The sequence below is a fragment of the Eimeria maxima genome, genomic scaffold, assembly GCF_000499605.1.
Source record: "Eimeria maxima Weybridge genomic scaffold, Emw_scaff3, whole genome shotgun sequence".
Lineage (NCBI taxonomy): Eukaryota > Apicomplexa > Conoidasida > Eucoccidiorida > Eimeriidae > Eimeria > Eimeria maxima.
Genome location: NW_013565846.1, coordinates 1 through 136,289, shown reverse-complemented (window position 1 = coordinate 136,289; position 136,289 = coordinate 1). Strand labels below are relative to the sequence as shown.

The window sequence follows — 136,289 nt, the reverse complement described above, 5'->3', positions numbered from 1 at the left end:
CCATTCGCTTATCTGCTACTGCACCTTTCATCAGTTCCAAAAACGAAACAGGCAAGGCAGTTGCTGCCGAGTTCGCGGTCGTCAGCAGCGAAGAAGCGCCCCTCTTGCTGAAGGTGTTTGGCGTCTCTGCGTTGCCCCATTGCCTGCTGATGGTCAACGGCCGTGTTGTTTACGGTGAGGCGACCTTTAAATGAACTGAGATGTGTGACGTTGAGAATAATCATTGCTCATTCCCGCCGTCTCTCCTCCGAGTGAAGGCGCAAAATCCCTTGGCGTAACTCTGTAAAGTAGACACAGACAGAGGCCTGGAGGTGCCACCCTGCCACCCGAGTCAGTCCCATACTCGTGCGGGGAAGGCGTCTTTTTGTATATGCTTATGAACCTGGAAATACCGTCATTACAATTTCCTCAACGCACGAAGACGTCACTGGACCCACCAAGAGAGGCTGGTCAAGAGGAGTGCTTCCCTGCGTATTCTTGTTGCTGCAGAACTGCCTGCTGGGGCCTCTGCTGCGCGTCGGGAGTCGTACATAGCGACAGTTTCTTCGGCTGTCTCGACAGCTCCTAAGCAGGAGGAACAAACTGTGCGCATTTTGCCAAGAGCAGCAGCGCCCAAAGAAGGGCTTGACTGCTCGTTAGATTCAGTTTAGATCTTTAGATCCCTACCCTTGCCCGTTGTGGTTTTGTGTTGCTAAAGAATTGCCCTTAGGCGGTGTCCTTCTGCTGACGTTTTCTATGCTGTTTTCGTTGTCAATATTTACAGTTAGTCTGTACGGGATTCCTTTTATGTTCACATATGGTGTTTTTGCCTTGCGTTTCAGCTGTCTCCTCGAAGTCTCCTGCTGGATCGACGTAAGTGCCTGTTCACGCCCCAGACGTAGCGCCTGAAAGGTGGATACTACGCTGTCTACAGGCAGTCACTGAGAACTTCCCCTATGCTGTTTAGTATCAAGTCAAGTCTGCACCACCACAGTGAATCACTTAATGCACATGTGCACTGGTGAAGCTCTCGCACAGCACCTTGTGAAGCTGGTCGATGCTGGTTTCCTGCTTCTTATGCTGTCGCTTATCTATCATGTAGAGTTGGTGACACTGCATGCGTGTGGGCAGTGGAGTCGGCAGTTCGAAGGCGAAGCCCGAGGGACCTCAATGAAATAGAGGTGCGCTGTGTTGTCAGCTGTCGCCAGGTGTATGTTATTCCATCACTGCGGATTGCACAGCCTATGATCAACACGACTGCGCAGACCGTTAAGTCACATGCATACCTGCATACGAGTTGTTGTCGAGTGTCTCAGTTAAGTGTCTGTGCACCCTGTCTACCGCAGACGCTACTGCACATCCTGAAAGAGGATCTTATGCCGCCCGCTGATGCTAACGAACACACCAGACCGTCGCCCTCACCCCGGAGAGCCTTCGGTGTGAGAAACATGAAGGAGGGGCCAGCGTTTCATTTTTCCTTGAGGCCAGAAAACAGCGATAGACATCAGCCAGCCTCTCGTGCTGGGTACCTGCTGGACTCAGATGAACGTGCAGCGCAGTTGGCCGCCCTCGCCACTGTTGCACTCTTCGACGTTCCTGAGGTTCACACCCTCGTGAGTTCAGTTTGTCAGCCTTAGTTGGCGTTGTACATAGCTACGCCAGTGTGTGCGTAATACATGACCTATGGGCTAAATGGAGGCGACGGCGGCATCTGTTTTAACGCGGGAGTAGTTGTTTGCTGTGATCATCTTTAATGCACATTCAGGACTTGCAGGCATTGCACGAGCTGCTTTCGTGGACTATGCAGAGCAAGACGGGAGGGGAGCAGGAGAGGAGCGGAAAAGGTGGAGCAGCAAATAAATCGCAGAAAGAGGCGCCGTTTGTGCGTGCTGGTCTGCGGACGACTCTTGAGAAACTAATTGAACGGGAAGAGCCGCAGTGGGCCCCTGATGACTGCCCCATAATTCGCCGTTTGCCGCTGTACAACCAGTGCCGTGAGTGAGAGGCCTGTTGCACATGCTCATGTTATGGGAGAAGTTCACCTACAGCGTTTTTGTTTGTTTCCAGGTTGCTGTCTTCCACGTAACGCTCACTAGATGGGTGCAAGCGAAGAGAACGCGTGCAATGTCAAAGGCCTCCGTAGTTTTTAATGCGTCTTGCCGCTGTTGCCGTTGGAGGACACAAATGGTAGTGCTGCCGAGCGCTTCTACGAATTCTGTTTTTCGAATGTTTTTGGCGCTGGCTTGGGTTTGTTTCAGTTCTAAACAAGAGCTTGTTTGCCAAAGCGAGGGGAGCTCAACCCCGTCTATCGCCTCGACCCACATCAGAATCATCAATAACCACAACAACAATAACCACAACAAAAGGAGCAGGGACATCAGAAGAAACAACAGAATCAATAAGAACGCTTTTTTCTCATGAATGCTTTAAAGTGGAGTTGTGGATGCTAGCTGAGTGGCTGGCGAGAACCCGTCGTTGTTTGGCAGCCCGTCTATTCTTGGAGAAGGATGAAGCTTTGGGTTTGGAACTGGCGATGACCGCCCACGTGGAATGGCTGAAAGGCGCAGCACAGCGTAACTATATGCAAGTTAATGTTGCGGGATATCAGGGAAAGACAGCATGTGGAGGCAGAGGGACAGCCGTTTCGCAGACAAAGTCACGGGAAGGGACACTGCAAGAGGAAATAAAGAAGAAGCACGGTGTCCACCCTTTTAATGTTTGGTTTGAGCCACGAGCCCCCAGTGCAGGTCGCACTCTACTCGCTTGCATGTACACTGCATTGGGTGAGTTGTAGCTAATGGAATCGTTATTTCCGCGATTTGATTGCAAGCAAGCACCAAAGGCAGGTGAAGCAGCCAAACAAACAGTAGATCCGCCGTTGTGGCTAAATGTTGTCATTGAAACGAAGGGAACTAGCGCATATTCAAAATTTTGGGGTTGTGGAAGCTTGTTTTGCGCCTCCTTAAGGACCAGATGATCGGAGAGTGCAGCAAACGATTGGCCGTTTCGTTGCTGCGGTGAGGCCTCTGCAGGTCCTCTGCTCCCCTTAAGATTCTGAGACAGTTGCTCTGGACACTTCGCAGCACCACCTCTGAATACATATCTGCATCTCCTGTTTTGTCTGTATTGCCAGCTACGACATCTCTTGGTGGCCATTCTCTAGCAAATACTGTGCATCCACTTCATACTGCTTTAAGTCTACTCCATTAAAAATGGAATTTACCTAGGTGTGTCGTTGGCTGTGTGCTTGGTTCGGCTCTTGCAGATAAAGGCGCACGAATTTTATCCAGTAAAGTTCCCCCACACGAAAGCTCGTCGCGGGGGAAAGCCACGGATGGTGAGGTCTTCACCTATAACAAGTCAGAACGGACCCCATCCGTCTTGTATTGTGCCTCCTTGTGTTCACTGCTAACCCATCCTCTGGAAATGCTTGTTAGTTTAGTGCAACTCCAAAACTAGCTGTTCCTCTGCGCTCTGCCTTGCAGATGCGCGGACGGTCGGGCCGCTGGTTCTGGTTGGGGCCCTATTGGAAACCTCCTTGGGCGCCGAAGCGAATATCATTCACCGAAGACTGGCATCTAACGAATGTTGCGGCATAAGTAGTTGCACAGTCGAAGTGATCATGCTGCATCCTATGGCTCAGTGCGAGCTACGGATAGCGGATAGCAAGCGAACAACTCTGCACTTGCGTACCACCTGTGCAACTATTAATTTTCATCTGAAGAAGCTACCCTCTGCTGTCCAAAGTAGAAAGCACGAACAGCTTCAAATGCTTGGTGTATAGTGATGAACTAATCATATACTGGATGCTTGGACGGGTTCGCAAAAGGGTAAAAATGGATATGAAGAGGAAGTCGATCGGTTTACATGCTGCTTACAGAATCGATTGCATCTGAAGCGGAGGCGGAACTTTCTCACAAAGCAATCTTATGCCCGCCTTTGTGTAGGATTTCTGCAGCAGAAGTAATTTTCTGTGTTTCGCTTGGAACAAGGGAAACCGTGCAAGTGTGCTGTTACTGGCGGTAACGCTGCCTCTTCCTGGTGAAAGCGCACGAATACGAATACGAGTGTCTCTTCCAACTACACAGACTCTTCGTTGAGTGCTTAACTTTTACGAGGCAATAAGGGAATGCCCCTCTACCGCTGCCTTTCCTCCATTCCCTCTCATCCGTCAACTTTATTTTTCGCAAGAGGAAGCCTTTGCACTGTCGCCGTTTGTTGCAGTTGAAGACGTACGAGCCAAATGGCCGATTACGAGTACAAATCATCATCCTCGCCTTCCTCCACTCGACCCTACATACAGCGTAACTCGCAAGCATAAACAATGAAATCCAATAGCCCAGAGGGAACGAATGCATTCTGCCTGTATGAGAAACGATCAACTACGTCACCAAATGCGCTAACGTGAAATGTGGCACTAAGCATAAGTAGGTACTAAGTACGAAACATCAACCAATGTGTGCTCCGGCACTTCGCAACTGCCCCCGCCCGTGTGTACAACCAAGAATATGTTCTATGAAGGAGCAAACGCACAGCTGACGTTTGGTACGCGCTCGCTCCTTCCAAAGCAAGATTGTGCACGCATAGACATATTCCAAAGATCTATTGTTGCCAATTTCCCCTCAGCCCACGGCCAATAACTAACAAACCCTACAATCACGCGAGGGAAATATACATATGGTACTGAGCAAACCCCTCACCAGGTCTGTCGCTGCGCCGTCGGTGTTGGGCCAATCAACAATAATCGTTCCATCTCCACCTGCTGCTTGGCTTTTGTAGATGGGGTCGAACTTCATTCTGAAGGAGTCGTATTTCGACAGGTCTGTCTGCGAAACACTTCTCCGCGCTCCTGCACACGCAACACATGTTCCCCTTCACTTAACAAACTGCTAATATCACACCAAAACAGCGTCATAAAAACCGCCCAATGTCAGCACTACTGCTACGACGCAATACACCAACATATGTCAGACGCCTCCATTGGTGGGGTTCCCGCGCGCAGCCTTCCCCTCGTACTTATGCTTCAATAAATTTCTGTTTGTTCGCATCAAATGCAATAATCTACAATATGCACGTGTCGACTAGTTCCGTTCCTGCTGCTTTTCAGCTTCTCACCTGCTAGACCTTCTTCAAAGTGTTTGCGCGTGATTTCATATTTCACATTTGATTCATCTTCATCCATTCCTTCAGTGCCTGCAGCCCGGGCAAGTTCCTCAGCGGCAATCGCCTGAACACACAGACAGATAACGCCTTATTCCTCTGAGTTGCTCTGCATGCAATGCACGGACTGCAAACGCCACATGCTGCCTAGTTACTAATGCAAAACAGCCTCATCGCTTTGAGAGCCCCACGTCGCGAATGGCGGCCTTTGCTGCCCGTTGGCACATTTCCGCAATGTCCGCCCCTGAAAATCCTGCTGTTTTATGTGCAAGGAAAGGAATGGGGACGTTTGGAGCCACAGGCGCTTTCCTCAAGGTCGCCTGTCACAAAGTAACGCAATCATCGCCTCACATACGTCTTCAATCCAATTGCAGCTTACAGATGGTATTAGCACAAAGGCGGACGCCTCATTCCGACCCCGCACTGGAACTCACTTGTAAAATGCTAACACGTGCAGGCAGGTCAGGAAGAGGAATGTAGATAAGCTGGTCTAGACGTCCTGGCCTAAGAAGAGCCTCATCAAGGAGTTCAGGCCTATTAGTGGCACCCACAAAGAAGAGGTTCTTCATAGGGCCTACGCCATCTATTTCCGTTAGCAGCTGGTTCATAACTCTGTCGCCTGCGCAAAATCCCCCCTCGTCCACACAAGCCGTCCCTGTCCACCCACGGCATGCACTCCCCTCACTGAATATCTACGCCAAACGCTTCTAAGCAGTTAACTTCCTTCCTGCTTACCTGCACCACCGGCATCCCCCAAGTTGTTGCCACGCTGAGTGCCGATCGAATCCAGCTCGTCGAAAAACAGAACACAGGGACTCGCTGCTCTTGCCTGGACGAACCATACTCAACACGCAGGATTTCCCCCGTCTTGGCAACCGTACAGAAGCACACAGAGAGCTGGAAACTTCCTACAGCACCCTGATGATCAGGGGCAACACGCACTGAGGAAATATAAACCCGAGAAGTACTAATCTACTAACTTGCCTTGTCAAACACCTCTCTGACATTTGCCTCAGATTCGCCAAACCACATCGTCAGCAGTTCGGGACCCTTAATGGATATAAAGTTCGCAGAGCATTCCGAGGCCACTGCCTTCGCCAACAAAGTTTTACCGCACCCTGAAGTGAACACACAGTGCACAGCACACTGATAATGACGGAGGCCTGGCGATCAGTCCATCCATACGTTAACAAACACACGTTTTCTGCACTACACAAAAAGTACGCATAGCAGGCAGGCATGCACTTGTAAACATTCGTGTACCGTGCAAGTGGTAGCTCTGGCGAAAATAGGTGCATGCATTGCATCTATATAAACATGTGCAAACATTTGCGCAACACCAGCCATTAGCATACTGAATAGCCAATCAATATTCACATACATACGAAATTTACACACTGGTGTACACAAATCCAGGAGCAGAAGCAGATGCTAGGTGCGCCACTACACGTTTGCTGCTTCGTCCTTACCTGGAGGTCCATAGAAGAGCACACCCCGACTTGGGCTCATGCCGAACTTCTCGAACTTCTCTGGGTGATCAATTGGGTACAGGATCATCTCTTGCAGATTCCTCTTAACCTCCTCCAAACCGCCTACAACGAAATGGGTAAGCACCACAAACGAACGATAGGAATGTCAGTGCGCACACACACCCCACTATGAACCTGAAAACCTACGCAAAATGCCTTCAATCAATTAAAAGCCCTAAAACCTCACCAATGTCATCCCACTTAACGTTGGGAACCTCCACAACCGTTTCTCTCAGCGAAGAGGGGTTGCAGCTCTGCAGCGCTGATGAGAAGTGCTCTTGGGTGACAGCCATGGAGCTTAGCACCTTTACAGAAAAGCATGAAACGCAACTATCGAAGATGACAGCTGAACTGCTTCCGGAAAATGGCTGCCTCACAACAACACGCCTTCCTAACGTGCCAAGACTATGGGAGGGGCAGCGTATGCATAGCACGGCCTAACACCCATGTATAGAAATGCATAACTGGCATTTAGCCTTCACCTGCGCATCGATGGTGTCGTCCTCCAGGTCAATCAAATCCATCTTCTCTCTAATGCACGACAGAGCTGCTTCAGTGCAAAGCTGCGCCAAGTCGGCGCCCTGCAGATAGCCATCGGACTCGAAACCAAACAGAAGTATGCTCAAAAGGGAGAAAATGAATACTAACCGCAAGGCGTGCGCAAATCGTAACCAGGCACGAAGATGGCTACCTTCTACGCACCACGAAACCGTGGGTGCTCGATGCGAGCTCCTCTAGGCGGACGTCAGGGCCCAGCTTCATGTTGCGGGTATGGATACGCAGGATTTCGAGTCGCCCGTTGTCATCAGGCACGCCAATGTCAATCTCACGATCGAACCGGCCGAACCGCCTCAGAGCGGGATCAATGGAGTTCTGACGGTTCGTGGCACCTGCAGAATCGAGTCAGAAGCAGCTATCAGTCAGCCAGCAACCAGTTTTCTCAAAAAGGCGTATACACGCTTTGGAGCAAATAAAATATACCCCAGCCCTCGGTCCTCTACTACCCCTACTACCCGTGACTTCCAACGAGCACTCGAGTTTTAGCTGGCATTACAGCTGCCCTGGCAAGAACAAAACGCCTCAAAAAATCCGTATTTCCGAGGCACGCACCGATCACAACAACTTGGCCCCTGCCCTTTAAGCCGTCCATAAGCGTCAACAGCTGCGAGACCACCCGCCGCTCCACCTCTCCGTTCGTCTTCTCTCTCTTGGGGGCAATGGAATCAATTTCGTCGATGAATATAATCGCAGGGGCGTTCTTCTCAGCCTCTTCAAATGCTCGACGCAAGTTCGCCTCCGCCTCCCCTGCGTCCGCGCAGCCGACAGCAGCCGCTTTGCAAACACATCTCGTCCCACAGTCAGGGCTTCCCTTGCCCCCCAAAACAGAAAAGACGGCAACAACCCACACATGTTTTAAGCTGGCCACAACGTCTTAATCCGCCCGCATCCCCTCGCCGTACAGGCGCAAGAGCTCTACCACAGCAAAGAGCTAAAGCGCATGCACAATAAACACTCGTCTGTCGTTCCTGCGGAGATGAAGACCCACCTGCCATCTTGCTCATGACCTCGGGGCCATTTATAAGGAAAAAGAAGGCTCCGGTTTCGTTTGCCACAGCCTTTGCAATGAGTGTTTTCCCGCTACCTGCAACACACAAGCCATGCCGTATCTCAACTGCTCCTGCGCCATTACTCGGCCAGCATCTCCGAGGCTTCGACGTCAGCGCAAAGTGTTAAAAGCGGACAGTGGGAAGGAACAACGCTCCACATCAGCAATGCAAACACCCACAATCTTGTCGACCTACCTGGAGGCCCATACAGCAGAACACCACGCGGAGGCTTAACGCCTAGTGTCTTGAAAAGAGTTGGGTGTCGTAGAGGCAGCTCAATCATCTCTCGAATCTGTGCCATTTGCTTGCGACATCCTCCTAAAACAAATGCAACGCATACCCTAGAATGCTCACTGAAACTGCGGCGGCACTAAAATAACGGCAGGCCCCTAAAGCAAGCTTCCTGATTGCCTCCGCTCCTCCTGCCCCTTTGCTACATGAGGAGCAAATATCTGTCAAGAAACCCTTCTGCGCACGCCTATCAACAAGGCCGCCGCCCCGTCCAAACGACAGGTACTCGGAAGCAAAGTGGCATCCTCTGAAAACGCGTTGCAGCCACCGTCAGGGACTTGCTCATGCAAGTGGAGAAACCCACCTATATCTTCATAGCCTATCTCATCAAGCCGCTCCTCCTCTTCCCGCTTCACAGGCTCGCCCTCGCAGTGGATGACAGTGTCGGGTGCTACAATGCAAAACTCCCCGGGATCCACCCCCACAACCTGACGCACAGGCAATTTTCTTGCATGAAGATAAGCTCAAGCCGCTAGCCGCCACTTCAGTAAGTTCAGCAAGGGCGAGTCGTCCATACACTAATTAAGCAGCTGTTTGAGTATTGTACATGCCTAGCTGCTATTTTGGCCGTGGAATGGAGCAGGCTGTTGCGTGGGAACGACTAAGAACCGCTTGCGAAGACGACGGGGCAAACACCGCGGGTTAGGCTGCTTTCAAATACGACAGCTTCAAACTGTGCATGCGGCTTTACGGAAGGGCCGTGCAGCGGGCGCCGCTATGTATGTACAGCGCGAGTTTGCTTCTAGTTGCCTTGTCAATAAAGGCAAGGGCACGGATACACTGAGACGACTACAGGCTAATGCAAGCACCGCTTACATGGGTGCAGTTAACATACCTTAAACTCAACCGGTCTGAAGCCACCGCGGACAAGGAACAAGTCATTCTTGCGCACGGGCCTGTATGCCTCCATGAAGTACGGCTTGAGGTAAATTTCAAAAAGATTGCCTGCACACAACTCCCATGCCCAACGCGAGACTCCTGGGTGAGTGCGCATGCAGTTCCCAAGCACAATTGTCAGCAGTTGGCGAGGCAAATGCCATCAGCAAACAATCAAAGTGGCAAGCATACCGGTTATGCCTTCGATTGTATCGTCAAGTGGCAAGACGTGGATTCGCTTCCCATACGGACAGTCCGCGCAGGCGCTCACATGGACAATATCTGCATCACGACCGAAAACGCATAAGATTCCGATGCAATGATCAGACGAATCGTCATAGAGGAGGGGTGAAAGGTGCACAGTTGCGCCTCTGAACCGCCAAAAACGACTGTGCAGCAGCAAACAGAGGGTGGTGTTTTGCCCTACCTCCCAGTCGAACACGGAGATTCTTCCTCACGACCTTGTTAAGCCTGATCTTCCCTTCGTCAAGATCCTGATCGGCCAGGACGACACACACCGTGTCATGCCGCATCTTCCCTCTAAGCAGCACCGTGTCGCCCCTAAATATTTGCAGGGTTTCCATACGGGAGGGGTTCAAGGCGACCACAGAGTTGTCATCATTGATAGCCTCCTCTACTACAAGCCGGTTGGGGGACCTCTTCTTCTTCGGAGGCTGATTTGCTGCTGCATTGGCATCTGCTTTTTTGTTGCCTGCTGCAGCAGGAGCGGCGCCGCCTGCACCTCCAGCTGCAGGGCCTCCGCTGCTGGGTGTTTCCTCAGTCATTATGCAAGGCTATGTCTCTTAGCTCGTGCTGAAGAGATAGTGAGACTTTATGATATGCAACTACAGCGGCCACAGCTGTCTTGAAGGCCGCCTAGTTCGTGGACGTCACCGGGTTAAGGTGGGTACGAGCGGGGATCCAGTGGGAGGTGGAAGCTTCCCACAGTAACAAAACTCCCCTTCAGGAGTTCTCTGATATCCGTTTTCGACACGAAAATCGAAAGAGGCTCTGCGCAGACTGCTGAGCTACGCACCGCCAGCCGATCAGAGAGGAACAGCGGCAGCTCGAGACGGCAGTCTGATGGCGCTGTCAAAGTGAGCGTCGGGTTCTCCTCTGACCCTTGCTAACTTGTATTTTCCTCAGGAATAGTCGCAGTAAATGGAGTAGATGGAACAGAAAGGGCGCAATAATTCTCCCTGGCCCTGCAGACCTCCTCTGCAGTCCGCGGCGGCGGCGCGCAGCTGCACGCTACAGAGCGTTTGTTGGTTCTCCCTGAAGCAGTAGCGGTAGTTGCCTCACCAACACTATTTCTAGCCCTAAACGTCTTTCAAAAGCGCAAAACGACTCATATTTTACTCATCCACGAGCAAGTTAAGGAGAGTTGTGCTCAATCAGCCTCCATGCATCATCACACTGTGGCCAAGGGTGGGAGGTGTGTACGCGCAGGGGTACCATGCTGTTGGGTTGGGATGGGCACATCATCCTTTTACGTCCGGATTGTGAGGTGTTTGAACAATCACCTGCAAATTCTATCCCCTACACGAACTATATGGAACATCTCGACCGCCTCATGTGAGTCTTCAAACCGACATTTGTGTGCTATTGCGGCTCATGGTGAATGCGTGAACACCTGATGCAACAAAAACTCAGTGCATGCCTTGCAGCTACAGACCCAAAGCTTTGTTTTTAGTTATTTACGGCTACAGCTTTACGTTTAGCATTTCCATTCTGCTGCGGTGGCTCTAAGAAGCTGGTCGTTTCCCCCGTTTTACTGTTGAAGTTGGAGTCCGAATTAGTACCTGCTCGCAGGATGTCTGCTGAGGGTCAAGGGGGGTGTTCAACAATTGTTTATTACGTAACTGCACGCACGTGAACGTTAAGTGGGCTTCGTTGCATGGGAGACCGCCTTGCAGTAGTAGTTGCAGCGGGGAGTGCTCCAGCCCATGCGAGGCTGCCCCGGGAGCCATCGCCATCACTCTGTGCGGGTGTTACTGATTATCCTGGAAAGTTTTGGGTAACTCTAAAGCACCTCACCCCTATGGAAACTCACGAGGTTCCCTTGCAAAGAGCTAGGACTCTAGTTGCGTTGCATAACTGAGCTAGGATTCAACTAGCATTGCATAACTGAGAGTCGCAAACGGGTCCACACTTTAACGCCGCCAAAAAGCCGAGGAAAACAGTAGGACATTTGTTCGGAACAGCGATCCTGCGAAACGTACCCTGGCCGTGGATATCCTAGCCACCTAGGATACTTCTCGATGCAGCGGATGCAGCGTTGAGCCGGTAGATTTCTCTATTATTTTTCATGTTTGTGCAGTAGTTTGCCCGCTTGTCGGCATGAGCATAAATGTACGTCGGAGCTCATGTTAATGGCTACATCATGGCAGGGGGAACACTCTGTGCAAGCAAAAACGGAGTTTGGTACATTTCAGGTGTCGTGCAGCCCCCTCAATAAGAAAACTATCAATAGCCAATTCAGGGATACATTTGCAAGAATGAAGCGTGCCTTTGGAGAACTACAGACTCTCTTCGCTGCTCTTCTAGAATATATATTTGTGACACTGTTCCTTGTATATGGCGATACAGGATGGGAGGATATCACTAGAGGCATGTTACAATATTCGTTCAACGCAAAGCATGGTACAACTGGTTTTGAAAATACCGTCTGCAGACAGCAGACGCAGCCCTGGACCACCTTACTGAGTCCCTTTTCTGAACACAGCTACTTCAAGGGAAAAGTTTGGTTTAAGATGCCTTCGACAGCCGAAGCCGAGTGGCGCTGTGCCACCAACATAACTAACGCATTCATGGGACTTTGTGCGGTGACAGTCTAAGCGATACATGTGCCTTTAGGAGAGCATTTTAGCAAGGCCAAATTTCGGCTTCGCCATGTATAATTTCCCTATCACTGGTGCTGGGCCTCCTCACCACTCGGACGCTGCATACCTATTTCAAAAACTTCTTGACGACTTTGCAACGCGGGCAGAATGACGCTGATGACTGCTGAGCGTCCGACCTAAGGAAAGCTGAGAGGTCCGTGTGCTCTGAGCTGAACATTGCTTTCGAACGGCTAACAACTTGCTAACTACCTTTGCAGATACGCCCGTATTTGTTTTTCATCCTGCGGTCAATGCAATCCGTGCAGTTGCCTTCATTGAAACCAGCGATATACTACACACGAAGGATGATTACTAAACCGGCGTCGCAGTAAAGGACTTAGCCGGACACAATACGCATGTGAATGTCGCTTGGGAAATCCTGTTCCGTGTCCCGTCCAGCCCATTCAACGGGTGCACGCATTGCATAGCGGTTGGTCCCTCCGCAAGTGTTCTATTTCAGGAGTTATGGCACATCTACCTAGGCAACATTTCTCACACCACTCCAGTTTTTTGAGGTTTCGTCCGCTCGAAGGTAGTTTCCGCCTGTTGAGGGATACCGTCATTCTGTTTAGTCAACAACAGCTTAGCTTAGCCACTTTCGTTTCACAGGTGCACTACACTGTACATTTCTGGAGACTGCAGAGAATATCTGCCCCACTGTTGTGCTTGCGCTGTGACTATTGCAAGCCTGCTCTTGGAATTCGAAAGTGCACACTGGCACTACGAAGCGGCACGCTCTTCAACTAATAAAACTTCAGCTGGCCTTCTTAAGCATGGCGCAAGGTTTGGGACGGAATTCGGAACTTCAGATTGGCCCCCAAAGAAGTCCGCTGCTGCAGAAAGGGGCAAGACAGCTAACTTAGCTTTTGTTTAGTTACAGCTCGTTCACACGTTGTCGCGTCAAATTCGGTTCTGCATGCCGCTTCTGTCTGTAGACTGCTGAATGTTCTGCCTGTTCATGCTTCAAAACACTCCTTAAGTTGACATCCACCTGAAGAACCAGCACCAAAAAAGTGGCCACACCGGCAGCGAAAAACGCCAGCAAGGGCCCCCATTGCGAATCTACGCGTTGCTGCACGTTGGCTGCGCCTGCCTTTGCGACTCGCCTGCTCACAAGCACAGAGATCCAGCATGGCCACGTCTACGCGAATTCAGAATGCTGCCATCGGACGTAAATACAAAAGAAAGTAAGTGTAAATTTTTTGGGGGGTAACAACAGAAAAGACGGAAATGTTCTGGAGCGGAGTGTCCTACTGAGATATTCGATGGCATCGCTTTACGTATATGGCATAAGCGCCGCAGCAGAGGAACACGCTCGCAAAGGCTAGTATCAGTACCACACCCAATCCCCAGTCACCGGTTAGAGTTTCCACACAGCTGCAGAATGCACAACACGGTCCGCACTAACTGCTGATGAGAAAGCTCGCAGCACGCCATGCGCGCTGGATATGCGAATAGACATGCGTCGTGAACATAACAGCACATAAAGACTGAAGTGAGAGCTCACGCAAGACTTGCTCCTGCTAAGTAAAGCCCCTTCTGGATGTAGTGCAAAAATGTGCGCTCCGCTGCAAAGGACGTCTTGGGGTCAATCTTCTTGACGGTGCGAATGTGCCGGCGAGCCAAACGCTGGCGCACCGAATCTGCACTGCTGGCGCTGTTTGCCCGGGGGCGGTCATCTTCAAACTCCCCCTCAGCAGACACCTCCTGCCCAATTGCCCGTGGCGCCTGTTGCAGCTGCAGTTTTTGTTGCGCCCTCAGCCAAAAAAAGGTGCGCTGCGCAGCTGTCGCCGTCATATCCTCCTGCATGCAAGCGCCAAATTCCAACATGAGAGCCCGTGCCATGGCAATCGCAGTAACAACATCTGTTGACGCGGGTGCCTCACTAGCTGGCTCCCACAGCCTCCCTAAATCGAAGCTGGCAAGGCGATGAGGAATCCCCCGCCTTTGAAAGACCTCTACAACTACACAACAATACTACACCGCACAATTGCATACCCAGTCTGCATCGGCTGCGACCAGTGCTTCGCTTTCGCCTACAGCAGACAAACAGAGCAACCATGAAGCTGTGAACCACCTGAGATAACCAATACATTCCTTCTATCAGTATTTGTTTCTGGTAAAACTGCAGCGTTCGAGTGCATGTGGAACATAAATGATAGATGGAACAGAAATATTTGACATACCTACAGGGAAGAGGCTCCGCCTCTCTGTTCCAAGAGCGTCAGAAGTCAAAAACCTTGGCACGTGCTGTTCCGCCAGACTGCGGGTTAGAGGTGTCAAAAGGCTATCGGGGCTATTGCGCAACGACTCAAAGAGTGAACCACCTAGTGGGGGCACGCCAAGTGTACTGCGCTTCTTATACGCTGAGAGCTGTTCTTCGTGCTTTTGGCGCTGCCCAGATTGCGGACTCTGCAACCAATGAGGCAGCAGCCCGCTGGAGATCTTGTCGCGATGCAAAAATGCCATTCCGTGTTGAAATTTGGAGAACTTGTAAACCAGTGCTGCAGGCATAACTCACCATACACGTCAGGCCAACTGACAGTCGCTTACGGTTCACCTGTCGAATACATGATGGCACACACTGCAGTCTGGGGGCGTCCCGCCCGGGGAATCAAAGACTAGGGCAAACGTTGTCGCACATCACACACCAACGCAAACCCCATTTCAAGTGGGTCCGGATATTAAATAAAGGACAAGGGGAAAAGATAATAAAATCGATGACGAAAAAGCAGTAGAATAAGCCTCTCCAATGGGGTTGACTAAGCTGAGTACGCAACGACATACTCGCGTCTGATAATAAGAGCATCGACTGCACCCAAGCAGGTGGCGGTTGCTGTTGTACCTTCACTTCGAGAATGGCATAAGGAAAGCGCACAACTTCGTCCTGAGGCAGAACCACCGGTAATAAAAAGAATATCGCCGCGTCCTACCAACGGAAATACACTTCGTCGCTAGAGCGGGTGGGCACCATCCCGGCAGCTGTACAGAAATGTTCCAACACGGTTGGGCTGCACACACTCTATTATGTAACTAAACGTAGTCTCTGGGGAAAATGGTCACCAAGGGTGAAAGCAGACGAAAAGACAATCATGAGGATTCGTACCCTGCCTAGCAATTCGTCTGCAAGCCGGCACCAATTGAAACCGCCATCTTCCTGCCTCTGCGGCCTGTACTCGTTGACCATGCACAGGTTTGTGTCCAGGGAAATACGCACCTGAACGCACCGTGTTTAATCAAACCCATCAATTCCCTACCAAGTTGATACGGCGACCACTGCACCTTACCCTGGATGCCCCAGTTATCGGCACGGGACGGAACCAGGAAGGTGCTGCGTGAGACACTATACGCACGGCTGCAATACTGCGCAGGCACGTGAAATCCTAACAACGGGAACCATGGGATGGGCCTTCTGTAGGCGAGATACTGCATTTATGCTCCTTACGGCATTTGAAGTGGCCAGTTGGAAGGCTGCTCTTAGGTAACTCGTCCGCAGCTGCGCAACCAACCAATGGGTGCACGCAAGCTAAAATGAAATCGCATATTTCTTCCCGCTTCAAAAACCTCCGTGTGTATCCGTCCCTTCGCATACTCCCCGACTACAATAAACTCTAACGGCTATAGAGAGGTGGTTACAGAGGTGCCTTACGCCCAGTAGGCTCCTCAGCCAGATGAGTACCAGAGTAACAGACACTATTATGGCTGCCAACGAACCACTGCCGCTACATACAAAGAGGTGTGCATTGCACTGTGTCGTGTATACACGTCTGTGAAATGCTTACCATCGGTTGCAAATTGTGTCCTGCGATTGCCTGCTGTATCTCTTCCCCCAGCTCAATGGCTTTTCTCAGTTTTCCATTTCTGGCAATGTACGCATCAGCGGCACTTTCCTCAGCATCACTGGCCACAAGAAAAGGGTGGCCACTATGCTCACGAGAGCTTGAGGGCTTTGAAGCTGTTCCACTATCAACTGATGGCAACTGGAAGCCCGAGGCCTCAAGCAAAAGATCTCGAGCACTTCGCTGAAGCAGCATGTAGGGCGCAACCAACCGCTGAGGGACCACAAACCGCTCTTTAGTGCTGCTCATGCCGCTCCAAGACTCGTGATGAGTTTTCCTACAACCAAGCGACAAGCAGTCACTGAAGCCCAGCACATGACATGTGCACGTGCCTACAGCACAGGCCACCGCACCAACACGCAATAAAGTTCGCTGCCCCACCGTTCAATGAAGATGTCCTCGTCAGGGCCATTGTTGTTGGTGCCATACCAACGAAACCGCAGCAGTTGGGCGCCTTCAAACCTCCGTATGCGACGTTCGTAGCTGTAGGCACCTGTGGCGCCAGAGCAGTATGGACACAAGCAAGCCTAGCAAGCAAGCCTCCGATCTCCTTCACAAGAATATCACTTATGTACCCATTAATCTGCATGTTGGTAGGCGGCAACAGCTGAAGGGGATCAAAACCAATATTGCCACCGACCACAATATTTGCTAACCGCCCGGTAAGTCTCAGCGTAGTTGCCTTCACACCTCTAATGATGTGCAAAATCAACTACGCCAATATGGTCTAACAGGGCCTGCGGTTGGGCCTAAGACCAATGGAAGGCAGCAGCAAGCCCTACGTACTTGAACTATCAAAGTACACTGAGGCCACCATCTGTGTGGGTGCAAGATTAAGGGCCCCAATGTTGTGCCCTTCTGCAGTAGCATCCGGACCAAGCAATGAAGCCTCCTAAGCATAAAACACACGTGGATAATTTCTTTCACGCACGTATGTGAGCAACTAATGCATACAGAGCACTTGCAATATCGCTCTGGGCAGAAGGCACGACTCGGCAGCAAGCCTGTTGCAGCACAAGTCCCTACATGCAACCTCTGCAATTGATGCGAAAAAGGGGGAATGTGCTTATCCACGACCCCAAGAATACGTTTCCTAGGTGAGCAGTGTATACGGATGACAGATAACGTGTACGGGATAATATTGAACCCGCATAAATAGATTCACCAACTCTTTGTCAGATGTCCCGAAGACGAGGAATGGCAAATGCCTCACAATTAAGCACTGCGCACGCACCTGCAAAACAACAAACCCGAGCCGCCAATATTCCTAGATCCTGTGGCAATTGCTTACAGAAGCACGTCATGCATATGCCTAACAACTTCCTACTATACCCTAACCCAGTTAAATGAGACTTCGTATCGGGAGCAACCAGTGCCACACGTTCTGGCACAGTTTTATCTACGGAAGGGCTGCCGGAGAAAGCGGAAGGGATCCTCTGCCAGAAGAAGGGTCCGCATCAACACGCACAATGTTTTCTGGTCTGATCCAGTACTTGGTCGTAGCACGAACAAATGAGTCAGGTGGCTTCCACGCCTCAGATCCCATTTGCCTCCCCTCCTGCAAGTTTCACAACTCCGTTGACCTGCTAGTTCGATTGTCCAGCAAACAAGTCGCCGTCGAATTTAAAGGCACTTGAATCGCCAACTGCTCTGAGTGTATCGGTGGTCAAACGCGAATTTAACTGACAAGCTGTTCCAGGCCGCTACTACGTACGAGTTTGGAACGGAACCTTCCCCACAGAAGAGACAGCATCAGAACTAGACGTTCAAGGTCAACATTGCAATATGCCTCCTTCAACAACGAGGTGGAAAACCACCGGGCCGTCTTCGCCTGAATTCCTCGATGGCATGCCCACAGCGCAGAGCCAGTCACTAAGAAGCCTACCAAAACAGCTGACTGCTGCTCACCAAGCACCTGCAAGTATTCAGGGACACTTGCTGCCATGTAGGCCCCCATGCACCTACAAGGAGTAGCAATTACAAGACAACTCCTTTTCTGAATCCCCCCTAACTGGAAAATAACGCCGTTTTCAGTACAGTTTTACAACATGCTCAATAACGGAGCTTACGCCTGTAAGTAGACGGTCAAAATGTGAACAAAGGAACAGCAACGCCTTGTGATTTGTTCGGATATATAGATCCAGGTGAATTATCTCTGCAGCGCCAAAAAAAAAACTCCAACACAGGGAGACAAACTCGTGCACAAATAGGCCAGTACTCTTCAAACAGCAAATGACGCACAGCCCACCTTCACCTTGCCAAATGCAGCTACCTTACCAGCGGATTGTTCTTCAATGAGTTGTTCTTCATCTCCTTGAAGACTTTCTTCCTGCGTCGCCATGAGGTACACAGAAATGCCGTGCCCCGGTATGAGGACGAAGTACCTTCAGGACCCGCCACCAGTACCTCAAGAGCCAAAAAAACCTAATCAAGCTTCTGAAACAGTCACAGACTGCTGCAGAACGGCTGAAGTGTAATGACGCATTGCCAACACAAAAGGGACTCCCTTTCAGGACTTGCCTGTTTCATGCGTGCAGCGATTAGTCTGAGATCCTTTTGAATCTGCCGTTCTTTTGCAGTCGCGAATTTATTAAGTTCATGTACTTGCTGCTGAAGCAGCCCCCAGAACTGAGCCTCTGTTTGGACAGGCAATCAACAACGCTTGCAAGATAATCGCACAAACGTCCATATCACCATAATGAACTGAAATACATTTCGACATCGATGGCAAACCCGTTACAAGCGGCACTCCGATAAGAGTCCTCAATTCTGTGCTCAACCTGAATGCCGCGAGCATCAATCCATGCATGTTCTCATGCGCAGCCCTGCTTCCGTGAAAGCGCACTTGCCCACCAGAAAAGGCACAGAACAACAGTACGTGAGTCGGCAGATGCACACACACAGGGGCGCACATAAGAACCAGCATCTACACGGTTGGTATCAGGTGCTTGCGGACAGTGAGCGTACCCGGTAGCAGCGAGAGCGTTTCTGCTTCAGCCCTCAGGCTTGATCCAGCCATTCCATCGTCAGCCCGGGCAGCGGCTGCTGCTGCGGAGAACATATTTTGACTATGGGACGGGTCAGGCGCTGATGGGGGCGAAATGGGCTCCGCATCTTGATGCTCGCTTACAGCTGCTGGCGAAGTGGGCTTCTGTGTCATGCCTGAGGGCAGTATTCGGGGCCTCTGTAGAATATCTAGACGGCGCTGCAAGCATCCGACAAATGGAAAAGTAAACCTCTACTCAGCGTCAGAAAGTAGACACACGCAAACGCAGCTGTTAGCAATCCTTTCCTTCCCTCTTAGGCAGAGGCACCTCCCCACTACGTGGAGTTTTTCGCCTGCCTCCAAGGTTTCCTCGACTACAGGTTCTGCGGCAGTTCTCGCAGTTCCCGCAGTCTCATGCGCTTACGAACCCCTTGCATATGCACTGTGCAAACAGGACACTAATTTCAACTCACCCGGACGGTGGCGCGTTGGCGTTGTGCATTGTGCACGAGTTCCTCAAGTTGTTTCTTGAGTCGCCGAATGTCAACGTAGGCCGGCAGATAGTGCGCCGGTACCTTCATATGGAACGAAGAAGCAGCCATCTTAACTAAAGTGAGCCTTTATGCAGGCTATACATCGAAACCGCGAGAAATCTGAGCATTCGACGCACCGTGCTGCCCGTTGGCTTCGCCCACTGCTGGGTCTCCGCCACCGACACAGCTTCCCCCTGCAGGTAAGGATAAATGACCCGCCGCAACTATACTCCCGATGAATTCTTCTCGCACACTCTTAATCCTCCAGGAGAAGCCGGGAGAATTCGGCTTGACAACACTCAAGACGGAAACATCTCAGAGCGACAACAGGCGTTCAATACTGATCAGTCGTTTTGCAAGTGTTGTCCGTATATGCCCACTTCTAACGAGCAAAACATTCAAATATCATAATCCCAATCAATGGATCTGCAAGAAGGAGCCGGTAGGCAAAATTTCGGAAGTTAACGAACAATGGAGGCGCCGACTGTTCTACACAGAGCAGCCAGGGTACCTATGCAACTTAATGGAATAACTACAGCAGAGGCCTTGTGACGGCCATGGCCTAATGCCAAATTAAACGCAGTTACCTTTCTTACCAGTTCTTGAGCAGGCTCCTAGGTTTATCGCTCGTTGAAAACAAAATGTGGCATGCATATTGATGGAGCCTATGGGGCTTTCTCGGGTCCTTCTTGCACGAGGCAATAGACTTCTAGAGACCGCACTGCATTACAGTTGGCCTTTAGCCATATGCAGTGATCTTACACAAATGCATTTTCGTTCCTCCTGCTTCGGCGTTAGACTGACCCCCTGCAGTCACCATTTTAGGGGCTGCTCCACTGGCAAAAACGCTGTGCCATTCTGTGCAGCGAAGACGCCTGAACATGGGAACCTACTACATTCAGTGTATTTATGAATTCATGTACAGGCGTGTACATATAGGCGCCTAATATCATTATATAGCGACAGACAGTAGCCTGCCCTGATGGGCATTGGCGCCGGCAACCAAGCGACGGAACTTGCTAGCATATAACCAGGCAGTGGATGAATCCATTCGACATCTCAGCCATTCACAGAATGGTACGCAGGAGCCCCTTGTATTCCCAATAGGGCATGCAGCCTGCAGAAGAGCCGGGAATTACTGCTAAAACCGCGCCTTTCTGTACGGCTTCACAGTGGAGAAAGCTTGCCAGTACAAAGTCGTAGACATTGTTTCTGGTTACGAAGATTCTCACAGATGCAGCAGGCCTGCGGTGAGGAACAGAAGGAATATTAAGCGGCTTTTGCATGGCAGTGCCCCGACAGCCGTTTTATTTTCCACCCCCGAGAGAGTAAGCATACACCCTTTCCACTATGGCGGCTGAGGCAGTGACACTGGGGTCATATACGGAGTCAGCGTCTAAAAAGAGCCTCGCAGACGGCCGGCCTGTACGGTTCAATTTGGCTGAGAGCAACACAGCCCCTGCCAGTCCTGACGGCGAGCAGAAGCCAGTTCGTGAATCGATTCATTTTGACCTGTTGGGAGCCCCGCTGCCAGATCAGGAAACAAGAACGGATTCAAAAGCAGCGGCAAGGAAGCCAACTGTCCCCGTTGGGGCCAATGGCCGCCCTCTACCCATCCTGAAGGGCAACAGGACATTCGGTTACGGACAAGCGCGGCGCCTGGTGGAGCAACTGCGAGTCAAGTTTGCATTCGACAGGAACGAGACACACTTCTACTGCCCCGACTCGAACGAGCATACGGAGCCACCTCCGGCGCCTGCCGAGTTGCGTGACGCCGTCCGGGGCTTCCTCAAGTCCTCAAAGAAACTAACCCAAGAGTCTCAGGAACTTACGCAAAGTGCTGAACAGAAGCTAGAAGAAACTAAACAGATCGAGCAGGAACTAACAGCTATGACACAGAAATACGTGGAGAAACTAGAGAATCACAAATCAACACAGAAAGCCAAACAGACAGTCGTCGTCACAAGCACGAGGCCCCCACGCCGCTTCCTGTGCTGGGGTCCCTCCCCTGTAGTGCTGCCATAGTCTTAGCATTTCTTTCCTACTGGCATATGGATGATCGGATCGCTCGTCTGCACGTAGAGGGCAGGTGAACCCACCAGCTACATTGCCCCCCTGTATTGCAGACTTAGTGCTCTTACCGCAAGGTTCCCTATGGGTAGGATGCTGCCATTCACAGCTCGAGCAATGAGCAATGGAGTAATAGTTAACTTGCCTGACTCAAAGCCATCCGTCCTACTACCCTCTAGACTCCAATTCCTACAGAGAAATTTAACTGCAAGGTGCGTGGCTGCCTGCCCCTAAAACAAACAATCGTGGGTTTTCTCACAGTGGAGGCGGCTACTCCCAGCCGATGTCTACAACGTGGAACTCCGAATTTTCAACCCGAATGTGCTCTTTGCCGTCTAATGGCAACACAACGTTTTGTGAAGAGGTTGAGTAGCTGCCCGCCCGAGAACGCCTGAGCCTAGACCCGGCAGCTAAAGGCCAGGACAGAGGCCCAAAACAGAGACAGGGGCGGCCTGTAACAGAACAGGCCCTGTGGGAAACCGCTAGAGAAACCCGTCGACCGCCTGAAGTGCCAATTGAGAACTACAACCAGCGATAGAAATGGTCGTTGTCTCCTACGAGCATGCGCCCGCACCAGCAACCTTAAAATCAGTCCGTCTTCTCAAGAGTTCCCTTCTCGGAGACGTAGATGCCGTCCAAAAACTTTCGAATATCCTTGCGGCGTACCAATGTGGCCTGGTGGATCAGCGCAGCTGCGAAAGAACACACACCTCACAATACTGGGTCGGTGGAATGCTGCAGTTGCTTACGTGCAAGTGGATGAGGAGGTACATATGTTCCCTTTGTGGCACGCGACGCCAAGCAACTTGGCACTGAAGTTCAACCACTGCACCTACCTGAGCGCGACACAAGCTCGAGGTCTGTTCCCTTCAGGGCAATCTCATCCTTGACGTTTGTGCTCTTTTCACAAATGACGCCGGGGAGGAGCTTCACGATACGCACGCGTTTCTCACCCAAGAAATTCCGGATTTCGACAACCTTGCCTCCGTCAATGATGTTAAGGTTAATGGGGAAGTGAGAATATACAAAACGCATCTTGTACTCAAACTGCTTCGTCACCCCCGTGAACATGTTGTTCAAGTGAGAACAGACAGTGCGCAGGCAGGCAATATCCGACTTCCTACCCTGCCATGTTGCCACCTTGACGTGTTTTGCATCCTTCGTGGTGTGCAGCACCAACGGCAGGTGACGAAAAGTCCTCTTCAACTCCCCGCGGGGCCCCTTTACTGTAACCTCCCTGCTTCGAACGGAGACAGTCACTGAGAAACACAACAGCACAACATATCTCCACATTGGTTTTCAACTTACCGTCGTGGATGCCCGCCTTATCCGTGAAGGACCCTCAACAAAATGAAACAACACATGTACGTAAAACGCATGACGTTTATCGATCCACTAGAACTCGGACAACCAGATTCGAACAGTACACCAAAACCTTTTCCGGGTCGCCATCCACCGCAATAACAAACTCCAACCAACCTCGAACCACCCGACCAAGACGGCATCCAAACAAAACTGCCCCTGAAGAGAATGACTGAAGCCACTCAAACGGAATCTAAGAAAAAAAGGAATTTCGTGCTCCCTCGATGTCGCTGATGAGCGCCAGAACTTGAGGTACCTCCCACATTGCTCGCAACCCCACACATATGCCTGACACTAGTAATCCCAGCTGCATGGAGGGCAACTAAATAGGATCTTCAGCCAAAAGCGTCCGCAGAAGGCCCGCTATTTATGCATGCAGTACTCATCAACGGTGAGAATTTCGAATTGTGGTTACCGCCTCGACACTTCGCGCCCGCAGCCGCGACTAGAACCAGCCACGCAGAAAACTCAGGGCCCCACCAGCATCCATAAACACAGAAAATTTGAGTATATGTGCAAAAAAGTAAGAAAATGGAGCAGCAAATTATACAGGTTCAATCAACCACGGCAACTGCTGTGGACAGTGGGGTGCGATGCCTAACCTCCGTCGGGCACCCGGACACTCTGTTCAGAGTACACCGTCTTCATTTTCACAACCAGCGACAGTAAAGAAACTCCTAAGAGGACCGTTTGACTCTTCAATTACCCCCTCTCCTCTTGTTGATCTTCTCCTTCGACCCTCCCCGCAGTTGCGATGCATTCTCCACGCATGCATGGGGCTTTGGGGGCGGACCCCGCGATGGTGTATAATAACCGGTTCCATTCGAACCACTCTCTCGTCTTGTGAGCAGCAAAAGTAAGCCTATGACGATCTTGTGAATATATAACCATATAGTCTGTAGCAATAATCTGCGTACATTTCCCCAGCCATTCATATCTCGCTACCCCTGAGACACTGTGGCTGTATGGGATGTCCCTGCTTCACAATCCTTGCACATGCGATGCATTAGAGCGCATTCACTCCAACATATCTACCTGATTGAAACTTTATTTAATTCAGTTGACTTGAGAATTTGAACACTGAGATGCTCTTAGGCGTCCCCGCCTTGCTGCTTCTCACTGCTTGCCCTTCGAGGGAATGGCCAATGTGATTACTATTGTGGGCTGCAGTGGGGACAGAATGTCGATGAGATTTACTTAAATACGCATGCTCTCACCTCGCATTTCCCAGGTGGAGTGAGCTCAGCGGTCCAAGCTCCCGCAGCTGTCGGAGAAGAGATGGCCGGCCATCAGCCTCTACATGTGTTGCGGCAAATCCAGGTGCATGGAAGGCCTGTAGGCAAGGATGTATGCGCCTTACTGAGATGAATCCATAAGTACTGTAGACATCTGTTTGCTTGCTTGTCGGTTGCCGACTACGGCCGAATTAGAGTTTATGTGCCAACTTCGGACAGATTTTTCCACTTTGCTCTGACGAAGTCACATCTGGCCATATTCCCGTTTACCATAGCACCACACGCCATCTTGCGACATCTTTAGCCGAAATATCGCTGTACTGACTTCCAATTCGCTGTACTTCCAGCGCAACCCAGGAGACCTTCGGTTGCTTCTGGCGCACCTCTCGCCCTGTGTCTCCCCAAAATCGTCTCCAGCAAGGAGACAGTGAATTGCTTTCCACGGCTATTGGAGACCTGATGTTGCGGAAGGTGCTCAGCAAGCCTCTTCTGTATTTACAAAATACGGTGACCTCCGTTGTGCTCCGGTCTGTGACTCGGTTGACTCTGCTAGCTGGGTTTGCCAAACCCAGCTTGCCTGCAAACCGAACGGAGAACGTAGCGATGGTGGTTTATTTGACCAAATCGTTCATCTTGTTGACACTGGGCCAGTTTGTGCCTCTATTAGGCTGTCCCGACTAAAAGAGCAAATGTTACCAGGGTGGAAAAGAAGTTCTTTGTAATTGGAAAGTGTAGTTACAGAGAAGCTGAAACACAGCAAAGGTATTGGAGTCACAGAATATCACAGGAAGTGAAAACCAGTTCGGCCTCCTTTCTTATGAAATTGCATTAATAACCCGACCATTCGACGCACTGTTCGGTTTGATGCCTGCACTGGTTGCTGACGAATAAGGGGAGACTGGTAGATGCCAACGAGATAGTTCGCTTTTCCCCTGTCATTTTAGCGTCTTACTTTTTCTCTGTCCGCTAGGGACTGTCTTTTCATTGCTTAAGATCTCTGCCTCATCCAGCTGTGACTTATCACAATGACGTTGCTGACGCTTTTCGGATAAAGTTAAAGGATATTTCGCGGAGTCCTTGAACGCCTTCAGAGAACCAGCATCAGTTGCTCAACGATATGCTCCCATCGAGGGTAAACAGAGTACATAGGCAGACTCATTGCAGAGAGAACGAAGTCCAAAATATCATACCCAGCGCACTGGGAATTTCTTCGGCTGCTCGCGCTCCTTTGCTTTTCTGACTGCGTGCGAATCCGCCGGGCCCCAGTTACCCGCGTTGAAAGAAATTGCGCAATTTCGTTTGTTGTGGCTTCTGTTTAGGCATTGACATGATTTTCGCATACCTTCACGTGGTGATAGGTGATTGGGGGGGAAGTCGGGTACTGCAGACGAAGTCAACTGACTTCCGCCAGCCAGGTCCAACGCCGAAAGAGGGAAGGGTGCCGGAGAGGGGCGATTGGACGATTGCGGTGCTGTAGTGTGAATCAATTTGTACAAGGTAAAATCCACCCAGTTTAAAAATTCTTATGGATAGAGATTAGCAAATACTGAAACGCTTGGTTTGACCATTTGCCCAGCGATGCTTTGCAGAGATTAATTTACCGGCGGTTGTAAGCCGCTTCATGAAGCCGAGGCAGAGGGCAATACAGGGCTTCGGAGGCCGATAAGAATCATACTTTTCTGGAAAACGTTAAACCTTTAGGCATGGTTAGTGGCTAGTTGGGTTACTCCCTCAGCCATAGCCAAACGAAAATACGAGTTCAATTGGACGTATTTGTCAAGCGTATCCACTACAACCTAGATGCTTACCTTTCCCCCGTTACCATTGCTGAGCTTAGCTATAACTACAGCCACACCGGTATCTAAAGAGAAGTGTGAACTCAATTCTAAATAAATACGGGAGTCAAAAGAGGAATCGGGAGTCGCAAAACACAGTTCCGGCCTAGTACCCCATTGAGCGAGTCCGCCATCGGCCACACTGCCCTTCATATACTTCGCCCCGATGTTATACTGTGTAAGCTCTCAAGGCCACCGAAACAAAACTTGTGTTAAGAATTGATGGATAGTGAAGGGCCTGCCATAAGCAATGTCTGCTCATCTAACTACCCATCAAACAGTAGAGACCATTCACGTGCCCTTCTGTTTCCACTGCATGAAGTGAGGAGTGTGGTAGGAGATTAATTGGTGAATTTTCTAGTGGTACGTCATCTGCATCTAAGGAGCTCTGAATGAAAATAACTCTGCTCCATTGGAGCTCACAACCCTCTTCGGCCTAGACTGCAGACCCGCGTTCCACTCACTGAGACCTCCATGAGCTCCATACGCTCCCTTATGGGTTAAAGACATCCGCATCCAAATCTATCTATGCGGGTTGATCACTTTCTGTGTGTCCGGAGTGCCAAGAACTGCGTGAATGCCTTCATTGTCTTAGGATAACCTTACAAGTGCAGAGGCATGCGGGTGTGTGGTTGGAGAGGTCCTTACCTCTGATAGGGCAGATACATGACGACACAGTATACTTTCTGATGTATTAACTACATGTATTACCCATGTTTGTAGAACAAATACAGGCCACGCCACGCATTCACCACTAAACTCGAAACGCCAGCCACACGTGGGGCAGCTTCCTGCCGCTGACGCAGCCCTGTTAAAATGCTTATCTAAATGCTAAGGTACAATATATTCACGCATTCCACTGCTTCTGTAGGCTCAATGTTCCTTGCATACCGAGACGGAAGGCCGGAAGACAACACTTGTTCTCCAAGACTGCCTTTTGGTTATCACGTGTGTGCTGGCTGCTTTAGGTGTTATTTCGGAAGTTGCAGGTGTCTGCTTATCATAATGTGCACACGTCTCTTTGTAAGCCCTTTTTGATACTCAAGCAGGTTGTGTTCTCACTAAAGCCCCGCCTCACCACCGTTGTTAGCGGGGCCCCCCGGGGCCCCGAACAGAGTCTGATACATGATCAGTTTTTTTTTTTCGTCTACTGCAGGATGCTAATACTGGGAACTTCTTAGCATTCAGATGTATCAGACTCCATTCTAGAGAACTTTTCGTTGGAGGGGGCCGAGCTGACGGGTGCGGCCCCCGCCTTTAGTGTTCATTATCATCGTTGGCGGGTTTTGGCTGCAGTGGACAGCCTGACTGAGCTGGTGCGTGTACACCTCATGGTTTGCTGTTACAGCTATTTTTGTTCGAAATATACTCATTTCCACTAGGGCTGTCCTGCTGGCTGCAGGAAGGGACATGGTGAGGCCACGGAAACACCCAACCCCCTCATTTCGCGCTCGCGCAAAATGGCCTGGTGAAAGTTGGGCGGGGTGGTGACTACTCTTCCTACACAAACGGATGCATTAGAAGTTTTGCACCGAGCTGAGGCGGAAACAGCAGCTGCGTTGAGTGGGTTGAGTCGAGACTGCTTCACTGATTCACCGCACCGGAAGTTTCACGCCGCAAAGGAATCTTCGGCCGGTTGTAAACTACCGTGTCCAAGTTCCCGCTTATGATCAGGTATACTTATCGTAGAAACTGCATCCTGCCTCAGGTGTAGGCACGTCGTTTTTCGCAGCCCCACTGCTGCATTAAAGGACAATGCGGGATGCTGCCCACCAAGGAGAGAGTGAGGAGGATGCAGACTCAACACACGCGTCTGCTGATGCTGCCAGGCTTCATGCTGTTGCTCGGCGCATTCAGCTAAGAGAACATGCCAGTAGGCAGCAGCAACTTCAGCTCCACAAGCAGCTGCAACAGCAACAGCAGCTACTGCAACAGCAGCAGCAGCAACTGCACCAGCAGGATGCGTTGCTGCGGCATCAAGAACAATTGCTGAGGCAGCAAGAACAACAGCTTGCCAGCCGGGAGACTGAGGCGGGGTTACTGTTGCGTCAGGTGAGCTTGCTTCAGCAGCAGCTCGAAGAGAGGGCGGATCGCTTGGCAGCAGCAGAAGGCAACTACCTCGATGCCACTGCCTCCCTGCAGCAACTACAGCACCGCGTAGCGTTGGGTGATGAGGCAAGATTACTGGTCGAGGAAGTGCGGCAGCAACAACATCAGGACACCCAACATCTTTATGCAGAGGTTCGTCGTCTCCGGCGTCAGCTCTCTCATCGTATGCAAATATCCGTATCGTGTGAAGAGAAGGAAAGAGGAGGAATGAGCTCTCGAGAGGCGGACGTGGAAAATGACAGTGTTCATAGAAGTGTCTGTAGTGAACCGCCTACTCAGCAGATGGCGACAGGTGGGTTGCAAGCGCAGCCCCCAAGTGGAGGGCTGTCGCTGCCCCCGAAAAGGACTGACGGGCGCTCGTTGGAAGCATACAATGCAGCCGGAATTTGGTGCTGTGTGGAGGCAGCTGAGGCTGCTTCATGCACTGCATGGGGTTGCAGTGCTAGCTGCTGCTGCAGCAATGATGACCAGCACGAGGCGGTTGTTGGCGAGCTTAAGGCTGCGCTGCACAGTTGCCGGTGCGCTATGGAAGGCAGAATATCAAGGGAACCAGCACCTTCGTCAACAGTGGCAACAGGCGCTGTTGCACTGGCAGTGCGGGAAGCTCTCCATCGCTGCCCAGCGGCAGGGGCTGACCCTGAAATCGTAGGCATGCTGCTGGAAAGGCTGAGAGCCGAAAGCATGCAAATTCGGGTGTATTCGCAGCAGCGACGCGCTGCGTCGTCTAGCATAACGGCGAGCAACACTGAATTGCAGCTGCAGCATCACGGCGGACTTGCGTCAATAGATGAATCGATGGAGCGTGAAGCTTACGAGGTGTTGGGCACAGCATTGTCTGACGAAGTGTTGCTGCCTCTTTTAGCCGTTCAGAACATCTCCACGCTGCTGCGACTCAAGCAGCAAGGCGTCTTGCTTGCTAATGCACGCTGGCTGCAACTCCTCAAAGACACAGTCGGCAGCAAGTTTCTAGAAGGCAGCTGCTGCCACTCCAGCGGCGACGGCAGTAGCGGGGCTGGCTTGGTGCAGGGGGACAAACATTGTGGAGTATGTCCTCAAGGGAATCTGGCAGAAAACGGTGCCGTGACGCCAGCCTGCAGCTGGGATGCACGAGGGGAAGGCCGGCAGCACTTCCTGCTGCAGCTGCTCTTGCGTGGTTCCGGGGGAGTGGCGGCGGCAGCAGGGCTTCTGCTGCATGGAACTGCCCCGCTGGCCCTGCACTCAGCGACTTTGACCGACCGAGAATCAGGCAACAACGTCTTCCACCTTATCTGCCTGAGGCAAGCGGCTGCACACACTGTACACTGTGTTCTACCATTGTTCTGTATTGTAACAGTGGTACAACGCAGTTTTCCAGCAGAACCATAATTTGGCTGTCGTCGGCAGGCGTTTCCTTTTGCCATCTGCTGGCTGTTTGGCCAAAAGCCTTTGGGAAACATTCATCTGCTAGTGTGCACAATCAACGCGGTTCTGCTTTTTTGAGGGGAGGGGAGGCGCCCAGAGCAACCGTCGCTTGGCCTTGTATGTGCGGCGTGAATTTTACGTTGTTTGTCTCCAGGAATTTGCCCCAGCTGTTTGGCACGCTTAGATTGATATCCCTCCCTTGCGAGCTTCTCTACGCGCAAAACAGGCAAGGCAAGACGCCGGCGGACCTGCTGCCGCTCGTGCTGCCGCCGCATCTACAAGAATTGAGCGAGCTAAAGAAAGCTGCAGTTGTGGGAGAAATGCAGCACCGCTCAGAGCTTCAGGAGGAAGTTTCCGGAGTGTCTTGCAATTTGAGGGCTTGGCGGGGCGTCGTGTTTGAATATGCAGCCAAGGCGAGTCAGACAACTCACGGCAGCAGGTGCCTTCGCTCTCTGTCATATCCAGGAGTCTAGGAGTCTAGGTTGCGAATGCGGGGCATACAGGTAGCACAAAAGGCAACACTTTTATTGCGGATTCATGCTGTGGTGACGGCAGCGCCTAGCAAAGTGGAGTTTCCGACCTAATGAAGCCACTGTTCGCAGGCGTGTGCATGTGGGTGCGCAGGCAAGCTCGTTATACAGACAGCATCGTAACGAAGCCGCCCTTGCTCTTTACACCGAGGCACTGAAGCTGCAGCAGCGGCTGCTGGAGAAGCAGCAGCAGCTAGATGAAGTCACCGGCGCAGTCAGCTCGTCTAATCTTTCGCTCATGGAAAACACAGCAAAGCTTGCATTCAACAAAGTACGGGGAAGTGTTTCCTGAATTCTACTTGATGGTGTTCGCGCCGTGCATTCCGCCAAAGTTCAAACTGTGGGACCCTGCGCAGTCTAAAGTTACCGTTACAGCTCCTGTTTAGTTGAAGTGGTGAACTGCTTCTCCCCACGGAAAGAGCAGTAATTCCTATTGCTGCTGCGCGTTCGGCCGCGCAGCAGCTGTAGGAATTTCTCCTGTACCTTGCCTAGTCAGTACTGTACTGCAGCAGCATTTACTTCCGACTGTGCGGTTATCTGTGGCATGTTAGGGTCGAAGTGCTCTCCGGCTTGGCCGTTGGATTTGCAGCCTTCAGAGCTGCTCCCTCTGTCTAAGTATGACTCCAAACTACAAAGCTGCCTACGAAACTGCTGCTGAGGTGAGCGAAACATAAGTGAGAACAGAATGCAAATATAGCACGACGCGGAGGATGCTGGAGACAGACGCGTTTGACAGTGGGACAGACGTGTTGCCTCCAAACAACTAAACCTAATATCGGTTAGTGCGTTGTCAACATTGCGTCGTATTGAGCATCATTCAGCCCAATACACTGCATTTTGTAGTTGAGCCAGTTCATCCTTCCGTTTGCTGCATTCTGTCCGTTAGGCGTGCGAATGGCTGCTGGACTTCGAGGGGGCACTCAACTACATGCAGCTGATGCGGCAGCACTGCCCAGATTCGTTCGCCGCTGAGCACTACCAGAAGTACGGACACTCTTTTTGGTTCTATTCACTTACCCTGACACTGTCTTGGCCGGTCGATGCAGCTTGTTGCAGGCTGTAGCAACTGCACTCTCCTGGGTTATTCGAGGTTTTCTTAACAACGCAGAGTGTTCTATTGGTATGGCGACGAAAAACTTGCAAGCCCTACGCATCCGTTTGCATGACGTAGGCGCTGTGCTCGATTCCCTTTACGCAGGCGACAACTGTACGAAGCCCAACTGCAAGCATCGAGCTTCCAAGTGCTGGGGATTGAAAGGGGTGCTCCCAAAGCCGCAGTAAACCGCGTACGTTTCGAAGGCCGAGGCCTGTGCTGTTTTCCATATATGCTTGCTGTTGCTTCGTTTCCGTTGTTAACCCTTGTTCAACGTACCTTCGGCTGCAAGCACAACTCAGAGTTGTCTGGTGCAGGAGGTTCGGCATTGCGTCGTCACTCATCCTGATTGGTGTCAGTGTCCACTAGTCCCTTAATCCTCTTCGTGCCATGCACTGTTCATTGCTATCCTCAGGCATTTCGCCGGATGAGTATTCTATGGCATCCAGACAAGGCCTCTGCCCTCTCTGAAGACCTGCGTCTCAGACACGAAAACCACTTTAAACGGTAGGTGGAGGAAATTGTCGTTGAACTGCTCCGCGTGCAGTGCTCGTGGATGTATCAGTTTATCTGCTTCTCCACTGGACTGCGAGGCAACGGCTGAAAAGCCCCACAGTTGTCATGTTGCGTGGTTGCAGGCTGAATGAAGCGCGCATCGCGTTATTGGACGCTAAGTCCTATGCGAGACAGCTGCTCTTGCCTATTCAGCCACTGTACAGGCACCCAGAGCTACTTGTCGTTGCGAAACCAGTGCAGCAGTCAACGCCGTCTCCGACGCTCGTGCAGCCAGAACAACTCACAGCAGAGCAGCAGCAGCATGACACGCAACAGCAAAGTGACCAGCGAAAAGGGCAGGAAAGCCAGCAGTGTGAACCGGATGAGGCGGGACCCCGGCTTGAAAAGTTGCAGCAACAGAGACAGCAGTTGCTGCGCTCCATCGGAAGCCTTCAAAGGCAGCAGCACGAGTTGCAACGCGAACTCGAGGAGCACCGAGTAGCCGGTGAACACCAGTCTGGTTCCAGCAGTACTAGTAATTCCTTGCGTTGGCATGAGCTACAGAAGTTGCAACAACAACAGCAAAATAAGCAGAAGAGGCTGATCGAGTGTGAGACTGAAATTGGTCAGTGGCTCCACAGAAGGGAGAAAGAGCACCAAGAGGTCCAGCAGCACCAGCTGAGCCAGAAGCCGCAGCAGCAGACGCAAGCTCAGCCGCAGAATCAACAACAGCAAGGGGAACCCAACTTGACCGAAACACAGAAGGTCGAAAGGAGTGCAAGTGAAAACCAAGGGAGCACCTCAATCCCTTCCCGCCACTGCGACTGGCAACAATCTCAACAACCCGTTCTTGGGAATTGTGAAGAAGATGCACCCAACGTTACCCCTGCCTGTAAGACGGCTCCTCACAAGTCCATGGACTGCTTATCCCCGTCAGTAGCGGCGGCAGCAGACCTGGTGAATGAAGCTGCAGCAGCTGCCTTGTCAGGGAGGGAGCAAGCGAAGCCTGAGGGTGACAGCCCTTCTTGGGACTCTGCCACTTCCAGTGAAAGTGATACGGACGCAGCGAAAGGATATACTGTTTTTGAAGAGTACGAGCACACCGGCGGCAACAGCAGCTCAGGCTTTCCGACGGCAACAACTGCTGTGCCAACACCTCCCCCACTCAGAAGAGAAGCCAGCTCTTCGACGCAACAGCGCCGCAGTTCGTCGGAAATACCCCCGTCGAGGACGTCGTCAAGAGAAAGGACCAAAACACCAAACGCGGGGCGAGCAAGGGAATATTCCTGCGTCAGTGCGTCTCGCCTTGCGGGCCGCTATGGCTCGAGAGCTTCGTCCGCGGGGCCTCAAATACGAACAGGGGAGGCAGCAAGAACGGCAACGGCTGCAACGCCTGCGGCTACTGCACGGAGGAGCCTTACGACTTGTATTAATAGTCTGTACTCTACAGTGCCTCCGCGCGCTGCCGGTGCTGCGGCAGTCAGAAAAGCTAACCAGCCTAAACGGAGTACGGCGTACTGGGAAGAAACTGACAGCAGCAGCAAGAGTAGCACCAGTGACAGCAGCAGTTGCAGCCGCAGTAGTAGTGACAGCAATGGCGACGGTGGCAGGGAAACTATTGACAGGGGCCCGGAAAAACAGTGGACCGAAGCTAATCTTTTCGGAAGGAACAAATTTGCTGCTGGAGCTACGGGTGGTGCTGCTTCCAATATTGCAGCAGCGGCTGCGCCAGCTGCCAATGGGAGCTCGGGTAAGGCTGCCGTGCAACCGCGACAGCAACAGCCGCCCTCGCCGCCTCCCCGACGAGTAGCAGCAACGCAAGGTGTACGGAAAGATGGCAGCAGAAGTAGCAGCGCCGGAAGCGGTGGCTGCAAGACGAGGGTTGCATCAGGCCGCAGACGCTTTGTTCGCACAAGGGGGTATCTGCAGCAACATCACGGTGCGTCCCAGCAGCAGCGAAACGAGGAGCAGAAGCGTCAGGAACAGCCGCAACGACGGCAGCAACTCTGGAGGGGGACACTTAGCGGGAGCGAAACTACAGGCAGCATCCCAACGGAACAAGCTGGTGCAACTGCAGCAGGCGGGCCTTCGTCAGAAGCTACTCCGCAGACAGCGACAGCGGCTGCAGCTGCGTGGCTCTTGCCTCCTGACTTCCCGGAGCCGTTTGGTGCCCAGGGGCGCCAGTTGCAACCGCGATCAGACAACTTTGACTCTGCTTCGGTGCACCCTCAGCAGCAGCAAGAGCAACGGCGGAAGCTGCACTGTGATTATCCAGACACAGACAGCTTGCTCCATGCAGCTGGGCAGGAGCAAAAGGAAGACACGCAATCTCCAACCCACGTGGACTCTCCTGCGCTATTTTCTCAGTCCTTGGATGGCCATCGAATGCGGCAGCAGCGACTACAGCAGGGCCTGCAGCAGCAACACGTGTTGCACCGCGAGCTGCAGAAGCACAGAGAGATGCAAGCGGCAGCAGAGGCAGACAAACGCCAACTATTGTTTCCAGATGAAGATTTGCCCACATTTCCGGCCAATGCAGAAGCAACAGACACAGGCAAATCCGCAGTCTCCGGGCTGGCAGCTGCAAACACAGCGCGGTCTGTGCCAGCACCTCCAGGCGAGGAGTCGCCCGCTTCTCCTGATGGGCGGTGGGTCAAGTCTGAGAAGGTTCCGGATCATTATCCCGATAATGTTCAACCGCAGAGAAGCCAGCGCTGGCCAGTGCCACACCATAGCAGGAGCGCTGTGCCCCAGGAAGATAGTCATCCAACACGTAGCTCCCTGCACCTCCGCCGAGATGAAGAATCGGCAACTCTTGCAGAAGGTACTCCCACGGACACTTCCGGAGACGGCCAAGGGATAGGTGCCCCAGAAATGCAGCAAGCCAGTAGTGCCAGCGGAGCTGCCAGCGCCGGAGAGAGCTGCGGCAGCAGCGCTAGCAATTACAGTGCTGAACAAACCGACAGGAGAGAAAGCACGAGCGGCCGCAACAGCAGTAGCGACAGTGAACCTGAAGACCCAGCTGACCGTCTAGGGGCATCCGGGCAATGGAGGCCAGCAATATACAGTCGACAGAAACGGCAGCTCCACCAGAAGGAGCAAGAACACCTTTACCGCTCCGCGACGCAGGGCGCATTTACCCAACCCGCACCCCCTGTAGCGGATGGAGCCGGTTCCAGCCATTGGGCACCTCAGCGGAGCTCCGTGCCTCCCAGCAGCAGTTGTGTAAATGAAAGTGCCACACTTCGCAGGGGTACAGGAGCGGCGACAGCAACCCCAACGCGGTTATTTCCTCATTACGACCCTGCGGACGTGGAAGTGCAACGCCCAGCCCAAGGTGTCAGTTTTGCGGGAACTCACGAGGTACCATGCAGCGTTCCTAGTGGTGCGACTGCTGCTGCCTTGTCTGAAGGTCATTCGGCAAGCCCTAGTGACCCGCTTCGGCGGCTTTCGCCAAGAGGAGATGCGTTCAGCGCGTTGGGAGGGAGTGGGGCACCTTTTCTGGGCGATAGCCGCCAACTGGGAGAGGTGCCGCCGGCGGTGAGCATGTGGCAGCACTTGCGCACTAGGGCTTCCTTGCCACAAACGAGAGAAAATACTTTGTTGCATTCGCCGAGCAGGTCTCAGCGAATGTAATTTAGTTCAGTTTGCAGAGTGGCCAGGTGACCAGCTCAGGTGTGTCAGACTGAACACTCCGCTCTGCGTCATAGGTGGTGGGTCTTATATATGGCTTATGGGTGGAAGCAACGTGGTGAAACTCTTGCGAACTGGGGGCCTTCTTCTGAAGGACAACCCAGAACTTCATGGAAAGCACACTGGTGGAGGACTAGAGCAACTCCAGGCTGTTCACACGCTCTTGCGACTGTGCTGCTAGATCGTCGAACGCCGATAACAGTTGCACAAGGCACGAGAGGAGTCGCTAGTTCCCATTGTGGTATATGCAGTGCGTGGCTGTGAGGGAGCAGCGGAGGGCCTCTGCCACAGTAAGATGCTTCCGCCAGTAATCAGCAAGCCTTTTCATGCCCCTTTTACTTTTTGTTAAACTGTGGCACTTTCATCGTGAATGATCATTTCGTTATCCACGTTCTCTATGGAAAAAGGATCAAATGACTGAACGTTGAAGGAGTCGTTGACAGGTTGTTGGCTTACTTGAACCTTGCTACAACAGGTAACAGGTGTCATTCTTTACAACTCATAACGAGAAAGTAATTCATGGCATGAATTTAATGGTGTTGTACGCGTGTTTTGCGCGGTTACTACTGCATTCAAGAATTCTTTGGCAGCCTTTAATCTCCTGGAGCAAGGTGGAATTTCAGCGGTCATGCGTGGACCCACATGCTGAATCAGCGCATACTCCACTACCTTCGGACTCACTCAGCGAACAGCCTATGAAGTAAAGGTGCTTCAGCAGGAGACTTTGTAGCCAACTAGTAAAGTTGCTGGGCTGTTCCGATTCTCCTGTGTCGTCAGATTCTGTGGCGGCGTTCCGGGGGAATGCCTCTCCACTGAGGAGAGACTGCTGGCTTCGAAAACTTCTGTCCCTCCCTAGAGGACTTTTGACTGCCTCTTTCATGCCATTAGTCCTGGATGTGCCTTGGAAAGAGGGCGAATGTCCAGAAGCCGCATCTTTAGATTGCTTGCTACTTGCAGAAGCTTGAGCAGCAGAAGCCCTTGCTTTGGGTTTAGCTGTGCTTTTTGATTGTGACTCTATGAGGAGCCTCTGGAATTCGGGCGCAGCCCTTCCCTCGACCAGTGTAGCCCTTAATCTTCTCATGGCTGCGGCGTTGGGAACAAGGTCATCCGTTGTCTCGCTGTCACTGCTATCCCTGCTACTGCTTCCAGATGCATCACTGCAGCCAGAATCTGAACCAGGGGCTGAAGAATTGACGCCACCCTGCAACCAAAGATTCCAGAGAGCACGCTCTGCAAAGGCAGTAGTATCCCCAGGAGCGACGCAGCAGGAGCTGCGTGCGCTTTGTATGCTTGGGTTCCTGCTCACTGCCTTTGGGATATTGCACGCAGAAGCAGCCTCGGGTATTCTGGTCTTGAAAGCGGCCATGCGCCGCCTGGCCCTCTTTGCTGCGCCTCTAGCAGCGAATGCCTTTGCGGTGGCACCGGGGGAGCATGCGCTTACTCCCGGTTCACGAAGGATCTGGGGATTTCTTTCTGGCCCCCAGGAAGCATACACTGGATTGGACGTGTGATAATGCACAAAGAAAGCGTGCTGAAGCTTGTAGTAGTGCACAGTTTGCCATGTTGTTGGTTTCGCTCCAGTCTGCACACGGCATAGAAAGAACATAAACCAAGCGGAAAACGTGAGGACCCAGCGGGAGTATATGCATGCAAAGTGTTTCGCTTCCGGTCTAGAAAGTCTGATCGCTATGCTATGAAAAACCTTCTGCGCACTCCAAGCTTACCGCGCAGAGGTAGGTGAATTTAAGTTGCAACCAGCGTGGCAGTAGGATTGAAACGAGGGCCACTACCCCCGCAGAAAAGCCGCATATATGGAGGGTCTGTACAGCGCTTCCTGTTGTCGTAGGCCGCAGCAAAAAGGAGCCAGCTGCTAGGAGCAGTACCGATGCCCGAAGTACCAATATAGCCTATCAAGGATAGTGAAAATACTTTCAACCGATTAGCTGGAAGGTAAGCAAAAACTTATTACTTGATGAATTCCCGCAGGTAATTCAAAAATACGATGTTGGCCTTTCCCCAGCCGGGCACACTGTACGTTGCAGACTATCCCTGTATTTTCCTGTCAAGTAAAGATGACAAGTGACGTACTTGGTTAACTACAGCTGTCATTTCGGGGTTCGGCCGTTTTGCAAGACGCAACAACGCACATTTGTATATCCAATACAGCAGGAGCCATGTGCACATGGCCTGCACGCTGAGGAATGGTGCAATCATTACATAGAGGGAAAGAGAGCAGAAACCTTGCATCATTGCCGCATACCTGCGCAATAAGCAACGACCTCACTCGCAAATGAAGATCTTCGACAAAAACGCCCGTAGCAAGCACTCGCTTGTCCGATGACTATTGGCAACTGATATCCTCTCACTTTGTCGGAGTGCAGAAATCAGGCCCTTCCTGCAGTCGATTGAAATCTGCCTGAGATATGGGCTTCTTAAGGATGGGTAACAGGCAGTCCCGGCGCATTACGCGCAACTGCAACACCAGGGCATGCAGAGAGCCAAGACACTTGTACAGGCTGGAGGCAAGCCCGAGCAAAATGCGCTATAGGACCAACGACAGCAGTGTACGTAAATGAAATAACTTTCAGCAGCAAACTCAACTGTCGATCTTACGATCCAGGGAACTTGCAGTAGAGATAATGAGATTTCACTTAGAAGAAAAGAAAACAGTTGCATGGCGACGCACTCAATGAGGCCCCCTCGAACATACCTGCAAGGGGCGACAGCATTGCAGAGTGCACGCACATACGTGTAATCAAGGCATAAAACAGTTGGCTTGGGCTATCCTATGATTTATACACCGTTGGTGGAAGTGTTATGGACGTGTCATTGAGCACTGTACTGCTCCCTGCCTGAGAACGGAAATGAAGGTTCTGGCAGAACTCACCACCATCTTGGGTCTTGAAGCACGATTATGTACGTCAGCCCAGTGTTTATGGTGTACGTAATTGTCAACCGTACCATAAACGCTACCTGTGTAGATCCACCTTGCAAATGACACAAGTTTGAGTTCAAGAACCCTCTTCTTGGTTTCCTTACCCATACGTGTTCTCACAATGATAGAGAAAGGAAGCGCTTGTGTAGCTAGTGGAATCTTATGGGAGTGAAAAGAAGAGAGACTGGACAGCGAAAGCTATCACTGCAGAATTTCTGCATCCTACATTGACGTTGGCCATACCTGCTCTGCAGTACGGCTTATGTGGCGCTCCCTAAGAGACTTGATCACAAAGCACACCCAACGAGGTGAGCAAAACTGCAATTTTTCAGCTTCTGCCAGCATATCAATAACGGCACCGGCAGAAGGACAGCTCTAGCGACTCTGAGGCCTAACATACGAAGAAGGAGAAAACAACCCTAAGGAGGGCGTTTATGCAACTGATTGCCACAGATGGTAGCATCGATAACAGCAGAGATGCCCATGATTCTTTGTCCAGCTGCAGTATAAAACCGTCACAGCGAAATAGAGAAGGCCGAATTACAAAAGTAACAACAAGCACATGCAGGCGTAAACTCGTCAGGACGTGATAAGCATTTTACCTTATCGGAGACAGGCTACTACCTTAGCAGAGCAAGTTCAATCAATGTTTCTCGCAAGTTTATAGTCACAACTGACACAGTTCTACAGTGACGCTTGAGCACGAACGTTACCATGTCAGATGAAAGCGCATTATGCACAACCGGCACACTTGGCTTCATATGATACTCGCTTACAGGGTTGCTGAGAGCTTCTTGAATTGCACTGCCGTTCACAGACATTATCCAGTCTTCAACAAGCTTGATCAGACCGATACCAGTCTGCAAGCCTCGCATCTCAATGGACGAGCCACGACCCATGAGGCATCTCTATCCAGCTTGCAGAAAAGATGAAGGCTCTAGTGTATTCATCTTGGACACGCTATCTAGCTATCAGACAGAGGAAGTGTCTTAGCTGACTCCAGTAAAGTCCTTATTTTTCAGGCTGATATTTAGAATAATCAGCATCCCAGCAGTGCAAAATGAGGCAGTACACAAGCCCAGTGCAACGGCCCACAACAGTACCTGCAATTAAAACAGCAGCAATCCACGCTGTCCCAGCAACAATCCTTAGCACTCCACGAGGAACATCCGAATGAGCGGTTGCAGCTATCTTTTATCACCTCACTTGAACAGACAGCCGTTTTGCTCTGGAGAAGCTGAGGTTGTCCCAAACTATATCCTCTGGATGAGGCGCTGGCTCCACCTCAGCACCATAGCACGGCACACGCAAAGGATTTTCCAGATGAAAAGCATGCACATACTCGCCACTGAAGAGCCTGTGGATACGTGCGGACACTCATTTTGTGTTATTTTTCCATGCGGCGGCCTCTGCTGCAGCGGTTGTTCTTATTCGAATGTCTGATTTTCCAAGGCTTGCGTACGCCTATTGGATGCTGTCCTCTGAAAAGAGGAGCCGACTTATTTCCAAGTAGACCACAACTCCATTTCCTCAAAACAGATCTCCATGTGCGTAGCCTTGCTAGGCATTCGTCTCTGTCCTGCGCCAAGATACCGAATAACGAAAGCCTCACAAACACAACTTTCGCTCCTTGCAGCAGATTGATCAATGTTGTCACACGATCACGGGGTGAATTCTACGTGAAGTATGCCCCCATTTGCTTGCGAAGTCAAAATCAATGCTTACTTGTGCATATTTGCAGACGACTACAGCGTATCCGGTGCTCCTGGATAGTCAAGAAGATGCCCATCAAAACGTGGAAATGGAAAGGGAAACGGATTGTGTAACACGTCTAGGCGATAAATGAGGGGTTGTACTTTCACAATGCGTATATGAAAAGCACCGTTCTTTACTTCGATTCGTAGCGAACCGGTAAAATGCAATGCCTGGAAAAGCTTCGCGTGGACAGTCATTCGCCTCTACCGTTTCTGTGGGTCACCTCAGAGTGTCTTGCTCCACTCGAGTTAGCAGTTTGTGCAAATCTTTCGCGGAAGAAGACTCCTCCTCTGAGCCATCCTTCTGGTTCGCATGGAAAGCGAATGTAGTGAGCGCGTATGACCCACCTACAGGTGGTACACTGCTAGAAGCCAAGAAAGTTTGATCGCGATTAGAGTGGTAACAGGCAACCCTCCGAAAGAAGCAGAACGCGAGAAAAGAATAAGTAGGAGGGGCACATCCCTTTACAAATGGAAGCTCCAGTCAACAGGTTAAGTCATCCACAGTGACCCCGCCAGAGGAAGCAGTGGAACGCATATGCATGTTCGAGCATCTGGTGAGGTGCATGGAAACAGAAGGCGCGTGAATGCCAACCTTGAGGATATCGAGGCGCTCTTTCAAGCTTTCACGAAGTTTTACATGCTCGTCGTAATGTCTAGCATCGAAGCCTATCACAACCTTGACAACAGACTCCGACGGTTGGTTAGGCAGGATGGAATGGCAACAGAAGTTGGCTATTTCTTCTTCGTCTATTGCATCGGCAGGGAAACCATCTAGCAAAAGTGCGAAATCCCGTAACTGATACACCTGCTCTCCTGCTGTTTTCCTGAGATGTTCCTAAGAATAATCCGGCCAACACATTGAAACAGTGGAAGCCTGCAACCGCCGTGTCGAAAATACGTATTTGCAAAACGTTCACGCAGTGAGCTCTACCTGCCGCCTGAATAGAGCTGGTAGGAGGAGAACAGCACTTAAGACCATGACTAGATGCGTTATAGCAGGAACACAAGACTCGGAAGCCTTTTGGTCTATGCAGCCTGCTGTAAGAAGTGCTGCAAGCAACCAGACACTACACACAATGTGATAATGGGGCATGAAGGGTTACATGCCCCCCGAGCCAATAATAGTATAAGCGTGTACTTCAGCTATGCGCGAGCAGTGTGAAGTTAACAAAACGATAAATGCGACTGAAAAGTTGTACCTCTGTTGAATGTTGAACAGTTAGTTTGAGCGTCTGCAGCTTTGTTCGAATAGACAGCTATTACGACTCCAAGAGACAAGAGGCCGTTCAAAGCGGAAGAAAGAAGGAGAAACTTTATGAACTGGAAGAGTAGGGGTATTCCTAAAGCAAGTGGAAGCAAATTTCACAGAATTACGTATTGCGGCAAGTGAATTGTTGAGTAAGCTCGCACCGGTGCAACGGATACCTATGTGTCGGCATAATTCTGGGCAATGATAACAGATTACAGTTTCTCCTGTTCAAAATTGTATTACCAGGCCCCAGCTCCCCAAGATCGGAAAGCCTGCAGCACAAGGGATAAGGTGGTGCACGAGGAAGGCCAGAAGGCGTGAACACGTTTCGTGGGTCTTCTCCATTTTGCAGCCTTAACAACACGGATGTTCCAGTCTGTCTGACCCTGCTGTACATTTTGTGCTCATATGCCTCCAGAAAGTCAAGTTCATGCCACGGAACTTCAGTCATTCTCGGCTCCCGTGGGCGCCTAGCTCAGCTTGCGAGCATTTCGCGCATGCGCGTATTCACCAGGTGCTGAAAACGCAAGGGAAGGGGAAAACTCCTTGCTTTTAGACTGATTTACTCCCATTTGCTCCAGGGTTGAATAGGCCAGGGTTCAACTGTTCAGATGCATTTACAGCTGGTGAATATATATCCTCCGCCCCTACCGGCCTGGACACCGGCATCCCATGAGACGCAAACGATCACGCATTCGAGGGATTTTTCGAGCTTTGGCCAGGGGAAAACAAACTGTGTATTTAACACATGCCCTGCCAAGGGTTCCCACAGTTCCGTCTGGTAAGGTAAGTAGCGAAGCGTCATGCAGGGTCACCTCTCTGCATGCGTGACAGCTGCTGCGTTCAAAAATGGGGTAGATCTTCCCAGCTACCAAATGTTCAGCCACTTTTGTGGAGGCGTTTGACCACAGTATTCTCTCTAATGTACTCCCCTCTGGGATCGTCACACTGCTTGTGGGTCCGCGAGCACCCGTGTAGTGTACTAGTGGACTGCCGGCGCGGGTATCGACTAGGAATGAACTCTGATTGTGAATGTCCTTAAGACAATAAAGAGTGCTTGGATAAGGCAAATGTCTTGTAGGAAAGAGGTTTATGGCTTCTCCAACCAGCGAAAGCTTGAAAGGCAACTAACGGTTGCGAGGGAACGATATTCCATCGCCGCTCGGCCCACCAACAGGTATTGGCCAAAGAAGGAGTTGGTCCCCCTTAAAGACAGATTACACTACTGTTTACGAGCAAATATTCACTCATTCTTACCAGAGCTTGCTTTAGATTCCCAGCGAGGCCGACATCGTAGGGATTTGGCCGCCCTGTGCGGCGTTTTTCGCAGAACTCGATGGTTGTGCAGTTAGTAGTGATGAGCATGCAGTGGAAGATGCAGAAAGGTAGAACAATGCTGAAACGCATGTTAAGTTTAGTTGCTTCATAAAGCTACTCATAGATAACCTACGCGAGCATGAAGAAACTCAATGCAGTCCCGAGGAACGTGAAGAAAACTTGCTCGAAGGAAATGTTAGAGTCGTCAATAGAAGCCCTGACTAGAAGAGCATGGATGTGCTGTAACCATGGCAATTTGTAGGGAGAGACCGTACCGGTGGCCGCCATGGTATAACACACAAATATCAGCGTTACGCCACTGTATAGCAGAGTCAAAAAGAAAAACTTGTAGTTGAAGAATCCGACGTCGTTTGCAACCTGGAACCCATATAAGCTTTCCACTAACCAGCTATGTAGCCATAGGAAACTCCACTCACCCATGGGCAGTAATGGTCCATCTTCAGGACACAACGACCACTGTTGCTGCTATGATGGCAGCGGTCGGGTTTATACTTGGAGCATTTGTGGCAGTATCTAGCTCCGCCTAAGAGTCAAGATTACAGTCCATCGGTATGTGCAAGAAAAGAATTCATCCCACCGTCTCGCTTCCTCTCCGTGATGAGACTAGGATTTGGCTGCCTCTCCCACTCGTGAGTGTCTGCCAGTCTTCATGAAGAATGATTTCGCGCTATACTTAAGGAATTAAATTTACCTGGAATACGCCCTGGATCAGTTGAATACGTTTTGTAGAACGACCATAAAACCATAGCAATTCCAGCATGAGCTGCAAATCAACGCTTTCAACGGGGTCCTCATTAGGGATGAACATCAATCGCCTTACCAACGAAGAAGTGAAGTGCTCCTACTGCAATAGCTCCACGGTCGCGATACTCGGGAGGCACCTCAAATTGAAACATTGGCAGGCAATGATACTGCAAACAGGTTCAATCGCATGCTTTTTGTGTATTTTGTGGGGAAAGAGAGCTTACCAGCAAGTAAACTGTATATAGAATGGCCATGACGCTGCATATCACCTGAAATGTTGTTGGTTCGCAGGCAACCAAAGAGCCGAAATGATAAAACTAGCCTACAATCATAGGAAGAAAGCGGGCAAGCCGCTTTCCTTGGTCTTCCCTTCTTTCCATCATGGTCAAACTGCCTTAGGAATTCCCTAAAAAGTACAGAGACCGTAGTGCAAAATCTCTTGCACGAACCGAAAGAAAATATGGTTTGGGGCACAACTGTCGCAGGCCTCTGCGCGAGGATTCAGGTGTATGTACGAACACCCGAAAGGCTAAGACGCACTTGCTGTCAGATTTTTCGAACGGATGTCCTTGGCAATGATGTAAAATTTAAAATACTTCGTTGAATAAATGAATATGCGAAGGCACTTGGTTTTGGCGAGGGTAAACGAACAAAAAATGTTCGTCCTCTTCCGTAGACTCATCTCTCAGTGTAAACAGCTGCCTATTTCACGAACCGAGATATCAATCGCCTCTGCAATGGTTTCTAATAGTAGATGTCTAGGAGAAGCGTGGCTCTCTCTTTGCCTCCATGTAATCTACGCATTTAAGTAGAAAGTTCCTTTCTGAAGGTAAAGCACAGCGTGCAACGCCATTACAGAGGACTCCGCAAATAGAAGCGGGCACCCACCGTCCACTGGAGAACTCTACACAGTGGAAAATCACTTTCTGAGATAGCGGGACAGCCTGTGTGTGTGGAGTGCGCACCAGACTTAAAGCCCCGTTTCTCTTCAAATCGGCTCAATCTATAGCGGCAATTGCTTGATGACCTGCTGGCCATCACGCCATACATTGAGACAGAACGGAGTCGAAGCCACCAGGATACATCGAAAATGGAGAACCCGTATGGGTTATTACTGTGTTGCCCGTTGTTGGGAACGGTCATGTGCATGACAGGTGTGCGCGCTCTGAAGGAAGCACCCGTTCTCCTCGGTTGAAATCACTTATTCAACCGATAGTCCTGAGTATTTTGGAATTGAAATAGCCTAAGCAATTTCTAGTTTGAGTGCAACTAGTTTGACGCATGCGCATACCGTAACCAAGGTGCGAAATATGCCGCAATGAAAATTCAACGGGGAATTAATGATGTTCTCATGGAAGTATGCTTAGTTGCATCAAGGACACACTCAAGCATGCTTTCTGAACAATGGGTAATCTGCAAAATTTAAACCAACGTTGGCGAATAGTAGACGTCAGAGCACTTATCACTGCGTGACTCCTTCGGGGCCGCATGATTTTGCTTGTGTGTTAGTGGAGAGTAGTCAGGTATAATTCCTCTTCCAGTTGTGCGAAATATTCTACTTTTGACATCTTCCAAGCAGTCCCACTTCGGGTGACTCTGAGAAGTATGCGCTTCCGCTCTCACAAGTTAATCTGCTCCGCAATTTTGGTCGGCTCGACGGAGCGAGCTGCCGACTGCAATCGCCGCGTCTTTGGGAATGCAGGAAATGCATTTACAGTGCTCAGTATTTGGGATATTCATTCGCAAATTTCAGAAGTAATTTAACTCAACTCTGACCTGGCTTTGAATTCAACTCACAGTACACGGCTGCGGACCTCGATCGTGTCCATGACGGGCTCGTCGATGTTACAACTTTTTGCCCTTTTGCCATAGACCAGCGTATTCCAGGCATTTCATATCAAAGCCCTTGGAGATATCAATTAAGAGAGGGCCATTTACCCCTCAAATGGCTCCAGGCTCCTAGCTGGTACATCGGGGCTCACGGCATGCGCAGCCTGCGCCTGTAACACACAGCAGCCCCGGGGATAAATTTACACATTCCTCATCTGGTGAGGACAGTCTTAATCGGCCTGCCTAAAGTGGAATGAGACGAAGCCCAATTCACCAATGGCTTTTGAATAACGCAAGCACGAATGACGCTGCTTGTGGGAAGCAAGGCACCGCTCGGTAGGCGAATTTGAGCCGCTCACCACGCTGCACCAACTATGTCTAGCACGGAGTGTGTTCGCTTCTGCACCACGTTGATAGCTCTTCAAAGGTTCAACATATGCCTATCATGGGCTTTCAAAGCAGCTGCTGCCGCAGTCCTGTTCTCAGGCACGCGTCCAGTTACGTGAACCATCTAGTCACAACTGTGGTCATATTAGCTTGGGCATGGAAGGCTGTAACTGGGCTTGCAGCAAACGAAGATCAAGCTGATGAGGCCCTACGAGAGCGCCAATCTGAAAGTAATGCTCTGCTTTTTGCTGAGCCTCTTCATGGTGATGGCATAACCTTCGTTGCAGCACAACTAAAAGCTGCATTGTCGTCTGGTACCCCATCACTGGATATGGTAACAATCGCCGCTGAAGCGGCTTCTTTAATATCGTGGAGCGAATGCTCTCGCTTCTGCAGCGGAGGCACCCAAACGGCAGATACTGAACGAGCAATAAAGCTGGCTGTTGAGGGGTTGCGTCGTGTTTTTTCTGATAGCGGCGAATGGTCCGATTCACATGTCGACGAGGTGGAAAAGAAGGTCACCCAGTTTACAATGGATGGTGACGCAGAAACAGGTCAGGCGAAAACTCGCCCTTGTAATACATTTAGCTGCCCTTTTGAAGTGCCAACAGATTTGAAGACTGCAAATTTGCAGATTGCGCGGGAGCCGGCATTGGTGGCTTCCTTCGGAGTTGTTCCTCAAGTAGAATTTAATGAATCGTGCAGGGAACGGCTGATGCTGGACCGCATCGATCAAGAGATCTGGACTGCCAGGCGGGCGGACCACTTGCATTATCGAAAGATGCAAGACCGGGAAGGGAACGGTCAAGGCTGGGAAGCCACTGTCCTTGCCCCAGAGCAGCTCAACCTGTACAGTTGTGTTACTTTGTGCCGATTACACCACAAGTGCAGTGCACTGATATACGCTGAGGATATTGTTCCTATGCAGTCGGAGGAGGGTGAAAGCGCTAACGAAGACCTTGAAGGGGACGCCCTGAATGTGTTAGAAAGCATCATAGGGAGTGCAGGTTCTGCAGTGAAGAGTCTTGATGAAAATTTGGCGGAACTGTCTACTGTGGATTCGAACTCGCTGAGACTGAATTCGCAGAACGGAAATCCGGTATGCACATTGTACACAGGTGTGAGGGTGTCACGCATTGCAGAATGTGGGACTGAGCCGACGAAACGGGCGGGGAGGGACACGCTGACTCTGCTCGTGACGAATCTAGACATAGCTTTTGCAGACGTTGCTCGTGTAATGCTGGCTTCAATGGCGCAAGAGCTTGACAGAGTGAAGAATGTGCTGAATGATGCTCGCCTCTTAGTCAACCAGACAAGCATAAGAAACTGGAAGCCTGCTAACGTCCAGCAAAGGGCGGAGCGGCTAGTGGGACGACTAATAAAGGCCAGGAACAGCGCTCAGTTGGTCAGTCATATTATCCCTGAGGCTGTCAGAGTGATGGAGGACGCAGCAGTTGCTGCTGCCCATGCTCTACGTGCCTCGCAATCAGAGGGAGACTTCGCAGTCCAGATTTCTCGTGTTGTTGGTGACGAAGACAAGAGTTCGTCGAAGCCAAAAGACGGCTTGCGGCAAGCCTTTTACTCACTAGCCCCTCAAAGCCCTTCTTGCCCAGTCTTCTCCGGCGTAGAGCTGCTGAACCGTGGGTGCGTGCAGCTCCCCGCCTTGCAGACGCACGGATCAGGGCTGGGGTCAGCTTCATCTCTGGATGCAACCGAAAGACAGCATATTTCGGGGGAAGCCAGTTTGATGACATGGCAAAAATGCCAAGATGTGCTGAACGATGTTTTGCAGCTCGTGAACAAGTACCGCAAGGCGGTTTCTCAGATAAAAGAGTCGGGGGAAGATGCCACAAATGCGGAAAAGGAAGCTAATCGATTACTGACACTTGTACTGGGTTTAAGCGCAGAGGAGAGGGCAAAGCTCTCCTCACCTGACATTTCTGACCGTCTTAAGGCGGAGACAGGTCTCATGAACAAGGACTTTGCCCAGTTTCTCGATGATAAGGACGCCATCGAACTTCGAAGGGAGGTTGTACAACGTCTGGGTGAAGGGACCGGCACTCTCTTTTCTGTATATAACATGGCTAAGCAAGTTTGTGAGATAAGAGCTGTGAGTTTCCTGGCAGTCTCCCCGAAACATTAAATTGCTTACGCATCCACATTGTCCTGCGTGTTTTCACTGTGCTAGCCTGTTGGCACCTGGTGGAAGTTCCAAGCAATGCATATTGTTTTGGATAAAACAAGATTTCCAAACGTTCTAATACTGCCTGAAAAACACCAACAACTCACTCAGACAGATGACTAACTTGTGCTGTGCTGCATGCGCGAACGCAGGTTTTTGAGCCACGCCATGCGGAGGCTGGCGACACATTAGGCGCCCAGTTTCCTTCTGCATGTGCTTCATTCAGCCCCTTCTCGTTGGTGTTCCTGCCCTCTAAAAGTAGTGGCTCTGGAAGCACTAGCTTAGAACTGGGGGAGCTCAAAAGCGAAGTAGGCACGTGTGAAGACACAACGTGCAAGTACTCTCCGTGGACTTCGTGGTCACCGTGCGATGACAGTTATCAGCTGGAGGCCGACACGTCAGACGAAGGGAGGAACAATTTGCAGCTTGAAATGGACGGTGTAGGCCGGCATACGCCAGCAATGTGGCAAGTTCGCGTCAAGGAGACGCTGATGCGCCCCAATGTGACGACGCGGTGTGATGCTATTATTGAGACTCGGCTCTGCAAGGATCGAGTAACAGCCGAGTCTGAAGCTTCAGGACTGATGAGTGGGTTCACTGTTGCCATTTCTAAATCGATTTCAAGTTGGTGTATTTACAGCCCATATTCAGAGTGGAGTGAATGCTCACCGGCGTGTGTGCCTGGTGACACTGCGAGAATCACTGCATACCGAACCCGTACACGCAGTGTGCATCAATATCCAGTACCAGGTCTGGCAGCCAGATGTGACAAAACTTCACTGGAAGTGCAAAACGTCTGTGAGGCTGTTCCCAAGTGTTCGAGCGAGAATGTTGAGGATGACAGAATTGATGCAGTAGGTGGCCACTTGGGGCTTGACAGAGAGAGTCAAACGGTTTCCTCTGCCATTCACCTGCATTCCCACGCAACCATGATGGATACTGAGGCTCTGGCAAGCGGGCGGATGCTTTTCAGTTCATTAACTAAGATGCCCCGCCCGAGTATTTCTTTGGGCACTGGTCCTGTAAAGTACATGGAGGAAGCGCAGCAAGAGTCAGGTGACAACTCACACGCACTGCCGCTTGGAGATGTTCCAGAGCGTTTTGTGACTGAACACTACGCTGAAGATCTTTCGGCATATGGAACAATCGGACAGCACTTGGATAAGCCTGCTGTGGACTCACTCACAGAAAACGAACCACTGAGCACCGCCGAAGACTCGACAGTTGCTGTGGAGGAGGGCAGTCAGAACCCTGAGAGTGGGCTATCACCTGCTGTCGCAGCCTCGACTGACGATGGAGGCACTTCAAACTCTGCATTTGAAGGTTCTACTTCTATGGCTTCTTATGCCGAGTATGGAGATACACAGGCACTGAAGGTCGAAGGGGATTCTGCTGCGGCACCTTCCACCGAGGACGACAATACACACGCTCTGTCTGGGGGGACACAACCTCTGGGAGAACCCGTGACTATCCCTTACGATTCGCCCTTCATTGAGGACACAAAGAACCATGTACATGAGGGAACTGCCTTGGTGCCTCCTTCTGAGAAAGGGGCTAATGGGTCGATTGAGTTGGCAGGCACGCAAGACGAACCGGTGGCAGCCCCCCATGACTCACATCTGAGTGAGAACACGTCCATTACTTTACCTGGGACCAATAACAACTTTTCAGGGGAATCAGAGAATGCTTCAGCCAACAGCAAACCGGCTTTGGAGGGACGCGTGGAAACTACTCAGCAGGCGTCTGAGGGTGATACAGCAGCTCCAGAATCTTTTTTCCTTGGGCTCTCTTGTTTCAGCTTTGTTGGCTGCTGTCTATTTGGGGCTCTCGCCTCCACTGTACTTGTGCTAATCACAGTCGTATGCAGTAGAAGGATTCGGTCCTGGCTAGGGTACGACTGGTCGGGGGCGACAGACGAAGAGCGCCTGGCACTCCTGAAGAATACGGCTGACTCTTCTCGTGGCGCGACTATACCTCTTGTGAATCCCGATGGTATCAATGTGTTGAGGCCTGACGGGGCTCCTTTGGTAGTATCTCCTTGCCTAAATCGCTCGGGTGGGCAGTATGTGACTCCAGATGGATCGAAGATTTTCACCACAGTTGAAGGCGATTTTGTCAACAGCTGGGGAGAGCGGGTTCAAGCCAGCGAGCTCCCAAAAGAACTCATCGCGACGGTAAGCGTAAAGATAACGTAAACACCGGGGCCCTTCCCTGCCCCAGCGGGGTAGGCTGGTGACGAATGCCAGATGACATTTTAGGCAGCTCTAGGGATTTCTGCAGGGTTTGTACTTTTGCTACTGCAGGTAGGTCCAGCTCAGCCAAAGGAATCCGTTCCGTCGCAACCGTTTGCAGAAACTGTTAAAGGGAAAGGGGCACCGAATGGAATATCAGCTAGGAGCGCTGGGCCTCCCAAACTGTTCGGCGAGCAACAACCGGCGGCGACGGCACAAAGCAAGGCGATGCCGTTTGTTGCTCCTCCAGCCAAAATGGTTCCGGAACCTAAACAGGTACCGGGGGTCCCTGGGACCTCCGCTATGAATTATGCGAATGCAAAAATGCCAGGATTGCCTACACCAAAGGCTCCAGGCACTGGATAAAGTCTGTTTCGCGTGCCTTTTAAACAGTTGACGTAACGCAGGGAGCCGCGGATGCATACTGCCAAATGCTAACATCAGGAAAGCAACTTGCAGCTCTCCGCCTGTTATTAAACAAAAGTTGGTTCTGCCTGGCAATTGACCCACCAAGTCCTCTTGGGCATGCTGAAATTTTAGACATTTTCACTCGCCTCATCCGCAGATCTCAAACCACCAGCATCCAATACTAGTAACCTGATTAGCTCGAGCATATCTGCAGCGTATTGCAACTTCATTTGAGACGTTTCAGAGCAACTACCCCACCATTTCCTGTGCACTGACCGGCGTTTCCATGCTGTTACGAAGTTTGCGTTACTCTTGCGCTGCACACTCCACGTCCCAGGCAATCAAGTAGCTTCACTGTAATGTTCAGCAGCCCTAGAAGATGCGGAAACCCACTGGTAAATCATTCTACACCATGTAGCAGCTGCTAAAACACAGTTGCCTTCATGGCAGCCACACCTGCGGAGTAGGATTCCACCTCGAATTTGTCAGCAACTCGTCGAAGGAGGTGGTGGAATGAACTCCTTTGCTGATTTTGTGTCTGTTTCCCGCAGAAATAGCGAGGGGGATGTCGCGTAGTTGGCGTTTAATGTACACAGTAGAGCAATTTGTCGGGTTGTTGATAAACCGGGGCCGCTTACACACAAGGCAACGAGCCAAAGAGAAGCCCGCTTATGATTAAATTTGCCCTAGTAACAGGCTTCCGTTCCTCACGGACCGAAGTGCCGTTAAAATTATTGAACCCAAGCAAAGTGGTTACTTCACGTAACTTAGCTGCCCAGACGAGAGAAAGCAAAACGGCATAAATGCTTCGGATGCAGCACGATTAAGCACACGTCAAGGGTGTAAAAGTATGATCTGGCCCAAACCATCTAGGCCTTTCAGTTTCTCTAAGCTATTGGCGTGGTCACTGCTTGCGGTTATGGTGAAGCATGTAAATGAGAGGAAAGCAATCAAGAACCACAGACCTCCAATGGCCCAGGGACGTGACTAAGAGCGATGAGCCTGTCACTTAATCCTGCACGTGACACCTAAAAATTGACTTAATCTTGCAAAAATGGTCTTCCATGCCCCATTCTTAACCTCCCGTTCTCATTGTGTCAGCGTTCGTTCGCGTGACGTCCATCTAGTTCGATACGCTCCCAAGGGGTTGTGGTCCTTTTTCCCTCCTGTATCATTTCCAGAGCCAGATGACTCCAAAATTGGACGGCAATCCCATTATTGCTCTTCAAAAACATGTTTATTGCTGCGTAGCAGCCTCCCTTTTACATCGACACAGGGCCCCCCAAGCGGGGGGCCCTGTGTCGCCTGGCCCACCGGTCTGAACGCAAACATACAGTTTACAGGTTCAGTCTACCTCTAAGTGTAAAATTCTATAAATTCTTTTTAGTATATACTGATGCGAATGTGCTACTAGGAGTTGTGGTGGTGTGGGGTCATTCTTGTTCTGCGGAACAACGGATGCAACTTCATGTCTTATCCGTCATTGCGTTTCTGATCCCTCACACACCTTTTAGAGGCTTCTCTACGTCTGTATCTCATTACCTTGGGTCTCAGTAATATAGAGCTCACCGACATTCATTCGGGGAGCATTCGTTCTTGCGGGCTGCATCACGCGCGGCGCACACAATGGACAGATCGGACCCTGAATCGGCCGACAGCTCCAAATCCTCTGCAGAGAACAAAAATGCGCGTGAAGGTACTGGTGGAAGGCCTAATCCCAGTAGTGCTGCAATTTTTGGATGTGGGAATCGTGAAGATACATCTGCAACCCGGATGGGTCTCTATGGCGCCCTGTCAAGCTGCACAGCCGCTGTATTCCTTCAACCCCTAGATATAATCAAAACCCGACAGGTGTTTGCTTTTCATAGCACCTCCTAAGAATTTCATGGGGACAACGGGACACGTAGATACTGATGTTTCCGCATTCAATGCTCCAGCTACTACACCATGCTTCAACTGCCGCCATTGCTGTGACAGACTCAACTTCTGCTCGCCTATTATTTGCGCTTTTTCCTGTGTGGATTCAGCAACAACAATGCCTCGCAGGGGTGCGACCTTCCATCAGAGCTGCTGCGTCATCGATATACAGAGAATATGGAGCCTTGGGCTTTTGGCGTGGCTCACTGGCCACTATCCTTCGGGTGGCCCCAGGGACCGGTGCGCATTCTAGAAGCAGTGTTAAGGGCCCATAATTAGGAATATTTTTGACTGTCTAGTCCTTGTTTGTGAAGTGGGGACAGCTTGTCTTTTGTTGCAAAGTTTGGGACAAGTAATCCCCCCTCAAGGGTAAACTGCAATGTTCCCCGGGATTATGGTGTTAACTTTTGCACACATGAGTTGCATGTGTGCATTTGTGGTCCAGGCATTTACTTTGCAGCTTTAGGGCCAATGATGAGCACATGGGGCGCGGTAGCACCTCTTCTGAAGACTTTACCGGTGGAGAGGATATCAGGCACGCCCGTTGAGGTATTTTTGCTCATGTAAATGTCCTTCATCGTGTGCTGTTTGTGCGCCCTTGTACAAGAGATATCCTCATGAATGACAAGCCTCATTTTACGTTATCTCTGAATATCTCATTTTGTGCTTGTTCAGTTTGACCCAAATGTCGTTCCTGCATGGTACCTCGGGGTCATTTCCGGCGTAGCTAGGGGAGCAGCCGTTGCCATTTTCAATCCGATTTCTATTGTGAAGACCAGAATGGAGTCGTCCTTGGTGAGTTTGTGTTCTTTGAATTTATTCTGGCAACGGGCAGTTGTACGGAAACACTGTGGTCCCTTGAGGGGATTTAATGGTGCGTGGAGACTAGATTAAGAATTCAGTGCATGCGAGTTACCATCTGGCCTGTGTATGGCTTCCCTTCCTTTGCTTTGTTTCCCTTAGGGCTCCGGAGGCATGTTGCAAGCTTTCACACAACTGCTCCGAAATGAGCGGCCTTTTGACTGGTTTCGAGGGACTCTTGCTACAATTTGCCGGGATTTTCCCTTCTCTGGGCTGTTTTTTGTGGTTTACGTGAACTTGAAAAGCCATATGGGTGTGGAGGCTGATGCTCGAGAGCGTGTTAGTTGTTATGCACTCCGGAATTTCGGTTGTGGTGCTTTTGCAGCTGCCACAGCCTCTGCTATCACACACCCGTTTGATGTGTTAAGAACTCGACTGCAACTGGATGGGGTGGCCGTTTCAGCAGCGACGACCTCTTCAACTGCAATGCGCTCTGTTGTCCGTGGCAGTGACCGGCAGGGACTAGCGCATAGAGGGCTTTTTCGGCGTGTTGCACAGTTGGCGGCAAACGAAGGACCGGATGTCTTGTGGCGTGGCCTTGGAATGCGCCTGCTGAAACGCAGCCTTATGGCTGCACTTACTTGGACTTCTTTCGAAGAGATAAAGTCAGCAATTTCAGGCCGTACTTAAATTCCCCCTGCTTTTGGGGGGAAAACTGAGAGCACATACTGCGTCTGTGGCCTATTCAACGCGTGGCCTACCGATATTCTTTTGATTGGACACGCCATAGTCCAGCTCAGGGTAGTGATAGAAGCAGCCGCTCCCCCCTTGAGCTTGGCATGGAGAGAGGCCATACGGTGCACATTCAGGTGCACGGAAGATATGCCCTACGCAATGCGTGTTGTTATTGTCCCTCACCGGTTCCTTCTGGGAACCCGTTCGTGCGAAAGCTGAGCCGTGGCTTTGCTTCATCAGCGAGCTAAAAGGTCTAAATGTAGATGTTTTTCCATGCATGCTTGTATCCTCTATTTTGGAGCCTTCTGCACTCTCGTCTGCTGCATCTAGATTTGAGAGAACCATGGTGCCGTCAGTGATGCCAAATTTTTCGCGTCCAGGTAAAGAGCTCCTATGCTTCAGCTTGTGCAAGGGCAGGACACCATCCATGTTGCTTTTTGGGCATCCGCCATGTACCTTAGAAGACCCGCCCTTCAATCTGGGCTCGGCGTGGGGCATCTTTCAAGGTAGGCTTCTACCGCCAAGCCGCACTGCAAGCACCTTGGGGAGGGAAAGAACGGCAGTACTTCTTCTCGTCAATGACAGTGCCTGCCTACGCGTCGATGAAGCGCTGCTGCGGCCGCTGCCGATGTATAGAGCAAATGACTTGTTTTTCACTTGGAGCTTTGTCCTCGTTCGCGAATTAGGCTAGACTATGAGGTCCCTGTGGGTTTTGCTCTATTGCGTCACGTCATAGCCCTCTTTTGGTGCCATCAGAAGCAATGATTTTTACTTTGTATCCAACGTGCCTTTATCGCCCAAAACAGTTCAACTGGAGCTGAGCCCTAACACGAAAGATGTAAGACGGCTAGGCAATAAGGGACTTCCGGCACAACAGTTTGCGGCAGAACGGTCACAGCCACTGGTTTCGATGGGCCCTGCATCTTGTGTATTTGAAGCAAAATTCTTTTGTTGGAGGCGTTTCTGCAGCCTACAGCGGCGAGCCATAGGACACATCACGAACGCCAGAACTAGCAATATCGGCGCCTTGCTGGATGAAAAAAAGGCAGCTAGCTGAAACAGCACGTGAAGGGTGGGATTAAGGGCAACTTCCTAAGGGCATCGAAAGCTGGACTATGCTGCAGTGCAACCTGCTCCGTGCCAAGCAAGCTTGCTGCCAGCCATGGGAACATGTATGATGGCCCTCGCAGTGACAGTGCAAGCACTTCGACGTGCTTTCGTCTCTCCAGCTACCACTGCGAGGCCATATCTATGATGCGAACGGGGGTTGGTTTCCTGGTTTCAAACATGCAAAAGCGCCGTTGTGAAAGTGGGATTCCATCTAGTATCTCGCTTGCTCTGTTCCTTCAGGGAAGAGATTAATTCCGCCACAGCTTCATCGGGCCAAGGCTTGCCTACGTTGAGACGTCCATCCCCTCTTGTGCTATTTGAGCTAGTGTACACTTATGTTCGAGCATCAGGTTTGCCTGTGGATCGTCTGTACAACCTACTTGCTGACCACCTACTAGTGCCTATTCATAAGGGTTGTAGTGTGGGAGGAAAGCAAAAGATCGGCCATGCGATTTGGAAGGGCTTTGGGGCGAACGTCAAGAGCAAGAACGGCCCTACGGCGTAGGAAGGGCTGGGCCTATGATTTCTCTCCCGGTGATTTTGGACGTCAGTGCATATGGAATAAGAAGACTAAGCTTATTTGCCAAGGCTTAGTTCGAGTGGCCGTCGTCAGAGCAACTGAACTCATTTACCGACAAGCGCAGTTTAACCCATTCCGTTGCACACATTATGCCAGCCGTAACTTTATGCCTATAAGGCAATTCGATACTGATCTGGCCTACGCTGGTGCTCCACTATAACTTGCGTTCTTATTAAATGGCGTCAAAACTGCTGCGCGACTGCTGTGCATCGCCGCAGGACCGAACAGGGAAGGAACAAATGGGATGCCGAAGCTTTTCGGTGGCAAAATGCCGTGGCAAATACAGTCGAGAGTCCAAAGCACCAGTCAGTATCTTCGAAGCTTGAAAAGCCCAAAGCAACAAAGCCATGCTGTGTGCGAATACCTGGTTGTATAATACTACACACAACGAAACACGAGCGCACGCCAGCGCTGCAGTAGCCCAAATAGAACAAAAGGGGACAGACTTCTCAATGTAAGCAAGCCTTAGCCGGATTAAGCTGTGACGGACACAATCTTGTTCCTCAAGGAACAGAGAAAGAGACACAAGATGGAATTCCACCTTCACAATGGCGCTTTTGTACATTTGAAAGCAGGCAGACAGTTCCTGCTTTGCATCATAGATATGGCCACGCAGTGGCTACATAGGAAGTAGAATATACCCTTGCTCCATTGCCACTCAGCAAAAACAAAGGGAAAGCAAATGCACTAGAATTGGTATGCAAAAGTATTCGCGGTCAACAACTTGCTTTGCAAGACTGGTGCTCTATGTGGCACATTGTAACAGCGAGTCTGCTGCGAAGGCGGTTAGTTACTGTACCGGAGAAGTGCCTTTTTTCGCCTTCCGGTTGACGCCGCATGCGGTGGGGGTCGTCTGCAACTAGACAATTTACGGATTGGATGCGCACACCTGACGGGAGGCCTTTAAACGTAGATCTGCACCTTTTCGACTAGACCCAGGCTCAGCCCTAGTGGATGCCGAGGCAGCATTTCGTCTCCTGCGGTTGTTGGTCGAAGACGGGCCTGGCTGCCGCTGGGGCTGTTGCCTTTGCGAAGGTTGATTCAGGAATGGCTCCTCTGAAGGCTGCAATCAGACCACAACACTGTTAGATGCAGCAGCACCTTCTGTTTCACTGAATTGCATGGCTAGCACTATCTCATGTCTATGCACATCAACGGCTTCGGGTACTGTCTAAGCAAAATCCTTCCTTTTAAACTCCAGACTTTCACCGCAATGCCTAACACCTTAGGAACTGTATTCTCTGTGGTGGTATGCGTTCAGTATTTTCGTTATTTCAAATGCAATATACCTTGTTAGTGTGGATGGAAGACATTGCTACCCCTTCCGGTGTCCGCGATCCCACTTCTAGTGTCCTTTGCTGAGGTTCCTCCAACGCTTCATTGTCTAATGTAGTCTCAGCCGAATGAGTGAGCGCAGCCGCTTTCGACCCCTGGCAGTGGCTGTTAGGGGCTTGGATTGTGGAGAGGCCTATGATTTTAAGAAGATCCTCTAAAAGCTTGCGTACTGTGAGAGGGTCACATATATCTTCAGACTGAATTAACTGTTGAGGAGCAGGGTATTCAGGTCCTTCTAGCCCAGCTTGCTTCAGAGCAGATGAGGCCTCTTTCGGATGCTGAGGTAGGATGCCGACATTAATACCATCATGAGCCTCCAGCTGCCGCTGAGGTAGCTGCAGTGACATGTCTGGGGGAGCTCCAGACGGGCTGCTCTGAGAAGCACTTAGTGGCATTCTCGCATCATTGGGCGACTGAGCCAGCTGCTGGGCTTGCTGTTGCAGCTGGTGTTGCGGGATCTGTGCCCACTGGGGGGGCGGTACCGGAGATAGTGGTTCGATTGGAGCCTCGTGCGGTGGATGCTGCAATGGATCCAGCTTCAGCTGATGGGCCGCAGCTTCATCAGCTTGGTCCTGCTTAAATAATGTTCTTTCTCGAAGCGACTGAAGTTGTTGCAGCTGCTGGAGTTGCCCATCTCCTGGCTCTGAGCATGTAATGGGGTAGTTCTGTTCGTCGTGCAGTGATGCCGTATTGGGTAGTGTCCATCGCTGCAAAGGTGGTATATCGACTTGCAGAGTTTGGCGGTAGAGTTGACTCTGGTGCAGATTTTGTGGTTGCCGCTGCTGCATCTGTTGTTGTAAGTACTGCTGCAGCTGTTGCTGCGTCTGCTTTGCGAGCAGCACTTGCTTCTGCTCGCCTGGTTGTCCACCGCTAGAAGTGAAAGAGCTTACACTGGCAGCATTATCATCCCGTTGCTCGTCCTCTTTACACTGCAGCTGTAGAGCGTTGATCTGCTCCTGCAGTTGTTGCAAACTCATTGCACAAGCCGAGGACGGCATACGAGACCCATTGACTTCATCTAGCTGATTAGAATAGTGCAGACTTCGGTGTTCCTGCTGCGCCTGCTGAATCTGTCTCTGTAGAATTGGCTGCTGCGACTCAACTTGATGAAACTGCCCCCGTTGTGCATTGTCCTGGAGAAGTGCCCTGTTTTGTTCATTTTGCCTTGAGATTTGTTTAGGATGGGCCGCACAAAACTGGCTGAGAAGATGGATCTGCGGCCAATCACATGATGGCCTTAGCTGCTGCTGCAGCTGCTGTTGAGGGTGCTCTTGCTGCTGCTGCTGCTGCTGTTGGGGCCAAAATGAAGTATGAGTGTTGGTAGGGACTGAGGTCGATTGTTGCTGAGCGGTTACTGCGTTTGCTGCTGCCGCAGCAACTATTGCGGCCCCTAAGTGATGCTGTAGTTCTGCTGTGAGGCGCTCCCCCGCCAGCGATGGCATGCTCACGGCGGGACTCTCCTGACAATTCTGCCATCCACCTAGACACCCGCTACCATTGCTAGGAAGGGCATAAGAAGATGACCCCTGGTACCCTTGCTTTTGCGGTGCCAACTGGCACTCGACTTGTGACACCTGAGCAGATGGCATGCTATCCGAGCTGCCTACAGTTGACGGCATGCAAAGCATAGAAGCCTGCGAGCTGACAGAAACCCGGTGGCCGTCCAGAATCGGCGTCGGTTGCGGTGTCTGACTCCAGGTGCTAGAGATTCCATAAGACTGGTGACTACTGGTTAAATGCAGCGCTTCCGAGGGGTGCGCAAAGTGGGGGGGGAAACGGGTGCCACAGTTGCTGCTCAGAGCTGGGGAAGGCGGTGGGGTAGGCGGAGGGGGTGGTGTGGCAACAAAGTGTGCATGCGAGTAGTTCAAGTGGAGAGATGAAGGCAGAGACGGGTCACCCTGGTAAAGTAGTGACAGATCCACCACTGCTGGTGGCACCGTATCTGACGTGCCAATTATTTGCAGAATGGTTTCCTGAGAAGCAGCACATTCATCCAAGCATAAAGAATCCACGGTGGGGGCACGTTGGCGAACGACTAAGTTGAATAGGCTCATAGAACGCGAATAGGTACACTCAAGGTTCAACCACAGGCGGCGGGCTACAGCACCTTCAGTCCCAAATGATGAATTTTATTGTGTAGGTATCCGCCTTCTGCGGAGGAGAGAATCTCAACGCCGTGTTTCTTAGCTGCAGCGCACAAAGTAGGCTTTACGTCAAGATATAAGATTAGGCATATTGCTTGCTCCCACTGAGCCGGTTCCTACAGTTTGCGCATTGAAATACTGTGTAAAATGCGAGCCTCGAAAAACTTTACCTACCGACTTCCAGCACAGGCACACGCCCTTCTGGATCCGGTGTGAAAATGTACACAAGCGCAGTCTCGGGCACAACAAGTTTAAAGCATCCCTAAGCATCCAAAACAACATACATCATTCTGCCACAAAAGCTTGGATGACTGATGCGGATAGCCTGAACACAATTCAGAGTAGTATTGGTACAAGGCAATAAGCTAATTCAAGCAGTTGAATTTGTTCACTTTGGGTTTGCATATTTTTTTTCCATTGTCAATTCGCCGTTCCTCCTCTTTATGCATCGCCCTGTCGAGTGCTACTCGAGAGACTTCCAGCAATGCTCGCTCTACGCCATCACCAACTCCAACTGCAGTCGCTGTTCGTTCAAGCAAGCAAGGAAAAAGTTCCCCCCTCTTTGATACGCTGACCTTGAGCCCCGGTCCATTTCGAGACTGAAATTCTTCAATGCCTGAGATTTCACCGCAGAGGTCGTACACTGCTCGGGGAGACTAGCACTGCACGAAACCTACGCAAGCTGGAGATGTCCCCTAGTTGCGCATATTCGCATGGAGTGGAAAATAACATGTGCCAACGGCCACCAATCTTAATAGTGAGCGCTGGCCCACCTACGCCCTTCCGCCCAACCAAGAAACCTGCAACATCTTCGCCTACGAGAAACTTGCAGAATTTGAGTGGTACCGTAGACGTCACCGCATTCGCACTTGGCTTCAGAGAAAGCTTTCGGGTAGTGTCGGATTGGAGCTGGGCTTCTGCTTGGGTAAGGCCTACCGACTCTGCTCGGCGAGGCACCCTTGCATCACCAGAAGTCGTTAGGGGTGCAGTTAATGACGCATACCCGTGTTTTTGCTGTAAATTGTGTTGCTGTTGGTGCCCAAGAGGGGAGTTAAATGGACGAATAAATCCCAAGTCAAACGTCTCAGCTACGGCGCCTAAACTGTTTGTTGCCTTTGTTTCTTGCTTTGCTGCTGAGGATTGGGGAGTGTACGGGGGTGCATCAGCTGACAAACAAAAGCCAGAAGATGAGGGCTTTTTTTCCGTTGAAGTTTGCGAGGAGCCGGTTTGCTTGATCTGCGGCTGGCTGCCCTTTGGCGTAATGTGGCTGCTCTTCTCTCCCTGCAGGCCCTCTTCCCCCTTCGGAGGCTGTGGTGTTCGTGCAGACTCAGAATCTTGCAGTAGCATCTCTCTGGAATTGATGTCAACTGAAGCAAGTACGCCCCCTGGAGACGTGAGCGGTGACAGCGGTGCTTCTGTCGCTGAAGAGTCTAGCGCATGATGCGGAAGAGCAGAACAATGTGGCGCACCCTGCAAGAATGGAGCCTTTTTCAGATTACGTGGGGTATCTCTAGTTGGTAGGCATCTCTGTACGTCTGTAGCGCACGGACAGTGACATCTATGATGCATTAACACGCACAACTTGGCAGATTCGTTGCTGCGGATTGCTGCAAAATTGCACCCTCCCTGCCGACGAGGAGACAAAATGCGCAAATGCATACTTGCCTTGGGATGCTTGAGAAGATACATCCATCATACTTGCAGGTGATCACTAGCGGTGCGCCGTTCCCCTTACTGCCAGCAAAAGATGTTGGCGCAGTTAACACGCTCTCCGTGAAGGGCAACACTGGTCCAACGGAGCGTATAGTCTTCCAGGCTAGGTTCCACAGCATGCAGAGAGCTCTAAATGTATGTAGCCGGAGGAGATTGCAGTGCTGTGCCGACCGGCGATCATGCCACTCATGGAATCAAGTCGACGATTTGGATGATTTGGCACAAACGCTGTCGGGCTGTCAGGTAAATGTCAGGGGCTGCTCAGAGCTTTGTTCCCAAAATATGCTGGCTCTGCGTTTGGCAAGCAGCACCTAGTTGTTGCGAGTAAATTGCAAGAAACTCTCACAAGTAGTCTTACGAACAGTTCGCAATGTGGCCAATAGCCTGCCAATCGCTACTGCCACCACAAAGGGCACCGGGAAGCCTTCGCTGGCTGTTCAGAATGCTAAGTAAAAGCAGTGATGCTTGCAGATGGCGTCTGTCCCTTGCTTGTGACAGGCGATACCTGAAAACACAGCTCACTCTCCACCCTGGATGCGGCAGAATTTAGCCGTCTGCCCTCCCAGAAATCGCCACACAGCAAGAATGGCCGACTAAAGGAAAACTATCACAGGAAAGCTCATCGGAAGTCACTCAACGTGCGATCCGGATGCCTCTACAGGGCAGCAATGAGTTTGCTCGGAGTCGTGACAGGTCACCTGGGCGACGCTGTGGTCTTCAACGGTTCAGGCGCGTTCAGGTTCTGGACCTCGGTCCCGTCCAAGGGCAACTGATGTCTATTTGCTTGCCAATAAATTGCAAATATTTCATCAATGTTCCAGAAGTTATAACGTTAACTAGCAAAACCAAACCAACGACCGGTGGAAGTGATAGGTTAGGACCGCCAGCGGAGGCAGCCAGTCAGAGCCTAGCGGATATCGTGACGGCGTCACGCCCAGTGGAACGACGCATGCGCTCTTTCAGAGTTTAACTATGAAGCGCATTTATAACGTGGAGAAAACTATTTGCAAATATGTCTAAAAACGACGGCGCATTAGGGGCAAGCGGTAACGGGCAACAGAGCAAACAAATTTAAGACCGACGGCAAGGCTGAAACCGTGTTAGCAAGCTACGACAAAGTATACTTCCACGCTAGAACAAGAAAAGTCGAAATTAAAATACACTAGCGGGTAGAATAAGCAACGGCTAAACCGCAGGAGCCTCCGGTGCAGGCTCCAGCCGCAGTGCCGACGAAGTTCCAGGACAGTGCAACGGTGGGTATTCCAATTGACAATAAGAGTAACCGAAGCAAATTGCGATTTACACCTACTAGAGACGTTTGCGGGGACCTGTGGCTCAGCAGACCTAAGTCCCTACCCTAAAGTAACTAAAACCGCTGACCGCTCTTATCTCTGTGGGTCAATGAATTCCTGACACGCATTCCTGAAAGACCATCGACTACACTAGAAGAAACTCGCACTGTGGTTGGGGGTCTCCAATCCCGTCCTATTAAGCGTCTAAATATCGAACAGCCTACGGTGAAATGCAAACTTGAAAAGCCTCCAAAAAGTCGCATTGTGTTTACTCAGGCGGCAATGAGCCATAAAAATCATCTTTTCAATTCTGGCAGCTCGGCAGCTTGACTCCACTCACCTGCAAGCGTCTGTATATGCTGCAACGCTCTGAAAGCAATCAATCCACTAGACGGAAATCAATATATCAGGGCGAAGAAAAATTCAGACCAACGCTACGTCTGCATTGCAAACCCCCCGTTGATTCAAACCGAACAAGCAATCGCCATTCGACAGATATGTCCAAGCAGATGGGAATCGCCAGCCAACAACAAGCACACAAACTGGAACTGCCCAAGCCATCGTAACCCTGCAGCAAGCCGCCAGCCTAGGCTAGAACCCCCAAATACTTTGCGAGGCCGAGCAGCCGAAGACGTCCCAGACACAAACTGCATCCTGTGGGCAACATGCATACGCACAAACAGATTGCACAAGCAACACACTGGCAAGCCGAGGACAACCAAGCGACAGCAATGGAAACAACGAGCTCTCCCCCTCAACCGAAGCATTCAATTTCCGACCCCCTCTAGAGAAGCGGCCCATTGGCCCAGCTGGCCTTCCCCGCTACTCGACAAGAGGCCGTTGCAGTCAACCCACGAACGTGAGCGCAAACGAAACTCAGCCACAGCGGGACTCTCGTTTGCATCGAGCAGCCGTTCATGGGTACTCCAAGTGATACAACTATGAAAAAAATAATCACGAGCTCCACCTCACACTCGCCATCCCATCAACAAGGAAAAAAATACGCTGACAACGGTGCACATATCTATGCGAAAAACACTTTTCAGATTGCCTCTGGTCGAGTCTCACTATTACGGAAGCACCACCGGGAGAGGTCCATCAACATGAAAACCTAAGAAAAGGCGCTTGCTTAAGAACCTCCCAAGCCACTAGCACGGTCTCCCAAACCTCCAAGCTTAGCCGCACACCACCATCTAGCGAGCTGTCAAACTGGGGGAACAGCATGCCACAGTGTGAGTCAGCGGACGAAGTAATGAGCCAAGACACCTCTGCAAGGCCGAAGGATCTAGTCCATGACTCAGTCAGTATATCCCCCTTCCCAAGGACGTCCGAGATTCTCAAGTAGCTAGTACGTCCAAAACAGAGGGATGCAGTACCTTCTATGCTGTGGTAATATAAGAATACACCAGAAGGTACCGCGAAAAACAGATTATCATCACGACCATGCATCATAAGCAGCAACCATATACCTATACATTCCGGGAGGAATAGCAGCACACACTGGCTCGGCCATTTGCTAGAGTTATGCCACAGAAGGGCTATAACTCCAGCCGGGAGTATTTGGCAGAGCCGGAACACCACTTCCTCGGAATAGCGCGCATACCCAAGTATGATACTGCATCAACGCAGATGACACAAAACAGGGCATTCTAAGTGAGTTTCACAAATGGATCGTGGCCTATTTGGGGTCGAGTTTATCGCTTACTGTGGCAACTTGTCACCGGCGGCGCCTGCCCCGGCGACTAGGAAAGGCCTAACATGGCTTTAATGGAAGGGATCCATTAGAGGACAGCCGTGAAGAAACAAATTATAGCCATATTTGGTGAAAAGCGCGCTTCTCCCAATTCAAATTGGGCGGTGCTGGGTTTATTTGGACGGAACACACTTGAGATGTCGATCTCACATTGATGTCAATTCATTCCCCATACGACGCATTTATCCCGTGCATTCCTTAAGATTAACAAGTACACTTAAAGAGACGCTCATAATCGGCGGATTATTTTGGAGACACAAGGCCCATATAGAAGTGGCATGTGGGGAGATGCGGCCTACGGAGCCCCACCGCAGTGCCTGGAGGGCCGAACACAGACTGTGGTCCCTTAACTCTGTGGATGACCAACTTCTGGACCTCTGCCCCTTGGCGTTAATTATGCAACTTGTACTGATATAAACTTGAGGCATACATATAATTCGAAAAGGTGAGGATTTATTCTCATTCCCTTCGTGTGCTAGGGTGCTCCGTCCGGTCTGTTTCTGTTCCTTTCTTCTTCTTCCGGCCAAGAATTCATGTTCAGTCTTTTGTTTCTCGCAGAAGACCCGAATATCGCATAAACATACAGTGTGTACACCTGACCTTCAATTGAGCACGTCATTTCCCTTATGTCCGCAGGATTTGGTGTTCAAATTGCAGCAGAGTCTGTGTGACCAATGTATCAGTGTATCATGTTCCCCTGATGTCGTTACTTGCATTCTGCTCATGTGAAACTTGGCTGCTGAGGGAAAATAAGGGTGTGGAACACTTCCCTGCACTGTTTTCACACTAATCTAGAGAAGCTTGGATATGCTGGCCTTTGGGATTGCCCTGTGGCAAGAGTCTTACCATGTGTGGTTGGGTCTTCGCAATGTTGACAAGTATGCCTGCACTGCGCACACCAATCGTACTAAAGCCTAGTAAATCAACAGTGCGCAGACGAAATTTTCCAGTCACTTCCTACACTTTTAGCATATACAAGCAGGCATATACGTACCGCTCTGCGCGTTGTGGTGCAGCAAGGACGTTGCAACCTATGACTGGGCACCTCATCTCCTGCAGTCCAGGCACTTGGGTTAGGGCTATCAGGATGCTTGGAGACTGGGGATGGATGTGAGGAATTCTAATTTTAAGCATTTTGGCACAACTGCAGCTCACAGTAGCCTTCGGGTGAGGTTCAAGACCACGCGTTAGACAATTCATGGCAGGCCGCACCTTCCCTGCACCAGCACTAGGCCCGATTAGTTGCGCCCCAGATTTTGTGGGGCTTGGGGGTTTTCCAGCTGCTTTTGGAACCGTTCACTATTCTGGTTCCTATGCTGCTCACGACAGTCCCCATTTCTGAAGCGAAGGATGCGTTCCGTGACTTGTTAACTCATGAACTACCTCTGCACAGTCAAGTATGTATCAGGTATATCAACGGCACCAGCGACCTGAGTCTCTGATCCACACTATCGTGACTCTTCGGGCCAGCACCTGTTTTCCTATTGAGGGAGCTGCGACTCTTAGGAAATTCAGCAATGTATGGACTGCATAAACAGGGCTTCCACGCTGTACCCCACGGAACGAGGACTATCCCGAATACGCATTCCAGTTTCGCTCTTCATAGGAGCTTTACTTTAGAGCATAATCATGCTCTAGTGGGCCAGGAAGTGGTGAACACAGGTTTGGTGCTCTTGGCCAGGTCCTTCGGCTGACCAAAGAAATACCTCTCATTAGGAGATCCTTTGCTCACTTTTGTGGGACGCTGGTAGGTCAAGCCGAAGGTCCCTATCAGGCCTTGACTCCTATGGAAATTTCAACTCCTAGACCATTTGGTGTATTTCGCAGTGGTCACCCTCTAAAACGCTTCAGCGAATTTAAGAGTGCCCTTAGAGTGTTCCCATAATGTTGCCACTATCACTGCAAGGAGCAACTAAAGATGGCTGGGATCTTGAATTTGTTCAACAACACTAAGGGAATATTACTTTAAGCAGCCAGAATATCGACAACCCGAGATAGTGCCTGTTAATAATACTGATGCAATTACTCGTGTGCGCTTCCTCCCCGACTTAGCAGAGGCTTCTAAAACCGTGGGTGTACACAGCGCACGGCAAAGCTCGTTGAGTGTAACGTTATGTTGGCAGTCACAATGTAGCATGAATACAGGGTCAAGTGTCTTTTCATATCTACACGTTGCCCGGCAGCAATTTTTCCTACCGATGTGAAGTTTCACCCCATTACAGATAGCTTGTTGGAAACTTCGGCGCTTGGTAGTTTGGTTCCCTTTCAATTTTAAAACTGGACGCTTCCCTTAGATACTGCAGTAACTCCGACACCACGCGTGCCGTACATTTCACGTGCGCCGTATAGTTCAAAACCTGATTCGGTTGAGATGGTGGCATCAAAACTAGCAACCAATCCGGTGCATGATACAGAACATCCAGAGGGTCTTGGGCCAAGGCCAAGCAGCAGGTTGGCGTGCGAAAGTGCATTATTGTTTGCAGCACCAGCAGTAAAAGTAAGCGACAAGAGAGGATGATCAGCCGCTTTTAAAAAAATCCAATAACAAGTGTTTCGTCTGAAAAACAGCTCCTGAGAGTTAAATAGGGTCTTCGACTCTCGCTGCATGCATGGTACTACTAGTCGTAAGTTGTATCGATTTAAGTTGACCTATGACGATTGCAAGAGCTGTTTGTGCATGCGTTGAAACCGTGATTGGGTACGCTTGAGTATGCACTTCTGCAGGACTGTTTTTCTCACACGATCTACAGGGTAACGAGAGTCCTCGAGTTTGGGATCGTCGTTGGATAACTTCGTGCGGTGCCACGGTAAGCTTAGGGAGCCGGGTGCTGAACACCTGAAGGTACAGAAACTCCCATTGATATGTGTATGCGTGTTGTTGGAATTGCGTGTCTTACATCTAAAGGAAAGTCATCCGTAACCTGCCGAAGGACAGAACCTGGGACTCGAAGAGACATTTAACAGTAGTGAGTAAAAGAATTTTACATCTTTCTCGACTACTCGTCTGCGTTGGTAGCAGCAGACGAATCCGTTTCAAATATTAGCACGGCACAGCGGCAGCTTTTGGGACTGCATGCGGCAGTCTGCAGAGACGAATTGCTGAACACCATTAACATCCAGGGCCCAAGAAACACCATTTCAATAAGCTTTCCTTTTTTTAAGTACTTCCAGTGTGGTTTGGGGGGTTACCGGGGGTCCCTTTCAATCATCATTGGCCATGCGCCCGTAGCAGCTGAACTTGCCACAGGTCCTGCTATACAGCTTTCTCTACAACACGCCCAGGTCCGACTTGTAAGGGTGGTGTTTTTGCACTACCACTCTGTCCTTTCTTACTCCATGTATTCAAGAGCTGTTCGAACGTTGGGCTCAATGTAGTACCTGTCCCTACAATATCAGACCTCTCTGCATGGTGTGCTTGGGTTTGACCGAACGAAAATGGATTCTCCAACGCAGGATTCCCTGGCGGGCGACTTGGGTCCAGGTGAATCAAGTTCAGGTCGTGCAGGTCGTCAAGTTGCTATTCTTATAGTTGTGGGGACCTTGCAATTGTACAGACCACTCAAAGCTCCAGTCTCCATGCGGACTGCGGGGATGAAGGCCAGGCCACAGTACCTGAGTTTCATGCGTTTTTGCCTACAGAGTTCAAGAATGCCAAGTGCCTTAATTTATGCGAGCTTCAGCTCATTCTAGGGGATCAGCTCCGCCTTTCTGTCTCTCGTCCTGCAGAAGCGCACAAGTGAGTACCATTTCGGTGGAGCTCTTGTGTGTGAACGGAGCAACTACTTAGGCTTGCATAATCCAGCACTTCAACTACTCGACTTGGTTGCTGCAGATACTTCTGGATTGATGAGTTGAGCCGAATGCCAGCTGTCTGAGCCTCCGGCAGCAGTTGCGACAGTAGCTTGCAACGGCAGCAGTAGCATAGGGAGACGGTACTTCGGTTGTTCCCTTCAGTATATCTGCTGCTCGCAGAAGTGCTACCATTCCGGAATGAAATCATTTTGTTGGCGACAGCGGCAGCCGCAAGGCGGGGGATGGGAATAGCGCGTTCTATGGTCTGTGCTCATGTGGCTTCTGGGCTTATTTGCAGCTTAATCAAAGCATCCTACGAGTATTCTTCGCGCTTTGGGAAGATGACTGTCAGGACAGCCGTTGTGGAGATTCGCAAGTACGGCCGCAGTACAACTCCAGAAGCATCTATTGTTACTCCTGCTGCTGCACCGCGATTGTTACAGCTGCTGCTGCTTCTATTGCAAGTGGCAGCATGAATATGCATACTGCATCAAGTTTGGGTGTTGCCGATTTTTTGTGCTGAACCGCTGCTACTGCTGCTGGGCTTGCAGGCACCTTGAGCGGGAAGGGGACTTGCAGCAGTTTGAGCTAGCGCTGCTGGTCAACCTGCTGCCCCGCACCCCGGATGAAGCCAAGGCACACATTCCATCCCTTATCCGCCTGTCCCCTGCTCGTCTCTCACGGATTATTGACACCTTGGAAGTATTCAGGGTTCATGCGTCCTAAAGTAACGGCTGCTATGGCTGCTGCGTCACCGGAGGCTGCTGTAGCTGGTGCCGCTGTTCCTGCAGTAACTTGTGTGCATCGAGGACGTTTTTTACTTGCAGTAGCATCTGAAAAGATTGATAGCTAGTAACGAGCCAACTTCTTCAGGAACACCTCCTTGTGTACACTGCGTTTGAGGAAACGGATGCATGCGTTTGTGGCCCGGTAACAAACGCATGAAAACTGCCCCCACCCAGGGGCCCCCACCCCGGGTCGCAGATAAGTCGGGCAGTGCTTAGCGGTGTATTCACACCAGGCAGTGATGATCAGCGTAGTGGCAGCCTCTGGACATTCTTGTTCATTGCTTCCCATGTGCCCTAGCAGACGGGTGACACTTTTGAAGTTTTGAGTTGTCGCCTTCTCAAAGGACCCACGTCAAATCTACGGGAACTGCGAGGACTGCAGACTTTTGCAGAGAGGAAACGTTTGCATATACCTTTCACCTGTTTCTCCTGAGAAATGAATAGGGGATGAAGCATAGGGGCATCCACGCTGGGGATTTTTCTTCATGCACAAGAATACTTCATGGTAGATTCAGTGGACGGTTGAACACTTAAGTAACTGGCGAAACTCCATGTGTTCAAGAGAGAGCAGGCAGGTATTTTGCTTTCTTCCGGTCTTGTGCTGAGCGGAAGCATTTCCGAACGCTTGCACTCCGCTGTGCTGCGGAAATGCCACCGCAAAACAGCGATAAGTCCGCTTTACCTTACTTTGGTGGATCTACGCGGGGCATATATACACATTAGAAGCTAGCGTGTATTCACCCACAGGGTGTGCGTAGCCGCACATAACTAGGTTTCCGGATGACGTGTATGCATACACATCAACAAGTTGATGCGAGTTAGACACATGATGGAAGAGTGGCCAAGTAGACGAGAATATTTCGGTTGCGAGTGTATAGATGTGCACCCACATAAGTGCAAGCGTCGATTAAGAGAAGAGCAAGGAAAGTGTTCTTGATGGAAGTGGAGGCAAGGCAGTGATTACCCAACTGAGGGGAGATCTTACTGCTGGCGCTGAGACTCCTTCGAGCGAAGGAGCATCTGTCTCAGTTGGTAGTGCTTACGATCTGTCATTGAAAACAACCAACGGCACTCGTACAGCATACTGTTATGCTTCTCCTTATTGATCTTTCCGGCATTGTAGCGGCACAGGTGTAGGTGACAGCTCTAGGCAGCACCATTGACTTGAACAGTGTATTTTGACTGTTCGGGCCTGATTAGACCCTACTGGGCATGAAACGTTGACGCACCGTAAAATGTTTGGGAGCAAAGCTGATTGTCTGCACCGGACGAAGGAGAGTGTTCTGCAGCATTGAGGGCCTTAACCCTGGCAGTGGGGTGGATCGAACAGAGTATGGTGAGCCTCGCTAGCACTGATGAGGAGCAAGGCAACAAAGACAAAGGCTCAAAGTTTATTGACCAACCAAAAAAAGCAGCTATGCTTAAACAAAGGTTCTCTGACGGCTCTTTGTTGTTTTGGCACGTGGGTCACTTGGCCGTCGCAGGGGCTCTCGTCGGCGGCGGTGGACTACCAACAGTCCACCAACAAAAGAGTCCCCCATCCCCATTGATGGTTTTTTCCTGTTTACTTCTGCATTTGTTGTTTGTTCTGGTCCTCTTTGATGAATACCTCACCTGAGTCCCTCTGACATTTACGTAGCCGCCGAGTTGGTTGGGAGACCACGCCTGTCACCAACGCGGAGTCGTCGAGAAACCCGTCTTTGTCACCCTGGCAGTTGTCAAATTTGAACAGATTTTTTGAAAATAAACCGAAGGGCACTCTGTTGCAGGCTTTCACTCCTAGCCTGTGAGGTTTGTCCCTCCCCCTCACCACCTACCTTCGGATGAGAGAGGAGGACAAATGCGCCAATTCAGCTCCATAACAGTTGTTTCTGCGCCCATGAAGTGTTTTACGTGATGTTGGCTGGTGTAACTATGCACTATTCCATGCTGAGAGGGAAGCAGAGGAGTCGTACTGCCTCATATTTTCTCACCTGCACCGCGTTCAGCAACGGCGGTGCCTACAGCAATAAACACAGCTACTGCAACAGCCCTTCCTCGCCCCATCCTTAGAGAAGAATCCTGGATCAATCGGTTTTGCCATAACACCAAGATTTCCTACAGGGAAACCATCAATAGCTACCGCGGTAGCGGGTCGCACTCTTTACAGCAGCGAGCACTTCAGCACTAGCCTCAGCTGCAGCGATACCAATATAAGTCTCTAAGCAATATTCCGAAGACCCTCTGAAGTTGTGATGCCGGGACAATCTAGCTCAGTTGTTCTAGGTGCGGAAGTTGCTGCGGCCGGGACAGGACCTTCCGCATGGCCTCTTCCTGCAGCAACAGTGGCCGCAGCAGCGCCTGCTGCAGCAGCATCAGAACGACGGCCATTGAAATATCGTTGTCTTGGAGGCAGATGCATCCCTTTTCTTAGGTGGCACAAGTGAGTTGAGCAATGCTATGGTACTTGACAGGTCCAGGCTACCAACAACTGCCTGCAACTGCCTGTGGGTGCATATTGCGCTGCAGGGTCCAACGACCAAGCAAAATCCAGAAGCAACAGAAACAGTTGCAAGAGCTTCCCTATCAGCAGCAAGTTCTAGATAGTAGACCGCAGCAGCGAAAACCCCTTCGGCACCATGTCGAGCAACGCCTGCAGCTACAGTACCAACTACACCTTCAGCAGCAGAGGCCGGAGCAGCTACTTCAACACGGAGAACAAAACTCACACAAACAAACATGGAGAGGACAGCAACAACTTCACCAGCAGCAGGAGCGTCAAGAGAGGCGTTTGATGCTGCTACTGGGATCAGTGGACACCACCGGTCTATCGACACCGTGTACACGAGGGGGCAGCAGCACCAGAAGCAAAGCAGTCTGCCTCAAGGATTCAGGTATTTCTGTGGGCATCAACGTTTCCACACCCGCAACGCCAGGTTGCAGCAGCAGCCATAGCAGCGGCGACAGCAGTAGCAGCACTAGCAGCAACGACTGCAGCAGCGGCGGCAGCAGGGGCCGCCAGCAACCTTTTAGGTTCTCGTCGCCAGCATGCAGCACTTTAGGTCCCCATTCTCTGGATACCGGCACATCTCTAGAGTCCTCGATGAACTGTAGCGAAGCCAGCAGCAGGAGAGGTTCGCATAACTTGGTAAGTCGATCCTCGAGAGGATCCAGTGAAGCAGAAGCCGCTCCACTCCTCGGAAGGGGAACTTCAGCAGGCAGCCGTTGCAGCGCTGATGCAGCTCCAGCAACAAATGTCTCGATATCTGCACTCGTATCAGCATCAACAGCTGCAGCTACTGCTCCATGTGCTGCTGCTGGACTTGCTGCTGGCGCACACCGGCATACGAGCGGTGAAGGTACCAGTCTCGCCTCAAAAACAGCTACAGTGTTGCCCACTGTGGGATTATTAACTGGCGGAGCCACTCGACTACAGTTTATGGCAGCAGGGACGACGCCAGAAAATCCTGCAGTAGATGCAAACTCAGGAGCAGCAACACGACCAACCAGTATTGCTGGGCCTGCCGTTGACGCAACTGCCGAGTGGGGCGGCCCCGACCTACTTGATGCAACAGCATACAGAAAAGACTGGAACCGGCAACTGGGCTTACCGCAGCCGCAGAAGCAATCAGAGGAGCAACGGCAGCCAGCACTACAGGAGCAACACCGTTTAGCCCTGCGGGAACAACACCAGAGAGAGCACCTGCGAAGCACAGGAGGCCATTGCGTGACCGCTTCAGATTTAGGAACACCGTACCCTTCATGCCTGTCGTCAAGACCATCGCAAGCAACAGATGCTGCAGACGCGGCAGCTCCCCCCGTGGCAGCGATGGCAACAAGAGAAGCTGCTCCCGGTGCAACTCCTCCTTATCTTGCTAGCAAACGTTTGGAGCCCTCTGCACCGTGGAGACCAGCAAGCTCAATAGGTGAGCTGCATAGCGACCCCCAGCAGCATCGCACACAGCTGGAAGACTCTGAGATCCCAGCTTTGCCTCTGCTGGGTGGACGTTCCAGCCCAGCACCTATGGGGTGCAGCTCTTCCGTGCTTGCATCTGCTGCTGTTGTAAATGAAACCGACGACAAGTGCAGAAAACATCCCGGCAACACCTCTCCCGTATTGGGAGGTGGTCAGCCGAGGGCAGCAGCTGCCGCAGCTGCCGTTGAAGCCTCCCTTGTAGGCGGTACTGTTGCTCCGGGCAGTGGTGATCTTACCACTGTGGCAGCTGTTGCCAAAGAGATTAGCATTCAGCGTCCTGTGGAAACACGCCAGAAACTACTGGACCGTCACCAGAAACGGGACGAGCATGGGGGGCATCCCGAACGGCAACGAAAAGTGCAGTCGCCTCCGCTGCAGCAAGACAAGCAAGTTCAGCGAGATCGGCTGGGACACTGTTCAACGCCCTCTGTTGGGAAAGGTCCCCAAATATCTCAGCTGCCGCCAGACTGCCACGCAGACCGTTACGGAAGGTCCACCGCTGGTCCTTCTACCAGTGGTTCCGTTTCAGCTGGTGCTGCAATAGAACTGGCTGCAGAAGTGTTAGATGATTCAGCCGCAACTGCAAAAACGACTATTGGCCCTTCAGCTGAAGCCCTGGTATCCACCGTCACGCAGAAACTCAGTTCCCTGCTGGCAACAGGGCCTCCTGGGTGCTCCATGGGGGTACGCCGAAGGCAGCAACACCTTACACAGCAGCAGAACCAGCTTAGACAACAGGAAGCGGGCCAGCAGCATGGGCACCTACGTGTGCAGCAGCGTAGCATTCCGTTGTTTCCTAGCCCCAGTAATTCCCGCCTGCAGAAGCAGCTACGTCCTACTCGCGACCAGCATCTGCACCAGCAGGTGCTGCAGGAGCAGCGGCTAGAGCAACGTGCTTTCCAGCAGAAGTTGCTGAAACCACCCGCGGCTCATATGCCAGTAAAAACCAGCTGCACGCTGCAGCAGCTCCACGCACTAGAACTGTATCGGCAGCAGCAACGTCAACAGCACCAGTTGTTCCTCCAGAGGCTACTTGCGCCGACTCTCCCTGCTCCGCAAACTGAGCATTATGCCACAACAAGGTCAGAGTCGCCTACAGGGCTGCCACTGCGCATGTCATCGCCTAGCAAGAAATGTCAGATGCACCACCAACTGCTGCTGTTACACGAGCAACAGCAGCGTCAAATACCTCCGGAGAAGCAGCTCATCGAAATGCAGCGGACATTCTTTGGAGTTCGCCTTTCTGAAGAAGCGGAAGCGGCAGCTGCATACGCAGCAGGGGCTGCAGCTGCTGCAGCGGCTTCCCGCCCGCTTTGTGGCAACAACATCGTAGCACCTTTCGATCGTGTCCTCCCTCCGCATCAGTACCAACTTGTGAAGCAGCACCAGGCCATTTCAGAGGTTCACCAGCCAGAGTTCTGTCCGCTGCAGCAGTTGCAGCCGATTCGTGGCAACTCTGTAAAGGCTGTTGTTTCTGGGGGACCTGCACCCCCAAGTGAAGACATTTTGTCGCCATACGGGAGTCATGAGGAGCCTAACGCTCACACACCCCTCCCTGAAGGCCTTCCGAGGACCGTGAGTCCTGCATGTGCCTGTCCAAGTCCCCAGCCAGACGGGCCAGTGTCTGGTCGTCGGTCTCCAGCTGGGCAACAAGCCGCTGAGGCTTCTCGCCGGGCCCTGTTGCTGCGGAAGAACTCTCAAGCATCTTTGTTAAATATCAGCGGTGCAGCAAGCCACATCCCGGAACTGCACCGGCCGCAGCCCCCGCAGCAGCAAGCACTCTGGGAAACTGGAGGCACCTCTGCAGTTCCATTAGCAGCTGCAGCAGCAGCAATAACAGCCTCAGTATTAGGCCAAGGCAAATTGGAAGGCAGAGAATCGAGTCCAACGGACCTCGGCAGTAACAGCACGAACGTAACTTCGGATATGTCCTCAGCTAGCAGCGTGCACAGTGCCTTGACCCCACATCTGTTGCATCCCTCTCGCCAAACCCCCTTCCCATTGGAGCAACCTGGGGTAGATATAGAGCACCCATCAGGAGGGGCAGCAACAGTAGCAGAGAGACCTCCCACTCCTGTTCGGGCTGAGAGACTGAGAAAGCGGTTGGAAATGCTCCGGGATATGGGTCAGCTCAGCCGTGACACCTACCCAGCAGCAGAAGTGGTATCATTGATTAGTGGCGCGCGTGTGGAGAAAGATGGCCCATTCCCAGTATATGTGCTCGACAAAGACTGGTCCCTTGGCTGCAGCGCCCTCGATCCGGACTGGCCGCAAAAAATGCTGCAAAACACCAAGGAAGGAATAAAACTACACTCCGAAATCAACAGGCTTCTCGCTCTCGCTAAGGAGGTTGACCTTGCACAAGCGAAAAAGGGAGTTTAATCGAGGGAACGAGACACAAAATGCATTTGTTGCTCTTGCCGATGTCGCTTTTTCTGTGTCCTGGATGCTCCAATAGGAGGCGCTTACTACTCTTCTGTGCCTGCCTCCTGAAGATGCTCTTCTACCTGTGGAGACAAAACAGCCCGTAATCTCTATACATCCCGTGAAATTGTAGGGGCAACTCCGATTGCTCTACAGTCTTCAATTAACCAAAAACGTTGCTGCCCCCGAACTCCATTAGGTCGTTCACGAGGTCTTTATCGCAACCGCCCCCTTTGCTAAACCCTTTCTGTCCTTGAAGCAGTCGGATGTTCCGAATTGGCATATCTATCTTTAGTCGTAGGCGTCCACGCTCGCCTCACTTATGTGTTTTACTGCCGCTGTCTTGTGCTGTCTGCTTCTTTATCAATCCTTGCAGTGTGTAGACTCTGCCTCGGCTGCTGCTGTGGCTGTTACGAGGTACTACGCCAAGTGCTTAGGAATTGATTGTCGCACAGGACAGGGATTCCCGAGAGGCAACACTTCTTGTGAGATCTCTTAGCGCGCGTCCTGAGTGGACGTCCAACAACTGCAGGTTTGCTCTACTTGCGGCTCCCCACCTGTTTGCTGCACAAAAATTTGTACGTCTAACTCTGCAAACGAGAACGAACAAAAGGGAGGGGAGCCGCGGAACACGTGCAGATGTGGTTGTACGGCATTCGAGTGCCAAAAAAAATACACCTGGCAGAGGGGTCTATAGGGCAGTATGCTGGTAGTCTGTTAATTATTACCAATGGTCTTCAAGTTCGCAAAGAAAAGGCAAACCTTAACGAAGTAGGTAGGAGTTAGAGTACTAATTTGTCTCTCCGCGGGAGACAGAAAATGTCTACCTCGGCTCCTTCGAAGCCAGCTGGCACTGCCCTCACACAAAGAGCAGCCTCTATTCCCTCTTTTTTGGGGTGCTTCCTGTCCCTGATTGTCGTGGGTGATATCTGCAGTCAGCAGTGCCTGCTCAGGTTCCGACGGATTTGACTGTCTGTCCCCTTTCTCACACGTTCGCTGTGCAAAGACGCAAGCTGAGGGCATCCTGTCTCGGTAGTAGAGACATTTGTTTCTGGGTCACATGTAAGAACTCTAAGATGTTCTTTGAGGGGCGGCTCTAGAAGCCCCCTTTGGGGACCCCGTTGTGGTAGTCCTGCGCGAACCTCCACTCCGTTGAATGCAGGTCCTCATCTCTTGCACATCCACCGCCTTCACCTTCTCCTCTGATGGGCCCTCCTGCTGCAGTGAACTCTTCCTAGGTGCCATATTTTGAGTCGCACTCTCAGTAGCGTCCAATGTTTTACTGCCCCCTTGTGGCGCCTTATGAGATGAGTTTGGAAGGCGCCGCACGAAAAATATTATCAACTCGAAAATAAATACAAGACAAGCAGCACCCACGACGGCAGTGATACTGTCGCTGTATGTGGGAAGGCCATTTCCATCGGGGAACTCCGCTTCCTGTGAAACACCGAAAGCATGCGAAAAGACACACTTAGTTGCAGGAAGACAATTTGCCAGGTGAACTGCTCTATATTTCCGGTGCAAGCCAAAAAAGCAGAGCACAGACTGTAGGGCTAGAGAGCTGAGTTGTGGGGCACGGTGAGCGATTTAGGGCATTAGGGTTCTGCTGACCGCAAGACGCCGGATTGCTTGGTCTACAATCTGCACAGTTTGCATGGAAAACCTCTCGGGGGTGTCGCCGGGTTTGAGGAGGTTCTCGGCCTCCTTTGAAGATAAAAGTAGGACAGAGAGAGGGTCTGGCAGAGACATGGCGTTGTTGTAGCAGCCAGCCCACAATTGGTGTAGCACAGACACAAGCACGTCGTCTTCCCTCATGCCCTAAAGGATCACACAGACAAAAGGGTTGTCCGCATTCCCTGCTTTCACTATTTTTTGCCTCGACAGCTGGCAACCCAGGAAATTTATTCCATGCAACTGAAGAATATCTAGAAGTACACCAGATGCTCGCTCGAAAAAGTTCCTCTGGCATCCCATGAAAATGTCGGGAACGGGGTCTTCGAATTCACCCACTAGGCTCCAAAGGTGCTCACATGCTGCGGAGACTTCTCCCTAGCCAGCTGCTGGTAGGTTTGGTGCTTCTCATGCATGTAGTCATGCGCAAGAGAGAGACAGTAGAAGGCGACGACTTCCCGCTTGGTTGAGGAGAGAGCAAGCTCTTTCCTGCGGGGCCGGCGATTAAAACACAAAACACTCCGTTGGATAGTGATTCTAGGCAATGATTTTGCCGAAATTGAGCGTACGAGTGTACAATCAATACAGCCGATGCAGATGCCCCTGTATCTGCAAGTCTAGGGTGGCGCGTGTTCGCAGACAACAAGAATTTATGGTACATAATAAATATTGAACCGCCGTATGGATGCAGGCAGTTCAACACAGATGTCTACTCCTAAAATGGATATTCGATGGATGCCGATAAAAATAAACGTTTTCATTTAGTGAAGGGAATAGTCGAAACGAATGCTTCCACAACTCAGCCGTCTACTCGCAAACTGAACGGTGCACAGAGTGAAAACGACTAGACCGTGGTGTTCGGGGTCTGTTGAGCTCCTCCTATAGCATAAAAATTGAATATTCGTAGCGACGAATAACTCACTGCGTTCTTTCTGTCTCTTTCTCAGGGTCGGGAAGGTCACCTCCTGGGTAGAGGCCGAAGACTGCCTTGTCGAGGCGGGTTTCCTCCACCCAGAGCAAGGTTGGCTCGTTTCGGGACTTTACACCATCCATTTTTGGTTCCCAGAAACTAGAAAAGGCCACGTTGCTGTCTACAAACCAATCTTTGCGCAGATAAGCATCTGTTCAGTTCTGCGCATACCAATGGTGACCGCGCCGATAGCTGCGTGGAGTTGCCCAGCAGAGAAACGTGGTCTGTGAAGATGAGAATATGCAGGCCCAAAGTCAACAGCTGGAAAGTGAAGTTGGTAACTTGGTGTAAGCGGCTACCCTCTGGTTTTGTAACGAAACGAGCAACAACGGGTACTGCAGTTGCGGCAGAAGCCCGTCGGCTGCTGCGCCCTCGACGGTATAACATGCGCTATCCCCAACGCTGATATCCTGTATTTTCCTCCACATTGGTGATAAAAATGGCACAAAAGAAACAGTTTGAATGACACACTATGGGAGAGCAACGATTCAACCCTTCAACTTGACCGGCATTTGCTGTATATCCTGGTGATATCCCAGCCTGTTGCTGCACGGGACGATAGCGGCGCCGAGTGCTAGACTATTAATATTAGAAGGTCAAAATTAAAACTAGAATTAAGCTGAATTCTATTTCAAAATGGTTCCAAAAAGGCTCTCGCTCCCTCATGTATTTTAGCTGGGCGGACCTCAAAACGACCAATTCGCGAAGGAGCGCATCACCCCACACTTCCTAGTGGGATATCCAGTGTACCATACTAGGTAGGGAGTAGGGGAATGCAAACGTCCACTTACCTATGCTTGTCTTCTGCTTTATGTTCTTTTTTGCACAAGTGGGGTGGCTCACCGTCTCAGGCGACCCCAGGGCACTGCAGCTGTCTGTCGAATAGCATTTTGCACGCAGTTCTTCAGTCGTCTGTCCACGGTGACCCCTGCATAAGAATGCTACTGCCATTTTGTAGGTCATAGAGTGAGGTAAGTAGGTGTTCCGTCCTGAAGGGTTCCAAGCAGGCTTGTACATCGGCCTCGTCAGCGCCCGCTGACTGGTGTGCCGGCGTTAGTCGAAACGTTTAACGTGGACAAGGCAACAAAACAACCCAATATTTTGATATGCTGTTGGCTTGAAGTACACATACTTGCTGCTTCGGCTGGAATGTGCTGAAGTGAGTACATAAGTGTGCCAGGGCCCCTGGAAGACATACTTGAAATCATGGAAGGCATTGGGCACACTGCGCGGTGAAGGCCTGCTAAGTCTGCAACTGAAAGTTCTAAAGAAGGTAATTTGACACTCTAACCGCATGCCAAGGACATAAATGCAGCCTCCATGTATGGGGAGAATTTCGCGGGAAGAGTACATGTGGAGTCAGTTGGTGGAAATGAAAGCAAGGGAAGGCCGTTGACTGGAAAAATGGAAAACATAAGGAGATCATATCTAGCGAAGTATTTTCTCTCAAAGGGCGTGGTTGCTTCTAATTCTTGGCACGGACTGCAGCAGACTTCACTTGTTCTCAGACGATGCCAGCCCTGCAGTTTCCACTCTACCATACCAGTTAGGGAGCACTGGAATATAAGCGTTCGCTTACGGGTGCTTGTTCAGTTATGTTCTTGTGTGCACCAGCGGAGTGGCTCTGAAGCAATACAAAATCCTTTTAAGAGATCGCCTACATCTTGCCTGGCTTCTACGGTGGTTTCACAATGAGTGTATTTCGGAACTAGTGAAATTATGGGTATCGACTACAATGATAAGAGAACGTATCTTCAAAAAGTAATGTTGAGTGAACCGGAAAATTCAGCACAGGTCGTTCGGTTAGTATGGAAAACCCATAAAAAAAAAACAGGAACTGTCACTACGAGGAATATGCGGCGTTTGCAAAGGACGTCCCGTTCAAAGGTTGCTACCATCCCACTCACAGTAAGAGGTAAGCGCTCAGCAAAACTTGGGGGCGCTGAAAATTAGTTGGTCAAAGGTATTAGGAAGTTACAAGGGGACTGGGAAAATAATTGAGTGGATGTGCAACTCAAGAATTTTGGCCTATTACCGGGCAAGTTATCCAATGACAGCAATTGAACTTCAAGTATGTAAGCGTAAACAGGCACAGAGTGGAAAAGGGGATTTGACGGGATCATCGCCCTCACTAGAGGACTACTGCTGGTAACTATGAATACTTGAGAGGAAAGTTGTTCAACATGAAGTGACCTGCCTCCCCAGTCTCCAGGCGTCGGGTGCGCCAAGGCTTAAGCGCCTGGGGGTAAGGGAGAGGAGGCAGCCTATGACTTCAATGCGAATTTCTGCACTTCAAGGTTTAAGACAGCGCTGCATACAAACACAAACAGGTTTTCTTGGCTCCATGCATGAACGCTGGAGAGTATTGTTGAGGACTGTTATTTGCCTACTGCTTGTCTACTAGAGCCTAGTACGGGCTCACCGGCCAGCTCCAGACAGACTTAAAAGATTACCCCGATTAGGGTACACTGCAAAGGACAAAAGCTGGTTTGGAGTGATATGACATACTCGATGGTGGGCCCTCTTAAGCTGATACATTCGTGGAGGGAAGAAACATCAGAAGGCCATTGACATGGAACAAGTATACAAACGTGCAGATCCACTTTACCAACTGCGCACAAAGAGGAATCACGGCAACTCACTGGATGCGGTGACGCAACAACTGATGTTTGGGGGTATGCACTGTAAAAATATGTGATGCCCTTTTACGGATTGCTGGCGTATGCAGGACCTCTGCGCGGATCTAAAGCTGGAGGTAGACGATGAAGAGGAATCACGGCAACTCATGAGACTGCTCGAACCAAGGGAAATTTACTACCTCCTCCCTTGTTATGTGAAGCAGATCAAGTAAGCATTTGACGCACGGGGGAGTATAGATACCACTGGTTTTTTGCTTCACACGCGACCGTGTGTGTCCCTGTCTGCCCTAAAATATGTGTGTGTGTGTGTGTGTGTGTGTGTGTGTGTGTGTGTGTGTGTGTGTGTGTGTGTGTGTGTGTGTATGTATGTGTGCGTATGTGTGTGCGCCTGGGGAGATCGTCTTGTGCCGTTATGCGGGGAGTGAACCATGGTCCTGTACGCAAGCCCAAAAGAAGGATTAAGTTTACCATTTCGAAACAAGGTTTCCGCTTCTACAGATGAAATTAGTCTCCGTATAATAATTTCGCCGATACAAGGACAATTTTTCCTTTTGGCAAGCACCGATTCAAAGTGGCTCCAGCAGGGCTCGTCTTGCTCTGCTTGGCGGTGCATCGCCCCACGGACACTAGCGGCCGCCAGCGTAGGTGTGCAGACCGCCACGGGCGTTCCTTTCCAACGAACTCCATCTCCGAAATATTCAGTGGTTTTAACGGAGTGAAACATGCAACTGACCACTCTTTCAGGCAGACTGCTCGATTTCACGCTGTCTCGCAAAACCCGAACGGCGGGCTGTTTGCCAAAATGGTGTTACTGCATGTAAAAACGGCGGATGAACAGCATCAATTTTTGTTCAACACTAAAACAAGCGAAATAGTCAAAGATGTTATTTCAGAGGTCACCGCGCTGCACCTTAAGCGCATGAAGGCGCTGAAGGTGGCAGACGCCGCAGAGGCGCTGGCAACTTATGGGCCCTTGAGACCAGAAGAAACCAGGGGATTGACAGAGGAAGTTAGTATCACCTGTCTGCTCACTTGCGAGGGTAGAAACATTAATGGGTCTCTTTGTAGAGGCAATAGCTAGAGAATTTGCCCACCTGTTGGGATTAACCGTGAGGGGCAAAGGATTGGGGTTTATCCGTAGGACTCGAGGGTTTTTGCGGCCTCAGGTGGCCAAGTTGTCCAACCTAAACGTGTATCCCGATGGTCCGCCAACAAATCCCGACCCACACTTTTATAGGACGGGATTGCCACCTCCAAAAGAGGTGGCCGACATCATCCTTCGCACGTGTGCGGAGGCCAAAGAAGCGCTTTCGCACAAGAAGGTGTAGCATCAGCGCCACTTCAGAGTGGTAGTAGTAGAACCTGCAGGGGACGGGTGGCCTGAGAGGAAAGATCACTCACACGTATTGGCAGGCACTCCTCCCAGGCACTTTTACAGAGGAATGCTGTAGGATACACTGGTGCATTTCTAGATACACGATGCTCAAAAGTGCATAGCAGCCAAAAGCATGACCATGCAAGGGCACATTCTAGAGGAATTAAACAGAGAGCTATACACAAGCCTTTTAGATATTGAGCATCGGCTCACATGTAGTGTTCTACAGCATTTTTTGGGACTACATATGTCTTGAAGGCAAAAGAGAACATAGAACGGTGCCGACTATTTGTTTGCCAGTATGCCCCGTGGGGACTTGTCGTTCCCTTGTGTACTGGGGACCTTCAAATACAAAGGCTCGTGGTTCTCGCCCCTTTTTCGCGGTCTCTGTACAGGTTGAGCGGCGTGAAGCACTGCGACTGGAGGCAGTGCAGGAGACACTTAATGTTTTGCAGGGAGCACTGCAAATTGCCTACCCTGCAAACCATGGCCTGCCAAGTTGGGAGCCAGTTCGCCTTATCCTGGAAGACAAGGAAACCACAGGAAGCCAAGAAATTTCAGAGGTATCCATGTGGACAAACGCGCCAAGACGTCCCAACGCGCCGCCTGCGGAGTCTTTGGTGCACCTGCTGCTGCTGCCGTTGCTATTGACTTCTGTTGAATTACAAGAAATGAGCACTGGAAGTGAACTGAATTTCGCTCGGGATGTTTATTTTGGGCGCAGTCGATGTCAAACCTGCCCCCTTGCCTCTTTGCTGAGCGCTCTGTGGAGCTGTCGCCGTCGTTTTTCAACTCATGTTGCAGCTTCTGCCTTCATGGGGGTTCCTGCTTCCGGTGTTCCTGTTGTTGCAGAACATTACCCTAGAGAATGCCTGCCTGTGGTGGACAGGCAAGCAGCTGCAACAGACGGAGGCCCTCAGCAAGTATTTAGGGACAAACGAGAAGACAAAGACTGTTGTGCGGCTGCAGCCAAAGAATGCTGGTAGGATGCCTGAAAACTCTTATCAGAGCCTGAAGAAGAACCTCTAAATTTTAAACCAAAGATAAGCGCAGCATTGGGGTTTGTCCTTCGGAATCCTCGTGTCTGACATATTATTTTCTACAGCGTCAATACCAAGAGAAATCCTAGCCCATTTTCGCCTGCTTTTCTTCTCCGGCATTGACGGTTCTGTACCTGCAATGGCATGCGCTGCGGTTGCTTCCACTGATGTAGGACCCCCTATTCGCGAGCCTCGGATGGATGCGGAGACTCATAAAGCTGTTCTGGCGTACTGCCATAAGAAGAGGCAAGAAGACAAAGTCCGTCAATATCCTCAGAATATGCCTTTTTACCCATTAGCGTTTCCTGAACTGATCCTTGTTATTATTTGGGCGTCCCCATGATACCTTGCTAGGGCCTTCCCACTGCGGAAGTCTGTGGCCCGCCTGCATCTATGTACGTCGCTTGCCTTATGTTTGTTTCGAATGGCATACACGTAGCCCGAGGTGGATGATGCTTCTTGGCTTTTAGAGGACAGATACACTTCAGTGATATTCAATCCGCACCTGCTCCCCCTTGCCCCCTCTCTATGCCTACAGTTTTCCCATGTGTCTGTGGAAGACTATTACTGCGTTTGACTCAACCTTCTGTCTTTTCCCCTGTACTACCTGCGCTTTGTATGCATGTCGCTGTGGCGCCTGCTCGGACAGTGGTTGTTTTTCCATGCCTTCTAATTCGACTGTAATGATTCCGTGCATTGTACGCCTCCCCCTCTGCCAGCTCTCTGTTTTTTGCCATTGTTTGTAGGCTTTCGCTGAGGATGACGACGACTCATATTTATTTTCACCGTGGGCCAACCCGCGCGCTCTGAAGGAAAGTCTCGTTGGCATCAACGGCCCCATAAGGTGGAAGGCATAGACAAACTATGAGAACGACAACATAACGGATGACCAGAAAAACTAGCGAACCAAGTGTCCAATGAATACGTCATCCAAATGTCTAAGAAATCGCGCAAATGAGGCACAGAAAAAACCCAACCGGGAGAAGCGCAGCAAAGCAGAGGGCCAAGCAGAAGGTGTAGGAAAAGCATTTAAAGAAAAAATGTCCCTCGAGCTAACCACTCCACCAGTAACAGATCACTAATGCAGCATTTTCCTGCATCAGCAGCAACTGCTGCAATAGTGCTCTCCGCTTTGCTTTAGTCGTTTGCTGCTGCATGGTTCAGAGACCAGGCATTAGCAGCCGTAGCAACATATCCTGACCGCAACATTTTCTGGACTACACACCTAATGGAATGTTTCGTCCTGCTGTTGCAGCAGCAAAATAGTCTGCTGCAGTGGCTGGAGCAAGTCCTCCTCTGCAGAAGCTGCCCTGAACCTCTTCCCTGCAGCGGCAGCAGAGTTCTCCTTTGCAGGAAGGGCAGCAGGGATCGTCACTCCTGCATATTGATATGGGTATAAGTTTCACCATTAGGAGACCTGAGGGGTGCAAGGGGCGTCAAAACAGCGCGAGGCACAGCTGCTGATGCTGCAGCAGCAGAGCTGCATCTGCGTGGACTGCTGTTGCTGGACGACCCACTTGTTTATAAATACTTGGGGCTGCTGCTAATGGGAGCCTTGTCTCGCGCCCCCACCTTTCCCTTGTGTTTCCTTCTGTAGGCCTTCGCAGCCTTCCTCCCAGCGAGAAAGAGAAGGCAAAAAATACAGAACACGCTGAAAATGCAAAACCACCAAGTGTCTCTCCAGTCCGTTGCAACCCAATCAGAAGGCGAACGGCCCTCCTGAACAACAGGCTCCACATCGCAGAGAAAAACGATACCAAACAGCGCACCAGCAGTGGGGCCGCATACAAACACACGCACCAAAGGTGGGCGGTTACCCCAGGAATGCAAGCACTTTGAACTCGCAAGATAATCGGTACCGACGCGTAACCTCAAGCGCTAACCCAAAGCCCTAAGGCGTCGCCCCGACGGGCTAAACCCGATGTCATGGCTAACCGCAAGTTCTTTGATAAGTTTATCAATGTCGACAAGCATCTTTTCAGAAAACCGCATTGGCGATTTGTGAGGTTTGAGGAGGGCTTCAGCTTCCTGAGACGATAGAGACAAGATGGATGTTGCGGCCGCAAGGGACAGGGCATTGCTGTAGCAGCCCGCCCACATTTGGTGCATGAGCGTTGCAAGAACGTCATCGTCTCTCATGCCCTACAGGCAAAGACACAAAAGGCCCCACATGCTCAGAGTCCCAGGTCTCTCCAGTGTTGCTCATCATTCTGCCGCCCCAGCAGCTTGTTTCACGGCGCTCCCCCGTTCACTCTAAGTACACAGCATGGCAAAACCTTAGGGAACATGGCCCGAGAACCGCAGACAGTAGAAGAACAGATGAAGACGCACACGCGCGGAGAGGTGCAGAAACTGGCAGTTTGACCCAGTAGGGACAGAGAAGCACCCGTCAAGACTGGCGAGGGGAGAGCGCCGATGAAAGAGAAGCACGCATATTGGGGACACGGAGGATGGAAGCAAGCGATATGCGAGGGAGAAAGAGGACAACTCACAAAGACAAACAGCACTATATTTCAAACTGCAGAGTGTACACCCAACCTGCTCGTAAGCACCAGAGACGGGCTGAAAAGCCAAAAAGCGACACGAGGCAGAAGCAGCGGAGAACAAGGAACCCAAGGACAGAAAAACAAACTCAAGGGCACCACCAACATAGACAGGCGAAGAGGAACAACAAGGGAAGCAGGCAAGAAGGACAACTGCAGATATTCTAAACGAAGAGAAGGGACAAATCGAGGGAGACAGGCATGACGAAGGGCGTCGGATCTGACAAGCTTGGATGATGCCTCGGGGACCGTTTGCCTAAGAAGAGAGATGTGTGTCTTGAGGTAGCTGTCCACCAGCGAAAGGCACAAAACGACGACATCCATCCTCGAGTTCCAGTGCATTTCTTCTCTAAAGGAAAACAAGTAACAGCGACAGACAAGAACTCCACGCCTCAGCCACCATGCTGGCTCTGTTAGTTTAAATCTCACTTGCACAGCCTGCTGCTTCACTTTACTGTTCATTGTCATGCTGCTGCTGCCTTCTAGGAAGGCCTGCTATGCCAGCCTACGGCAGTGCTCTGTTTGTCTGCTCGCTGCCTGTCTGCTCTCGTCAAGCTCTGGTAGCTGCTACTCCTGCTGCCGCTACTACTACTGCTGTTCCTGCAATTGCTGCTGCTGACTGTGGGGTAGGCGGCCGAAAGACAGTTGGCTCTGCGTTCGGCTTGAGAGATTGTGCGGCCAAATCAACCTGCTCCGACAGCTCCAGCAGCATCCAGTTGCTATTCGTGTTCGTGCTGCCTCCGTAATGGTCGCTGGCGTGCAATTCCTGCGTCGATGCTGTTGCAGCAGAGTCTTCAGCTGAAGCTGCCCTAGAAGCAGCAGCACACATCAAGAGTATAACTAGATAATGCTGAATCACAAGCATGTGCCTGCCGCTGCTACTGCAGCAGCCAGGTCTACCCATCCTCAATTTTCCTTGTGGTGCAGTTCTTGGCACTGCCCTTGGGAGTTAACCTGCTTGTGAGCAGATTGTGTCTAGACCCTTGGCGGCTGATGGGTAGGAACCAAACGTTCTGATGCTACTGCTACAGCAATAGCAGACCACTGCGAAGTCGGCTGCGGCTCCAAGCCGCTAAGCAAGCTCCTGCAAAATATCCCTTGCGCAAGGGGGTTATCTTTATGTCTGCCTGCAATGGTGTTAACAATGCACTCGACTTCTGCTGCTGCAACAGGTGCAGCAATTTTCACCGCAACTGTTGTCGTTGAGGCTGCTGCCGCTGCAGCTACAAGGCGACGCACAGCCGTTACAACAACACGTTGTGCCGCTGTTAATAACGATACATGGAGCAAATAATAACAAAACAAATTATGTAATGCTCTTCCTGGTGTTGTTTAGCAGTTGATGGGGAGGTTGCAACAGTCCGAGCACTAGCAGCAGACCGGCAAGGCCCACGGGGCCCACGAGACAGCAGGAGCAGCAAAAACAAGTGGAGTGGGCAGCATCGTAAGCAGCAAGCTTCTTCTCCTCTATGCTGCTCGGTGTGCTTCGTATTTTCGTAGTTCGTCAATACCATCCTGCCGCTGTCTACTTGTGCCAAGAACAGACAACAGGAGCAGCAGCAGGTTGGCTACAGTCCCTGCGGAGATTTCAAATGCTCCACCGGCCTTGACTTGCAGCAAGGAGTTAGACAGAAAACCAGGAAAAATAGCATCATTGGCTGTCACAGCAGCAATAGGATCAACGGCTTCAACACCTACATCGGCCAGAAGGAAGCAAAAGACTGGGAGGCGTAAGCGACATCAAGTGACAGATTGTGTTGCATAGGCAACAACTGCTGCTGTCACATGGGTCGTCGCCCGACTTGCTGCTGGTGATGGAGCAAAGAAGGAAAGTACAGTCTTCTGACGCCGGTAGCCCCTCGCTGCACTGGAGAGTTCAGTTGCAGCAGTTACAGCGGCGACAGCGGCAACAGCGGCAACAGTAGCAGAAGCGCGAAGAACGCGAAAGTGTCACTGCAGGCCACGCTGACTGGAGCTGCTGCAGCAACAGAGGAGCTGGAGGAGCTTCTGTGCCTGCTGTTTGTTCCCATCTGACAGGATACTCCGCCTACCAGTTTCAGCAGGGAGCAGGCAACACGCAAACCGCAGCGCAAGTATCAATATTGCCGAAAATGGAATCTAGTTATGTGTCTCCACTAGCGGCAACTGTGCAGGCGCTGAGTCTTCTGGCTGTTGCTCCTGCTTCTTCTGACAGCCGGAAGGACCTGGCGAAGCAAGAGCTGCTGCGGCGGATAGAATTGTTGTTGCAGGAGCAACAGCTGCTGCGACGGGAGCAGCAGCTGAAGGAGCACCAGGAGCCTCACTGGCAAGCACAATGCGATCACCAGCATAGGCAGCCTATAGAAGAACACGTGCAGCACCAACAGGTGCAGCACCAGCAGCAGGATCAGCAGGACCAGGGCCGCCAACAGCAAGACCAGCAACAGCAGGAGCCGCAGCGATGGGTGTCGCAATGGGAAGGCGACGACACGACACAAACGGAGGTGCTGGAGCATCTGGAGGAAGCATTGTTGCTGCTTTGCTGCCAGAAGCCTCCTCCTGCGTTGCAGCAGCAACTGCTTCGGGTATTGCTACTGCTTGTACATTCCACTGAGGACTGTGGTGTTTGGCATCGTGTTGCTGCTCGGCTTCTGGCAGCAGCAGGTGAAGGGCTTCATTTTCCCCCCTCTGTTTCTGCTCCACTTGCTGCAGCTGCCACGCCACCCCCGACGGCAGCTGCAGCTGCTGCAGCTGCAGCAGGCACAAAGAAGGTTTTGTCTGCTCTCCCTCCTCTGCTGCTGTGTGGAGAGTTGTTTAGGGCGTGCCCGCAGGCGCTGTCTCCGCTGCTGCCGCTGCTGGTTGCTGTGGGATCGAAGCTGCTGCAGTCACCAGCAGCACCGGCGGCTGCAACAGCAACAGAAACAGCAGCAGCAGTTGCTAAGGCCTTGAGGACCGCAGTGTCGGCAACGGGAGCGTGCGGAGAAGCACTGGCTGAAAAGCTCTTCTCTCTGACAAGGTCCTGCCTTCGCTGCAGCGCCGGCAGCCACAGACGCAGCAGCAGCCGCACTAGTAGCAGCAAAACTAGCACTATCATCAAAAGTAATAATATACATGCTGCTTCTGAAGCGGCTAGAGAGGCCCTGCTGCTGCTCCAGCAAGTTGTTTGGGCGTTCCCTCGAGGTGTATCTCTACCTCATGGCGAGGCCTTTCCAAGTGCTGTCCTCGCTGCTGCTGCACCAGAACCCGCTACGGCTGCTTCAGCGGCAGAGAATGAACATCTGCTCGCAGAAGCACAGGAGAACGTTCCGCATGCCGCAGCAGCTCTTGCAGCCCTTCTAGCTGCCAAGGCCGTAGTAGGCATGCAACAGCACCAGCACCAGCAGGTGAAGCAGCAGCGAATGCAGGTGCAGCAGCAGGAAAAGGAAGAGGAGGAACAACAGCAGGGTTCACACAGTGCTATCGACGAGCCAACGGATCTTACGGCGACCAGCAACAGCGCATCGGACTTCGCATCGCTTTCATTGGGTCAGTGTATGACTGCTGGTGCAGCAGCGGCTGCTGCTTCACCAGCTACTACAGAGACTTTTTATTCCGAGGTGCACAGGGTTGAAGATGCCTTCACTTTCCTGCGGAGGCAGTGGCTGCTGCTGAGTGCAGGGGCAGTGGTGGATGCCAAGAAGGGATCGGCGGCGTCTGTAGCAGCAGGGAGGTACGTTCCGTTGCTGCAGCCGCAACAGCACGGTCCGTTTCTGCTGCATCTAAAGGCGAGGCAGCGCGGTTTACTACGTCAGGCGATTGCCGCTGCCGTGCCGTGCCTTTGCCGTTTCTTGCTGCGGTGTTTTTCGCCTGTCTCTCTCGTCAGCATGTCACTGGAGTGTCTGTTCACTTTGTTGACGCAGCTGGCAAAAGCTGAGTCTCACTGCCGTTGCAGCGGAAGGGAAGGGGCATCCAAGGGTTTGCAGGATCAATGCGTAGTGACCTGCACCTGCTGCTGCAGCTGCAACAAAAATCTTTCTCCAGGTGTTTGCTGTCTGTCCCTGGAGACGCTTCACTCGCAGGTGCTCGTGTCGCATGCCGCACAGCAACTGCTTCCGCTGCTGCATACGCAGCAGCAACTGGACTTGGTCGATTGCTTAAGTCGGGCAATAGCAGCAGCAGCAACGGGAGTGACAGCTCCGCAAGGCCCCATTGAAGCAAGAGGGTGTGCCAGCAACAGCACCAATGGTGGCAGCTTCACGCACCCGCTGCTATTCCGTGCTGCCTTGAATATATTAGAGGCTACTATCGTCGCTGCTTCAGAGGATGGCATGGTGTCCTTCCCGCCTTCATTGCATATGGCCCTTGTCTCCATTCTCACTGTAGAGAATTCACTGCAGCAGGAGCAGCTGCTGCGGTGCGCTCTTTGGCCAGCAGTGCAGCGCCAAGCAGCTGCCTGCATCTGGCGCATCCGCTCCCTTTCTGGATGCTATTCGGCAGTTTACGCATTGAAGCTTGGTCTGATGCACGCAGCAACAACAGCGGCACAGGCCGCCCTCCAGACAACGAGTGTACAAGGCACGCAGCTCGATGCCCTTCAGTTTGCAGGGCTGTGGGGTGCCTCCCTTGGCCTCGCTGCTTCCATCGCCATTGCTTCTCCCACACAACCGCCGACGCCAGCAACTGCAGAAGCGGTAGCAGGTTCGTCTGTACCTGCTGCAACAATAGTAGATGCAGCAACGGCGTCATACACAAACGAAGGAGACCACAACAACATTACCGGTAAGGCGCACAGCATTTCCTCTCAAACCTTTGGCTGCTGCTGCAGCTGACTTCTTAAAGCCAGCCGTGGCCATGTGCTTCTGTTTGCTTTGTGGTGCTGGTGCTGCAGCTCTACTGGGCCTGCTGGCAAGGGGGGGGTCCGAAGCGCGAGCGTGCTTCTTCCTGCTGGCAGAGGCCTTGCTGCAGCTGCCCGCTGGTGCTTCTGGAGCTCCTGGAGGTTTTGCCGCGGCAGCAAGCTCTGCTGCATTTCCTGTGGGCAACGAAGATACGGATCAGGCAATGCTACTGTCACCGGTAGTTTGCTGCTTTCTACGTTTCTGCCGCAGAGCTTTGTCTCTCAGTGACCCCAGAAGTAGCATCAGCCGTCTCCTCCGCATCGCATCTGCTGCTTCTGCGGCGACAGGATGTCCAGAAGCTACGCAGCACACGCCCGAAGCTGCCTGCCCTGATGTAGCAGGCACTAGATCGGGCGCAGGAGCCGAAACGCCAACAGCAAACACGGCAGGCGCAGCAGCATCGGAGGCAGTAGGGAAATGCTTGCTGTTGGAACTTGCCTGTGCATTCAAGGCTCTCACTGCATTCCTGCGGCAACATCCAGAAGCAGCAGCAGCAACCATAACGCATGATGTGGATACTGTCCCCGATTTCTTGACATTGGTCATTGAGGTTTCCTTTATTGTGTGCTGTTGCCGCTGCGGCAGCAGCAACAACGAGGAGCACTCTCTGCAGAGCGTTGTCATGTGTAAGGAAGGAACGTCGGAGACAAGGGAGCAACAACTACAGCAGCTAGTGTGCTGCCGTTGCTTCTGCAGGACCGCTTCCATGCCGGTTGTTGCTGCATACGCTGGGCTTGAAGCAGCAGTACTCGAGGCCATGTCTCTCTTGCCGCACGTCCAGATTCACTGCAACAACCAGCACCTTCAGCAGCTGCTGCTGCATACGGCTCTAGCTGCTGTGACTATTCCAGATAAGGAAGCTTTTTTGTTTCCTTCAGCTGCAGTAGCCTGCTGTATCAGCCCAATAGCCATAGCTCCAGCAGCAGCTCTACGTGCTGCTTCACTGGAGCAGCTACAGCTACAGCAACATCTTGTGCAGCATCTACTTTTGCAACAGCAACAGCAGGGGGCGGTAGATCCAGCCCTTTTCATAGGGTGTGGCACTGAAGTCGACAGCCTGCGGGGGCCTTCGCTGTGGGAGGCACAGTGGCGCTGCTTTGCCGATGCGACTACGGCTGCTTTCAATGCCTTGAGGCTGCCGTCCCTTGTCGCAACACCAGCTCCTGCAGAAGCAGCAGTTTGTGCAACAGAAACAGGTTGGAGAGCAGAATACCCTCCGCAGGTCCTCCGCGTTCTGCAAGGAGCTTTGCTGCTTCGTCGCCTCTTTGAGGGCTGCAGCAGCTGTTCTCCCGCAGCAGACGCAGCCTTGCAACAGACTGCATGGGCGGCCTGCTGTTTCTGGGGAACGAAAGCGCTTCCACCTGTGTCCCTTGATGCTCCGTCTGTCCACCGCATTGGCTACCGCAGCAAAGTTGAGGCAGGAAAGGCAGGAACTGCTGTCGGTGTTGCTGGGGTGCATCACGGAACGTCTGCGGGCCAGAAGGCCAGCAGACCGCAGCACTTGCTGCAGCGTTTCGGCCTTCCGCGGCTCAAGAAGAAAACCATTTGTGTTGCTTCAGATGCTCCTTTTTCTTCTGATGCCTACTTTGCTGCGGACCGTGGTTCAAGCGACTTTCCTTCCCAGAGCCGCCAGGGTACCCTGCAAATGGGTATTATTGCGGCGGTGCTGTCTGGCGTCTTCAGAGCAAGCCGGGCCTTGCTGAGCTTGCCGCTGCAGAAACATCAGCATAAGAAAATTCCATTGTCGGCTGTCGACACTCTGTGGTGCTGCTGCGAGAAGGCTCTTTCGCTGGCATCCCCGCTCGAACGGCTTCTCTATGCCGATGCTGCTGGGGGTCTGTACTCCTGTATGGAGGTTTTGGATTCCCCACGGCAGCAGGAGCACCAGGAAGTGGCGGTAGCAACGGGTCTACAAGCCGTAAACAAGCATATTGAGGCCTTCTTACAGAGACCGTCGACAACAACGGAAACGGGGGTAGAAGAACTGCCGTTGCCCATGAGTTCGGGCCGGCTCTGCAGTGTGTCTCTTCTTGCGGCTCGCCTGCTGCCCCTGCTGCGGAATGCTGGTTCGTCCGCCACAACATGTGCTAATGACAACAGAAAGGGTTATCAGGGCCTTCTGCAAATGGCTGTGGCTGCAACTTCTTCAATTGAGGCGGCAGTAGAGGTTGTTGCTGGTACCGATACTGTGGCGACGGCAGCAGCGAAAGACAACGTAGCAGCAGCACGCGTATCATCCACCTGCGCGCTTCTTTGCGTTATTCGCCTTTTAGGGGTCGCCTTCCCTGCCGTTGCCTCAGCGGCGGCTGCAGCAGCCAGGTCAACGGTCGACTCTCCAGCATCTGCACAAGCAGACGCCAAACGTCTCTCGGGCTCCACGTCCTCAGATGGCCAACCGAACCTGCAGCACAAGCAGCAACACGTGTTGCAGCAGAAGCTGTTTAGGACTCTGCAATTCGCTTTTTTGTTGAGTTCGTCTCAGTCCCACCGATCTCGTGCTGCAGTGCTAGCTGCTGAAGCGGCGAGGAATTTGTTGCACTGCCTGCTTCAGCACGCTGAAGAAGCAGCTAGGGCCGGGCCTGATGAGCTTTTGTCTGCCACTGAGGATTAAATATCGCACGCAGTAAGTACAGTGCAGCAGTCCCAACAGCGATTTCTAGTACGGGGTGGATTGGTGGCACTGCGTAGGAGACGCATGCTTGGAATAGGGGTGAAGGACGGAAAATAGATGATTAGGCTGTGCTAGCTAGTGCAAATGGCAAAATATAGTGTATATTCTGTTTGGACTTCGTGGGTAGCCATTTGTTGCTTGTCAAACTGCCGCTACGCTCAGGCTAGAGAAGCCTCCTACATACTCTCGTTTTCATTTTATTGTTCTACCGACAGCAGCAACAGCAACATTAGCGGCGGTACGGCTCTGCAGCTGGTTGCCGCCGCTCCTGCGCTGCGGTGCCTCACGGCTTTGGTGTGGATTCAGTCCTCCTCATCACCGGCACGGACAGCAACGGCAGAAGCCGAGGACAACACTCTGGCTGCTGCAGCGTCGTCGCTTCGTGCATTATTGCCTGTTGCAGTTGCTGCAACCGAGTTTGCACTTGCCTCGCCTTCTCTCGTTGTTCGAAGGGAGGCGGCGCGGAGTTTGTTGTCGATGTCGCTTCCACTAGGGGAGACATTCTGGGGAGCCACAATCGCAGCAGCTGCTTCTGCTGCGCCATCAAAAGTGGTAGCAGCAGCCACAGGACCTGTAGTAGGAGATCCGCAACTGTCTCTCTTTATTCTGGAGTGTCTGAATTCGGAATGTGATGCGCTGCAGAGGCGGCAGCTTCTGCAGCTGCTGCTGCAGCAAGTCCGAATATGGGGGCCAAGGAATCCCAGGCAGTGGATATTGCTCCTTACAATGTTGTGCTGCAAGTGTGTTCCTGCACCGACTCCTACCACCCAGCCGCTCTCCACCTTGCGGTCCAGCAGCAGCATAAATGACGCTAGAGCAGCTGGCTTGTTGCAACGAGCTCAGCAGCTGCTTCCACAGACTTCCCAGGTGCTGCTCTCTCCTCTTGCTACAGCGCGCCCTCTACCAGCCCTGACAGGCTTTGTTTGGAGACCCCTTCCAGGTGTATCTGCACCGGAAAGAGTACAACACCAGGATGAAAGTTGTACCGATGTGAACGACAGCAGCGTCAACAACTGGAGCGGAGGGGAAGTGCATCCAATTGTGTGCTCTGCTGCAGCAGAGTGTCTCGAGTTGCTGCTGACCCTCCCGGAGCTCCAGCAGCAGCAGCAGCAGCACTGGATCGTTCCTCCTACTGATGGGTATCAGGCAAAGTACGCTGAAGTTGAGGCAGCATCGCTGGGAGGACCTCTTCTGGTTGATTGCCTGCCTTTGCTTTTCCGCGCTGCGTGCCAGCTCCTATGGCAGGGGACACAACGGCACCAGCGTCAAAAACAACAGCTAAATGGAATATCCAGCGACGAGGAGATTTCGCTTTGTCGTCGCGGCTTGAGGATTTTGCTGCTGCTGTTGAAGCGGCTGACTGGAGTTTGTTCGGGCTGCACGACCACCCAGTTGCGCGCAGCTCAGCAGCTGCAGCAGCACGAGGTGGCCGTCTCCTCCGCGGTTTCTGCGCTGCTGCGTGGTTATGCAACGCCTATAGCTCCTGAGCGACATGATGTGCCAGAAGCAGCAACAGCAGTAGCAGCAGCGTTAGCTGCAGCAGCAGGATATATGGCTCAAGCACAACACCGAGCTGCGTTGCTGCGTCTCAAGGCAGCTGCAACTGGTGGAGATGTAGTTCAGGAGGAGCAATATCAGCAGCATCACCAACAACGGCTGTGTGATCAAGAACAACGGGCACAACTTACGGCTATGGCGCTGGAGGTGATGGCAAGGTTCGCTGAAGCCGGTTGCTGCCTTAGCCCTTGGCGTTTAGTGGGGCAGCTGCTGCTGCCCCTGGGAGACGTAGTGCATTCAGCATCAGATTTGGTGGTAGCAGCTTCAGCAACAACGCCAGCAGCAGATCCATATGACTGGCTGGTGCGCCGCCGCCTTCTTCTGGCTTGTCGGTTGCTAGGCCATATTACGGCAGGTGCAGCGCCCAGTGATGGTGCTGCACATTCCACCCGTGCTGCGGCAGTCTTCCTGGAGCAACATCACCAGTGGGTTGCAGCAATAGAACCCTGCGCCGTTCCCCTGGCGCTGCATCTCATGGCATGCCTACTGAAGCGTCATCGTGAGCGAGAACAGCAGGTTGAGCAGTGGCACCAGGACCAGCAACAACAAGAGGCGCAACAGCTGCTAAAGGGGCTGGCTCTGCTGTGTCATCCACTTTCCACAGGAGGTGGGGAGAAGCGAGCTGCTGCAGCGTCAGCCGCATTTGCTGCGCTTTCAGCAGCTTCGCGTAGCAGCACCGCAAGAAGAACAGTAACTGCGCCGGAAGAAGCAGCAACAGCACCCACACTTGCATTTCCTGAGGCGTGCTGCCCTGTTTTGAACGGTTTGGCAGATGCGCTAATTCAGCCCGTGGAGACAGCAAAATCTTCACGTGAATCTTGCCCTGCTGCAGCAGACTGGCCAGAGGCGGCAGCAGACGAGATGTGCTGGAGGTTAGAGTCGATCGGCACCATGCTGTTGTGTCTTTGCTTCCCACCAGATCCTGAGCAACAGCAACAACACCAGCAGCCACATCAACAGCAGCTGCAGCCGCAGCAACTCGATGAAGACGATTGGGCAGAGGACTGGATCGGAGCAGACAGCCCAACCCGTTCCCATGGCGCCACAACTGCCCCTGCTGACGCCTCCACCGTTGAGGCATCCGAAAATTCGACGGGTGCTGTGTGGCTCTATCCCGAAACATTACGCCGGGCCTGTGAGGCTGCAGGGCGTCTGGCAGCAGCAGCAGCAGAGGCTGCGGCAGCAGCTTCAGGGTTGAAGACACATTATCATTGTGGAAGTGGCGGTGGTGGTGCTGTTTCTAGTTCATTAGAGCATGGCAAAAGCCATTCTAGCGGGGGTGAGGAGACAAAGTCTGCTGCAATCGAAGCAGCCCAAAAGGTAGAGCTGGGAGCCACACCGGCGGCTGTGGGCGCAGCGGGAAAGATCGTCTATGGCTGCATTTGCTTCCTCTGGAAACTCGCCGGTGCACTGAAGCAAAACCCAGCAGTTTTAAGCGAAGAGGCCGCAGCCTTCGCTTTTTTCGCATCGATGCGAGATACCTCAGCAGCTGCTCTTTGGCTGCCTTCAGATTCAGCGCCGCTGCCAGCAGTAGAATTGGAGGAAAAACTACGTGGCAGTATGCGTGGAGCTGCTCTGTCCCTGCTGCAGCGTGGTTTCTCCGTTGTGGCTGTGATTCCCTCGGCGCCTGCAGCTGCCTCTGCAGTCTCGCTCTTGCTGTCCCCCCTGGAGATCCCCACTTTTCTCTCGTGTTTTTGCAATGGAACAGCAAGCGGTGTCTCTCCACTTGAGGCCATGCACCTGCTGCGTAGCCTGTACGAGACAGCAGCCCGCGCTGCTGGCGCCGTCGCAGCAGCAGCAGCAGGGAGGACTTCAAAGACCAAAGACACAGAAGCAACTGCACATGCTGCCAACACCAGTTTACTAGGACACTGCGCGGGTCTGGTTGAGTCAGCCGTCGCAAGTTTCACGGGAAATGCAGATTTTCTGGGAACCCCGCCAGCAGCAGCTGCCGCTACATCCACTGTTTCTTCCTGTGCAGCAGGGGATACTGAAGGCGTATTGGCTCTCGCTGCAGCGCTTGTCGCTGTAGACGCCCTTGCTTTGACTAATGGCCCCTGGAACAGGAGGGCCATGAACGAACAGGAAGAACAGCAACAGCAGCAGCCGGGATGGTGCGCACGCATAGGGACTGCTTTGCAGCGACTGAGTGAGTTTGCATACTTAGCTGATTCACTTAGGAACCATGCAGCGCTTGCACCAGCAGCAAAGACACCTAATTCCGCTGGAGCAACGGGGTCTCGGGACATCGTAACGACGGCAGAAACACTACCCCCAGCTGCAACCCGTACAAACCCTAATTCGTCAGGTAAGATCACGGCAAACGAGCGAGAAGGCGCGGCAGACACCGCGTTGGTAATGGAAAGCTCATCAGCAACTGCAACAGCACTTACTGAAGCACAAGCGGAAGCAGGCACAGAAGCAGCCGTAGTGCATTGGCCAGCTTCTTGCCAGCATGCTGCAGCGCAGCTGCGAGGGTTTTTGCTGCGCATTGCCCGTCTCTACAATCAGTCTGCAGCTGCAGGACCCGATTCTTTCCCGTGTCTTCTTGCAGCGGCAGCAGTCTCCAGTCTGATGCCTGCGCTGACCCCATACCCCTCCGTGCCCCCTAGAGGTGGCACCAGGAGGACCTGCAGCAAGGGCGGCAGAAGCTACCGCGTTAGCAAGACTCAATTGTCTACAATAGAAGCACAGCAGAACCACCCGCTAAAGACCTTAGAAGAATTCTTGGTGGAACTATCCCCTCAAAATAGCACCGCCTTCGGCGGCAGTGACCTAACGCCTCTTTCTCAGGTACTTGTAGCCGCTCTGAGTTCTGTAATTGCTGGGGTTTTAAGAATTCAAGCTGAGGCGTGCTTATCACCAGACGAGGGAGCGGCGGGATCAGGAGAAGCTGCACCAGCTGGACTGGAGACGGAGACCATAGGAACAGCAACAGCGCGAAACTCCGCTTCGGCGCGATTAGAGTCACGGGCTGCTACAGCAGAGGATGTTGCACCAGCGACAGCAGCATCCGAAGTAGAAACTGAAACAGCAGCACCAAAGTCAGCAGTGGCCTCGCCAGAGTCTCTAGCCGTTGCATGCACAGCTGCGGCTACAGAGACAGCAGCGCTACCAGTAGCATCACTTGTCACAGACTCAGCAGCAATAGCAGCAGCACATTTAGCAGCACTAGAAGCAACATCGGATTCAGGAGCCCCAAGCTCTCCAGCAGGTGCAAAAACGCCGCCGTCTTCAGAAGCTGCAGCGAGACCCGAGTCGGCAGGAGCTGCAGAGGAGGAGCCTGCACCTGCAAAGGCGCCCAGCTCAACACCATCAGGGACAACGGAAACGAAGGAGCCATCAGCAGCAAGGAGATCCGCTTACCTTGCTGCTGCCGCGAGCCTTTTGTATCTTGCAGTATCTAGGCACCCGGTTGTCTCTGCAAGGGCTATTCAAGCGGCAACTGAAGCGGTAGGAGAGCCCGCTTCTGCAGGTTGCACACAGCTGGTGAAGGCAGCAGTGGCCCGTCTGCTGCAAGAAGAGTTAAAGCGGCGGCACCATGGGAGGCCGTAACATCCATATCCCGTCACGTGATACAGGTTGTTTTGCGCTGAGCCGCATCAGCAGCAGCGCTTCCAGTCTGCCAGTAGCAAATGGTGCGCCGGTGCAGGAAGGCAACAAAACTGTGGACAGGGTGGGGAATGGGGCAGCGAAGATGAGAATTTGGGCACTGCCGTCACCTCTTCGCTGTACCAAAACGGTCCTTTCAACAGGCAACCACGCCGTCTACAAGGGCAGTGGCAACGAAACGAAGTCAATGGCAATGACGCTGTCAACAAGAGCAACAACAGCAACAGCACCTCCTGTTGTTTTATATTTCTTCTTGATCACGGTACCCACCGTTGCAAATACAGCATTTGTGTTGGTCTTCGGATTTCCGCTTTCGGGCTAGAATGGGGTGGCGACTGCAATGCATCTAAGCGTCAGCTTGTCAGTTGGATGAATATGTATCCGCTTCTCTGTGCTTATGCTTGTTCGCGAATTTGCTGGTGTCTGTGAATATGATTTGAGCGGATGCATGTACATGATCCTACCCTTACCACTATGCTTGCGATTTTGACTTGCCACATCACAGGTCTCCAACCTTTGTACGTCTTTGCATGCATTCCGCTGCACGCAGGTGAGCATGGTTGTTGTGGTTGCTAGTGTGTCCTTTCATCTCTGATGCGTGCCTGGCGATATATTTGCGCTGTCTGCGCATCTGGGTAAGATCTTGCTATTGGAAAGGCTTTAGCGCTGTTCTGTGTGCTGCACCCAGAGCATTCTCCTACCTGTCGATAGAGTTTCTGTCGATGCTGGAGAACTGCCACCAAATCATACTGGGGCTGCAACACTAGGGCATTCTGTCGGCAGAATGATTGGTTCTTCTATACGTTTTCAGGCCCTGCAACGCCGGGCAAAATTGCTCGACAGCTTTGTAGGGATAAGAGTTTCTGCATGCCAGAAGCGAATGCGGAATTGGGTGACTTTTTGTGGGAGGTATTCGCGCTCAGAACAGGGGGTGTTTACTATTGGATTGATTGCAAGATACTTGCAACTCACAGTGCTGTTACTTCTTTGTACTGCCACCTCTACTGGCCAAAAGCTGGCCAACAGTGGAAGCTAGCGCTTTAAACACCGTCTACTCAGCGGTTTGGAAGGGAAGACAGGGTGGAAAAAATTCTTGGCACATACGTAGGCGCATTAGGCCCTATTATATTCACACGGATGTGTTCTTTGTAAGCACGCAACGCCAACAGTTTTGTCCAAGATTTTGTAGAAATCTCCTGACAGTGCGAACTGGTCCATCCATAGACAATGGATGCCTGTCCTGTGAGGGGATAGCGAACTACAGCTCACAGTTCTAAAGTGCAAATGCCCTTTTTCGGGGGCCGCTAAGGATTTTAAAGCAGCCTTATGTTGAGTCCAATTATCTGATGCTGCCAATATATAATGCGCCCACGGGCAGTGTCTCGTGCAGTGCTGCCACGATGAAGGAATGCACCGAATAAACAAAAAAGCTTCACTGCCTCGACTGCCGTAAACAGGCTGCATCAAATGCTCGTCCGCACACAATTCAATAGTTCGCAGCATGCACAGTGAGGATGAATGCTATGGAGGTTCACTGGGAGCCCTGCAAGGCGATCTACATGATACACGAAACTCAGCTGCAATACTTTCCTTCGCATGCATGAACGATAACACATTATGAATGCCACAGTATGAGAACGCCAGCAATGGACACAGTTGCGCAGGGCTACGACGGTTGCGAACTGATCGGACACAGCTGGGAAAGAGAGGAATTTGAAGAGGTAGGCAATTGCTCAGAAGCGACTGTGAACAGATTTTGTATAGGTTCTATAACTAGCACCTACAGAAGTACTTATAAAGTACGAAACTCGGAGGGGCATGAACGGCGCAGGCTGGTAAGGCGAAATGTGCTACGACAGACACTCAGGCAACCAGGTTAAGCTGGAGGCAAAGTACTGAACCTTCGGAGCGATAAAAAATTGATGCTTGTAGTAATGGAAATTGTAGCGTGACGTGAACCTCCACTGGCGTGGAGGTTCACTAGTGCGGGCCAACTCCGCATAAAATTCCTGTGGACAGTACTAGTGCACGCATCGGAAGGAGGCATTCGTATGCTTTCATGCGTTACAGCAAGTTGAGCAGGTTGCAGCAAGGATTGCTGCAACTAGTGACAGACCCCCACTTACCCGCACCAGTTACAGGCTCTCACTACCCTGTGCCACGTCACTTGGAACCAGAGGTAACCTCTGAAGGAGCCCAGCACATGAGGTACCGAAAGCTTAAAACCAAGCCAAAGGCAAAAAAGAAACGAATGCCCTGAACACCACACTTCTTCTCAGGGTAACTACACGAAGTCGCAACTTCTGCCGCGCACAGTCCACAGAAACCGTACACAATATCAGGGGTCCAGGCTCTCTGTGCAAAACTCCAACTTTCATATCAAGAAACAATTGCTACATTTTCCTACGCTGTTTAGAACTTCAGTGAACCAACATATGTTTTTGTCTGGTGCTGCCGACTGCAAGTTGCTCTTGCTCCTCTGTGGGGCCCGACGAGGGCCCCCCCCGAGGCCCTTGAACAGTGACTTTTGCCTTCTACGTAGAAACACTACCCTGTGTGTCTTTATGGGTGGGCTTCGTGTATTTTATTTGGAGGTTTTCAGGGTTGGATTGTTGAAGGCCGGAGCCTTCGCACAGATCCAGGATAGGGAGGAAAAATCTAGAGAGAGAAGGTCTTCTGATGTGCCCCTCTTCGTTCGTTGCGTCATACTTTGTGGCCTGTTTCGTGCTGCTCTCCCTGTTTTTTCCGGATTTTTCTCTCCTCCAAGGCACTAGCAGCAGCAGCACCGGTTTCCCGTTGCCTGCAGTGTGGACTGATGCCAGCAAACTCAGAAGCACCCCAAGCAGCAGCAGCATCGACAGAATCACCAGTACAAGGCAGATGAAAGCCAGTCGCATTTCTGAGGGTTTTCTGCAGCAAATGGCCTCCTGGATTCGACCACGGTTGCCGCAGCAGCACCACCCGCTTCGGCAGGCGCTGCAAAATCAGATACTGCTACGCCAGCACGTAAAGCAGCACAAGCAGAAACTCCTGTGGGAACGGACCACCAATTCCCGTTGCTGGACGTTAACCGGGACACCACTCCATATTACAGCACGGAACACTGAGGTTTGTGGTCCACTTGGAATGTGCTGCTATTGCTGTTGCACTGGCTGTATTTTCCGTTGCTGCTTAGACATTCCTGTTGCTGCCTGCACGCCAAGGTTTGCCAGTTTCTCAGTGTATTTCTTGCTTTGCTGTTTCCTGCTGCAGGGAGTTCCTCGGCTGTCAGCTGTTGCTGCGTCAGGCCCCCGATACGCTGCCGGTGCTGCAGCTAGCGGAGCTGCCCGTGGGTTGAACTCTTTCATCGGGAATTCACTGCTTCCGAAAAGCTTACGCATGAGCAGCAGCATCTGCAGTGGCAGCACAAGAAACATCACAAACTCTAGGGACAGTGAATGTGGGCATTGGTCTCCATTGCGTGCTGCGGTGCCCGCCCATGGGGTTGCCGATGACTTGGAATGCGGCGCGCTGGATTTGAATTCCCTATGTACCTCTGTGGTGAAGGTATACAGCGACTTCACCGACCCCAACTATGCGTTGCCATGGCAGATGCAGCGGCAAGGCAGCAGCACTGGCAGCGGCTTCATTGTCCATCCTTCTGCCGGAGGGGGCGAGCGCATCATCCTCACCAATGCGCACTGTGTGGCCTGGAACAACCGACTGCACGTCAGAAAACATGGGTCAGGATTTATGTGAAGCTGTTGTTGCATCTGGAATTCTTTTTGTCGCGTTGGCTTGGGCTGCTGCTTCTTGTTCACAAGCAGCTGCTGCAGATTCGGCTGCAACCCCCTCACATGCCCAGTGACCTCACATATTGTTTCCCACGCAATGTTGTGCCCACCTCTCCTTCTTTGGATCTAACAGGCAAACAGACTCACTGTCTGACGACTACGTGGCTGTCGGCATTGTGTCTGGCTCGCATTTAGTGTCTAGGCATTATATTTGTGTTTCGTCTGTTCTGGACCTCATGGCTCCATTTTTTTTTATGGGGGGGGCTTCAGCGGAAACAGCGGCATCAGCAGCGGCCGCAGCAGCTGCACCGTGGAAAGCAGCTTGTGTCATTGTTCGCCTCAGGTCGCCGATCAAGTTTCCTGCAAGGGTTCTTGCGGTGGCTCACGAGTGCGACCTGGCGGTTCTTACAGTTGATAATGACGACTTCTGGGCAGATACACAAGGTCTTCTCTTTGGGGAGGTCGGCTGCGGCTGCTGCTGTTGCGGATCCCGTTGCTGTTGCTGCAGACGCCTCCCCAGAGAAAGCCGTGTGGTGGTGCAACTACTATTTATCCTGCTGCTTTTCATTGCTACTGGCACCTTTGCCGTGTTTTCTACTCTCGCGGATGTTGGTGCCGCATATGATGATACTGATGCGACTGTTGCTTTTCTGGTGTCTGTTTCTCAACTGGTGCACTGACGTTTTGATAGAATAAGTACCATTGCTCGCATTGGATGCAGCTCCTTACGCTGTTGTTGTCGTTGATGCTGCAGATACCTGCCTTGCAGGACGGGGTGATCGTGTTGGGTTATCCGCGTGGAGGAGACAATCTCTGCATCACTTCCGGGGTTGTCAGCAGAGTGGACGTTAATACCTATGCCCATTCCAATACTGCGTAATTCCTTAAGGCCCTAAACATGAAACCTTGAACCCTAAGCCAATATTTGTCTGTACTTGGTATTGAGTGTTGATGCGCAAAATGCTGGGTTGCTCCGTAGCGCCGTTGTGCCGCGCTTCTGGCTAGCGCTGCTGTTGCATTTGCTGCTGGCCACTCTCATACAGCTGCGGAGGGTGCCTTTTATGTCTGACCGCTGCGGTGGCGCGAAGTGTCGGTTGCTGGTGCAGTGGGGGCAGCAGCAGCATCGGCTGCATGCTGCAGCGGTGTGTTTGTCTCCAGGCTACTGTGCGTGCAAATCGACGCGGCGATTAACCCCGGCAATAGCGGGGGACCAGCGCTGAAGGGCGGCCGCGTGGTGGGCGTTGCTTTTCAAGGATGCGACGCCTCGGCGGCGCAGAACGTGGGCTACATTGTGCCATGGAACGTCGTGCGTCACTTGTTCGTAGACCTCAGTAGACATCGCAGATACACTGGCTTCCCAGCTGCCGGTGTTCTCTTTCAACAGCTGGAAAACGAATGCATGCAACAGAAGCTTGGCGTCTCGAAGCTTAAGGCAGAGGATCTCCCAAAAGGTAACAATGCCCTATGGACCCTGCCGCTAACTGCCCCAGCTGCTGGTAATCCTGGTAATAGGCCATACGTGGAGGCCGTTTACTTTGGTATCTTCCGCGGGAGCAGCAAAACGCTTAGCTTAACATTGGAGAATGCCATCATAGTTGCTGTCGGAGCTGCTGCTTCTGCTGCTTCTGCAGGTGTCACTGCCAGTGGAATCCTTGTTACGGCAGCCGATGCGTTGAGATCTCGGAACTTTCTTGCGCGAGCAAAGGCAGCTGCAGAGAAGCTCGTAGAGGAGGAAGTGGCACCAGAACCGGCTCCAGCAGACGTCAATTCGGCAGCGCCAGAGACCGGTGCACCTGCAAAGCCAGCAGCAGTAGCATCAGCACCAGTGCGACCCCAGGAGGTTTGTGGAGGTCCAGAAACGGGGACGTCGTGTATGGAGGATGCTCTTCCCGATTGTGGTCCTCTGGCCGATCCCGTCGTTGTTGCACGAGAGGCACTGGCAACAGTGGACAGAACAGCTACTGCTGCCGCTGCTGCAGGCAAACCATTGCCGTCAGCTGCAGAGCGGAAGGCGCTAGTGCACGCGATGCTCGAACAAAAGATCGGTTTGCGACCGGAGGACGTGGTGATGGCAGTTGATGGAGCTGACGTGGCTGGAGACGGTACGGTTCATTTCAGGTAAGACCCTACCTCCCGTGGCCTCGTACGTCTGCGCACGGCACACAGTTTTCTATTTCTTCAGTGGGACGACTCCCCCAGCCTCCTGCTGCAGCCCCAGCTACTAGTGCAGCAGGGTGTAGCTACGGAGCCTTGGCTCACGGGTTTCTAGTCATACATGTTTTGGGGGGCTGCGTACAGGGGCATGGAGCGCGTTAGCGTCTCCCACGTCATCTCGGAGAAGTTCATGGGCGAGACGCTTTCTCTAACCGTCCTTAGGGACGGGAAAGTGCAGAATGTCCTGGTAATTCTCCAAAAATAGACTGGGCTTCTGCCGAGTCACCATCTTTCCTCGACCGGGATCCCAGGCGTAAACTCCTCTAACATTAGAGGGCGTAGACTCTATTAGAGACCAACGTCTCAGTGGTTCATTTATCGCCAGAATGCGATCTGTTCAAGTACTAATTGCGTGCTAAGTATTAAATGTGTGCTTGTACGAGGCTCCTGGTTGCTCCTTAAGTGGTGACGTTATAAATAGCTTTTTGTCCTTAGCGCGTGCAGGGTCGAAGAAATAGGTGTAGTCTTGCCATTTCAGCGCTACTGAGGTGTACACGTGTGAGGGATCCATTCCCAAGGTGCATCTGCTTCTGCTGCACATGTGTTGGGGTGGCTGGTGATGTTGGGAACGCTTTCTCTTGCAGGTACCGCTGGAGACAGAGCGCTCCCTAATCCCCAAACATCAGTGGGGGCGCCCCGCTCGGTACATCGTCTACGGCGGTTTGGTGTTCTGCCCGCTTACCCTGGAGTATTTAAAGGCAAGAAAAGGCCTCGTGTTTCTTGGTGCAGCTCTGCCGTTTGCAATGCAGGAAGTGGTGGTTCTCTGCAGCTCGTGCCCACGTCACCTCCATGCACAAAACTTGATGAGAGCCACATATTCTTGGGTTGCCAACTGCCTTCGTTCCCTCTTCTGGTCACAGCAGCATGCGGCATTTGTTGCACATTATTTGTATGAGCCTTCACTTCGTGCGATAGCGAGGCCTTGCCATTGTTTCTTTATTCGACTCTTTGTATGTAATCAGTGCAAACGCATTCACCTCATACAATCTTCTGCCTCTTCACTATCCACAGGATGAATTTGGACCAAAGTTTCATGAAAGAGCGCCCAGCTCCCTACTGCGGCCTCTGACGGAGGTCTTCGCTACCGTGGAGGGAGAGGAGCCCATAGTGCTGTCGCAGGTTAGGAGTTATGGCCTCAAACCAGTTAGGGGGGTGCATCGAAGGCTTAGTTGCCAGCTTTCAGAAGCAACCCCATTTTGTGCTCCTGCTGCTGCTGCAGATCCTGGCATCTGACCTCACTAGTGGATACAGCGTGCGTAATTGCCTCCTATCCACCGTGGATGGCGCGAAGGTAACGAATCTTCGCCATTTGGCGCAGCTCTTGGGAATCAAAACGACACAACAGCAACAGCAGCAGGATCAGCAGCAGGATGAGCAGCGGCAGGACCAGAAGCCAAATGAGTTCGTTACGTTTGTCCTGGAGGAGAAACTGCAGGTGGTGCTTCACAGAGGCAAAGCCGAGGCGATGCTCCCTGAAATTTTGAAACAGCACGCCATTCATCGGCAGACAAGCGACAACTTGTGAACTGCCACTGCGGCCGTTGCAGGTGCATTTGCATTGGCAGGGTCGCCTACATAGGTGCGGTAGCCTCTACGTACCGGCTAAATGACGCAGTGGTGTTGTCTTCCAGACTAGCTATGCATTAGGGCATGCTTTTTGTGCCCTATTTGACTGCTGCTGTAGCCCAGTATCGCACAAACCACATTCAAGAACTACGTTGTGCTCATGGCACATTCGGAGAACCGAGCCTTGGAGGCCCACTATGCCACAAACCAAACGTAGGGACGCGCGAAGTCGAGACAGAGCTAGACATACACAGGGGCTCCAGGGGAGGCGGGTGAAAAACGTAGCCACAGGGGTGGCTGCGCACGGGTACAGCGAAATCGCTAGGCTCCAGTTGAGGTGGAGAAACACAGAAAACCAGATGCAGACAGGCATAAAGCACCTCTGCAGCAACGAACGAACCTCTCCAGGGAGCTGCTCAAGGGTGGCCAACATTTGTACGATGGCGTCGCCCCTCCACCAACACCAACATTGGTTGTGTGCCTGCCACTTAGAGGGTAGGCGCTGTCCCCTTCTCTCTAAGATTATCTACTTTTCCCATGACGACATTGCTGCTCTGAAGCTTGGTTGCAAGACCAACCTTGCCGTACTGTCCACCGTATATGCCGAGCGAGGTCAACCAAAACTAAAACCTACATTCTTCCCGTTTCTACTGCTCCGTTGGTGGCATTCAGATCTCCCCTTACATTTATCCAAATGCTGTACTGGGCAACACATACGCAAATAATTTATTTTCACCCAAGATGAGGAAGACCTAAATGATTTCGGTTGGCGTGCCCATCGGGGGCCCCGTAGGTACTACACGAGTCTGTGGGGCGCTGGGTCCCCAGAGTAGCCGCTTACAATTTTTTCTAGTAAATTTGCTATTATATTGACGAAAGTTTGAACTAGGATATTACAGTCACCAGCTGCATCCAAAGGGTCTCCCCTCAGGTTTGGTGTTGTTGCCTGGACCATGGCAAAGGTCAAGAGTGAGCTGCCCATTAAACCCTGAAACTGAAGCTTTAACAGCTAGAACCTTTTTCTCGTCTGTACCAGTATATGCGTGTACTAGATTAGACTATCGAAAACGAAGGCGGAAGGGTGAAGCCCTGGACAGGTGTATTTTGCCGGGAACCTGGATTCTTTCGTGTGGCTGTTTGTCAGACACCCGGCTCTGAGGTTCTGGGTTTACCGTTGTGGATTTACGATCTGTAGCTTAGGTTGTGGCTCCCTTGCGGTTTTTCAGAACAGTCCAAGAGGCAAAAGCTGTCAAAGAAGTACAACGTAAGGCTCAGCCTCTCCGCAGCTATGCCTCTCTGGAGCCGTTAAAACGCTACTACCTAGCTCACTTGACGCATCCGAGGCTCTGTATATTGTTGCTTTTATGCAGATACAAAAGAAGGTTCGGGAACATCGGAGGAAAATGCGGAAGGAGGCGAAGACTAAGGGAGGGCCTGTTCGTAGGAGTAAGGAAGGGTTTACTGCTGGTGCTGTCTTCCATTTACATGTGTATATGGTCGCTCATCTGGTTCAGCTGATGCGGCACCTTCTTGCTGCACGACTCAGAGCTTATTCATCTGTAGTCGCTGCTGCCGCACTTTCTTGCAGCACAGCTCAGTGCTTCTTGCATCTGAACTCGCTGCTGCTACCACCCGTATCTGCTTTGTTTCACTCTGTGCAGAGCTGCGGATAGATCCCCCTATTCCAAACTCTTGTCCATTTAAGGCCGACATTATCTCTAATCTCCTGCGGCGCAAGCAGGAGAGGGAGGAGCGGTTGCTGCGGGAGCGAGAGGAAAGACTGCAGCAGCAGAAGAAGCAAGAAGAGGAGGCAGCAGCAGCAGATGTAGCACTGCAAGCTGATGGATTCTCAGATGCTAAGGCAATGAAAGACCTTGCCGACAAGGCAGAATCAGCTACGATGGCGTTTGAAGCAGCAGCTGCTGCAGGCCCCTCTGGTCCGCCTTGTGGCTGAATCGAAAACGCACGCAGCGCCAAAAGGAACGCCTGAGCAGCAACGATGTATAATTGGGGTGCAGATTGTATGGCTTGTTTGTGGGTGTTTTTACAGAAGCTGATCTAGCGTTGCAGTCGATTGAATCGTCCTTGTCGCTGAACAGCAATAGCAAGCAACAACATGTTGCTGCTCTGCACCGGCAGCAGCAGCAGCAGCTCCGGCAGCTGCTTGCAGCTTCAGATATCATCATACACGTCCTCGACGCAAGATTGCCCCTGGCATTTCGATGCGCCGGTCTAGAGAGATGGGCCCTTAGGTAGGATGTGGTGTTCAGTCCTGCCACTCTTTGGTCTATGCGGGCATACGGAGCTGGTACTCAATACACGGTTTATGTTTTCTCAGTGTTCTCCGTGTTCTTGTTTATGCGTCCATCCAGGGAGGGCAAAAAGGTCATTCTTCTGTTGAACAAGGTGGATTTGCTACCAGCTCCCGCTCTTGCAGCTTGGCTGCACCAGCTGCGACGCAGTTCCATGTTCCCCGTGTTGGCTTTCAAATGCAGCAGCAGCACTAGCAGCACTGCAGGGAAGCGGACAGGCAGGTGGTGTGCAGCGGATCCTCTTCGCGCCTCTGATAAACTTAAAAGGTAACTGTAAAGAAACTGATGCTTGGAGTCTTACGGGGACGGCGTATACGTGAAAGGCAGGCTAATAGTGCTTCTACGGATAGCCGACCAGTGCTTGCGTCTACCGTGCTCAGTAAAATGAATGATTTTGCCACCAAACTATGCCACCAAAGGCAGATACACAATTTGAAACCGATATGACAGATAACTGCTACGTGCTCCCCTCTGCGAGGAATTTGTACCCGTAGGTTAGAGTTTAGTGGTTTGGTTGTACGTTGGACTTGCAGGAGCAGCTCACAAGCACTTGGAGTGCAGCCACTGCTGAGGCTTCTGTCTTCTATTGCTCACGCAGCGGCAAGGCCTTCCCGAACGGGCAATGCTGCAGAAACGGCAACGACAGCAACTGCAGCAGGAGACACAATGGCCGTTGAAGGGAACAACACGAACCCGACGAAATCGAACCAGCCCTCGAGCGGCAGCAGCAACGGCAGAAGCAGGCACATCAAGGCATTCATGACAGTTGGTGTTGTAGGATATCCCAATGTGGGAAAAAGCTCTGTGGTGAACGCTCTGACGCGCAGTGTGTCCTCAGCTGGAGTTGCTGCGCTTCCGGGTAGCACTCGCCAGTTGAAATTCGTAAAACTTGATTCTCATACGCAACTCATTGATTCTCCTGGAGTCCTCTTTGCTCCACCAGCTAAAGAGGAGGACACTGCGAGAATCCTGCCGCACCCTCTCTCCTTGATAGCCATGCAGCAGCAGCAATATCAACAGCCAGAGAAGCAGCAGGAGAAACCGCTAGTGGCATCTGCTTCCCTGTTGCTGCAGTCGCTTCTACCAGTCCCTCAAATTCCGGAGCCAGAGGCCGTTGCTGAGGCCCTAATCGCAATTTCAAGCGTCAGTGCACTGCAGCGCCTATACCAGCTCCCCTCCTTCACGACCCCAAGGGAAGCGCTTCAGGCGCTCGCACAACGAAGAGGCAAGCTTCTCAAGGGCGGAATGCCAGATCTTCAGGCCGCTGCGAAGATGCTTCTGCAGGAATGGCAGGAGGGCCGCGTGCCGTACTATTCTTTGCCTTCGCGCTTCAAAGAGGTAGTTAGTTGCATTTGCGGCACCAGCTATCTTCCCTGTATTCTGGTTGCATTTCCGTTGACGGATCTTCTTCCTCATCACAAGCTACAACTGCATTTGACGGTGTGGCTTTACAATGTTCCATCGCTTGCCTCACCTTTTTCTCGCTTTCTCCTACTGAGACCTCGTCAGCCTCTCCTTTTGGCGCTGCGCATGTAGGAGCCCGTTCGCCTTCTAAGTGTCAATGGGGTGGAGGACGAGGCCGTCGTTGCACTGCATCAGGAACTTCTGGATAAGCAGCTGGTCTCACTTGGACTTTCGCCAGAAGAGACAGCAACAGCAGCCGCAAGCCAGCAGGCGGATGGCGTACCTGAGGTTTCCCACACTTCTTTTTCAGTGCATGGCGCTATGGTAGGTTGTTGCTGCAGATTCTGGAGTAGCATATGCCACATTCCGGTCGTATTTGCCCCACGAAAGACACTTATTGACTGTTGAGCGCTGTGCGTATCCCGTTTCCCCTGCGAGACTGAACAATATCCCGTGTAGTAGGATAAAAGGGCACAAAACGAAGGTGTTGCTTGGCATCCGCAACTGTTTTATCGCACCTTCCAGCATCTGAGCTTCGTCGAGAGAGTTAGCGGACGGAATTACCCCTGTACAGATGCTGTGGTTGAGGTTTCCGCAGCGGCTCATGTTCAGGGACATTGTAGCCACTAAACGACAGAGGGAACAAGAGCGTGCTCAAGAAGGGGTGAGGCGGCGGGCTCACAGTTCAGACACTGCTCGGCACGGTTGTGAGCTTAGGTGCGTAGATTAAGAACATAAGTTAGGCCGTCTGACGTTAGGTGTACGGTGCATTGCGAGCAGGGTTTTGAGAGGATGGAGCATGTGGCTCTTCGGCAGAAGCAGCGCAAGGTATGACGTTCTGCCTGCGCCTACGGTTCGCTGCTGGCATCCCCTGCAGCAGCATTTTGCTGTGATTGTGAAATCCTCTACCATGCTGATGCTAGAACCTAAACCCTGTACCCGGCTTTCTGCGTATTCGTGTTTTTTCAGCTAGAAAAGAAACGGCGACGCGGCGAGTCAACGTCAGTATCCATGGAGGTGTGTTCGCGTTTCCTTGATGCAGATATTTTTTCCGTCATTACAGGGATGCTAGTTCAGCGATAGGCCTGTGCTGTTTGGATGCGTGCGTCTGCGGCACTGCAGGAAGACAAGGTGCTTGAGGAGCAGTGCGAAATGGCCTGAAGCGCAGCAGCAGTACACAGCCCGACAAATATCACAAGCAAAACTAACGGCAGGCTTTCACTGCTATGCGCTGTTGGGGTGGGGTGGGATGGTGGTCAAGATGGACCACTTCCTTTACACCTAATTCTGTCCTGACTGTTGTGCCAACAAAGTCAGGAAATCCGCCTTTTTGGATTTTTTTTTTGCTTCAATTTTGAGTCGTCTATCGCAGACGGCCGCGGTGAACGCTGCAGGCCAGACTGGCATTAGAAGCTAGCAATTCATTAGATCTTTAAATACAGACGACTGGTGTTTCAAGTCACAACTTCAGGCACAGTAGTCCGTTGTTTGAATGTCTAGCCAGAATAGTATTGCAGGCCAACTGTCTGTGGGCAGCACGGTGCAAACAGAGATTGCTTACTTCCCGTCGCATGGGAGGATGCATAAGGATTCTGCGTAGGTCATGCATTCTCCTGGAACCTAGTGAATGGCGTTGTAGCCCCGTCCGTCAGTAGGGTGTGCCTGTTTTGTAGTAGCTGAAGGCCAAACAAGGCTTTAACTAGTGAGTTCGTTGTTTGACCGTGCAAAGTGTGTGCAGTGTTAGGGCATGCATCTTAAGGTACACTTTGATATCTGAGCATATCTGGTTGCTGTGCAGTCTTTTCGGCAAGGAGTGTTGCAAATAACATCCAGCTGCATTCTTTTCCCAGACAGGGGCTCTGAGAAATGAGTCAGGTCTAAGTACGAACGCTATCCAGGCGTGTGCGGATGTACTACCAGGGCAGAACGATTTGGCAGAAGAGCGTGCTCATGGAGGAAAACGTGCCTGCCTTTACAGCCACAAAAGTAGCAGAACGCAACGGCTCTGAGCAGTTCTAAATTAAGCCGTTCTTTTCATCCATGTACCAGGAGTTGGAGCTTGCAGCAACTTCTGAGGACAGGAGATTTGCACTGTCGACACTGAGCTTGAGATAGAAGAGGCATTTGCAACAAACGGCGCTGGTTAGTTTTCCCTTCCTCGTTCATGGGAATTTCTTCCGGTATTCCTAGAAAATTGTGGATGTGTTGGCAGCATTTCACCACTATCAAAAAAAATCAGTAGACGAAGTAGACCGTGGGAAGGAGCGGACAGGCACCCGCTAAGCCTCCATGAGTCTATCCAGTGAGGTGCTTTTGCAACCTAACCAAACTTGCCGCACATCCACGATGGGATGTGCACCTGAAGATTGATTCCTACGCAATTTTTGGGTGCTTCAGCTTTGACTCTATCGCTTAAGTCTTGAAAATAAGTGGGATTTTGTGTTTGGAGCGGTTTGTACCGGTGTGGGCAGGTCCGTTGCCGAGAATGACACGAGTGCGGGCGTGTGAACAACTTTCCAGTTGAGGGAATGTTGAGGTCCAGATGAGGGGGAGTAGTGGAGGTATTATTATGTTGCAAGGCTGTTTGCTGCAGCTTTGCTTTGCAGTGATTGATCGATTGGCACTCTACCGTGCGCTCGGCTGCATCGCTGTTACGTGGGTGGGGCAGACTGTCAGGTGTGTGCATGGGGTGTCGCGCTTTGAGGGACAGGGAGGCAAGTACCGACATTGGGAGTTACCTTGAAACCTATTAAGTACAGGCATGAAGTAAAGTAAGCTAGCGTTTGGGGAGTGTGTGTGTTCTCTGAGGCAGGGCAGGAAAAAGGAGCTTTTTCAAGAGGGCGCTCCCCTAAAGAGAGACGTCACTGCTGGTTGGTCGGTAGCCCTGCGTATGCAAGATAATGGAACATCTACATTGTCTGTATATCTGCTTAAACGTTGAAGTAGTTTGCCATTAGAAGACATCAGTTTTCTATCGGTTAATAGACGGTGCACCTAAAGTAGGAGCAGCCGTGCACTGCGGTGACAGCGGCGGTGGGATCCCTCGGCGTTTTCAACGCAGACGTTGACAAGCTTGAGTTGACAATTTTTAAAGCCCTGTTAAAGGCACTTTAGAGTTGGTACCTTAAGATTGAGGGGGCAGAGCATACAGGAAGTGACCCAAGAGGTAGATCCATCCTGCGGACAATCCGCGGCTCGGTATTGCAACACCCTGGTGACGAACTGTGGGGTAGCGACCATCGAGCATTTGGGTACTAGGCCCTATGCTAGAATTTTTGGCATAATGATAGGCAATGGGAAAGCTTTGTAAAGCGCAGGGTGGGGCTCAACGCCTGCGGTTTTCTTGTGTCTTGTTCGGTAAACTGAGGGGAGCGCCGTCTGTGCGAGGCAACAGGCAAGCGCTCTAGGATCGACGAACTTCAGAACTGTTGAAGAAGGTTCTTTGAGTGCGGACGTTTTGTTTTACCTCCGAATAATTGTATTTTAACGTGCAAACGTCTTCACACTCAGTTTCTTTAGGCATTGTTATTATTATTCTCATCATCATCATCATCATCTGGAGACCATGCGACTCCGAAACACGCTAGGAAGGCTCGAGGCCTGATGCATTTGAACTCATCTGAGCAGTTGCACTCAGAAGACACTCATTTTGCTGCATGTCTTTCCTTCTCCAAAAAGGATGGACTTGGCCCTCATTCCGTTGCACGAGTTGCCGTCCTTGGAGACTCGGGGTAGCGTTGAGCTCTGGAGATCCTTTCCGGGCAATACAGCAGCACCGGAACAGCTCAATATCGGCGCGTCCAGGCGATTCACTGGCAGAAGTGGTGATATACCAACGGGGCGGCATCTAAAGCGGGTCAAGTTCACCGTGGCTTCATCGTGGGTCATTTTAGCTGTGCTTGTGGGAGTGTCCCTGCTATTTGTTTCACTGTGTGGCAGTGCACGAAAGATCCATAGGGGTGCAGAGCAGCGGAGACTCGCAGGTAATAGTGGTTCTAAAGACTCCAGTTCGCCGACAAACCCGCATTTCTCTGAAGACGACTGGATTCCCCTCAATGCGGATGAGCTCGCGAATCTGTGTGCCCAAGTGGGGGATTGGGCACCTGGATTTGTCCCTCATAGTTATCTAAGCCCTTCAGTTGGTATGCCAGAAGTGCCTTCAACCTCAAAAGAGCCCAGCGAATTCTCTGGGGTGCTCCGAAATGAGCAACAGCCCCATGAGGCCATATCCAAACAGCATAAAGGCAAGCGTACTCGGCAGGGAGGTTATGACATATTGGGAGAGAGTCCTAATAAGGTTGGTAGGCTCTCGCACCACCTCTCCTCAGAGACAGGTGCCTTGACCGAGGGCAGGACGCTGCAAGGACTGACAGGGGGTGCTCAACAAACATCAGGCATCCGCCTGACGAATTCCAACGTTGGACTGCTTTCAAATGTACATACCCTTATTGTTCATCAGGAAGGGTTAGGAACTCCATTGGTGGACCTCAGAGCTGTTCAGCAAACGCGTATTGTGGACCAGGAAGGAGAACATTCGTCTCCAACTACCCGTCCTGATTCCTCTTCTGCTCCTAAAGGGACACTGTATTGCTTCGGGGATTGTAAACAAGCTTCAGTGTCCCAGAGCGTGCTGGTGCCTTTACTTCGAAGTGATCCTTTCGGCAAACAGGGACATTCTTCACAAACCTCTGGCAAATCCTTAGCATCAAAAGCGCTCACGAAGTTATTATTGCCGGTAGTACATAAGCATCCTTTTGTTCGACAACCTGTTTTTATGCCGAATGTGAAAATTGAAGACATCGAAGTGAAGGTCCCCCAAGCTTGGATAGCAGACGAACCCATAGCCCACGTCCTTCGGACGATCAGACGCTTGTGTCTGAAGCCGGCCCTCAACCATGAGGATGCAAATGAGCTGATTCATGCCTCCATTACCCTAGCCCAGCGGGCTCTGTCGTCCATGACTACGCCAGTTGACCTACGGGCATCAATTGCCGTAGCAGCTTTAGGACGTCGCTTTTTGGTTTTCAATGCTGTTTATCCAGCTTTCAAGCTCATGAAAGGCAAAAAGTATGCGTTGAAGAAATTATGGGCGGACCTTGTTGATAAAGTTCCAACCGTGTATGACCGTGCCCCTCGTGGAATGACTAATGCCAAGCATAAATTCCACCATCAGTTGGCGGAGCAGCTGAGCGACGCGCTGGAAGTGTACAAGAGTGGGTCTCAGCCTTCCGAAAAAAAAATCCTTGACCTCAAGCGCAAGTTGTTCTGCCATGAATTCTCTCCCACTTGTTTTCTTCGAGAGTCTTGGAATCAATGGAGAGAAGATGACGAGCAGCATAAGGACTAAGGACTGTAATTTCCCTTCAATGAAATGGTTGAATTTGTCACTCTGCCGCACAGAACAGTTGACTCAGCCTATTAGGACGCAACATGACTCTTACTGGCTTGTGTAGACTCACTTCAGCGAGTGTAGACCAAATCTTGCAACGCCATAATCGAGTGGATCTGCAGAACAACGGCAAACAAAATCCTGGTAGGTATTTTTTTGAAGCTTTTGGTGGAATGAAGGCAATCCAGTGTGTTGGAGGTGCCTTGCAGCTGTAGCAACAACAGTTGCTGCTGCTGCTGTATGGTAATGCAACCGATGCAGAAAAGGCTTGCAACCGACCAGAACCTTACCCCTATAATTCTTGGCTTCCCCATTTCAGCTACTGCTTTTATTTGAAGTGGTCCAATCCGTCGCGCGAATTTCAACTATCTCATGTTGTTTAGGGACTTCAGAACTGTAGACACGGAACTTGGACTTGATGCCAAGGCACAGACGAGTAGCTGTCGCACAGGCCCACCGTGGGGGTAACAGATATGAAGGCTGAAATCACAAGAGTTGTTTGTAGTTATTTCCATTGGTACTGCCCATTTATTGACTGTTGTATTTTTTTGTTGTAGTGGCCGTTGCCAGCAGACTCGGCACCCTTGCTGGGCCACCTGTGAACGCGTGAACTGGCGTCTGCCCCTCATTGTGATTGTTTTAAGCTCAGCAGTGAGTTACACAATTGGCAGATACGTATGGGGCTGGCCACGACACGGTAGAATATGTGCTAACCTGCGTTTGCAGTGGCGCATTTGAGTTTCAAAATTCAAGGAAAAATAGGCGATGGCCACTGTGGGGTGCTCTGTGTCATCCCCCGTGGTACGCGTGGCATTTTTGCTCGTAACTGGCGATACATCCAACTAGCCCGAAACTCGATAAAAGCCCCTGGTACATGCCACGAAGTAGCCTCCAATAAAAAAGGAATGAAAAATAAGAAGAATTTGTATCGGTTTTAATAACCTGATATTACTACGTATTTCACACTTCACGACAATACACGGAAAACGGCGAAGCTCTAACTGCTCGCATAAAATGAACTGTGTTATTCTTGTGTTGGAGGAAGCATTTTGGTGGGCACTGTCGGGGGTCCGCCAGCACTGGCTACCGGCTACCGGCGGCGATAGGTGTCTCTTCCTTGTCGCCATTACTGAAGAAAGGCTAACAGATTCGCAGGGCGCTTGGTGACCGACATGGAGGCCGAAGGGGATGATAGTCTAGGTCTCTATGGGCTCCGAGTTGTACCAAGGCAAGGCAGTGGCCCATGAAGCATGGGCTGAAGAATATACTATCCTGGTATTCAATGCCAACACTAAGATATGGTCAAACGAATTCGGCTCTACTGGGCAGCTGACTCTCAAACGTATAGCTCTGCGTGGGCGGCGCTGCTAGCAGTAGTGGCCGCTGGAGGAAGTCTCCTCCCCCACCCATATGATGGTGTGGGGTAGCTATGTGGATAAACATGAATTGTTTTTCCCAACTTCTGCGTTTGCCAAACATGGCTCGGACTGTCGGGTTCCCAAACAGATGAAATGCTCGCACATCTCCTGTATCAGAGTCAGTGAGGCAACCAGTAACCGCTCATTAGGGCAGAATCGGGCAACAAATGCTTTTATAGTTGTAGGTTCCACTAAACTGGTGCTCCTATTCGAAAATAAGGAATATCACTCTCCCTAGTACTGATATTTGAACTGCTGGCGTTATTCTCCCACACCGACTCTTATACAGTTGCTGCTGCTGCTGCTGCTGTTTACCTGGCAAGGTGTACCGGGAGAGCTTATTCTCCTAACCCTGGTCGTCCCAGCTGCTAGTGCAGCAGCTGAGCTCAAATGGGATACTCTCCCTATTAGTAGAAATATATAAGCTTGTCTGCATTATTAAGCGTTGGAGGGTGCTAAAAAGGTCATGGATGGATCGGAGCTGTCAGTCCCGCACCTCCCGCTGTATTTCACAGAATGAGCATTCCTTCGCCCACCATATATTGTACAGGCCATGGGAATGGAAAAGTAACAGGGGAGGATCTGAAAGGGCTTAAGTCTCAAGAGTCTTACACCTTCCGTCACACAAAATATCAGAAAGTGTGCTGATTGCTGTCAACGCTCAACATTAACGGGAGAAGCTACTGAAGAGCGGCAATCGACACTAACAGTTGGGAAAGGGTGCTCAGTAAACTAGGAATTCTGCCATTGGAGCAAAATGTACAAGAAATATAATAATAAATTTTTCCGCATGAAGAGAGCGATTCAGAGATGAAGTCTCAGCCACAAAATTTGCAGCTCCCTGGAGGGAGCGACCGTCAAGTGCAGTCTTCGGCAGCACGGGTCCCGTGCAGATCGAAGAAATCGTGTAAGCGAACCACAGTGAATAGTCGTTGTTATTACACTGAGTAAGTGGTTTTGGAGCTTCTAATTTCATTTATTCGGTTGCTTCTAGGAAGGCGCCCACTGCCATGAAGCGATGCTCAATCCAGAGGTGCTCAATCACACTATGCTGCATAACTTGGCTTCCTTTTGCCTTTTTGGAACAGATTCATTAAGTAAGCAACGGTTACTTTGGGATAGCTGTCTGAGCTGGAAATGGCGGGGCAGTCTCCTGCTGGAGGGCCCGAGTTGCCGCTCGTGACATCTCACACCAGCCTAGAACCGTGCGAGCGTCGTGATGGGCATAGAAACTCAGCAGATGTGCCCGACATAATTGGATCTGATCCACAAGTGACGACCACGCGGGAGGTGAAGTCAGCATCCCGATGGATGCGACCAAAGGCCGTTTCCCTCACTTTTTGGTTTGTTGCAGCTTGCGTTGTAGGAATGTCTGTGTTGTTTTCCCATTGCATCCTCTCTAAAAAGATTAATGAAGGGGCTGCGGGGAGGCGGCTTGCAGCTGGTAATGAAGGGCATGGGTCTCCATTAGGGAGAAACCCATTATTTGATGAAGAAGAGTGGATCAGTTTGGATGCTGATATGCTTGCATCGCTTTGCACTCAAATAGGTGAGTGGACCCATCCACAATCTTCCCAAGATACTGCAGGCTCCTCGCAATCGGTGATAGGGGTGGTCTCGAGCTCGGAAGTGCAAGGGCGAGACAACTCTTTGCGCGACCCGGGTATCGTGCCGGTACTCCAACAGTCCGCTCAAGAAAACACTTTCGGAATGAGTGGAGACGAAGGACCACAAAATGCTCCTGCTCCGGCTATTCCTGGTTCAAGCTGGATGGTTGATGCACCTGCAGGAACAGGTTCCGCTTCTGATCGTAGCCTTGGGCAGAACTATCCACAGGTTGTTCAGCCTGGCGAGCTCCCTCCCAATTTATTTCCACCAGATATTCCGTTTCTACCTTCTCTCTTTAATCCTCTTCCAGGCTTGACAACCCAGCATGTGTGGGGCCAAACCTTACAGGAGATGGATGCCGTGCCACAGTCCTCCCAAGCTTCACAGCGTCAGTACTATCCGTTGGATGTTGATCAAGGCCTGGACAATTTCGGTGTTTCGCCACAGAGAGTTGATGAGGTTTCAGCACAATTACCATCTTCAGGGCTCTCTACAAGTTCATCCGAGACGGATGGATCTAGTTTAGGCCACTCCCAAGTGAGTGATGCAGGGGGAGAGAACCAAGGCACCTGGAGCGAGAGGTCACAGCAAACAAAGCTCTTACTGAGACAGAAGTTGCTGATGAAGTCACATGCCAGGACAGACACTGTCAGCAATTCAAATGATAAGAGGGGCCCTAAAAGTGCCAGGACAGCGACTGTCAGCAAGTCAAATGAGAATAGGGACCCTACAGATGCAGAAGTACAGCCTTCAGAAGAGGCATGCACCGAAGACGGGAACGGTCAGGTGCAGCTGCCCAAACTGCACCCAGATATACGGCCGGAAGATATGAAAGTGAGGTTGTACTATGATCCGGATAGATGTGGACCTTTGATCTTCTATCTTATGGCTATTAAACGCCTGTGTAAGCGGTCGGTCCTCGGCATATCAGCAGCTAATCAAATGTTTAATGCTGCCCAAAAGTTGGCCTCTCGCGTTCTTATGTCTATGACGGTCCCTGTTGATAATACGAAGCCTTCTGCAGCCGTTGAATCCCTGGGGCGTCGCTTCTTGGCGTTCAATGCGTTCTATAAAGTATTGCAAGTGTTGGGGGATGTCCCACAGCTGAAAGAATCATGGGCGTTGATGCTTAGAAAAGTGCCAACGACGTATTCGCACAAGCCTCGGTGCGGGCTTGAAGGCAAGTACGGATTCCAGTACAAATTGGCGAAGCGACTGAGCAGAGCCCTGGAGTTGTACAAGCTTGGAGGTGCTCCCACATTCCAAGAAGTCATGGAAATAGAGAACCAACTGTTCTGTATGAGATCCTCTCCGAAATGCTTTCTTACTAAAACGTGGTCCGTGTGGCGAGGACAAGACAACGGACAAGACAACGGATCTGATGATGAACAATGATATTATACAACACATTTCGCATAAATGCAGGGGCTCCTTGACAGAATTTTGTGTGATTAACTCATTGGTTCTGACTATTTCCGCCAGTGATGGGCGGGCGTCGTCCGGTGTCCTTAAGCTGGTACCATTGAACAAGTTTGATATCAGGCGGTGATACAATCAAGCAGTTGTTTCCCATTGAAGGGTGACCTGCTTTCCGCATTAAGACGTGCGGGGAAATGTGGGGGAACATTTGTGGCCATGCTGTTTGATCGGAAGCCGATATCCAGGGCTGATTGCAGGAACGCATTCACCGTTTGGTGCGAAGGCATGCGTTTCCTAGCCTTTTTGAACAGAATAACTTGGAAGCCTACGTTTTGCAACTGTTACGTTCACATGGGTTGACTCCTGGTTGCGTTCGCAAATTTTTTGAAAAGCCACAGCACATGTAAACGCTCTGGCATTTACATCAGTTCCATTCCAACCATAGCGGGCTTACATTTCAGTTAAAGCTTCATTATTCTAGCTGTTCTGTAGCCACGCCAAACCACGTTGCATAGCATCAAGACGACATAGGATGTTCTACGGTGGGCAACAAGGCGGAATGACGGTTTGGTACGTTGCCACCTGCATGAAAAATCTATTATGCAGAACATTCGTTTTGTTGCTGGCTCCACATTTTCAGACTTTTGGGCTGCCGCTTAGTAATCCGACCTTCAACGCATAACTTACCTACCCAAAAGTGTGCCTTCAAGGAATCTTCCAAAATGAAGCCATGCCTATGCATTATTTCAGGTGCATGCATGTAACCAACAGAAATTAATGCTACGAAAGCATGGCAAGTAAACGTGAAACGTTATTTGGTATAGTACTGCTGGGGTCCGTATTCATATTTCTTTGCAGGGCACCTTGCTTAGCCTTATGCTAGTCCTGCATCTTATGTATATATTTCCACTTAAGCCAAAGCAGTCAATGCCGAATTACACACTTTCGTATGTGGCGGAGTGACGAAGAGTGCCTTCTGAATTTCTACCTCAGAGATAACACACACAAGGTCTGCGTAGAGCAATAGCGGAATAACTGGTTGGGGGAGTTAAACAAAACGGTGCTAGTTACCCATATGTTGCATCTAACCCCTGTAACACTAGCATTTCATTCATAGTTAGCCAAAACATCTCACGAAATGTGTGGTTATGACCACGGAGGTCCAGAGCCTTACGTCATATGACGTTGTTCCTGTCGTGTTCCCACAGGCGCGCATATGCAGCATCCCAAAGCAATGGTTTGCCATTGCTATTGGACGCAAGCGTGCTGAAACTCGAATAGATGGCTAAAGATCATGTCGACTTCATGTCGATTTCCTGCTTTTTAGATGGGCAGTAGGGTGCAAGTAACCACATATTTTGCTGTTCCTGCATTCTGACGGGACGAAGGGACCACACAAGCGGAACCGTGGGCGGGAGGTAAATGATGCACCCCTATGAGCCACAGAAAAATAAATTACAGTATCTACGGAACGCACTTCTGTAGCGAAAAACGGTTGGAGGAACACAATCTGTATAGCTCTATATGTTGTCACTCCGTATGAAACTAGCCCTCGTTTCGCGATATTTAAAGAAACCTCAGTACTATCTCCGTCAAGCAAGACGTTCCACAACACTGGCCCGTGCCTTCTGCACGCTAATTCATTTCGGAGGCACGCTACGGTTTCCCACGCAGCTCCCCTTTGCATTTCCCCGCCAACTGCCTTGCAGACAAATTTTGGAGTTCCAATTCTGAAAGAATTCTTTAGAGATGCATGCATTGCGAGCACTTCTGTATATCTTTGCACGTGATGTTGCCGTGCTAATGAGGACTTCACATACCTGCGAAAGCTCCACAGCAGAAGCCCAGTTTGAACACCATCGCTCTTTGCTATCTCCCGGTGTTGGGAATTTAGTACGCCTGCTGTCTGCAACTCTTATGAGCACAGCATCCGCACTTTAAACGATTTAGGAGACCCTACAAAAAATGATTGAAAAACTGCGACCAGGCAAAAAACCCTATTGTTGCAGGTCGTTTTGCTGAACAGCTGGTGCGAGCTCTCTAGGTCCGCAGCTCCCAGAGACCGCCACCATGCCCCACAGTTTTGCATGGGTAGCTGTACCGATGACAGTACTTGAGCTTAATGAATACTACAACGCTACACGGACCCGTATGTAGTGTAGATGCTATTGTAGCAACTGCCTTGGTGGGTCGTTTCCGTCTGAGCTAATGTGGCCTTGGTGGACCTCTGTGTCACTTTCAACTCCGACCCTTCGTTTTGAGAAAATAATCACTGTGAACTGACGGTGTAGGACTGCTGGCGTAGCCTCTGCAGGACCCTTTGGTTAGGGTGCGACCTTCCTACAGTTCAGTGCCCAATATATCTGCAGACAGAGGATTGTGCGAAGGTCGTAACCCAGAACAGCTTTCGCACTCAGCCGCTTCTTCAAAAGAAAAGTGCGCAGTTACTCGTCGTCCACCCGACGAATCCCTAAAGTAGCGCCGCACGATCAGCCGCTGACGCTACTGAGCCCGCTGAAAAGGCGAAACAGCGCGGTTTCTTGCATCACGTGGCCCTACACAAATGTAATCTACGAACGGAAAATGGTTTTTTCAACGCGCTGATATTGACGGAAGCGAGAAGAACTCAGCCAGAAATTCGAAGTCAAAACGAGCGCAGCCAAATATCATCTGTTGCCTGCTCAAATCTTAGCGAACGTCAACCTCAACCAACATTCTGAGTTTTTCAGAGAAGCCTGCATGTCGAAGTACCTCTTGACGCCACTTAAGCAACCGCAAATGCACCAGCTAGCACATGCGCCTCTGCATCTGCCAGGGAAAAAACTAAATCCGAGGCTTGGTGAGGAGGCCGTAAGCATCGACAGTTGTGGCCCAGTTCGCCTGCTCCAAGCTATTCGTGAAGAGAAGCTTCCGGAGAGCTGCTTGAACGTTGAAAACCTCACCAAGCCAACAGTTCGTATTGCTATCCACAGGGCTACCCTTCCAGTGATTGCAACAGAAATACGTTCCGGTGAATCCCGCACTACTTCCCGTTGAGAGAAAACATGGTTAACATGATGCTTAAAGTCAAAAAGCCCTGTCCCTCTCCCTAAAAGCTGCAGCAACAAAAGCCAAGAAACAGAAGGCACACCAAACAGCATCGAAGGCATGCGAACGCAAACAGCAGTCACAGTGTAGGCATTCAATGTACTAGTACAAGAATCGTGACCTGTTGTAAGCTGAGTGACCGGACCCACCTCTCGGGTCGCCTCCTTGTGCTGCAAACGTCATTTCCTGCTTGCTTGCGGGGAAAAGCTCAATATATCGCCTGTCCATACGAGCACCGTTCCTCGTTTGTAAGGCTCTCCAGGTCTCATTAACATCAGAAAACTGAACATAAGCCTCTCCAGACGGCCGGCCATCTATGGGAATGGTAGACGGGAGGATTGCCGTCATGTGGAAACCTTGGAAAAATTGCTGACAAGCAGGGGAAGGACAAGCCGTAGTGACAAACGACATGATACACGAGCAACGGAAAGTGGAGTACAGTTCACTACGCCTACCTAGAAACGACCCAAAAACCTGCCTTCGCTGGTGACATACCACAATATGTTGCTCATTAGCATTGAAGGGCATCCCCCGGAGCCTCAACACAGTATAGCTCCATCCAGCAGGAATGGGCCCTACTTCCTGTGCAGCCGCCGGCTGCGCAACTTGTGGAGACGTTTGGCCGTAGGCGGCTTGGACAGCGGTCCCATATCCTCCGTACATGTCGTGGGTAGGTGCACCATAGCCAGCATAGCTTCCCGGGGGACCGCCCATACCATCCATGCCACCGTATGCTTGGGTGGGCGCCATACCTCCCCCGATGGCTCCATATGCCTGCGGTCCGGCCCCATATCCTCCGTTGTACGGTCCTTGAGCAGTTCCGCTCATCACGCGAGCCTGCGCAGCAACGGGAATACTAGCGACGGCACAGGCTGTACAAACGTACCAGAATTAAGTAAATCGGACAAAATGGTGAAGGCCTGCGGTCGTTCCAAACCTCACATTTACTGGACGTTGAATGCGCATAGCTCCCACGCCAACGTCAGACGGCATCATTCGCCCTGGTCGTTTCGCCCTCTGCATTTCCTCTCTAGTAGACGGATACACCTGCAGGATAAACAAGGAGTCAGCAACAATCCCTTCACTTTCTGCGCAATTCCCAAACTTCAGCGTAAATACGTCACGCAATAGCGAGCGCCGAGACCCATGTTTAGGGACACGGCGTCTACAGACAATGGATCAGTTTCGGAAGTCCTACCTCAACAAACCTGCGACCGAGGTATTTCCTGTGCAATTTCTCCTTCGCTGCATCTGCTGTGGCAGCATCGGGAAGCTCGACGTATGCGATCCCGTTCATCCTTCCATCCACAGCAACTCCCAAAACAACAGAGTCGAATCCAATCTCGAATCCATGCTCTGAGGCGAAAGGCAAGGGACCACAAAGCCGAACCTGCAAAGGATGTGCAGCTTGATACACATAGTGCTTGGAAGGGGCCAAACAACGCACCTTGAAAAAAATTGACGACGTCGTTGTCAGTGCAAGTCCATGGCAATCCGCGTAGCTTCAAGACAGTCTGCAACGGGCTCATCAACCATGATTCTACTGTTCCACACCGACACAGCTTGCCCCTTTTGTTTTGTGTATTTGCCGCAATCAAGTGGCGCCCCCCCTGAAGGGTAGCATAATGCGGACTTACTAAGTTCAGGCCCTTAACATCAGCGTCCCGACCGTCTCTCGTGCCCGAGTTCATCACCGCTACCCTTCGCTGCATGGCCCTTTCGAAGTCTTCGGCGCTGGACCGGAACACCTAGTTAGACACAGAAATACGGTGCAGATGCAACCATATTTGAACCAGCCATGAAGGCGCCTTGCCAAATAATGTTGCCACGCAGCAAACCTCGTGTCCTCGACAATAACTTCCTGCAGAGACCACACCACTGCACTGTGGAAAAGGACGACGTGCAGTCGTCTTACCTCTATCCACCGTGGCCCCATCATGCGACCATGAAGAGTCCGAACTGCCACATCCCGCATGTCAGTTGTGTGGACATTCACATACGCCTCTCCTGTCACGCGTTTCTGAGGTAACGCAACAACAAACAGCATACGCATCATCGGAGCACGTGCAGCATTCCCCCATGAATATAACTACTCGAAAGATGCACGAGCTGTCTGGTGCACGTGCACTGTCAGGGGAAATATACACAGGGGGTTAAGGATCTGTCAAAATCACTAGTGCCAGAAAGGCCACAACGGATTTTGAATTCTGTAGCCTAGGATATTTAAAATTCAATAGCGTACGTTAAGGCCAACACAGACACAAACATCCAACTCTGTAACGTCAACAACGGGCTTCAAAAAGCGGATGATGGCATCTTCATTAACGTCCCAAGGAAGCCCTCTCAAACGAATATGTGTTCCAACGCCAGCGAATCCGTTCGCCGCCGGTGCTCCAACCGGTTTGAGGGTCTCTCCGGAAGACGGGTCTTCCACGTTAATCGAATGCTCCTTCAGCAAAAGCAGGCCCTTTGATAGCAGCAAAAACAAAATGGCACACATGCACCGACACGCCGCCAAACCATCTTCCCGCCCTTCTGGTGCTGCCAAGTGCAGCGCGCCCGCCGCCGTACTCAGGCTCCTCAAGTCGTCCCCTTTTACTGCAAACAAGATCACCGAAAAGCCCAAACCAAAGCTACCTGACTACTGGCCCCGAAATGTTGCGAAAGAAGCATCCACAGTGACCGGAAAGAGAAATGCGGAACGGAAGAATTAGGAGCCCCCTCCATCTGCTCGTTGACTGCGCAAGCATCTTCGAGTACCACAAAGAGTGCGAAGGGACTCCAATGGACTGGTGGAAAACTGTTGCAACACAGCCAGCCACGTAGCACGCTCCGGCGGTGCGCCAAACACCGTGAACCACCAGTGGAGCACGTAGTGGCATAGGCGCACCGGTAATACTGGTATCTATGCAAAACCGAATCCTGATACTTCACAAATCACTTCGAGTTAGTACAAGATTACAAACTTCGCATTTCACAGATTTAGTGGGGCATAAGCACAGGCTTTCCCGAGTCAGGTAGGCATTATCACTGAGTTGCTAAGGTCTCCAGGCTCTACAGTTTCAGGAATAGCCCAAATGCATGCCCTGTAACGTTTCGAAAAAGCCGCTGTCCTTGCGCAATGCCTTCCGCTTAAACGAAAATTCAGCTCGAAGAAGGTGTGCCAAATGAGCCAAACTCCGCCAATACTCATAGTAAATCGGGCTCGACAAAAGAGTTGTAGGCCCCTTTACGACTGGCTCGACTTCTATTGAGCACACTTACTGTTCAAAAACTGCTGGATAACGCGCTTCAAAACCACAGCTTGCGCGAAGTGGGGATAGAGAGTTACTTGGCGAGCAGCTGCGCACGCGCGGAAATCCTTCAGTTTCTCGGGTTCATAGACACAAAGCATTGCAGAATTTACGCCGTCTTGACTTCTCTGGAAGATTGCAGTATCGAGTTTCTGAATGACTTCGCCCAAAGTCGCTGAGATGCACGCACAACGAAACCATCGTGAGATGCTTGAAGCACAATGCACTGAGCTCAAAGAAAAATTAATTTGGAAAGTAGTAATCGAGTGTATGCAACCAAGCATAACTGCAAAACTGTCACGGCCAATCCGCGGCAAGGGGAAATATGCCAGACATTAACTTCAGCCCAAGAACTAATGTTGTCTAGGCATATGCAAAAATGTGGCAACAGTCAACCGTACAGGCGGCAAAGAGCTGCTCCTGCGTGACTCCAAGCTTGGTGAGAACCGCAGCCGGCGCCAAGAGCTGCTCCGGGCGGACAAGAACAGAAACTTCCTCTAGGGACTGTCGGGTCGCCACATCAAAAACCACCCACGCAATCCTGCAAAGAAGCACCCACAAACCACCGGCGAGCTTCAAGTGAAACTGCTCACGAAGCTCCACATGTCTTGCTCGTCAACACGCACTCAATGGGCTTTTTGTGCTCAGTCTCGTTCCCCTTCCTGCATCCCAGCACATTCCAGAGCACCTGCACTGCCCTAAGAGGCTTAAACGCATACTGTGGAATTCTACACTCACTCCACGACCTCCGTGATGTTGCCAGCCCTTAGGAAGGAGAAGTCGATAAAAAAAAGGGTCGTGAAAGGGTGAGCTTGATATCCACCATCTGCTGAGCTCGTTGCCACAGCTAGCTGAGCTGCAGCAGCTGCAGCGGCAGCTGCAGCAGCAACTGCTTCTGCTGTGGTCGCAGAGTCACTGCTTTGAAGATCCGGAACGCAGTCTTGAGGCCCCGCGGCGGGAACCGCATGGGGCTCTTCCGTAGCCATTCTCTCCACTCAGACGCGAGACCTATACACAATGAAACACTTGAGTTCCCTCGATACCACCGAGCAGCAGCTGCTCTCCGGAACTATCGGACTGCACATACACTACTACAACACCAGCAGCAAATCCCTGCTCCGCCGACTAGCTGCTCCTTTCAGACGGCATAGAAAAAGCGCTGGGGTCCAAGGACCCTCTGAGTTATCACGCGCGCTAAAACTCGTCAAAAGCTGCAATTTCTGGTCGGGAGGATGTTCGTGTAGTGTAGACAAAGTGCGGCGGCTTCCTCGCCGGCTCCCTCCAGCGGCGCTCTTCTGTCCTATTACAACCCCCTATGCCATTCAGAGAGTTGCCGTAGCAACTCAGCATATGGATTCATCTAAAATTAAGCCGTACCAGGTGGGTCAACAGATAGCCGGCCACCAAAGCCCCAGGCGCAAGCAACGGCGTGGGGGGCCCTCAAGCGCGGCGCAGAGTCTCGGACCAACTCAATGTATGAATAGCCTCAAAACAAACAAACAAGCACAACTGCACTATTAGTCTTCTTGGATACAAAAAAGCTCCTCCACAGCTGCATGAGAAGTTGCAAGCCTTGGGGCTTAGGGGCTTTCATGAGAGGGAGACAGGCTGTTGACTGTCAATGCTAACATTGCTGTAAAGGTCCTCTCTACAGAGCCACAGTTACAGTTTTGCATCAGTGAAGTTCCCATAGATGGAAGGGCTTATTCGAAATGATAAAGTCAGGCTGGCATACCTCGGAGGAATCTGGCCGCTGGAGGCGTGTGCAAGAACCCTTTCGTCCCCTCTGCACACAAAGTAGCCCCAACAGGGCTTTATGGCTCGAGAAAAGATGGTCATGGATAAAGCCTTCCTAGCATTCTACTTTATTGGTTTTTGCATACGGACCCCCTGTGTGGAGCCAGGCTCGTTCCTGGGCCACTGGCCTCCTCTTCAGCGAGTCACTGCTTCTGTTGCATGTTCCTTTTGTTGCTATGAGTAGATATGCTTGCGCTCAGGCCATGTACTGAGGGCCAGGTAAGTGTTTAACAATTGTCTACGGTGTCGTCGCTTGCGTCAAGGGTGGGGTTCCTTTTGCCTGCATGTGGGGTTGCCTCGTACAGAATATTTTTAACATATTCTGTCCGGTATTGGCACGTCTCTCTGAACCTGGCGCCTGAACTCGTATCCTGGCCGTAATAGGCAAGCTATATACAAACGGAGGACCTCAACGATTGTCTACAATGCTCATGCGTGCATCTGAGGAGGTTTCTTTGTGCTTGTATGTGCGGCTCTCATGTGTCTTAAGTTTCACGAAGATTTGCTGCAACTTACGACAGTCCAAGTCCTCTCTCGAGGCTCCGGCGTCTGAGACCATTTTCGGATTCCTGGAGACTGGATATGGCAGTAAGGTTCTCCCATGGAACACTGATACGAAGTATTCCCGCTGCTTTGCAGCTCACAGTAACCCTCGGGCAAGATTGAGGAACGTAGTTACAGTTAGTAGCAACGAATGGTTCAAGGGATGCAGGCGCGACCAACGAACCGCACCCCCACAGCATGGCGGCAACAAGCTGTTAGTAGTATTGGGGGTGCTAGAACAGACACGTACCTACAAGGAATCTTTTCAAACTCTCCTAAAATCTTTGTTAGATCGCAGCTTTTTCCTTACTCTAAACAATGAAGAAAAATTAGGACCAGTTTACCGGTGAGGAGGCGACAAGCTGTTGGGATCCCTGACGATTTTTAATCAAGCTCAACCTCTGTAACCCATCCAACCGAGAGTATGTTTACACCACAGCCAATTCAAGCCAGCAATGGTAAAGTGCCTCTACCTTTGCCGGCCATCCCGATATGTTTCTTTCCGCAATGTGGCGACAGGGAGGGAGTTTGTTGCCTCCGCTGGTGTATGTTGGTCTCCCACCAGCACCAGTCGATCACGCAACGTGCGGCCTAGCAATAGGGCCAAAATTGTCGAGTGCCGCACCCACAGATCCTTTTCCAGTTACACCTGTGCCTAGCCAATTCTGTATTAATGGGCAGAAAATACTAGGCCAAGCCGCCGTAGGTTGCGAAGTGGATTTGCTCCCTGTAGCTATGGCGGGGAGCCCTTCCAGTTTTTCTTTGACACATTATCTGCGGGTACGCTTCCAGGACGGTTGACGGGATGCTCTAATCGGAACGAGAATGGGCATAAAATGAGTTATGTATTCAAAAGTGGTCATATAACCATGATAAGGGACCTCTACATTAGACTATTTGAACTTGACAGAGTCCTAAGCATGCCGTGGGTGACCGGCGGATGTTGCGCAAGCGTCTGCCTGTTAACATAATCGGCAAACAAGAGCATCCGGGCACAATCCGGAGTTTCCGAAAGAACAGGATGGCATGTGGCGCATATGCGTTAACTTCAAGCCCACGGTGGAACAACGTTTTTCGGTACAGGCGATCGGCAATGTGGTTCATCATTTCCAAGGTTCCCCAATGAATTCATCATCTGGCTTCGACGTTGCGGTCTTACAGATCCAAACCCATCCGGACGGCCGCCACATGACTCCGTTCCACACCCGCATTGGCAGGTTGGAGTATAACGTTATGCTGTGTGGGCACCGTATTGAACCTGCTGAGCTATCGCTGCAGGTTAATTACGGTTTCCTAGGCGACCTAATGGGGGCTCGATAGTTGTGTACATGGTAGAGTTGATTATGCTCAGCCAGGATATGCTATAGCAAGCAGAACTCCTACCAAATGATCCGCATCTTCACGCGAGAAACGCCAAGCAGCTGCAGAGCATGCCGTACAAAGCCATACCACTGCGAAGCGCATTGAATCGCGAAACCAAAAAAGTGTCTTTATGCAAATAATTGGCTTCCTATGGTTACGTAATTCGCTAGCAGGATTTGCACAACATCCCGCGAAGGCAGGTGCCATTCGAAGGTGGACGATAACCTTGTAGACTCGTACGGATGCTCTGAATCATTGGTGAGAAGAAAGCTTTTCTGATCCGTACACGCAGCCACTAGCTCGTCCGCAGTCACACCGAGGGTGAGTGAATTCACAGATTAAACCCACGCACAGCATGGGTTCAATTTGCGAATTCACCATTAAGTATCCGGTAATTTCTGTTTGGAGAGGCGCAAAGGATTTTCACTTTGTCTCTTCTGTGCTTTCGCTAGAGCCAGCTTACTTTCGTTGTGATCGACTGACGCTTCTCAACCTACAGTGAGCTTAGTGCTGCTGCCAGTAACACCAGTGCTTTCCGCAATTGGTAATGTATGCCACCCTGCTGCCAGGGTCGGGCAGGTCTTGCCTCCCAATACTCCAGTTGATGGGGAATCGTTCACAGTATTTTCCTTTTTGCCCTTGTTTGAACCAGTGGCAGGACCAGCAGAAGGCACAGAAACAGACGGTTTGGGAACCGTTGCAAGGGATGTAACATCAGGAACAGTCACGTCATCGACAATACGTCTACCGTGAGCAGCAAAATGTGGAGAACATTGAAAGACACTCTGTTGGGTATTCGTTGAAGTGCTTCGTTGATCTTTGGTGGCAAGTCGCCTAATGACAAGGGTTACGGCGTGTCTGCGACTGCTCACAGCAGACAGTGGTGCCACCGGCGATAACGGCGAGATGCCGTCCAAACTAGGAAACGGGCCAAGTTGGACACGCCTGTAGTTACTCAGTTGAAATTTGTTTACGTTGTTGTGCAGATTGCCATATTTCCAAATAGATCGCTGATAAGCAGTGCCAAGGGGACCACCATATATACTCAGCTAACTCTAGTTGCACTTCAGGTGGAGATGACCGCAGATGTGTTTGCGGATTGCTTAATCTACCAGTCTAGCTGGGTAAACCCCGTATAAAGAAGGCAACAGTGGGGAGAAGGGACGGCAGATCTGGTAACAAGAGAAGACCCGCTGTCGGGCACAGAGTAATTGTGAAAGGTTATGCTGGCTTGCTCTAAGCTCAGCTCAGACGGGCGGTCAAGGAGGGCCACGCGGCACCGGGCAGAAAAAATCAGGAACCGCTGCCTCCTGATGGGCGGCAGGGACGATATGACATCTTCCTAACGCGAGGGCAAGTTGTCCCTGGCAAAAGACTGCACGGTTGTTGATAAGACAAGCAGATGTGCGGAAACGTACAAGCGGTGAGACGTTGACAGTCAACACACTACATGTTGCAACACACAATCGAAGCCAATGTACGTCGACAAGGAGAAAGGAAAAGGCACTACCATGCTCAGAGGAGGGAGGAGAAGCAGCAGTCTCTATGCGAGCAAGCTGTGGAGTGTGAGGCGTGTATCATCGCACGCGTTCTACGAAGCAGCGCTCGTGGTTTCTGAAGAGCCCTTGTACACAAGCAGAAAGACAGGGCACACTGCCACTCATTAGAGCGTACAGGTGCGTTTTCACAAGTCAGCAATGAGATACTTGTGGACACAAGCGGCGTGACCAAGTGTTCGTGCGTGCAGTGAAGACAGCACTAGCATTGTTCCAACGGTTCAGTTAGGAAGTCAAAAGGGTGCATTGCTGTGTTGCCACTACGGAGGGCTTTTACTTTGGCTTGATAAGAAGAGATAAATCATATTTACTTGAAATGGACTGTCAGACATTATCGCAGGTTGCTGCCATTGGCAGTGAGCGGCGAATCTCATTTGGGAAGGGGGAGCGGGCAGTGCTTGCTGGATGTGTTCGTGCACTACAGGCTGGTAGTTGGAATGAGCCGATATACGTTAATCGTCCTGTATTTTTAACTGATTATACAGGGACTGCAGCTGCATTTCAGTACAGCGGGGTACCGCGAGTGCAGCATGCAGCGCTATCCTGGGAGTTCGCTTGTTTGCCGTGTCCAATCAAGGGTCTTCCACAGCAACAAAACGTGAATAATCGTTTCAACGTTAGGTTTCTTTACTCAATTTGAACTACAATCCATGGTTCGGCTCCCAATTCACATCAGTTTGGGTCGGCGCGTCGGATATCGCCGGACGCATCAGTGACGGTTCCCTTCGAATTTTGTGCTGCAGAAAAGCGTCGAAAATAGCTGCGGAGGTTGCAAATCTGCCAAGCTGTTGCTTGTTATATGATCAGACGTCAATCTCGTAGCCAGGTGAATATCGCCGAGCGTGGCCGGCCGGCGTGGAAGCGCCTCGTTGAAGCCACGATACCCAGCTCAAACATTGAAGCTGCCCACCGCATGAAGAAAACGTCTGCACATACACAGCTAACAAAGATAAGGGCTTATTTTTGCAGCGTATCTCCAGCCGCACGCCGCCGTCACAGCAACTGGAGTCGTCAGAGTCAACCACCATGCCAGCTGTAGACCCGCAGGAGACAGCAGCAGCCGAAACAAGAAGTCCTGCTCCTTCTCTTAGCAAGCTTGACGGTGGCAGCTTGAGTCCAGATCGAGCTATCTTCTTGCCATCAGATCGAACCTCTGGCAAGGTATCACCGGACATTCTGGCGAACCATGCAGGTAGCTGCAGCAACGCACTTTCACCACCGTTGCCAAATGATGGGATGTGTGGTTTGGCTATCTCCAATGAAGAGGCATCTTGCAATGAACAAGACCGAGATTTTGGAGGTGTGCAGCCTGTAGTGCTGCGGTGTAAAGACATTACGTGTGAGCGAATATAACACAGTTTTCGACTGTGTCGCCAGAGCCTACAGACTGCACCCCCTCAGAAGCACTGACTCCCACCCTCTTATTTCTGTTTTACATTGCTACTATTGATGCTACATGTATTTCAGAGGCCTCTGCACGTGTCCTGCAGACTCCGTTGCACTTCCTGTTGACGGATCGTGCATATCCAGATCTTGCCAGAAGCTGTGCACCTGCCGCAGAGGAGTTGGTGACGAGGTGAATCTTGAAACTGACGAACGGCGGAAACTCAGAAAAGATATTTTATGTCTCGATGGCCTAGAGCTTGTATTTAACCCAGGGGATTGCGGTACGGCCTGACCAAGCCCGGCAATTGTTGCCCAAAGCGCTGCCCCTATCGCATACATTGCAGAAGCCAAGAGTGGGGTCCGAACAGAAGTCGGACACGATATGCTTCATTCATGTATTGCTCTGTTTGCGCAGTTGCCTTGATGGGCAGCAGTGGCGCCGGAAAATCGACACTCCTGAATTGTTTAAGCGGTAGGGTTTCGACGGGTCTGCGTGGGGAAGTGGAAATGAACGGCATGTCTTGCACGCCGCAGTTGTGCAAAGAGCTAAGCTGCTTTATTCAGCAGGAAGACATCATTTTCGGATACCTCACGGTGGAAGAACATCTGTTATTCCAGGTATTTGCCTAACAGAAAACGGTTCTTGACGCTTGCCACACCTCAGCAGCTCAGCAGCTTGTTCGCTCCCCTCTCCCTACTGGCTGCCGATTCCTGTTGGACCATGACGCCTTCACCGTCAGAATTTAAGCTGCCTTAGACTAAGCCACTGCGTTCTGTCAGTTTGAGGATCCTATATCCAGAAACGTCTGTTTCGCGCTGAATGCGTCATGTTATAGGCATGCCTCCGTCTGCCTAAAGGAACCACAATGAACGAGGCAAGGCGCACTACAGCGTGCTTGTTGGAATGCTTTGGCCTAGCGCATATAGCGAAGTCATTCATTGGGGGTCCGCATGAAGGTGCACGGGGGTAAGCAGCTGACTCTTCGCTCCATACGACACAGCTACCAGAAACCTGCAAAACGTTTTCCAGATCGAGAATGCCGGCTCAAAACTCGCGGGAGGTGGGCGCAGAGCTGCCTGGTTTTGTCTGGGTGCAATGGCAGATCAATTTCTGGGGGTGAGAAGAAACGGCTTTGCATAGCCAGCGAGCTCTTGAGTAACCCATCCGTTATTTTCGCCGACGAGCCCACGAGTGGTTTGGACTCATTTATGGCCAAGGCCGTCTGCGACCAGTTGGCGACTCTCGCGGCAGCTGGTTGCACTGTCGTGTGTACTATACACCAACCTAGCAGCTCGTGCTTCTCTTTGTTCAACAAGGTTCGACAAACCTGCAGCTAGTTCCACCATCATATCAATGCCGTCTCTTAGCGTTCATTTGTCGCCTTCATGCACCAGCCGCCCGTCACTGCGTATTTGCGTTAACTCGTTAACTCAGGTTCTTCTACTAGGAGAAGGGCGGGTGTTGTACTACGGAGATCGCCTGGCTGCGGTTTCTTGGCTGGAACACTTGGGCTGCAAACCTTGTGGGGTCGATGCAAACATTGCTGAGTTCATCCTCAAGGCCACAGCCCTTCATCATCTCGATCCACAGTCTAAGGCTGCTCGTCTGCAAGAATGGGCTGACGCATGGAGGCTTGAGGGTCAAGCATTCCTTAGGAATTGGGTAGGGTTGCTTGGAGGAACTCCACTGCATCTCGTGTATCGTTGCTGTGTTTACTTCTGAGCAAGACACTAGCTTCGAACGCTGCCCGTTCATTGCTCCATCGAACCAAAATTTGTTTTGTTATTGTTGAGTTCGTCCCACGCCAGTGTTTGTTGCCCTCCCGCAATGTGTGGAATGCGTAGTGGAGTGCCCAGCGGCTGCTGCCCCACGGCTGCAGCTGGGCCCAAATTACAGGTTCCTCCCGTGGTAGGTCTTGTGATTTGACGTGCCAGGAAGACCAGGGAAGAGACAACTTTAAGCAACGGAGCTGCACGTTTTCTTCCATATTGGAACCAGTGGTAAGAGGAACTTCAGGAAGTGTTGAGGCCCTTTCTACTGGAATACTTCATAATTTTGATGCCCACATAACAAAAGAGGAGAGGCTGCAGTTAGTGTAGGTTAGAACTAACTCCTGATAAATGCCGTGGAAACCCAAACAAGCTACGCATTAGTAATTCTATTTTCTGTAGAAAATGCTCTGAGCCTTTTTGAAAGTCTTCTAAATAAATGAGATTGTGACCCAAGAATATGTGGCCATAGTCTACTGTCCCGCTTCTGTGCTCCGCAGGGCCCTGCGCATACTCCAAGACCTGAGGATTGTAACAGGACAAAATTGTACGCTTAAAACGGTGCTACGCAGTGCCTTCTGTATTATATGCTTACTGCGCACCGGAGGAAGCTCAGTTATCGTTGTGCAGAGAGGTGGTCAACACGACTTCGCTGCAGTGGATGCCAAAATGGGATGTCCACTTTGACATTCATCGTGCAGCATCGAAGCTGTGCTAGGGATCCCCACAAAGAGATCCCCACACAAGTAAAAACTTGGCGAGTACCTGTTAAAGCATGAGCATTTCAAAGCCAATCCATCACAGTGATTATCCGTTGCCTGAGCGCAGTGCGCTATGTTGTCTCAGGAGCCCGCAAGACTCGGAATCCGAATGTCGCAGATCGAGGGAGGTTTCCGCGCGGCCTGCCCCAATCGGGCAGGACAGTAGACCTAACAATGTGGCTACGGCTCAGCGCGATATGGTCCATGCTCTGACGTCCGTAGGCCGCACACGACGCGCTCGGAATAGCGGGCGCATTTCACCGTTCACGGAGGCCGTTATCCTGACCCGGCGAGGGCTCTTGTTGCGGTGGAGGGACCCATCTACCTCCTATGCTCGCTTGGCAGTCACCCTGATAACAGCTCTTCTGCCCTCGTTTATCTATTACCAGTAGGCCAAACACGGGCTCAATGTTATTTGTAGGCCACCGCTTTTAGCTGCTTGTTCATTTTCGTGCAATAACCAACTAGATCCATGGTGGGTCCACATTTTTAAGACAAAACCAACGGGAACCTGCCTAGGAGAAGCATGTCCTGCTTTCAATCAGGATAGGCTGGAGTCTGAGCGACGCATGGAATCGGATGTCGGCCTGCTACCAGATCGTCTTGACTCAGGTGCGTCAAGACTTTCCCCGCTAATAGTACGCCATGCCAGCGCTCGATTGGTTGATGCCCAGTCTTTGCCTGTTTGCTCAGTCTCTCTCCTGCATCTTTACCGTTGCGAATATTTTCCCCCAAGCTCGACCTGTTGCACAGAGGGAATATGAATCAGGTATGGCTGTTGGATCATCATAGAGATACGTTGACTGCTTTGAAGCCACTTGGGCATTAAAGCGCTTGGGCATTCTGGGTGCTAGATTGGCAAGGTGCTATAAATCGAATTTCTGTCGAAGGTGTGACGAGGTCGTTTGTGCGATATTTGCTTCTTGGCTTTTTGTCGCGACAATGAAGAATTGTGTCTGCTGAATTTGCAGGTGTCCTGCGCATGTGGGTTTACTTCATCGGGACGTCAACCGGAGACACCGTATTATTTTTAATTTTCCCCATCATCTTCCACACGTAAGCGTGGGCATATATCACAGCTAAATATACAGCTATATCGCAGGGAGGGGGTATCGAGGAGAAAGAATCAACGTCTCTCTATGCTTCTACGCGCGTGCCGGTCTGTCTCATTGGCATCAGGATTACTTTTTGGATAATGGGTTTGGCTGAAACAGCAACGAAGTTTTTCGCTTCTTTAGGCGTATTGCTACTGTCGGTTTTATCTCTCCAATCATACGGCTATTTCATATCGGCCATAGTGACCGATGTAAGCGTGCTTGGCACTACCTTGGCAGTCGCAGAATTGCACGGCATGCCCTGAAATGCGCTGTACGGCAAAAGCTTGCTGTTCTTGTCGCTGCGAAAGAAGCGTGTTGCTACTTCGGCAACATGCGTATCATTCCACGTCTAGGCAAGAAATGGAAAAGATACTTTAGGGGCACAACTTGTTAGGACGGGGCAGACTCAGTGGTGCGGATTACTTCGGGGTTGGGCTCCAGGGATAACCCACCTATGCATTATGTTGTGCACTGCGTGCGATACTTGAAGGAGGTCGTCGCACTTGCCGTTACGCAAGTAGCCCAGGTTGTCTTAGCCCTCTTTTCTGGATTCATGACGCAGATCGACCAGTTGAGTCCGTTCTTTAAGGTTGTTGCGGTGGGTCAGCATATTCCTGACCGTAGCGTCTTCCTCCACTTTCTCTTTCTCTCTCTCTCTCTCTCTCTCTCTCTCTCTCTCTATATATATATATATATAT

At 51.4% G+C, this 136,289-nt stretch overlaps 24 protein-coding genes across 24 annotated transcripts in view; 15 read left to right on the top strand and 9 right to left on the bottom strand.

Moving 5' to 3' along the window:
• EMWEY_00000570 (hypothetical protein, conserved) overlaps nucleotides 1–3,578 on the top strand; it is a gene marked incomplete at both ends in the record, with an annotated part of 4,279 nt that extends 701 nt beyond the window's left edge. The window contains 9 exons of the mRNA XM_013481255.1: nucleotides 1–174; nucleotides 822–852; nucleotides 1,082–1,160; nucleotides 1,326–1,592; nucleotides 1,745–1,973; nucleotides 2,238–2,762; nucleotides 2,947–2,996; nucleotides 3,245–3,316; nucleotides 3,465–3,578. The exon at nucleotides 1–174 is cut by the window's left edge and continues 38 nt beyond it. Of these exons, the coding sequence (XP_013336709.1) occupies nucleotides 1–174; nucleotides 822–852; nucleotides 1,082–1,160; nucleotides 1,326–1,592; nucleotides 1,745–1,973; nucleotides 2,238–2,762; nucleotides 2,947–2,996; nucleotides 3,245–3,316; nucleotides 3,465–3,578 (1,541 nt within the window). The remainder of the gene's footprint in view (nucleotides 175–821; nucleotides 853–1,081; nucleotides 1,161–1,325; nucleotides 1,593–1,744; nucleotides 1,974–2,237; nucleotides 2,763–2,946; nucleotides 2,997–3,244; nucleotides 3,317–3,464) is intronic.
• A 652-nt stretch (nucleotides 3,579–4,230) lies between these two features.
• Nucleotides 4,231–10,227, bottom strand: EMWEY_00000560 (hypothetical protein; the record flags this gene model as incomplete). Its single annotated transcript, XM_013481254.1, has 18 exons — nucleotides 4,231–4,272; nucleotides 4,680–4,828; nucleotides 5,095–5,206; nucleotides 5,331–5,459; nucleotides 5,574–5,758; nucleotides 5,875–5,968; nucleotides 6,145–6,257; nucleotides 6,609–6,731; nucleotides 6,856–6,973; nucleotides 7,151–7,249; nucleotides 7,371–7,558; nucleotides 7,779–7,973; nucleotides 8,215–8,310; nucleotides 8,471–8,593; nucleotides 8,871–8,994; nucleotides 9,402–9,511; nucleotides 9,635–9,724; nucleotides 9,870–10,227. The coding sequence occupies 18 exons, from the start codon at nucleotides 10,225–10,227 to the stop codon at nucleotides 4,231–4,233; spliced, it is 2,448 nt and encodes an 815-aa protein (XP_013336708.1).
• A 2,971-nt stretch (nucleotides 10,228–13,198) lies between these two features.
• EMWEY_00000550 (hypothetical protein, conserved) lies at nucleotides 13,199–19,751 on the bottom strand (the record flags this gene model as incomplete). Its single annotated transcript, XM_013481253.1, has 15 exons — nucleotides 13,199–13,430; nucleotides 13,832–14,127; nucleotides 14,323–14,360; nucleotides 14,511–14,828; nucleotides 15,112–15,211; nucleotides 15,431–15,541; nucleotides 15,770–15,820; nucleotides 16,107–16,440; nucleotides 16,545–16,656; nucleotides 16,950–17,055; nucleotides 17,329–17,397; nucleotides 18,412–18,547; nucleotides 18,858–18,943; nucleotides 19,120–19,368; nucleotides 19,623–19,751. The coding sequence occupies 15 exons, from the start codon at nucleotides 19,749–19,751 to the stop codon at nucleotides 13,199–13,201; spliced, it is 2,367 nt and encodes a 788-aa protein (XP_013336707.1).
• Nucleotides 19,752–21,032: 1,281 nt separating this feature from the next.
• EMWEY_00000540 (hypothetical protein, conserved) lies at nucleotides 21,033–21,707 on the top strand (the record flags this gene model as incomplete). The annotated part of the gene is made up of 1 exon (XM_013481252.1): nucleotides 21,033–21,707. The coding sequence occupies one exon, from the start codon at nucleotides 21,033–21,035 to the stop codon at nucleotides 21,705–21,707; it is 675 nt and encodes a 224-aa protein (XP_013336706.1).
• A 633-nt stretch (nucleotides 21,708–22,340) lies between these two features.
• On the bottom strand, nucleotides 22,341–23,762 carry EMWEY_00000530 (60S ribosomal protein L9, putative; the record flags this gene model as incomplete). Its single annotated transcript, XM_013481251.1, has 3 exons — nucleotides 22,341–22,444; nucleotides 22,589–23,011; nucleotides 23,717–23,762. 3 exons carry the CDS (start codon nucleotides 23,760–23,762, stop codon nucleotides 22,341–22,343), a joined length of 573 nt encoding a protein of 190 aa, XP_013336705.1.
• A 4,177-nt stretch (nucleotides 23,763–27,939) lies between these two features.
• Nucleotides 27,940–35,448, top strand: EMWEY_00000520 (DnaJ domain-containing protein, putative; the record flags this gene model as incomplete). Its single annotated transcript, XM_013481250.1, has 7 exons — nucleotides 27,940–29,337; nucleotides 30,319–30,495; nucleotides 30,776–30,883; nucleotides 31,111–31,208; nucleotides 31,423–31,510; nucleotides 31,733–31,824; nucleotides 31,956–35,448. The coding sequence occupies 7 exons, from the start codon at nucleotides 27,940–27,942 to the stop codon at nucleotides 35,446–35,448; spliced, it is 5,454 nt and encodes a 1,817-aa protein (XP_013336704.1).
• A 676-nt stretch (nucleotides 35,449–36,124) lies between these two features.
• On the bottom strand, nucleotides 36,125–39,315 carry EMWEY_00000510 (hypothetical protein, conserved; the record flags this gene model as incomplete). The annotated part of the gene is made up of 7 exons (XM_013481249.1): nucleotides 36,125–36,706; nucleotides 36,812–37,087; nucleotides 37,230–37,412; nucleotides 37,594–37,765; nucleotides 37,872–38,047; nucleotides 38,684–38,722; nucleotides 39,154–39,315. The coding sequence occupies 7 exons, from the start codon at nucleotides 39,313–39,315 to the stop codon at nucleotides 36,125–36,127; spliced, it is 1,590 nt and encodes a 529-aa protein (XP_013336703.1).
• Nucleotides 39,316–42,573: 3,258 nt separating this feature from the next.
• On the bottom strand, nucleotides 42,574–43,911 carry EMWEY_00000500 (zinc finger DHHC domain-containing protein, conserved, putative; the record flags this gene model as incomplete). Its single annotated transcript, XM_013481248.1, has 10 exons — nucleotides 42,574–42,651; nucleotides 42,704–42,842; nucleotides 42,897–42,984; nucleotides 43,039–43,141; nucleotides 43,201–43,307; nucleotides 43,362–43,421; nucleotides 43,476–43,547; nucleotides 43,605–43,695; nucleotides 43,753–43,797; nucleotides 43,855–43,911. The coding sequence occupies 10 exons, from the start codon at nucleotides 43,909–43,911 to the stop codon at nucleotides 42,574–42,576; spliced, it is 840 nt and encodes a 279-aa protein (XP_013336702.1).
• A 1,892-nt stretch (nucleotides 43,912–45,803) lies between these two features.
• Nucleotides 45,804–50,524, top strand: EMWEY_00000490 (hypothetical protein, conserved; the record flags this gene model as incomplete). The annotated part of the gene is made up of 4 exons (XM_013481247.1): nucleotides 45,804–47,855; nucleotides 48,080–48,515; nucleotides 48,687–50,101; nucleotides 50,231–50,524. 4 exons carry the CDS (start codon nucleotides 45,804–45,806, stop codon nucleotides 50,522–50,524), a joined length of 4,197 nt encoding a protein of 1,398 aa, XP_013336701.1.
• Nucleotides 50,525–52,192: 1,668 nt separating this feature from the next.
• On the top strand, nucleotides 52,193–53,974 carry EMWEY_00000480 (mitochondrial carrier domain-containing protein, putative; the record flags this gene model as incomplete). The annotated part of the gene is made up of 5 exons (XM_013481246.1): nucleotides 52,193–52,262; nucleotides 52,544–52,723; nucleotides 52,929–53,032; nucleotides 53,159–53,278; nucleotides 53,447–53,974. 5 exons carry the CDS (start codon nucleotides 52,193–52,195, stop codon nucleotides 53,972–53,974), a joined length of 1,002 nt encoding a protein of 333 aa, XP_013336700.1.
• A 3,009-nt stretch (nucleotides 53,975–56,983) lies between these two features.
• On the bottom strand, nucleotides 56,984–60,535 carry EMWEY_00000470 (hypothetical protein, conserved; the record flags this gene model as incomplete). Its single annotated transcript, XM_013481245.1, has 5 exons — nucleotides 56,984–59,017; nucleotides 59,152–59,231; nucleotides 59,363–59,450; nucleotides 59,764–59,831; nucleotides 59,962–60,535. 5 exons carry the CDS (start codon nucleotides 60,533–60,535, stop codon nucleotides 56,984–56,986), a joined length of 2,844 nt encoding a protein of 947 aa, XP_013336699.1.
• A 6,846-nt stretch (nucleotides 60,536–67,381) lies between these two features.
• EMWEY_00000460 (DNA-directed RNA polymerase II, putative) lies at nucleotides 67,382–68,464 on the top strand (the record flags this gene model as incomplete). Its single annotated transcript, XM_013481244.1, has 4 exons — nucleotides 67,382–67,427; nucleotides 67,586–67,682; nucleotides 68,037–68,114; nucleotides 68,290–68,464. The coding sequence occupies 4 exons, from the start codon at nucleotides 67,382–67,384 to the stop codon at nucleotides 68,462–68,464; spliced, it is 396 nt and encodes a 131-aa protein (XP_013336698.1).
• Nucleotides 68,465–71,944: 3,480 nt separating this feature from the next.
• EMWEY_00000450 (hypothetical protein, conserved) lies at nucleotides 71,945–74,863 on the top strand (the record flags this gene model as incomplete). Its single annotated transcript, XM_013481243.1, has 1 exon — nucleotides 71,945–74,863. One exon carries the CDS (start codon nucleotides 71,945–71,947, stop codon nucleotides 74,861–74,863), a length of 2,919 nt encoding a protein of 972 aa, XP_013336697.1.
• Nucleotides 74,864–75,976: 1,113 nt separating this feature from the next.
• Nucleotides 75,977–77,629, bottom strand: EMWEY_00000440 (hypothetical protein, conserved; the record flags this gene model as incomplete). The annotated part of the gene is made up of 4 exons (XM_013481242.1): nucleotides 75,977–76,342; nucleotides 76,517–76,723; nucleotides 76,936–77,065; nucleotides 77,499–77,629. 4 exons carry the CDS (start codon nucleotides 77,627–77,629, stop codon nucleotides 75,977–75,979), a joined length of 834 nt encoding a protein of 277 aa, XP_013336696.1.
• Nucleotides 77,630–80,987: 3,358 nt separating this feature from the next.
• EMWEY_00000430 (hypothetical protein, conserved) lies at nucleotides 80,988–82,943 on the top strand (the record flags this gene model as incomplete). Its single annotated transcript, XM_013481241.1, has 5 exons — nucleotides 80,988–81,194; nucleotides 81,352–81,507; nucleotides 81,956–82,123; nucleotides 82,413–82,542; nucleotides 82,666–82,943. 5 exons carry the CDS (start codon nucleotides 80,988–80,990, stop codon nucleotides 82,941–82,943), a joined length of 939 nt encoding a protein of 312 aa, XP_013336695.1.
• A 1,178-nt stretch (nucleotides 82,944–84,121) lies between these two features.
• On the bottom strand, nucleotides 84,122–86,047 carry EMWEY_00000420 (hypothetical protein, conserved; the record flags this gene model as incomplete). Its single annotated transcript, XM_013481240.1, has 5 exons — nucleotides 84,122–84,319; nucleotides 84,536–84,742; nucleotides 85,139–85,162; nucleotides 85,369–85,492; nucleotides 85,764–86,047. The coding sequence occupies 5 exons, from the start codon at nucleotides 86,045–86,047 to the stop codon at nucleotides 84,122–84,124; spliced, it is 837 nt and encodes a 278-aa protein (XP_013336694.1).
• A 1,207-nt stretch (nucleotides 86,048–87,254) lies between these two features.
• On the top strand, nucleotides 87,255–92,607 carry EMWEY_00000410 (trypsin, putative; the record flags this gene model as incomplete). The annotated part of the gene is made up of 2 exons (XM_013481239.1): nucleotides 87,255–89,880; nucleotides 89,990–92,607. The coding sequence occupies 2 exons, from the start codon at nucleotides 87,255–87,257 to the stop codon at nucleotides 92,605–92,607; spliced, it is 5,244 nt and encodes a 1,747-aa protein (XP_013336693.1).
• A 144-nt stretch (nucleotides 92,608–92,751) lies between these two features.
• On the top strand, nucleotides 92,752–97,779 carry EMWEY_00000400 (hypothetical protein; the record flags this gene model as incomplete). The annotated part of the gene is made up of 1 exon (XM_013481238.1): nucleotides 92,752–97,779. One exon carries the CDS (start codon nucleotides 92,752–92,754, stop codon nucleotides 97,777–97,779), a length of 5,028 nt encoding a protein of 1,675 aa, XP_013336692.1.
• Nucleotides 97,780–101,845: 4,066 nt separating this feature from the next.
• On the top strand, nucleotides 101,846–105,348 carry EMWEY_00000390 (DegPtype protease, related; the record flags this gene model as incomplete). The annotated part of the gene is made up of 7 exons (XM_013481237.1): nucleotides 101,846–102,070; nucleotides 102,379–102,485; nucleotides 102,768–103,727; nucleotides 103,908–104,010; nucleotides 104,408–104,595; nucleotides 104,786–104,942; nucleotides 105,043–105,348. The coding sequence occupies 7 exons, from the start codon at nucleotides 101,846–101,848 to the stop codon at nucleotides 105,346–105,348; spliced, it is 2,046 nt and encodes a 681-aa protein (XP_013336691.1).
• Nucleotides 105,349–106,342: 994 nt separating this feature from the next.
• EMWEY_00000380 (GTPase domain containing protein, putative) lies at nucleotides 106,343–110,266 on the top strand (the record flags this gene model as incomplete). The annotated part of the gene is made up of 10 exons (XM_013481236.1): nucleotides 106,343–106,358; nucleotides 106,616–106,653; nucleotides 106,760–106,829; nucleotides 107,051–107,326; nucleotides 107,440–107,641; nucleotides 107,762–107,968; nucleotides 108,235–109,039; nucleotides 109,238–109,429; nucleotides 109,886–109,933; nucleotides 110,228–110,266. The coding sequence occupies 10 exons, from the start codon at nucleotides 106,343–106,345 to the stop codon at nucleotides 110,264–110,266; spliced, it is 1,893 nt and encodes a 630-aa protein (XP_013336690.1).
• A 2,518-nt stretch (nucleotides 110,267–112,784) lies between these two features.
• On the top strand, nucleotides 112,785–114,452 carry EMWEY_00000370 (hypothetical protein, conserved; the record flags this gene model as incomplete). The annotated part of the gene is made up of 1 exon (XM_013481235.1): nucleotides 112,785–114,452. One exon carries the CDS (start codon nucleotides 112,785–112,787, stop codon nucleotides 114,450–114,452), a length of 1,668 nt encoding a protein of 555 aa, XP_013336689.1.
• A 2,597-nt stretch (nucleotides 114,453–117,049) lies between these two features.
• EMWEY_00000360 (hypothetical protein, conserved) lies at nucleotides 117,050–118,915 on the top strand (the record flags this gene model as incomplete). Its single annotated transcript, XM_013481234.1, has 1 exon — nucleotides 117,050–118,915. One exon carries the CDS (start codon nucleotides 117,050–117,052, stop codon nucleotides 118,913–118,915), a length of 1,866 nt encoding a protein of 621 aa, XP_013336688.1.
• A 3,090-nt stretch (nucleotides 118,916–122,005) lies between these two features.
• On the bottom strand, nucleotides 122,006–126,305 carry EMWEY_00000350 (RRM domain-containing protein, putative; the record flags this gene model as incomplete). The annotated part of the gene is made up of 12 exons (XM_013481233.1): nucleotides 122,006–122,034; nucleotides 122,176–122,395; nucleotides 122,522–122,863; nucleotides 122,969–123,073; nucleotides 123,225–123,382; nucleotides 123,474–123,540; nucleotides 123,664–123,774; nucleotides 123,942–124,046; nucleotides 124,269–124,624; nucleotides 125,291–125,494; nucleotides 125,721–125,860; nucleotides 126,058–126,305. 12 exons carry the CDS (start codon nucleotides 126,303–126,305, stop codon nucleotides 122,006–122,008), a joined length of 2,085 nt encoding a protein of 694 aa, XP_013336687.1.
• Nucleotides 126,306–131,603: 5,298 nt separating this feature from the next.
• EMWEY_00000340 (ABC transporter, putative) lies at nucleotides 131,604–136,189 on the top strand (the record flags this gene model as incomplete). Its single annotated transcript, XM_013481232.1, has 13 exons — nucleotides 131,604–131,916; nucleotides 132,068–132,244; nucleotides 132,379–132,581; nucleotides 132,800–132,930; nucleotides 133,067–133,280; nucleotides 133,399–133,626; nucleotides 133,899–133,964; nucleotides 134,234–134,280; nucleotides 134,580–134,712; nucleotides 135,040–135,106; nucleotides 135,466–135,550; nucleotides 135,674–135,800; nucleotides 136,082–136,189. Coding segments are annotated over 13 exons (1,899 nt in total), but the record flags the coding sequence as incomplete, so codon positions are not given.
• Nucleotides 136,190–136,289: the final 100 nt, after the last annotated feature.